This window comes from Rhamphochromis sp. 'chilingali' (genome assembly GCF_963969265.1).
Source record: "Rhamphochromis sp. 'chilingali' genome assembly, chromosome: 4".
NCBI lineage: Eukaryota > Metazoa > Chordata > Actinopteri > Cichliformes > Cichlidae > Rhamphochromis > Rhamphochromis sp. 'chilingali'.
In genome coordinates this window covers 5,522,639-5,666,817 of record NC_137948.1, presented here as the reverse complement: position 1 = coordinate 5,666,817, position 144,179 = coordinate 5,522,639, and the positions used below count along the sequence as shown (strand labels likewise).

General features: G+C 41.6%; 2 protein-coding genes and 1 long non-coding RNA gene across 6 annotated transcripts; 1 reads left to right on the top strand and 2 right to left on the bottom strand.

Annotated features, from left to right (window-relative positions):
• Positions 1–18,702: 18,702 nt before the first annotated feature.
• On the bottom strand, positions 18,703–33,746 carry LOC308396106 (axin-2-like). 4 transcript variants are annotated; one of them, XM_080881193.1, is made up of 11 exons: positions 33,493–33,746; positions 31,151–32,094; positions 28,478–28,618; positions 25,702–25,804; positions 23,741–23,881; positions 22,715–23,136; positions 22,480–22,629; positions 22,160–22,393; positions 21,920–22,024; positions 21,414–21,539; positions 18,703–18,885 (listed from the first exon to the last, which is right to left on the bottom strand). In XM_080881193.1, the coding sequence occupies exons 2-11, from the start codon at positions 31,981–31,983 to the stop codon at positions 18,759–18,761; spliced, it is 2,382 nt and encodes a 793-aa protein (XP_080737319.1). In that variant the 5' UTR covers positions 31,984–32,094; positions 33,493–33,746; the 3' UTR covers positions 18,703–18,758. The 4 variants fall into 4 exon arrangements, with proteins under 4 accessions (XP_080737319.1, XP_080737321.1, XP_080737318.1 ...); XM_080881195.1 differs by lacking the exon at positions 33,493–33,746 and adding an exon at positions 33,172–33,327; XM_080881192.1 differs by lacking the exon at positions 33,493–33,746 and adding an exon at positions 32,964–33,162.
• A 5,416-nt stretch (positions 33,747–39,162) lies between these two features.
• On the bottom strand, positions 39,163–104,364 carry LOC308396399 (uncharacterized protein). The gene is made up of 7 exons (XM_080881661.1): positions 104,112–104,364; positions 90,026–90,227; positions 74,976–75,190; positions 74,747–74,801; positions 70,380–70,497; positions 51,090–51,146; positions 39,163–42,520 (listed from the first exon to the last, which is right to left on the bottom strand). Exons 1-3 carry the CDS (start codon positions 104,238–104,240, stop codon positions 75,081–75,083), a joined length of 441 nt encoding a protein of 146 aa, XP_080737787.1. The 5' UTR covers positions 104,241–104,364; the 3' UTR covers positions 39,163–42,520; positions 51,090–51,146; positions 70,380–70,497; positions 74,747–74,801; positions 74,976–75,080.
• On the top strand, positions 90,129–110,751 carry LOC308396400. Its single transcript, XR_013971559.1, has 3 exons — positions 90,129–90,262; positions 90,346–90,454; positions 109,761–110,751. It is a non-coding gene; the product is annotated as an uncharacterized lncRNA (long non-coding RNA).
• The last annotated feature ends 33,428 nt before the right edge of the window (positions 110,752–144,179 follow it).

Below are 144,179 nucleotides of genomic sequence, written 5' to 3'. Positions count from 1 at the left end.
AGTGAGCTTCACATCACATCAGATAAAGAAGGCATGCCTGGGCACTTCTAACAGCCTCCCAAAGATGCCTGTTTCAAGTCCTCACAAGAAGGCTGCCTCTCACTGAAGTTCAAATGGATAGCTCTTGGGCACAAGCTTTCCAGGGGGGAGGGAGGGAAGCGTGCTCACCTCTGTACCATACTCACACATCCTACCAGGGAGCTACGTGAGGGGGAAAAAATTAAAAGCGCAGCTCATGGGCAAACCAACTGATTCCCTCTTTTCTGTCTCTCAAGTAGCCCCCCTCCATCTCCTTTTATCACCCAGCTGCCCCACGCCACCCCCATGCCCTTGAGCTGCTACTGCAGTGTCAACAAAATTGAGTTTGAGAATATGGCCGTCTGATGAAAATCAGCTTTGCTCCATGAGATCTCTCTTTATGAGCCCCATCTATCACGAAACTGAACTAATCGCCTGGTTATTGGCCGCGTTATCCACAGTTTGCCCCTTCTGAATGGTCTTTTGCCACGAGGACATGCCATTGAATGAAGACAATTAAACTACAAAGGGCTCGATTACAACTGTACCACTTTGATGAGGGAACAATAATTCTGCCAATACGCATCCTTATGAGTTCCTCCGGGTTAAACATTTTGGGAAAACAGTGTTAAGCTGTATCAAATTAAGTCAGAAGGGGGAAGTTCATTTAATAGCTTGGAACTCCAGACTCAAGATTAAATATCTTTTCCCATGAGCCTTTGCCCACTGTGCCCCTCCTCCCTCCCTACAGTGAGGCCTAATTTTCCTGTTTTCAGCAGGAAGATTTCACGGTTCACAAGATCAAAAGCTCGCATAAGCTCTGTGTTTGTTTACATCAGCCTACACCCAGGCAAATAAAGCACTGCTGAATATCTTTCCTGGCTTGCGCTCGTCCGCCATCGCATATGACCGCCCACCTCTGTTCGCTGCACATGCTCTCATTCACTTTCATTTTGCACTTCTAACAATCCCAAGCGATAGATAGAATCTCAACTCGGTCCATATTCATGAAGGGATCCCAAAGAGTTTACAGCTAAGGCTAATGCTAAACTTGGATCCTCTGAAAATGCCGTCTCTATCCACGAGAGCGACTGACAACTTCTTCCCTGTCTCCACATGGTGCATTTTGACACAGCCCAAATGAGGTCCTTTGACATTTGAAATGGAAGTGTGACAAGAGGGACAAAAACAAGCACCAAATCAACACATGAATAAATAATCTGTTTGCCTTTTCAGCGTCCCATTTCGACAAACCGCAGGCCATCCCTCCTGAAAGATGCCTGTGACTCATTTGGTGCTGAACTGTTTTGAATGAACACGTCTCTTTGATGTTCGGCTGAGTTTTGACATGCCTTTATAGTTCTATTGTTTTATACAGTAATTTTCCAGTGACTGGAGTCATTTAAACAATAACAACCAGACAAGCAAGCATCTTGAACAAACTTGTTGAATATTACATATTGCAATAACTGAAGTTACTCACTTTTGCACATTTCGGTCCTCATGTGTATATGTAGTTGCTAGTCAAGCCACTTTTTTAACTATGGAAACTTAAGAAATTAAGTGAATCACAAAGAAATGTCTCAGGCTGCAGTAACATCTTCCCACAGTGCAGGTTAGAGCAATAAGTAAGTAAGTTAAAGACAACTTTTCAGTTTGCAAGACAAATTCTATTTAAATGCCTGTACGTCTGAGAACAGGGCAGCTAGTCCTGACTAGAGGACAAGCAGCTCTGCTGAGTTACAGCTGAACCACCTAACAAACACAGGAGGACAGGCATGATTACTTAACTCATTTCAAAGGTAGATATCAAGCAACACCTATGAAACAGTCCAATTTTACCTGCCGCAGAATAACACCTCCCGGTGGAGAAGGACTTCCAGCTAGCAGGAGACTAGGAGGTAAAAGGCAGACATGCTGTAGAGATTAAGTCTCTTGGATGACTTGGGATTTCTAAATAGGCCCTACAGCATATCAACACACTTGGGCTTGCTTTGCAGCCACAGCCATTGACTATGAACTCAGTATCAAAGTATAACAGGATATCATGCAACAAGATAATTATCCCATAGACACCACCAAAAGTACAACAGAATGGCTTAAAATGAAAGGAAACAAGGTGTTGCAATGACCCAGTCAAAGTCCAGACCTAAACTTGAAATCCTCTGGCATGGGCTGTAAATAGGTGAATGCCCACAAACCTCAATGAACTGAAACAATGTAGTAAAGAAGAGTTGGTCAAAATTTCTGCACAATAACGTAAGAGTGATGAAATAATAACCTGAAGTTGTTGCTGCTGAAGGTGGTTCCACTCGCTGCTAAATCACAGGATGCACTTACTTTTTAAATTCTATTTTTTCACATCACTGTTTGAGGATTTATTACTTTTTTCTTTCAGTCTCTCAAATTGATTTTAAATAATCCCAATTGTAGTTCAAATAAAGTATTATTTTGGACATGTACTTTTATTTGATTTATAAATTTATTTAAAGCAGTATAATACTTCCCAAATTTTGGTGTTTCAGTCATAATAATGACTTAATACTCTTGACCAAACTATCTCACTTATATTCAGGCTATGTAATCCTGGAGGCCTTGTCATCTCATGCAGCCCTCAATACTCTGCTTCTTACACAAATAGCCGTTACAGAGCTTTGAGATTTGATTTAGTGCTGGAAAACTAATGATGGTCCCATTAAGCTCAGACTAGATGGGATTGTGCATCCCTAAGCGGTGCTGTGGAAGCCATACTAGTTAAATGCTGCCTTAAATTGGCCTTAACCAACAGTCACAGCTCCTCCTCTACATATTCTACATATTCAAAAGTTAACCTTCACCACGTCTCACAAAGACGCAGCATCTGTAACATGAAATCTCAAATTAGACCAAAAGACCAAAGTGCATGTTTCCCCGGCACAGATGTCCACTCCAGTTTCTTTGTTCTTCCTCAGCAGTGGTGTCTTTGCAGCAGTATCAGCCATGAAGGCCCGATCCGTGTAGTCTCCTCTGAACAGTTAATGTGTCGACTAACTGTGGAAAGCTGATTTGGGCTGTAATCTGAGGTGTTTACTTCTCATCAGAGGTAACACTTGTCCTTCTAGTTGTGGCCCTTGAGCCAGCTTCATCGCACTGTTTTATTCTTTTCTGACACTCAACTTGAGGAAACTTTGAAAGTTCTTGAAATTTTCTGTATCAGCTCTGTTAAAGTAATGGAAGAGATATTTGCTATTAACCAACACTACATGAATTTTCACATCTTTAATTCAAACAAGGCAAAGGCATTCACCTGTTATCAGTAAGAAGCTCAAAATTCTTCTTCTTTTTTCCCCCTTTTACATCTGTTGGTACCACATTTGTTAGCCTGACATGTCATCATCTGTTTTCAATCATCATGGATCTTTCTGCATGCAAACGTTCTTTCAGCTGTGAGCACGGAGATGTTTAACCCTGCCAGATTCCCCGAAAACAATCATTAGAAACAGCAGAATAAGCATTGCATGTGCATGGATGAAAATCACTGTTCACAAATGACTGATTGCACTGTGGTCTTTGCATTTCTGGTGTTTGTTTTGATTTGTGAATGTGTCAAAATGAGGAGAATCATCTCATGCTGCAAATTTAGTGAAATAGGTCCCAGGTTGGTTCCATATCAGGTCCAAAAGATTTTACTGTCATTGCCAAAAACTGAAACTTTGACAAGTTGAAATGATTGCAGATTTAGAGCTTAACTGAGTGTAGACTGATTGTAGACTGTACATCATTTTCAAATTACGGTAAGTATTTTACACCTGGAAACAATGTACTGTTAATCGGCAATGACCTATTAGGGCTTTTCCCACAATAGTCAGCCAAAGACTGTATATAAAGGATGGATGTAGATGTGCATTGCACAAATACCTGCTAATTAGTAAAAATGAATAAAATTAAAAGAGGCCACCTGCTGGTCATTAAAGATAACACAGAAACCTTTCAGTCTCTAGTAGTAATTTTATACTGTCTAAATTTTGAAGCCAAAAGGAAATACTTGCTTAAAAGAACTATATTTTTTAGCAGGTGTGAAATCTGTGTTTTATTCTCATTTCAAATTAGAAGTTTTGCAATAATTTCATGCATACAGTTCTGACAAATGTGACTGCAACTTTGCCATGCATCATACAGCTTTTGCTTCTCATCAATATCTTAAAAATAAACATATGCCTTTTTGTGAGTGTGTTAGCCCTCTTTTGAACAAGCTTTACTAACAAAGGCAACAAAGACAGGCGTAGCCATACGTGCCAGAACAAGCCCATCACCACTTCTCTCAAGAAAGAGACTCTCCTGAAACAGTAAATATACCACATTTGTTTTTTAGTTCTCCCGACACACTGATGGATATATTAATGATTTCTTAATCACAAACACTTTCTCTTGCCTAGGTCCAAAAACATATTTCCACTTCATCTGAAAGCCACTTGTACAAATAAAAGCTTTTCAGACATCAAAACCATGTGTAGTGAAATTATTTAGTGTCAGTCCCACATAATCAAGAACGGATGACTTTTGTTGACTGTTATTTGTGCTTTGATGTCTAACAATGATAAAGTGAGAACTCAATAAAAAGCAATAAAAGTATTGATTTTGATAAATGATGCAAAACAGCCACACGGTTAAGAGGTTATGACTTAAAAAGGAAATCTGGTTTGATTTAAGGATCTTGAACTTTGAATCATAAACTGCTACAGGTGAAGTGCAGTAGGTAAAGGGTAAATTACGCAGCTTTCCAAACACTTTTGCAACACTAACACCTGGAATGCTCAAGGCTGCACTTCCGAATGAAACCAGGCATCCAAGATCTTTACCTCCCACAATCGATTTAAAGGATCTCATTGCATGTAAAGTCTGGTCCTCGGCAGATTACAAGCCAATTGCACAAAGGAAGAAAGCAATGCCTCCCACGCCCCGACTCTCACTACCTCTCCTACAAGGCAACTGGACCACCACCGACTGGTGTGGATACACCTCAGACACAGGAGAGGAAGAAGGAGAGGAGAAAAGTGTGTGGTTCTCATGAAGGCTCCTTAATGGCAAGGCCAGTGCCAGCAATTTGAGGTGCCCAAGGCAAGTGAAAGGATTACAGCAGGGGAGTGTGAACCGCTGAACTTGAGCCAGAGAGCGAAAAAGAGACACTGAAGCAATCAGAGTTCATGATAAGAAAACATGTTGACTTCACAATAAAACTAAAATATGTCTTTCAACAGTGACAACCTAAATTTTGGGTGCTTTCAACAAGATATACATACATGTATATGATCTAATCCAAATATCCCACATTAAGGACGACTCTATCAATTGCCAGGGGAAAAGTCAGATTTGAAGATGATTAGGCCAACGTACTTCCCTCTGCTCATCGCAGGAAACAAACAGTCCGGCTCTGAATTTAATTCAACAAACAAGAACCATATGCCTGTCTTTCTTCTTCCGTCATCCTCTTCCACCGCCCTCTTTTCCATGAGAAACATGTAAATACTAAGACCTAGAAACACATGTGGTTAGTCATAAAGCTGGAAATGCAGCCCCCGCTCCCACCCCTTCTCTGTTTTCCACCCCCAGCCTCGACCTCCTCACCCAACAAAACCAACCCGCAAGAAAGCGGGCGAGAGAGAATAAACTTAAAGGAATCGGACAAAAACAAGAACAAAGAATGTTGGTAGAGCAATCACAGCATTGGGAAACTGACTTAACTGCCTGTGTGTGAAAAGCAAAGGAGAAGAGGGACAAAGTGGCGACAGAGAGGAGAGAAAAAAATAAATAAATAAAAAAATCACACAGGGCTGCTCTGGGCTCCTGCTGACTCTAGATCCATTTCCTCACTATGGTGGACTCTCGTTAAACTAAGGAGTCCATGCTGGTCCATCAGTAAGTTACGCGAGAGACGAGGAACATAAACCAGAAAAGACAGCGCCACTGCAATCCTCATTAAAAGACTGTTGTCTAGTTTGGACAAAGAAAGATTCCTTCAGAGACAGCCATTTTGTTCACACAACTTTCTACCTTCTCATCTAACTTAGTCCCTTCCCATCATCAGGGCCGATTAGCCTAATCGTTTGTGCTTCAGGGGTAGTTATCTTCTTGGGTGTTAGATGAAAATGGCTTGCAGCTGGGTTGTGTAGAATTCAATCTCTAACAGGTGCTGGGCTCTGTGGGTAAAGAGTAAACAATGGTGGCTAAGCCCTGAGCTTTGCCAGGCAGAGTGTTTAGGGTGGGAAACAGTCAGGCTTGAGGGCTCGCAACGCAGGTGGCTTTCAGAGGTTCATTTAGGCATGTGTAAACTCTTAGTGTGGCTTAACTTGTTTTGGATGATGAAAATCAGTGATAAAATAAATTTAAAAGGTAAGTTTAGATATTTTACAAGTTAAATCTTAAGTGTGAGGCAAAAGACAGAAGATGAAAGTGTCATGGAACTGTTAAACAAGGATCAAATCTGTGTGTGCTAGAATTTCTTGTAGATTATAATATTAAGGAAGTTGATGAAAATCACTTGTTGCCCAGTCTTTCCCCTCTTCGCTGGACTCTAGTTCCGCAAGAATCACATGACTGCATCACATGACAGAGGTTTTTTTTTTTAATCCCTGTGGTTTCTGGGAAGCTTCCAAACCTAGAGTGGCCTCACCACATTTCCCACAGCCGTCTAGGGAATGGACTGCGGACCTGAAGGTATGTGTGAGGCACAACACTGAAGGACTATGGCTGTCTTAGGATGAAAGCAGAGAAATTCCCCAGTTTCTAAAAACAAGCGCAGTTCAATATTTTCTGAGGCAGCCACACCCAAGCAAGACAACATGTACGGACAACAACGTTTGGTCGCTGCTGCAGATTCTTTCTCAGGATCTTGGAACACAAAGTTTTTTGACTTGTAAATCTAGAACGTGACCGCATCAGTGTTTAGTTCTTCTATGCTACTTATCAACAGTGTTCAAGGGAGGTGTTACTGCAGTAACATGCATTGTACTAAATTTAGTACTCATATTCTAGTTACTAATCGATGAGTTGTGTTCTTCTGTCTTCTACATGATGGATCAATAGAAAAAACCAACAACCAACAACCTTGTTTTGTTCTGTGTACACTGATGCAGCCATTGCTTGACCTTACGGCATGTAAGAGATGACAAAAATGACAGAGTCATCTACAACTTCAATCATTTTTGCATGTATGACTATGCCAAGGTTTGCTTGGGCCTGTGGGACATAAATTTTCCTCATCAGATGGTGCTTACTAATTTCTACGACCGTGAGGACTCATCCACAGAGGCTCCAAATATATGTCCTTCATGTGGACTTCAAAGAACAATAACAGGAATGACTTCTCGTCCATGGTGACTGCAGCTGTCTTTGTCCATGCCCCCAACCGAGTATATAATCCTCGTCTTGGGGAGAGAGACAATTACTGTTAATTTTTTGTGCAAAGGGGCAAGAACATGACATTAAAGAGCAAACTGTGCTCAGTCGACGAACAGCAATCCACCGCTGTGGATACAACATCAAAGCTCTAAGAGCAAAAGCATTATGGTAACCTCCTTTATGTGCAACTGATAAATAACACAACCACATGGTGGTAAGTTGTGTTGCCGGTTTGAATCCACAGGCGGGCTGGGACTCTTCTGTGTCAAGTTTGCATGTTCTTGTTGTGTTGGTGTGGGTTCTCTGTGGGTACTGTGGCCTCCTCCCACAGTCCAAAGACATGTATGTTAGATTAAGTGGTGATTCTAAACAAGCCATAGGTATGAATGGTTGTCTGTCTGTGTATGTTAGCCCAACAATAAAACCGTTCCCTCAAAGCAAGAAGGTCTTGAGTTCAAATCCACCAACACTGTGTGGCGTTTGGATGTTCTCCCTGCATTTGTGTGGGTTCTCACTGGGTACTCTGGCTTCCTCCCACAGTCTAAGGTTAGGTACATTCATAATTCTAGATACCCATAGATGTGAGTGTGAATGGTTGTTTTTTTCTCTTTGTTAGTCCGGCCATACACTTGCAACCAGTCCAGCGAGTACCCTGCCTCTCCCCCTATAGCAGCTGGGACAGGCTCCTCATGACCCTGAATTGGATAAGCGGAAGAGAACGGATGGATGAAAACAAAATCCACCAACACATGAAGGGGCATTAACTGTTGGTAATTCAGAAGTAACTCCAATGAGTTACTTTCTCAGTTGGTAACAATGTAACAGATTATTTTCAGCTCTCAGAACTGTTACCATGTAACAAGTTACCTTTTAAAAGTAACTTTAGCCAACACCACTTACCATCCTGAACAGCTCAACAAAACAGAAACAGTGACAGGTAGTACAACCAATGTGTGAGTATACATATGCGAAGAACAAGCTGTTTTATTGTGTGCTTTTTGCACTTTTGATAAAGGTAAGCAAAACCATAGTAGTAATGTGATGATAGCAGAAGAAAACCAGTTTGCACTGCCATATCTATAGAGAAGTGGAAGAGTCCACATCTTTGACCTCTTTTCTCTCATGCAAGTGAAACATAATATATGGGTTTTCATAACCTGAATAAATTTTTATTGTTTTCAGCCATACACGTCTCTCACACCTCCTCTGCCTTGAAGCACTTTTCTCAAGCTGTTAACATTTTTCTTTCAGATTTATCAAGTAAGTCTGGTGCTTTTCGGGTAAGAAAGTTTGGGTTTTATGGCTATTGACAGATTTGCTCCATGAGCTGAAGATATTCTACAAACTTGTTTCCACTTGTGATTCATTTATTTCCTCTGTGGCTATAAAAGATGCAAAATCTTTAATGACACCAGTGCTCTGACCATAATTGTCAACATGTTTCTATCTAGTGCTCAAATGCAAGACCACCCCAGTTTTTTCAAACATAATAACCAGGAAAATAAAGAAAAGAAAAAAATCTTATGAGCAAGATGGCAACAGCCAAGATGATCATTTCAAGCAGGTCATCAAACCAGTGGGCTGTGTCCATCTTTTTTATACAGTCTATTGTTTGTACAAAAGAGCAAGAGAAACAAAAAGAAGAAAAAGACATTGTGAGTTGTCTGCAAGACAAACAAAACAACAACCACAACGGCAACAATGTAGCGAGTCTTGTCCAAGAGACCGCAGTTTTATTGTTGCTAAAGTTTAATGGCTTCTTGACAAGTGAATGAGTGTCACAGACATCTGAGTCAGCTTTTCTGCTAAACTTACAGCAAAGACAATTTTCTACAAGTGATTACTTGTCAATTACTTGTCAACCAAAAACGCTGCTAGAATCACAGAAGCAGCTTTTATCCGTAAAGGATTGACATTTTCCTTCTTGTCTACACCACCAATTCATGACCAGACTTCATAGGCGACAGACTGGTACTGGTTTATGGGTCGCATCCATCCCAAATATGTCTTTATTGTAAGAATATGTTTAGCTTCAAAGCCTTTTCTGACCCCAAACTCCAAACCAGTTCTCTGTTTGCATACCAATCTGCCCACTGTGTAATGTAGGCCAATGTGATAACAAGACTCTGGGTTGCCATGTATTGACACATTAACATACTTTGTATATGTACAGCGTCCCTAAGGGAGTTTGAGTCAAGCGTTCATGTGAAAAACCACAATACCTTAATCAATGTATTTTTAGAAAAGTGCCTCCCAATATTCAGGACGGTACAAGAAAAGAGTCCAACGGATTCAAAATACACCACACACCCTCCAAACTGAGGCCACAGGCGAAGCCTTTCGAGGGACTGCATTCCTCGGTCACTGAGGAATGTGGACAACGTTACGTGCCATGACTAACTTGTGTTATCGGATCATTTGGCCATTCTGAACTTCTAAACAATGGCGGTCCAAGCAGCGGTCAGAGTAGACCAACTTTGGGCCGCATGGCATAATTCTATCTGTTTCTGCTTTTGAGATCTGAGAAAGATACCGTCCTGTGGTGTTTACTGACGAAAGAACATTGCTAAATGGAGCTGTGGCTCACCAATCTGTAAATATGGCCCTAGCCAGCCAAATTGTTCCCCTTGTTGACAGTGGTTTTGGCCCGAAGCTGTATCTTGCCCAAAGAACACAGGCTTCCCTTGGGGGTGGTTGAGACCCAACAGGGGATAGTTAGACAAAATAGACAATGCCTATCCACCGCTGACACAGAGTTGGCACAGGTAGAGAGAAAGGGAAAGAGACGGATGGATGAGCCCAAAATAAATGAACGAATGCCATCCAAAAAGAATGCTCTTAAATCCGAGCCGAGTGGGCCGGAAAGCTGCTATACACTTCTTTGAGTTTGTGATTACTGTAGGCACAGAAAGAGATAATTAATGCCATCAAAAGAATTCTGGAGAATTTTTGTAATTGCATTTAAGGTTCAGGCTTCCAGAAATTCCAAGAAAAGAAATATATCAAGTTCCTCTTACAAGGACAAAAAGTTCATACTTGTATCTTTTCCTGTAGCGAATAAAGGATATCCTTTGAGGCCCAAACTTTCAGAAAAGTTGGTTAGTAGCTATTTTGGTCCATCAAGCTACTAATCATCTGCTGTTTTGTAAAACTGTTGAATCAGCTTTTTATTTTTCTTAGATCAGAATACGACTTTCTGGACAGCAAATTTGTCTGACAAAATGTTTTATCTCATGCACTCCTGAACTTTTCTGGGACTTATCTGACAGAGGTGCATGTAAAATGTCAGCAGCTCTTTTTCTCTGGCCGGGGGATGTCAGTTTGTTGCAAAGAGTGAGTGGGGCAGCTAATATTGTAGTGCATTCACTACTAGCAATTGGGGATTGTGTGCATGCTTTATTCTGGCAGCATCCTGGCATGAAGCACAAAGAGTATTCCCAGTTGTGCATCTAAAGTTATTATTTCCTGCTTTGTGCGCCACGTGAGTAGAACAACTATGTGAAATAATATCAAAAGTTCATTATCCCTTTAATTAGATAGATTATTTAGAAATGGGGTTGGCTGTACCAATGAAGCACATCAGCACAGTTGAAGTGGACTCTGACACCTCCACCTTGCTTACAGATTGCGTTAAGGCTTCTGTATTTTCCTGAAAATGTATTTGCTTGCAGGTAGTTAATGAACTATAAATCCGGGTGTCATTGGACTACCAGTTTATTATTTAACTAGAAAAAAAGGATTGTATCAACAGTCAAGAAAAATTCCCTTTCGTTCTAGCCTCCTGTCTTTCTCACATCATTGTACATACCAGGATTTATTTTTGGGTCTGGTTAAGTCAGTAAATAAAGTAGGGCTATGTACTTGCTCAGCAGGCATACTTGCTAGTCAAGGTTATGTTGAATCTAAATATTCCCTCCAGATAACAGAAACACCCTCATCACCCACATACACATCACCCTCATAGTAGAATGACAGAGAAACAAGATAGTTCAGGGAAGCTGGGAAGATAAGCAAACCTGACAACACAAGAGAAAAGAGGAGAGTGGGTGAGAGAGACAGACAGACAGACTGGAAGAGAGACAGAGAGAGATCTCCGACAGTGCCAGCCAAAAGAGGATCAAGGTGGTCTTGGATGAATTTCAGAGGTAAGCTGCAGTTAAAGCTGCTAGCTTGGACCGTTCACACGCAAAAGCCAAGTCCCACCGCACACATCATGAAACACGAGACAGCATTCAGGTGTTTGGTGACAGCAGCGAGGACAGCTTCCACTGTTTGGGGTGTTTCACGAATGCAAATGTTGCATTGTTAAGTCCTGCAGAGGAAGTAGTCTCATATTTTTCTCCACTGACTTGATGCCAAAATCTTCCTACTTTCATATCATTTCCAGTGTGTAAATGTTGCCAGCTGTAGAAACAAAAATCCCCAAATCGTATTTGTTTATTTTGATTGCTTTTTCTAAATGAGTAAAGCAAGATTTTAAATCTGTTGCTGCTGCACAGTCGGTGGTTTCTTACATGCTTTCACAATTCACCCACTTTTTCAGCCGTCAGCAGTAAAGCATAGAAAAATTGTAGCTTATTTAATGCAAACTTCTCCAAAAGGTATAGTTTTAAACAGGTGACACATGGAGTTTTTGAGAAATTACTAGTTTACTAAAGTTCACTAAAGTTAATTAAAACCATAAAACCAAAATGAAATTTAAAAAAAAAAATACAAACCTTTAACTTAGCTGTACAGTAAGCAGATTTCAGTCCAATTGAGCACCTTTGGATGCAGTGGAATGGAAGATTGCCATCATGGATGCGCAGCTGACAACTGTGAGACAATATTAAAGTCATTATGGTGCAACACACCTTTCTGTGCCATGAATTAAGGTTGTTCTGAAGGATATAAGAGGGCCTTGTATATTCTAGGTAGCTGTGATGGTCAGCAGTGAGTGCACATAAGTGGCTGCTGCTCATTTGACTTTTTTGAAATCAGGTGTAATGTCAAATACTTAAAGAAAGAGATTAATACTCTAATCTAAAAATGCCAGAACTGTTTTAACCCTATTAGGTTACAGTTTGCAGCTGTAGCTGTTATTACATACCAGCCCTAACACCAGTGGAACACAATTACAGTCGCTTACAAGGCAAACTAGCTGACATTCCTGGACTTATGTTTGTGTCAGTGTGGCTTTGCAGCTGACTGAAGTTAGGAGGCACAAGTGTAGTCTCCTCTGCAACAGGTGTGCAACATTTTTGCCATACCGGATCCTTCTGAATTATACTCTACTGCATTTTATATACATACACCTACATCTACTTTTACATTAGCTGTGATATTGACTAAGATGCTGAGCTTGTCTTGAGAAAATCAAGCGACTGACGTTTTCTGTCAACCCTGCTGAACTGAAAACACACTTGTGAGTTTTAAAACAAAAGCACAGTGAAAAGCCAAAAAATTATTCAGGGCTATTTTAAATGTAAGCATTGTCATGATAGGCACTGCAGTGCCTAAAACCTGACTGACAGGTTGCTGTGGGAGTGACTTGTCAATCACAATGTAACAACACCCCAAAGCATGCTCTGTTTATCCAGTTTAGTCTAAATGGGAACAATCTTTACACATCAAACTGTGTTGCAGAAGACTTTAGCTTCCTGAAATTAGCACTCAACTCTACAGAAAATCTTTACTGTGGCAATTAATCTAGTAGCAGGAAGGGCAATATGCTCTCTTTCTGTACAGACGTCTTTTTGCAATCAGAGATTCTCTTCCTGAGAATTTAAAGGATGCAGGTGGAAAGCAGTACACACTGGCTTCACTCTTCATACCTGCGGGTTACGTCCACTTCTTTGATTGCAGTCTATTGAAGTTCTAAAATGTGGATCAAACAGTTAAAGTGCTCCCTTAGAAGATTCCCTGCATTTATGGATTTGCAAAATCAGTGCACGGGAAAAGAAAAAGCGAGGACATTAGTTAGCTGTGGGATGAAACACAACCCAATGTATTGTTCTTTTGGGTCCTTGTGACTTGTGATAAGTGAGCAGACGCTGATTTGAATCTTCTGGTCTTTTAACCTAAAGGTTTAATGTGCTGACAGTCTCCTAATCACCTCCAATCAGTCCATTTGACCCACCTCTTCTTCATTACTTGCCCTTCAGTCATTACAGGAAATGAAAGTGAAAGTGAACAAGCCAACTGGCTTCTCTCACTTTCTTTCTCTCTGTTCAACCCCTTCTATCTGGCACCGGGTTTCAGTGTTTATTCATTTACTGAGATGGCTGGCGGGATTGTCAGAGAAAAAGGAGGGTTTATTTTTTCTTCTCTCTCTTTCTTTTTTTTTCTCTGCAATCTCTTGCCTTCAGAAACCATTAATGCCCATTCAACATCAACATCAAGGCACGGCTTTGATGTCTATTCTGGCAACAGACCCCTTTTCTTTCTCCGCTGCCTGCTGCTCCCTCTCTCACTCTGTCTCTCGCCTTCTCTCTATCCCCCTTTATCCCTTCCACTTCCCTTCGCTCACTCTTTACGGTTACTGTACAATCAAATAATTAAACGGATTGTCGACAAAATGATTTTACCTGGCAATTAAATATGCAAAGCGAGTCGGCAGGCGGTGTATGAGAAGGCGATTAAAATGGGGCCCACTGCAAATCTACAAAGGCTTCACCAGCACAATAGGCAGCAGCCCCTGCCTGCTTCACACACTAGCTTAGCCTGGGGAGTGACTGGTGCCTCTTTATACCAGTCTCACACAGGCATGTTTACAATAGCCCCGACCGTGCTATGCCAATTACGACAATGCAAGGAGAAACGAATGCCAGTGTTTGGAGAAAAGACGGAGATGAAGGTAGCAGCGTATGGGACATATAGGGCGTACAGGGTGGCGGGAAAGAAAAGCAGTGCTGCCAACCAAAATCAAAGTTACAACTCAGAAAAGTTTCCCGCTGATGAAAAGATAGAAAGAGTTGCACGCTTCAACGAAATTAAAATTTGAGTTAAAGAAGTCTGAAGCAGCAGAAGAAAGGCGAGTTTCTGTGACAGCCGAAGCTTCAGAGCCCGTATAACCTGCATAGCACTTCAACAAAGCAACTATTAGAACTGGAATGTCATAGAAAGGCTGAGCGAAGATGACAGGGAGGGAAAAGAGAAGCAGGGGCTCCTGATGGGCAGGAGAGGGAATGCGACAGTCAATGTCCATCTATCAGCGCTTCAGTGGGGAAAAATGCAAGCAATTTTCCTGGATAGGTTTCCCTTCAAAGCCGGAGCCCCAAGAAGCTGTAAAAATAGAGTTGGGAAGAGTCGGCGAGGGCGGGGGTAGAAGGGCGGAGGCTTACACCTGCCCCGTTCCAGACAGTTCCTTATTGTGGAGTTTAGAGCATGGAGGAATTGATTTCAAGGTTGGGCGAGTATGCAATGCATTGATTATGTATTGAAGTTTCACAGCTCAGTGCCTTTGATGAGGCTGGAGAATTAATCTGCTATTTGCGGTGTTAAAAATACAAACTGCTCAGCTGCAGAAATGTCGTTTAAAGAAAGGGGCTTTGGGAAAGGAAAAGCAGTGTCTCGCAGATGTGGCGAGCATTGTCTGTTTTCCTTCTGCAGAGGGGGGAAAAAATGAGAAGATCATTTAATGAGAAGTGAAAGCTTGTCAGTAATGACTGTTGTTATCTTTGTTATGTGGCTACCTTTCTGACATTTCAAGTCTCTGCTTATGTCAACAGTTTCAACTGAGTTGTAACAAGTGAGTGAGTGTGCACATGGCAGACGCGTTCCCCACCATTGAGTTATTCCTGGTATTAAATGATTTCTTTCCTTCCCCCCACTGCTGAAATAACGCCAGTTAATTGAGGCAAACATGACTAGGCCCTCTGATGGGGGATGCAGGGTGCTTCATTAATGTTTGTGTTGACTGTCAGAGAGTAGCGCTGGTTCTCATTGCTCTTTAATAGGACCAATTAGCCCATGCCCTCATTTCCATGCCTAATGTCTTCCATTTAAGTGCTGAATACGGGACCCACACATTTAACCACCGAGGGTCTGCAGCACATCAAAAGGTTATAAGCTTTCAATGATTTCTGTTTGCGCTGTGAATTAGCAGCTGGCATCTGTGAATTTAAAGTTGTATTTTATTTTCAGCACAAAATTGTGTCTTTTAGGTTTTTGAAACTCCTGGAAGTGATGCGTCTGAGAAGAGACTACAAGAATAACTCGTTTATTTTGTTTTACTTTCGGCTCAAATTCAGTCACCTCTCCACCTTCAGTCTGCACCGCGCTATGATCACAGCGCTACGATACTGTACTTCTTTGATGGTGATAACAACATTTTATGTTCTTCATTACTAAGACGTGAAGGTTACAGAGAAGGCAGGTAACTGTCAAGACTCATTTTTGTGAGTATTTAACAACAGGTTCCACACTCTTGGCCTACTTATTGGAATCCTGCCATCATCGTTGTACATCATTTAACTGTACGGTGCTATGAGGTGAGATTTTCTTTTATCCAGCACTGGTTGTTATTTAAGTAACATTTTCTCTATTTCTAGTCAAAGAGCAAAAGCAGGAAGGAAAACTACAAAGACCCGAGTGTGACATTTGACCTGACCTCACATGCAGAGCTATGACACGCAACAAAGGTCTCTGACTAGAATCTGTTACGTGTTAAACTACAAGGTGACTCAAACACCCTGAAGGGCGATTTTAAAACCTTGAGCCTAAGGCTACCTTTTGACCTTGTCACCTCAAAAACATCTAGAAACTCAGTTGATGACGGTTTCATGTCTGTGAGGCCAAAATAAAGACCTTTGGGCGTGGGGGAACTTTGAACCGAACGCTGATGTTAACAAGTTCTCACAACTCTCGACTGCAACAATGCTAAAATGTAATTCAACCGAAATGAAGCACAACAAATTCTACACCCGTTTTATTTACAGTAGAACTCTTGGAGTGGTTTCACTTTCTTAACAGTTACTGCCTGGTTTCTGTGAAGGGGTCTCTGGGGTAGAAATGGTAAACTATACGATAATTTAAAAGTGTGAAGGTGCCGAGTTACTCAGTTTTGAGTTTTTCAATGAGCACAGCTTCAAGAAGCCCGGTGTCTAAGCTATGTAAATATGGCCATTTTCATCTCTTTGAGAGATTGCTAAATGTCAATGGGAACGCCTATTACATGTTCTTTGACCTGCCAGCTTTCAGGTACAAAGGCCATGTGAGAATAGAGCAGGTAACTGACTTCTTATCGAACGACAAGGCCCGCAACGTGCTGCCTCCTGCACGTTTTACTTAGGCAGCACACACTGAGAAAAAAACACCAGCAAAACAAAAAAACCACAGAGTATTTCTAGTAGTATACTTGACTAGAAATAGTATAGTCCGCATCAGAAGCAGACGCTCTCCTGCTGTGCGCTACACGTGAGAAAGAGCAACTTGGACAATGTCCCGACCTAATTCCCTTCACACTGTCCGAGGTTCATGTGTAAAAACAGCCCCTGTTTATGCATTACCACATGTCCCAGACCGACTGTAGCACTGTAATTTTCTTTAAGTGGACAAAACACTCCAGTCAACTTGTATCATGTCTAAATAACTGTCTGAAAAATATGGCTACGCTGTGAAAATAAGTCATTTTCACAGCGCAGCAATAAAAATAAGTTATTCTGAGTCAGGAAAGAAGCAGTTCCAAGCACATCAGTTTTCATTTGAAAAATATAAAACTTTAATAAAGGCTACATCTCTCAATAATTACAATAATTATAGGTCCATGTAAATCTTTAAATGAAACTCTTTATATAATGTATAATTTACAGTTTAGATAGAATGAACCAAAACAAAAAAAAAGGCTGTGGTGTAAAAACAAAACACCAAAACATGATTACAGGATATTAAAAGCATAAAAATATCTTTTCAACATAAAACCCTTCTGAAAACCAAGGGATATATATTAAAACCCTGAAACAGGGTAGCACATGGTATGGCATCCATGTAGGCACAGGTGCTGTACTCATAAAACACCAGCGATCGTGTGTTTGTACGTGTTTTGTTTGTGTATGTGTGCATCACATGTGTCGGTATCCATACTTCAGAATGCATAATTACAATGTATACAGGAGCTCTGCTATATACGGTGTTATTGTAACAACATTCAAAAGATATTGGAGCCATAATTCTTCAACGTTCACTTTTTTTTGTCTTTTTTTTTGTCTTTTTTGACACGCTAGCTGAACTCCTCAAAGAAGTCGTTCTCGGTGACCCAAACTGGTTCTCGTTAGCACAAGTCATTTTGGTGTGGGGGCTGTAAACACTGCCATTATTAGGTGGTGCAACTTGTGCTCCGGGTCTCGTCTCTGTGTGTAATCTACAACGGTTTCTACCCCCCATCCCTGTGCAATGCCCGGTTTACAAACAAAGGCACAACAAAAAAGATTGAACTTTGTCGATCGAGACAAAGCGAAAAGGAGGGGGAGGGAGGGAGGCCGAGAGGACGAGGGAGAGGAAATGCTAGTGTGAAAAACTTGCTTATTATAAACTATCAGCAGCATATAAGACTGGGATTGACCATTAAAAGAGTGGAGGGAGTGCGCCTCGGACAAGACCACCGCTAAGAGACGTGGCTACAAGGCTATAAGAAGTGCTAGGCTAGCGTCACGTCCTCTGTGTAACTTAGAACACTAAACTATATCACCACAGTATTCTCCCAATATTCAAAGCAGCTTACCCATTGGCTGTAAAAAAGGGAGGGCGAGGAACACAGGTTTAAGAAGACTCGGGGGAGGGGACAACAGGGGGAAGGTCATTTTCAATAAATACTTAATAAAAACTTTCAACTCATGACAAAAAGCATCTATATATATAATACATGTATATATACATATATGCATGTATGTATATGCACACGTATGGACGTTTTTGTAACGATGTTGGAGTGTAATGTTAAGAGCAGGTCGGTGGCGCTGCGCATTCACCTCCTGCAAGTCCATCAGTCTGTCACACATCACAAGACAACAGTCATCTACATCTTCAGTGGTTATATTCAAGAAGAGGCGGGGTCTCGCGCCCGCCACTGGCCTCCGGTCATCGTCGTCATCCTTGGATTGGTCTGTCATTCCCTTGTGTTTCTAAGGCTGATTGGCTGAGAAAGTCGGGGAGGGGCAGCGCCTCCTCTGTGTTCGGCATACTTCATTGGCTCGTCTTCCTTCAATCGCTCCTCTTGTGCTGGATATATTAACTCTGTTTAGCTTAATATTAAGAAAAAGAAACAAACAAAGAAACCAAAAAAAAGGAGTCCAGAGTGTTCTTGTAAATTACAGTCTCTTGCTCAAGTGATTTAGCTTTTGGTTGGGTGGGGGGAAGGGCATTAGTTGGTTGGCACAAAGTGGCCTTTAGTCCATCCTCTCCACCTTGCCCAGGACCTTGCCCTCATACATGGGCAACACAGTGGCATCCTCCCACACCTCCTCGAACACTGCACCGCACTCAAACTCATCACTCGCCTTCTTGAAGTAGTACCTGAGAAGGGAAAAACAAAAAAGAGAGGTTTGTGATTAGAAAACGTGGAGCGTAGGTGAGAACTCAAACAAAACCTGACAGAGTGGCAGCAGGATGCATCTGATGTATTTCATCGCGTTTTAAAGCGCTTTGAGGCACCTACACGACTACTTACATATACACGCTCGCGCACAACTCCCTTTAGTCCAAATCAAACACAGACACACACACTCTGAGAGCCAGAAATGGATCCTGCTCAAAACAACTTAGTCATAGCCTTCAATGCCATCCCTGCTCACTTCAAAGGTAGAGCCTGACTCCACATCACACCGCTGCGCAAACAGAGTTGAACCCTCCGTTTACACACTCCCTGTGATAATTCAAGCTGCTAGAAAAAGCCTGTTTGTGTGCGTGTTCATCTATGTGTGCTCATCCACTTGTTCATCCTGACTGCTAGCCATTCTGCAAATGCCTTTCTGTCCTGTAAGGCCTTATTAAAGTTGAAGGGTTAATTAGACGCTGTCTTAAGCCCCCCCCCCCCCTAGCCTCTCTCTCTCTCTCTCTTTTTCTCTCTTCTTCAGTGCCTTTCCTCCCTCTCTGTGTCTCCATGGCTTATAATTGGGCTGGCTGTCAAATGAAGGGCATTTCTGTCACACAGGTTGACATTTCAGGTGCCCGAGAGTCTGCTTGTGACTGCAAGACTGCGCTCTGCTGTCTGCACGTAAACACACACGTACTATGTTTCCCTGTTACGCACATGCACACACACTTCGGGCAGCTTTCCGATCACCAGCCGAGAACAGAGGAAAAAAGAGGCAACAGGAAGGGAAGAAAGCAGGGGGAAGCAGAGCAGAGGCCTTCCCTGGCTCGGTGAGTGGGTGTGATGGGTTGGATGCGTGCCGAGACTGAGGGGCTTTACCCTAGAAGGGGGAGGGACGGTGGCGACTGCTCAGACGGGCTCCTGGAGGTCAAGGGGTCACCTAGCTAACCCACTCTTCTTCTTCTCTCAAGCAGAGATAACTCACAGGGTATAGCTTGGTTCCAGTGACTGTGAAGTCTCCTGGAGCTCCTAATGATTTCTCCTCTCTACTTTAAACCCAGCAAAAGATCAGCAGGAGGGGATATAATGATAAGCTTTGTAATGGAAAAATGCCTCATTTTGCCCATGTGTGCCTGTGTTCAGAATATAAAAAAGGAGAAAAAAGGGGGAAACGGCTCACTGTTTTATGAGCTCAGCTTAGAGTCATTCAAACAACACATGTACAGAGGGGCGTACAAAAATGTACACATGCAGCCCTACTTTCCATGTTGATTGTTACACACAAATAAAAGAGAGAGGGGCCCGCTTTATCACAGCTGCAAAACTTAAAACTGTACTACAGCGTGCAGAGGTGCGACAGCAGCGATAGTTTTCTTTAATCATCTGACATTTATGCACACGTTTCCTCTGTTGATTTAACTTTCTGGTTTAATTCATTGTTTCATTCCTAGCTCTCGAAGCGTGTTACCCTTTTTTAAAATTATTAATAGAAGAAAACGCTACATTTTCACTCACAAATAGTTCAAAGTCATCACTTTGTTGCAGAGAGTGAGACAGAGAGACACAGGAGTCTTTCCATTGGAACATGTTTTATGTGGCAGGATTTTTCTCTCTTCACAACATCTGGCACCAATATCGTCTGGCAGAGCTGCGGCGTACTGTTCTCAGCTGTACTGCTGCCATGTCCAAATTAACCAACTCCACACATTCTGCTGCCATTGAAGCCAGACGCTTCATCCCCACCTCCCCCCCTTTTCACTCGCTCGCTGAAGAGTTATGGGATAGCAGGGGTGCAACGACTTGTGTTTTGCAGGCCTTTTTCTTCTTCTGTCTTGCCTAACAAGCAGATGTGACTAAAACCTGATGTTGATGTCACGGGCATGCAAGGCTACATTTGTTTTCAGAGGCACTGGAACAACTTTTTTGATAAATTAAGGTTGAACTTCCTGGACTGTGGAACCCCTGATTCAGAATTTTCTTTAAAACTGTCTATTACTTTTGAAACTACCTTAAGTCTTCACTATGTGAAGGAATTTCCCCTCATCATTTCAAACAGGAGGTATTTCTCCTGCATTAACTGTCATTAGAAGAAGAAGGTGCCTCCAGCATTTGATTCTAATGCCTGATGCAATAGTGTGGAGGAGGAATTTGAGGGCCTTGCAATGGTCTTTGTGCACAAAATAAAATGGCCCAGGCTTCAAAGCCATATTTATTAAGGCTGCCTAAGCATGGAAATCAGTACCAGATGTGAGAAAAAAAATTGCTGCAGAATATCCCCTCTGCTCCCCTCCCCGATTTTTGTAAGCTTCGAATACAGCGGATCAGCCCAGTTTCTTTTCAACTATCAGGCTCCAGTATTTCACACTCCCACTTAGCAGACAAGCACATAAAAGCACAATAACAAATGCCCATCCAAACACAGATGACTAGCCCTGTCGTGACGCTAAACACATCCGAGCATGTATCTGCAAGTGTGATCTGTGCGCACTTTCCAGTGGCGCATGCTTACCGGTAGTTGCCTTTCTTGCTAAGCTGTTCCTTGAAGTGGCCCAGGGTGAGGCAGTGGGTCTTCATCATGCTGCGATAAGGAATTTCCTCTCCACAGAAAAAGTAGGTGACCACCAGCTCCTTAGACCTGAACATGCAAAATCAAAATTGTAAGATTTAAAACTTGGTTGTTTTCAGTTGGCTTTAAAAATCCACCACATTCACTGACATATATATGAAGGGGGCTGATTATTTTGAAGAACCAGGGGCTATTGGGCAATGTGGGAGAGAGGTAGAATGTCACATCTAATCCTATTTTTCTTTAAGAAAGGAGTTCAAAGACAAAGCAAAGCTGACTCTCTAAGAAGAGAGGAGAATGAAAATCTGAGGGTGAAAACTCATAAATGACAGAATTACAAAATAAGTGAGTAATGGTGTTTGGAAAACTAGAAAGTAATTGTGAAAGTAATAAAGACTGAGCTTTAGAAACAAAGGATTTAGCAAAAGTACAAATAAAAGAGCTCTTACTCGTCTGCTTGGACTCCAGGGCTGGCTAAAGAGTTGCTTCCCGTGGGGAAGACAGCTGCCGGGTGGTTCCTGTCTCTCTGAAGGTTGCTGGCTCCAGTTGAATGTCTGTGAAAATCACAAGATTAATGACAAATCAATATTCTTCGTATAAATACAAAGAAAAGAAACTGGACTTCATTTATAGAGTGTTGTGTTGTAGCAAATCAAGTGCACAACTGTTTTGTCTACAAGGTTTCCTACCTTTGTTTTGGTGGCTTGGAAACCTCTTCTAGTCTGCGACAGGCTTCTTCTAGCTGTGCCAGGGTGTTGGGAGGGGGTAGGGGTGGCATTGCTGGGTCCTGAATGAAAGGGTGGCCTGGGTGATGGCCACGGAGGTGAGCCCCGTTGCCAATGCCACCACCACCCCAAGATGAGGAGGTTCGACCAGGCAGGGTCTTGGAGTCGAGCGGGTTGGACTTCTTCAGGCCTTGAGTGCTGTTAAAACAAATAAAGGGTCAGCCTCTTGAGCTGAGAACTCAGTGCACTTTTCTAAAGATCATTTCGTGCAAACAGACACTTACCTGTGTGGCTTGTGCTTTCCCTGCCTCTCACTCTCTAGGATCCACTGCCAAACATTCTGAGAGCGGTCGGTGGCAACTAGAGGAAGGCGTGGTGAAGACACGCCCTCATCGGAGGCCTTCACTGGCCGTTTGGACAAAGTGCTGCAGCGACTGGAGGAAGAAGGCAAATTAGCATCAGAGGAAGAGCAGCTCATCACAGGAAACATTTAAGGGACAGCTTATAAGTAAAACTCACGCAGGTGTGAAGTCGGAGTAATTGGCGCCCCCTTGAGGGCAGAGGCACTGCACACGCTGAGCCGCCTCGGCCTCGATTTGCTCCTTGGTCTTTGGCCCAGCGTGGTGATGGTGAATGTAGTGGTGGTGGATGTGCTTTGTAGACTGCCTGCCTGTCATCAGCACCTTAGAAGCCCCAGGATAAGCACCAAAGAAGGGCCCGTGGCCAGATGACACCACAGCACCAGTCCGGTCTGGCGAGCGTGAGCGTGGCGAGTGGCGAACCACTCCTGGTGACTGGCAGCCAGGTGTCTTGAGGACACGTGAAAGGTGCTCGTCTAGGATAGCTTGAGGATCTTCCTCACACTGGCTCGCAGACGGGAGCAGGGGGTGTTGGAGGGAGGTGCTGCTTATAAGGTCATTGCCCTCCTCCCTTTCCTCTTCCTGGACAATGAAAAGAGAATTTTTTACAATTTAAAGCAATTGACAAAACATTCATACAGTCACATGTGGGAAATGCAGCCAGCAGAGAAATTCATGTCTCAGCTTACACCAACTTATATCTATCGTTCTCTGAAGTCAGGGAGAGCAAACGCCTGGATAACTTGATTTGAGTTTCCTTTTTGCCGTACTGTTATCTTCGCTAACAGGCTTTGGGTGCGCTTCATCTATAATGCAGAGTGTGCCTGTGCTGCACAAAGAGACTGGCACTACACATATTCAGCAAACGTGCCACTGGAGAGTAACTAAGTACTAACTATTTGAAGGAACTTCAAGTGTGTCTAGAAACATAAGTTTGAAAGTTCCTCCAGATGAAATGGGGGAGGACATGGAGGAAAAGCGAAGTAGCAACTAAACCAAGACAGACTTTAAATCCCTTGGTCTGTACCCCGTTCTTCAACATGCTCAAACTGGAGTAAAGGCTTTTGTAGTGCAGCACAGAACCACTGCCTGAGCTAACTTGGATACAAGATACAATTTCCAAATAGCAGTAAGTGGAAGTAAGTGGAAGTGTCACGACTTAGAACATTTTTGAGAGCATCCATACCTCCTGGATCTGCTGCAGCCTCTCCTCCAGTGAGCTCATAGTCTCCTGCTCTCGCTTTAGCTTCTCCAGCCGGGCGATGAGTTGGGCAGCGAAGGCCGAGGGCTCAACGGGGGTCATCTCTTTAGGCAGCCGGTGTGTCCTCTGCAGGGTACACAAGACAGAGAAGAGGACACTTTAGAGTGTGTGCTAGTGTAACGACTTAGTGTTTCTGATGGATGCAATATGGTGCATTAATCCACTGCCCTTGCCCTAATCCTATCTTGTTCCAAAAATCCTGCTACTATTCCAAAGGCCTAATCCACATGCCCTTGCCCTCGAGCTAACCTGAACCTTCTCCGCTGCCCATCCCTCCCTAGATCTTCTCATGCCCAGTGCCCTTGGCAGTGCCAGGCTGCTGGGTGAGGGGGAGAGAAGGGGGTAGCAATGGCGGGTTAGCAGTTGGTCTCGCTCGGAGGGGAGGCCCCCTGCCTGCACCCTCTGTAGCCCGACCAAGCCATCAGCTAGGCAGCCTCTGAAGTCAGCACACTTCAAAGGGCCCTTGTCAAACATCAAACGCACACTAGGGGTGGGAGGGACATGCAGCTTTAAATCTCCGAATAAAAGCCAGATATCGACAGAGAAGCGAGAGCGAGGAGAGAGGGGAAGAAAAGGGAGAGGGGACAAAATTAACAGTGAGAAAAAAGAAGAGGATTGAGACGTACATTCGTGAAGTGGCAATGGTGGCAGAGAGAGAGAGGGAGAGCGCGAGACAGAGAAGGAGGGAAAAGAGGGAGGGAGAGGATAGAGGAGTCAAATACTGGGAAGATCTGAGGGGAAGTAGTAATTTATTTCCCGGCTGCATGCAGGGCAGCTCAGAGGTACTCTAGTCACATTATCCTCCTTTTTCTTTAACTATATGCGCCGGCTTCTCTCTCTCCCTTTCTTACTTTTTTGTTATTTGGCACACTGGCTTTCTTGATTTTGACTCTTTTTTTGTTGTTCCTCTCATCTCTTTGTAAACACGATGAAGGGAAGAAGAAGAAAGGCAAGCGGAGCTGCTGGCAAAGGAGCGCCAGCCCTGCACGGGGCCCCCGCTGCCTGGGGCTGGTGCATCATGGGAGACAGAGCCATCTCCAAATCAGGAGGGAGACATTAAAGGAGTGCAAGTGGGAAAGGAAAAGAGAGAGACTGAGAGAGAAAAAAGACAGAGAGGAAGAGAGAAAAGTGCGTGTGTGTGCGTGTGTGTGTGTGTGGGGGCGGGGGGGGGGGGGGGGGGGGGGGGGGGCATTACTGTCAAATGCATGCACACACACACGCACACACACACGCACACACACACACAAACACACACCTGTGTTTGGATATGAAGACAAAAGAATTGAATATTTATTTTCTTGCCTCTGCTAACCTGTGTCAATCTGTTTTGACCCAGTTCCTTAAACCTTTTCACAACTTCAGAAGGTCAAAAAAAATATATCTTGAATTCATCAGCGCACACAACCTGACCCAAATACTGATGGGACAAGATGGGAATACAGCAAAACTGGAACTGAATAGTGATGTGTCTCCTATTCATGTGCTGGAATTTAAATCGTAGTTTCAATAGCCGTACAGTTATTACTATTCCAGAAAACATACAACACTATCAGCTTTGTGACCTACAGTGACAGAGACGTGACAGCATTTACATTAACAGCCCCAGAGAAGTGACTCTAGATGTGGGAAGAAGGGGGATTTGAAACAGCAGAAGAAGAAGCAAAGTAATAGGCAAACCCTGCCGCCTTTAATGTGAAACTAGCGAGGGAACGAAATATAGTATTCTGTCACAACGCGAGCTCTGAAAATAAATACATAAATAAAGTGCAACTCCTTGAGGGGATTAGGACCCAGTTGTCTGTCAGTTGTGTAAAAGTTTGAGTTCACCAGATTACAAAAAAAGAAACACTAAGACAGGAAGCGAAACTTAAGGAAGTAGGACTTACTGGAAAGTGGGGTAGCGTAACCTGGCCATTGATCTTGACGCTGCGGTGCATCTCTCGCTGAAGCTGCTTCTTGGTACCCAGCTTGTAAGGAGGGATTCCATCTCTGTAACACAAAAAGACGGCATACATTTACATTAACTAATAAAAGACAATGAAGAACACACAAAATATCCTTATTTAGAAGTCGCTGACTACAATCATCCACCCGGTTTTGGATAGTTTGCCGATACTCATCACACATGTCACGCTACCTCTACATTAACCACTGGTGCATTAGCACTATTAGCCCGTCTTTGCGGAGGAGGGCCATTTGGCAGCAGCTCATCATGGAAGTTACTGACACCACCCAGAAATCACTCACTGGGCAAAGTACTGCTAAATCAAAAGGCCAGGGACCCCTTGAAGCCAAGACAAATAAAAAAACACATAACAAAACACACCAGGACAATGGCAGGGATATGCAAAACATCTCACTGTAGGCTTCAAAAGAAGAGCCCCACTGATAAGATTACATTGGCTCGTGTCAGCCCTGACTGTGGTTATTCAAAAAGCAAAACAATTATCACCAAACTGAGCAACTTGTTAAGAGTCAGAAAGTACAACAGACTAAAGCAGCCTAGCAAAAACTGTGATATATTAACATGAAAATGAAGATAGAGCCAGGAATGCTAGAAGTCTCGGGACAATTAGGCATTTATTCTGGGAATCTCATTCTCCGTTTTTCATTCTGTCTGCTTTTCCAGTCAGTTGCCACTTAAGCTGGGCCAATTATCTTGGCCGTTTTGGCTGCTCAGAAGTGCCTGACCTAGCCCAAACGCTACTTTTTCTGCTGCCTCTTTGAAATCTCACACTCATGCACATATGCACCCGCTGCCATCTTCGTTTGGCAAGCGCTCTGCTGTGAGCCTCTGATCTCAGCAACATCAAAAGGCTGGTTTGTAAGATAAGGTAATGTTTGAAGTTGGTGCTGCAGCATTCCCCAGCGTCCAAGTAAATCCATAAATAAGATATAAGCAAAAAGAGAAGAAAAAAATCCCCCTCCCACCCCATCTTCCACCCCCTTCCAAATCCTTCTCTTCTTGTTCTTTATCTGGGAAATGAGATTCAAATTTGCAGTGTCTTTTAACCACTATAAAAGGACACACAATCAAATTGTTCCCTCGAATGAGAGCCGGAGAGAGACAAGAGCTCAGGACAAGAACCAGAAAGATCTCTATGTCAAAGACTTTGTAAAGAACTGTTAAAAGGAGATGACTTTGACACATATCCTTGTTCAACAATTAGACATTTTTTGCATTTCTGTGCAAGATTTTCAGTGTGACATTGTCAAGAAGAGTCAGACAGTGAAGCCAGGCTGCCGATATCACCTGTGTTCCAGCGAACTTCTTGTAAGAGGGGCCTGCTTCCAAAATCAATGCTTCACAAACTGCACCCTTGAGACTACAAGCCATCATCCCTCAAGGCGCAGGAAGAAACACAGGAAACTCTTCAAAAGTAAAACTCAACAGCCCAGAGGAACTCGTGAGCTAACAAGAACCCCCAAATTAGAGGCAAAACATCCCAAACAAAGCTCGCCAACTTCCCCCTCGCTAACTATGTTTTTAACAATCCAAACTGTCCCCACCCCAGCGAACCATGTGATGGCTGAGCGCTTTGTCCAGGTTGGAGAAGAGAAAACATACTCTTTCATGGTTTCATGGGCCCTTACTTTATGGGGATCTCCTATTCAGTTGTGCAAGTCATTTTCAAAGCAGCCAGCCACCCTCTTATCCCGCTAAGCTCCCCTCACCTAACAATAGGCTGAAAGCGATTCAGTTAAGCCCTTTATACTCCGTGCACTTTATTTTCTCACTCCCTTGCACTTCGAGCCTCACCACTCCTGCTATTGGCTCTGGAGAGTGGAGGAGAGAAGCTGTGAAGCGCTGGGAGGTGATTTTTTTTCAGGGGTGTCCCTGCCTGGCCGTGAGGGGCGGGGGGGTTCCTTATGTCTTGTCCCAAGGTCTAGAAATGAGTAACCCCTGTGAAAGCCTCGCAGACACATGATCTCAGCACGCCACAGAGGCCAGTGGCAGGAAACCGACCCACCATGTGAGTAAGCCTTCTTTCATTTGGTGCCAACATTTTTCAATGAGTTTGTCTTGAGGCCCGAATGGCCATTTCCCTCCCCCCTCTCCTTCAGCTCTTCAAAGGGAAAAAGCGATTAGATAATATAAAAAAACAAGTCTGTTGTGGCAGAAGGGTGGGTGGGATGGATACATATCAACTTTGAGGAAAATGAGGCAACACCCCCACCCACATCAAGACGTTCTCATTTTTTTCCTCTCCTCTCTACAGCCTGTAACACATCAGAATAAACTTCAAAAGGTCTTCAGACATAATGACTTTCCCAGAGTTATCTCCCTGGAGGCCACAGCAACAACTGCACATTAATAGAATTACCTGGAGTCAATCATAGAGGATAATTGAAATAAATTACAGACCATTATTTTGCAACAGTGCAGTCCCCTGGCCCCAAGAAAAGCTGATTCTGTTGAAGTACAAGGCCAAATATTTTTCTTCACACCCCTACACTTTTTCCTGGAAAGTTGATGACTGAAATCTGGACCAGGCACGTTCAGATACTGGTGGAAATAAGAAAATTCCCAGACCTTTGGCCACTGTGAGTTGAAAGGAAATGAGCTTTTTGAAGCTGCTACATCTCCAGAGCCAGCTGGGTTTCAAATGAAACTGAACGGGTTTTGATTCCAATTTTTTTTTTTTTTATGCAAACACTTACACACTGCTGTCTGTCATCGACATGGAATCATCTGTTGTGGCATCGCTGGAGATCTCGCTGTCATTGGCACTGGTGGCAGGGGCAAAAATGTAGCCAGAGTTCACAAAGTACGGGCTGGCGGGGTCTCCTCGACGGTGGGACCTGTGAATGATCCGGGAAAACATTTGCCTAGAGTTATTGTGATGTCTCTAGATATCAAATCAATACAGTTAAAAGAGGTGACACCCCTGGGGTATGGGGGTTGTGTTTATTTGCTGTTTCCTGCTGTTGTTTGTTATATCATAGTTATAAAAATGATTTGCGTCTGCTTGGACTTTGTCTTGCCGTCTTTCTCTGCAGATATCTCTGAGTCACTTTACTGAGAGTTTGGGGCCTGAGGAATGTGACAACAGTGCAATAGATGGAGCTGTAAGTCCTCTTTTTCTTGCCTCGTCTAGTATCACTCTCTCTTTCATGTTTTGCCTCCCTAAAATACAAGCATTCAGTTTTGGGGGGTGGTTATGGTTGGAGTGGGTGAAATGAGCAGCCGTGCTGTGTGTGAATGAACACCAGCGTTTCCCTTCTTTCTCTCTCCTCTGCTATCCCTCTACTCTTTCGCCATACTCCTGCTCTTTTCCACTTTGAAACTCCACTCTTGTTCCTTGGAGTGTTTTCTCCTCCATACCCTCCCTCTTTTATCTCTCTCTTTCTCTCTCTCGCTATCATCCAGTCTGGGGCCCCTCCTCTACCAACTCTCCCCTGCTTTCCTTTCTAAAGTCTCTCTCTTTCTCTGTCTTTTTACTCTCTCCTGCTGTGTTGCATTCCTGTTCCACTAGTGAAGGGGGTGGACAAGGAAGAAAGAGGGAAGAAGAGGGAGGGGGAACGAGCTTTAGAGGGGGAGTGAGAAGGAGAGAGGGAAAGGGGGAAGGAGGGCCCCTTTCTTTATGAGAATGCCTTCTGCCGGCAGTGCTGAGGAGAACCCCAGCATGACTAAAGCCGTAGGCCCCAAGCACAACCCTGACCTTTGGAAGGTCCACGCAAAGAGTCAGGTATTTAGCACAGCTGGCTCCTCACCCCCCCCCCCCCCCCTCTTTCTCCATCTCTTTTCTTTCTTTCATGATCCCCCCCTTCCTGTATTCCCCCCTTTCCCTCCTCTTGTCTCTCCATGTCTCCCTCCAAAGCATGCTTAGTCTCTGTCAGACAGATTTTTCTGTTAAAAGAGGTGAGATAAAAGTGCTGGGCAGAAAAGAAAGAGGAAGGAAAACACTGACACACACAATCTATGGCAGAGTGGGATTGGTGGTTGAAGCTGCGGAACTGAGCTGAGGATGTTTTTGTTGTTGTGTTTCTGTATCACTTTGGAGTTTAGTGTTGGAGGTTTCTCAAAAAGAAGGGGAAAAAAGAATCTGTGCAGTGGCAAAATTAGTTCCACATGTTTGAGATGGAAATTGGTTGACCTAAAGGGATGGTGAGGGGCAGGCAGGGGGAAAGGGGGAGAGTGTGGGTGACGGAAGGGAGAAAGGGGCTCTCTCCCCCCTGCTTTTCTTTTAGTGAAAAACAAGAATGCAGGGGATCACACCAGGAGAGCAGGATATGCCCACATGTCAACAAAACCCGTGCTTATTGGTTCCTAACCCAACACGGTCACTTCCAAGCAAATGAGCAACTGTGCTAAGATGTTATCTGACATCTGCTCACATGAAGGCTAAAACCCTCGAGGGAGTCCTTAGGTAGACTTATTGCACTCAATCAATTATTTTTGTACACTGTTATTAAAAAAGTTGGGCTTGAGACAATTTTTATCTCAGCTCATTAAATGTTTAGATAACTTGACAGGAAAAGTATGGATTATCTATAAATTGCACTTTTCCTACCAAACCACAAGACATTGTCAAACCTCTAAGTAATAATTGCCTCCAGATGTGAGGACAAAGTAGTTGAGTGGAAAAAATAAGTACCCTTTGATGGAGGTTCATGCATAAAATCCACTTTTTGAAAATGTTCCTGGCTTGAAAAGATTTCAGCTGTTGGACAATGTGTGGGACGAGCTCTTAAGATAAAAGCACAAATACTTTGCACAAACAGTTCTTTCATCTCTGACCAAGAGAACAATATCTCCGCTTGGCATAAGACTGACTGCACAGTTCTTTTAACTCTCTATTACCATTTCTATGTATAAATGAGATTTTGTGGCAGTATACACCAGCTCTATGGGTTATGGAGCAGAACAAAGAAGGAAAAAAAAAGCTGAAAAACTTTACAATAGCACATCATACTGTTTAATGTAGCTGTAACAGTCATGAGGTTTGGTGTCTAAATTCATTCCTGAACCGGAGGAAGGGTTTCAAAGCACAGGAAACTTGAGCAAGCCAGCAGAGGGCTGCCTGCAAGACACCATTTACTTAAAAGGAAGGCTCAGATGCATTGATGTTTTGTACCCACCCCGCCCCTCCACCCCTCCAACCCCTTGACTAACTGCAAGGCAGGAGGGCACAAATATACAGGCATGTTCCTCTGAGACCCTTTGATCAAGTTCCTTTACCTCTCTCGCAGGCATTTGTGAAATACCTGCCACATATTCAGTGTAGTTTAACTAATGAGGGATCATGACCACAGTAAGCAATGCTCAATAAAGCAACAAGCACTGAGAAGTAATTACACAGGCATGCACTTCTAGGTGGGCGCTGCTCTTACCTGCAACTGTTTTCCAGCACTTCAGCTGCTGTCCGGATGGTAGCGGTAGCCCTCAGGTTTTTGGCAGACAGTCCGACCACAGACCCTAACGTTTTTGCCTTCAGGTCGTTACAACTCCATTCCTCTTCTTCCATGAGAGGAGGAAGGTATCCGCACATCAGCTTGAGACTGCCAAGACCGCCGTGGTTCATGTATGCCGCGTTCTCGCAGCCGGTGCGCACGTATTCGAGGTATATGTCAGAGGTCAAAAACATCTGGTATGCATTCTCTTCCATGTTGGACTGAATTTCCGTCTGTGCTTGGTCAAACATGGACGAGTCTATTTGTTGTTTCTTAATACTATCCCTTATGAAGGCCTTGGTGGCCGGTTTCAGTTGCTTGGCGACAATGCTGTTGTTCTCGATGTACCGCTTGAAAATAACTTTGGCAACTCGCAGCGTTTTGGTATCCTTTAAGTCCATTTGCCTGAAGCCGTTGCAGGCGAACCAAAAGTCCAAAGTGTCCACGCAATTCTCCCGCTCCAAAAAGGTCTTAAAGAGGTGAGCGCCGTCTTGGTCGCCCAGGAGAAAATGCAGCGACTTTGTCCACCGGACTAGAGGCGAGTCCGGGGACGCGCTGCCCTCTGGCTCCCCGAGTCCATCCTCGTTCCTCCGCGGTGTGGAGCCGGGAGGAGCGGAGGCGGCGGGGATATCTTTAACCTTGCTCTGGGCTCTCATTTTGGCAGATCTGCTGGGGTTGTAGCATGACGCCTCTCCCTCCTCCCCCGGTACCGGAGGACGAGGAGCATCTTCTCGGAAGCTACTGCTGATGTGCTCCGTAAGCGCCCTGCTCATGGCTCCAGCTCTGGTTGCCGTGTGAGAGTGCCGTCGTGCCTCCACTGAGCTCCAGCCTAATCCTCCTCACTCTCTAAAAGCAGCAGGGGAGCTTCTCAGCTCCTCTTCACTCTGAAACACAAAGTATTGATCTAATCAAAGCCAGATCCTGCTGAACTTCAAAGAAAGACATCAAGTAAACAGTCCCTTTCAAAAAAACCTCGCCGGGTTCACAGAGAAAGGAAATATGAAAGGCTTTCTTCGTTTCATTTATCTATTTATAATCTAAATGAGAGATCAACTGCAGTCTACATTCTCAACGTGCATTGATCTGCCACATCAAAACACATTTTACAAGAATAATCATCTCACACAGCCACACTCTTCACCAAACCGTATTCTCACAACTGTGGCTTACACGTGTTTTCCTAACGAGTCCATGTCACAGGCTTCAACTCCAATTTATTCCCAATCTGTTTCGGACGACCGTACTGTACCCCTTGCCTGCATCACGCACACTCGCACTCACTTCCACACTTGTCCTCACTATCCCAGAAATGAACAGCCAAACTGCACCTGATCTGCACCACAATGACCTTAAAACGCTGTAATGTGCGAGAGGTAAAAAGCCCCGCGGGAGAATCCGGTCGCCCATGCGTAAGTGGAAGCGATCAGTCGCCTAAATATCTAGAAGGTTATTACAGCACATTAATAAAGCCACAGAACCGGTAACGTGTTTAAACTACCAACACGAAAAGAAACACTTAATATTAGGAGGGGGAAAAACAAAATAAAAAAACTGATCCCGTGCCAGAGATTTTAATCGGAGCCTGAGCGTAAAAATGCAGACTACTAAAGCACTGCCACCATAAATGACAAACTTCTAAAAGGCTGTTGCAAGTGCTACACAATCATTTACAGTCTTAACAGCCAGTGTATACACCACGGTGAAACCGACACTAAAATCCAATGGATGAATTAACGAGCGTAAAATAACATACCATCGCAGACAGATCCAAACACAGTGAAACCCGTTAAAAAGTTAAACTGTTACTCCATTTTTTAGTTGAGACGAATACACTCCAAAAACTCCCCGAACAGTAATCCAGCACAATAGAGATAAAACGTCGTGCTATTTCAAGTCATGCCACATGTGTCCGCAAAACAAGCGCCGTAGTTTAATGTACCCTGTCCCATTCAACAACTGACCTCAGAGTAGGCAGGCTCAGTCCCTATGTAGATCACTGGGGGTGTCAAAATCTGGAGGTTGAGGGGAGGGGGGCTCCGACTGACGAATGCATCCCACTTTTTCTCCCCAGTCAGAAGACGCACCATCCGACAAATATTCGGTTTTTATCTGGGCTACACATTCATACGCGCGCGCGCACACATAAGCTTCTTATCTATCTCACCGTATTTCTCGCCCACAAACAAGAAACATAGCCCGCATTTCTCAACTTCAAAGCTCAGCAGCAGCACATCAAAGCGGCCAAGAGAGGGGGCCTGTGGAACAGCTTTCCTACAACTTACCATCCATGTACCCGAGTAGCCTCTTCGATTAGAAAACGTGAAAGTAAAGTAGTCCCAACAACAGGCTGCGCATATATACAACCAGCCCCGGCTCTGCTCCTTGTACCGTCACATCGGACAGTTTTTTTTACCCTTAAATGCGAATAAAGGAGAAGAGCTTTTTTCTGTCTACTTTTCTCCCCAGGTAGTGTTTCAAGAAATCATGGCAGGCGGTAGAAATCCTCCGGGCTGTTTCTACACCAACTGGGCTAAAGGTTTAACGGTGGACTTCAAAGTAATGAACCGCTGGCCTGGTCCCGGAAGATACATAAAATCCCAGCGCTCCGGCTTCGCAATATTCAACAAAATAAAAAAAATAAAAGCGAGTAGGAAGACGGATAGTTAAGTGGGATTGTCTGATAATTTTATCGTGTATTTTGTTCTGCTGCTCTTAATCAGCAGACTTTAGCGTTTCGACGTTTATTAAGGTTTATTAAACTTTTCTAGACGGGGACGGGATTTAGTTGTGTGCCAGGACCTTATCAAAGACAAGCAATCTCGAGCCAACTCCCCGAGGCTTTGGAGCTTGAAGTAAGTGATCTGCCGCGCCAATGGCGTTACTCTCACAGTCTGTCTGTTACTACACAAAGTTTCAACAGAAACACAAAGCAAACAAAAGCGATACTTTTGTTGTATGTGGCTCCTTGGAGTGACAGCAGTAGCAGAAGCCATTATAATGAATACTTTTCTGTGCATACTGCTGCAGCCTTTATGTATCACCTGTTGTACAGCAGGATATTTCTTAATTATTCCACCAGTTTGTGGCACTATTATAGTTTTTCCCATATTCCGTCTAAATGACAGATTCCCCAGAGTACAGGGAATGACAGTAAATAAGTTATGCTTAAATATGACTTCAAACAATGTCCACGATGATTTAAAACTTATTCTTTTGGGTTATAGCACTGCTTTGATAATCCCATGGAGTGTAACTGTCAAATAATTTACATATTAGTCACAGGATTTTAGCCACAAAGATGTCAACCTAACTCACTTGCCAGTTCCACATTCAGCTAAAATGGCACAGCATGACATTTTGATTGAAATTGGACACAGAGCAAAGGCAAGAGCTGTTCTCTAGTCTTTTAATTCACATGACTTCCCTAATGTCATTGTGACAGAATCTTAAAGAGTGGGTTAGACAGTGATCCAATCCCATGGTACTTCAAAGGCTATATTGTCCCTTTGATGTTGGAAATCAACTTTAAAGGAGAATATAATTATATAAGTCAGAGGATTCAAATTCACAAAACTCTCATGATGGTACAGGACAAGAGAAGTAATGAAATCCAACTTCTCTGAGGTCCCCAAGTGGTGATTAATTCATGTCATACATCGGGAAATAAGCATGCTTTGTACCAGATCCCATGTGGATTCACCGTTGTGTCTGCATGTCTTTTGTATTTACATTCATTTATGTTCCCAGTTGGCATTACTAATTGCTGAGTAAGATCAGCAACCATAAACCCAAGACAACATATGTATAGATATGTATATGTGTGACAATCAAGACATCACCTGCTGGTTTCTGGATGTACAAACCCAATTCCCAAAAAGTTGGGACTTTGTGTAAAATAGAATGCAATGATTTGCAAATCTCACAAACCCAGATTTTTTTCACAATAGAACATAGAAAACATATCAAATGCTTAAACTGATACATTATAATACTTGTGAAAATTGTAGCTCATTTTGAATCTGATGGTATTTAATGTCTCAGAAAAGTTGGGATAGGTGCAACAAAATGCAGAATAAAGTAAAAAAGAAACAGACATTTCCTGAACACAGAACCTTTTGAAATTAATTAGCACAGTTACCAACAGGTCATTAACATGATTGGGTATAAAAAGAGCATCTTAGGGACAGAGTTTCTCAGAAGTACAGATGGGCAGCAGTTCACCAATCTGCAAAAACCTTCAAACTGGGAAATTCTGAATAATATTGCTGAGTGTAAGACTGCAAAGCCTTTGAATATCTCGTCAACTACAGTAAATAATATCACAAATATTTGGAGAAATCTCTGTGCGCAAGGGACAAGACCAAAAATCAATACCTGATGCTCCTGATCTCCAGGCCTTTAGGCAGTTCTACATAAAAAAAAACAGTCATTTAAATCACTGGATGAATTCAGGAACACTTACAGAAATCACCGTCTGTGAACACAGTTCACTGTGTCACAAAGGTTGAAGCTCTATCATGCAAAGAAGAGGTATGGGGAAACACTGTAATCTTGTTTAAAATGGACTGGGGGAAAGTGGAAAATTGGAAAGACAACATTTTAAAATCCTTTTGGAAAACATGAATATTGTGTTCTCTGGACAAAATAACAGAGGGACCCTCCGGTTCGTTATCAGCACTCAGTTCAAAAGCTTGCATCTCTGCAAGCTGAATGGGCGCGCATTAGTGTCTATGGAATTGGCAGTTGCACATCTGGGGAAATCCCATAATTGCTGGAAGGTATAAATTAGTTTTAATGCAAGATTTTCTCATTTTTTTCAGGGGTGACTTTGCATATTTTTGCAAGACAATACCAAACTAAACCATATAGTGCATTTATTACAGCAGCATGGCTGTAATATGGAGTGAAGAAGAAAATGGGTGAAAAATGGCAAACGGGAGAAGTAATTATTTTAAATGACACATTTTTAATATCATAGGTTATATCATAAATGATTTTTTTGTCGTGTGTTGAGTATTGCAAAATCACTGTATCATAATTCCATTCATCCATCTGCAGTAGTATAAGATCGTACTGTTTCTGTTATAGATACTTGCTCCCTGCAACGATATTTTGTTTCTGACATATTGTGTTGTGTATTTTTGAAATAGTTCAGCTTTCTACAGAAAACTAGTACTTTCTTTTTTTTTTCTTTACAGCAATGGAGTCCAGCTGATTACATTGACATCCTGCCAACCACTTCCTGAATGTTGCATGTTTTTAGGAAATTTTCACTGGTGTTATCAGAAAGCTGCATGACAGCAGACAGCAGAGTCTCTCTCTTTTGTGTGTGTGTGTGTGTGTTTGTTTGTGGGTGTGTGTGTGTGTGTGAGTGTGTCTGTGTGTGAGAGAGAGACAGTTTGAATATTAAGAGGTCATTCATCATTGCTTTTAGTTTACTACTGGATGATTCTGTAAATGGAACATTGCACAAATCCAAACAATCCAGCACCCAAAATGCTCCATAAGTGCCTCAGTCTGCGAGATGGAACGCGAAATAGGTCAGCAGCATTGGCACTATGACGTTCAAGTGACATTTGGCTGATCGTGAGGTCCAAATTAAAGCCATGAAATATGTAGCCGTAGTGTTATCTGCACACTGACATCTTTAAAGTCAGCTTTGAAAGGAGAATTGTGATATAGAGGGGTTATAAAATGTAATTTTTGAAGTGCAGGACAATCTTAAAAGTAGGATATTTCACATTTTGGATAAGATGCTATCTTCACTCAAATTAAATTAGGCCGCACATATCACTGGGAAATGGAGAAAAAATGAAAAAATGAATTTTTGCTGACAGGCCGAGAGCCTGCTCGTGCTTTGCTAAGTCTACTTTTAATGACGTGTAATGTTAGGCTATTGAAGATTTGTTTGTTTTTAATCCGTTTTCTATGAGTCAGACTGCTGTGATCAACAAAGATGGAAGAAAAACTGCAAGCTGCTGCCTACTTTAATTCATTTGACAAGTGTCATGAGATTCTAAGCCCATGAGACCACACCTGCTGACCTTATGAATGTGCGCTCTTCTGCTTAGCAGTGTCAAGAGAGAGAGGGTGCTGTAAAGTGGCCGCAAGAAGCCCCTTTTTGAAGTTGACCCTGCCCTGACCCTTTTGTTGAGGCCCTAACCATTTCACAGGAAGATCCAAATGCTTTAAAAGCACAATACAGGACGAGAGTGCTGCCACTGACTTGCTATAAAGCCCCAATAAAACAGGGTGACCTGGAGGCTAATTGGGAGCTCGTGGTTCCGAAGAAATTAAAGGCATCTGGTGCATCAGCATAGAACATAGATGAAGATCATCTTAAATTGTAGCTCATATTAAAGGCAGAGACAAGGTATGTATTTTCACAGGAAAAAGGACATAAATTTATGACAGTGAAAATTAAGGAATGATTTTTCTAAAACAACATTATTTTAGCTTTTCATTGCATTAATTGCATCACTCAGACAGTAGGCCTCTATACCCACTTTTTGTCGCTTTTTCATAAGAAACTTTGGATTTGCATCACATCACAGCGAACAATAAATTCTATACAGCTCATTTTTAGTCCTCCTTCCTCTACTCAAAATCCTACACTTGAGCTAAAATAGCACAGAAGCAAAAAAAAAAAAAAAAAAAAAAACAGTACAGAGGGAGGATAATTGCAAATAACCCAATATTTGGGAGTTCAAAGGCTGTGGTGGGTTTGAGTGATAATTTTGGCTGAAGCATCACTATAAACACTAATAAAATTAAGTGCGTCGGAGGAAAGAGGGGGCGTGGCCAGGCGTCCCTTTGAACAGACCCTGTGATCAGTTCCCCCTCTCAATTAGCGTATTGTCCACTTCTCCTTTCAGCTGGGAGGGAGGGGGCAGTCTCCCCCTCAGCTTCCCTTTGAAGTGATTATCCCTTTATCTCAAGCCTGAGCGAGGAATATCTTGGGGGACAATGGCAAATTAAAGCCCATATGGAGAGAAGCGTGAATGTCTGTTTGTAGGCTCAGAGAGAAATACCAAAAAAAAAAAAGAATAAAGAAAGAAAGTGGCAGTAGAGAAATAAATAGAGCGGATGAGCGGGAGGCAAATAGCATCATTCAGTGTGAATGAGCTGATGACTGAGTGGTAGATGTCAACACTCATCCAAAAAAAGTAATTTGGGGCTCGTGCTTGAGTTGACACTTGTAGCAAGGAGACTTTGGAAGAGCTGGAAGTGGGGGGTTGCAAAGTTGTATCTGCCATGACAGATGGAGAAAGACGGAGAGAAGAGTGCAGCGATAGAAGGATGAGCATGAAGAAGAGAGAAGAATGTAGTTGTCAGCAGAATCAGATGGCGGTCAGGCAGACAGGCTTGAAGAAGATACAATTAAAGTGTGGAGTTAAGACGGGCTTTGAAGTCGGACATGGTGCATAACACCCTTAAAGTTTGAGAAGGCAGCCATTCATCTGCTTGTTATGGCTTGTTAAGACCATTCCTTTAAAAAGAACCAATTTGAGAAAATAAACTTTAATTTCAACTTCGGGAAGAGTCTAAATAAATCAAGGGTGACAACAATCAGGTTAGGCTTCCAACAAGGTAAAAAATAAGAAATAAAACTTGAATGGTCATCTTTTGAAAGCTGAGTGAGGGATTTGCTATAGAAGCTGTGGGGTGCATGTGAGTGCTGAGGATGAATAATTACTTTCTCTTCCCACTCTCCCCGTTTTTTTTCTTACAATCCTGTTTTTCGGTGGCTTAAAAGTTTAATAATGTATAGAAACAATGCTTGTGATGCTTGGCCTAATCCGTTTTGGCTTGGCAAACCTTTGTGGTAACCCAAACTCTATCTGATGTGAGCAAATGTTTGCCAAGCCAGTCTGTACAGACGGACAGAGTGTGCGACTGTTTGTGTTTCTTTCATTCTTCCTAAGGTGGAAGACAGTTTGCACAGCTAGAAAAACAATCTGCTTGCTGGATTGCTTTGTTATAAATGTCTACAGAACTATAAAAAAATTACCCTGCTAAAAAAAACCCCCCAAAACAATAATAAATAATAATGAAGGGACAGTTTGAAATCACATCAGATCTCAGTTTGTGGAAAGAAGTCATATCTATACTGATATGAACTGGGAACTGAAAGATGCCACATAGTTTAATGGAAATTAATTTATCAATCTATAGAGGGGTGAATTCAAAGGTACCCCAAAAAACAATGTGAAAGAATGATGTGGCATGCTACTTCATTGCAGCACAGAGAAATGCAAAAGTAATGTAACAAGTAGCATAACAAATTACTTTCTCCTGGGAGTAATTAAATAATGTACTGCATTACTTTTGAGAAAAATGTTCTGTGTAATATGTGTAATACATTACTTTTTGGAGTAATGACCTTAACACTGATCACAACAAAGAAAGCAAAGACTCAAACATGGACAAACATGTGACAACATAACATGCAGTTAATTTGCATAAATGTAATGTCTTTGATGTGCTGCTTAGAGATAGCGGCAACTCTCAAATTGGAGCTAATTAGAACCTAGTAAGAACTGATAACAGAATTGATAAGGAATCTAATCGATGAGTTCTTATTAATTCCCATCTCTACTGATACCTAATGACAGTCGGTGCTGTTGCGTAGCTCATGGAGCTCTTTAAGTCCCTCCATGGATATGTCTCCCCAGGCCATCACTGACCACTGACGAACTGGACACGCTGTACAGTGTTACAGGCAGTTTAATGTTCTCCACAGTGTTCTCCTGCTCTCATCTGTGAAAAGTACCGAGCACCAGTTGGGGACCTGCCAGTTTTGGGATTCTATGGCAAATGTCAACCGGGCTCATGGTGCTTGGTAGTGAGCACAGGGCCCAGGAGAGGATGCTGAGGCCATCCACATTAAGTATATTTGAAAATGTTTGGTTAGAGACATTCACAGCAGTACCCTGCTGGGCGTCATGTTGTAGAGCTTGGGCAGTTCTCATCTTGTTCCTCCTTGCAAAAATGAGCAGATACAAGTCCTGCTGATGGGTTAAAGTCCAGCTATAATAGAGGATAGTCTCCTGGAATTTCCTCCATGCTCTTGTGACTGTGCTGGGAGACACTCCAAAACTTCTGGCAAAGGCACGTATTGATGTGTCATCCTTGAGGAGTTGGACTACCTATTCGGCCACATTAAAGCGCAGGTATTGCTCAGTAGTGACGCTGAGCTTTGCAAAATGCAGAACTAATAAAGAAAAAGTCAGAAAAGCTGAGAAAGAAAAGAAATGTCAGTTGCGTCCACCTGGAAAACCATTTGTGTTTTGGCAGTTGTCTCATTGTTGCCCCTCTAGTACACCTGTTGTTAATTTCATTAACATCAAAGCAGCTGAAACTGATTAACAACCTCCTCTGCTACTTAACTGACCAGAAAAATATCCCAGAAGTTTAATTGACTTGATGCTACACTCTGTGCATACTGCGCTAAATTTGCTGTGTCAGTTGTTCCTGCAGTTGTAATTCCATAAAACAATTTCATGAGTATTAATTATGTTTGTTAATTTATCATGCATGAAAAATCAAGTGATTCTCGATTGTGACTGCGAAAGCAAGGCAAATGTTTGAGTGTTCACTTTGAGCTCATTTAGCCGTCCTTAATGAGCATCAGACAAATGATACTGAAAAGTGCTTGATAGCAACGAGCACTAAGACCCATTAGAGGCCAAATAAAATGCTAGTTCAAACTGACAACTGCTAACTAACCGAGGCTCTGCTGGACAGCAAATTCAATGCACTGATAAGGAAAATGAATTTGCCGCATAGATCCGGCACTCGGCTGTTGAATTCTGGGCAGAACAGCAAGAAGAGACAACAGTACACAAGAAAACCAGCAGAGAAATGTGACAGCAGTTCATTGTTTAATGTACAACATTTATAGCCATTGTGATTTCAGCACATACACATCTTGCCAGTACCGACACGCTCCAACAGACAAGTATGGCTATGTCCTAACACAGTGTCAGACTCTGCAGCAAAACGAAACAATTCAGTGTGGCTTAGCATTAACCAGACAAATATTTCATCACCTGTGTGAAGGACTGGTGTTATATTAAAACCCTTTTTTTAATTTCTACTTTTAGCTCTGCGAGGTTGGAGCTCCTTCCTACTGTTTGTCACGAAGCCTGTCACAGCAACGAAAGTGGCACTCACAGGATTTAAGGGAGCATAATTACTGAAGATCACATTAATGCAAACACCACATGAAAAAGGACCTAAACTCCGAAACACATGAACCACAAGTTGTAACACAGATACCTGACGAGCTGGTTAGCTGATAAGCTAATGTGAAAGTTAACCGACACTGCATAATCTGGTCTCGTGAAAAATTAGAATCTTCCACAAAAAATGCAACGTAATCACTTTTTTTTAATGGCACTTATTATACTAATGTTGTTTGTAACTGTAACCACATATATTTTGGGGACTTCTTTGAGGGGATGTTTGTTATACTTTGACATTAGACTAGAAAAACAATTGCTGGTGTATCAAATATATAAGAAACATCAATTGTCATCAGTGACTTAAGATCAATTTATGCCAGCAGTTGTTGCCATTGCAAATTGCAGCTTCACTGAAGATGACAAGCCTTGCTTTGGTGTTTCGACTTGTTGTGCACTTCTGGATTTTTGTGTGGTTGTCATGTTTTGATTTGTTTTGATTTCATTGATATATCAGTTATAGAAATTGTAATAAACAAGGCATTGGCCCTCAGAGGTTAAAAGCTACAAAAGTGGCTTAAGTGAAAAGTAAAGGAAAATTATGGCTTCAGTCATTTGCATAATGTTAGGCAACTACAACACTTTCATTTTTATGTCAGATTGCAAACTACTGCAAGAAAGCTGTAAACCCATTCAGCAGCTTGGAGAGTTCAAACACACTTTGTGCTCTGAAGTACATAAAGGGAGTACTACTTTCTGCCTGTAGTCTCTAGTTTTACTGGGCAAATTCATTTCCAAATTGTTTTTTGCTGTTCAAAACACAGCCTTGTTGCATTTGAGTGTTCAACAAAAGTCGTTTGAGATTAAAAAAAAAAGGAGAAAATCAGAAAAAATATTTCAGTACAAGAGATCAGAAACTCAGAAACGTAAGTCTCTGATTATCTCTCATTCAAATGCAAATTACACCAATAAAACATGAAGAAACAAAAACGCTTGCCAGAGAGAATCCGTGATTTATTATAGCTGTCAAATAGAGATTTTGGCTTATGAAATGTCTTACCTGCCAATCATGTGATGATGGTTTTTGTCTTTTAGTTGTCCTAGAATATATGTTCACCATGATCTGCTAGAAAAGCGATTAGATTTCATTAAAACCTTTTCAGGTTGTTTTTATTAAAACATATTTTCATTGCAGTTGCTGAGGGTTTGTGTTAATATGCATGAAAGTAGCACATCTGTAACACATGCTGATTTTTTTTCCACTGTAACATATAAGCCTGTGTGCTAAACTTTGCATAAACTCACCAGCCGTAACATCAAATTTAAAGTTAGAGAACACAACAACGACAACAACAAAATTCCTTCAACTATAGCTTTTATCGTGCTTATGCATGCTTTCATGGTTTCAGTGTGACTCACATTCTTTTAAGATTGTGCCTCACACTCTGAAAGTCCCCAAAAGTTAAATCACAAAGTGCACTTACAAAGCAAAGCCACCCAAAAGCCTAATTTGTAGCATTCAGTCATTTTTAGTAAGAAGCCACTGTGAGTCATATGTGCATAAACAAAATGTTATGAGAAAAACAACTTTTCCTTTTTTTTTGGTTTGAAATTCGTGATTACAGTGGAAATCAAATCCACTAAGGCTAGAGCTCTTAGTAGAAGGCTGTGAGGATGACGATCATGTTATTAGTCATAATGAAAAGCTGATTATATAATAAGCAAATTTTCTGGAGGATGTTTGAGAGGAAAAATGCTTTGTTCACAAAGTGATGAAAGAAATCAGGAAAAACATCCACATGTTGAAATAGCGATTACCAGATGTGAAACTGCAGTCCCTCCAATGGCCACTCGAGGTTGGATCTAAATGTGGGTCTCCCATAGAGTCCACAATGGCTTCAAAACACGACAAAAACCACCAAATAACCCCGGTGGCAATGTCCTTCTTTTATATACAGTCTATGCTACAGATCACTAACAATAAGTAGGCCATGTGATGTTTACACAAATACTAGAAACTGACAATGGTCACTTGCACATATGTGTGCATATTCACACATATGTGCATATGAAGTTTTCTCTATAAGTCTGTGTTTGGGTTCACTATAATATTCGGGGCTTTGAATGTTTCCTTTGGGGTTATAATATTTTTACTAAATGAAGAGTTAAGCCCACCTACTGTGAAAAAAGGAAGTCCCAGATGCAGCAAAAGAGTGCGATCGTCTGGGACTTCAACTCTGGCCAGCTGCATATTGTTCATTTATTCCTGAGAGAGTTTCTAAATCGATAACCAAAACTAAGATAAAAGTGTTTTGACCCTTTTGTGAGATGTTTCCCAGTGTCATGCAGCTTCTCAGCAGGTGTGCAAAGGGAGGGTGAGTTTCAAAACACACTGCACAGCAGATAGGCAAAGAGGAACATCAACATAGCGCTGCTGCTATGCACCTCACTGACTGCTCTGACAACTGATAGGGAAAACATTCCCACAGAGAGAAAAAAAAAGATGGAGAAAGGGTGCGTAGCAAGAAAAAAAAGCTGTAAAGTGAAGGCAGAGGAAAGGAAGAGGGGGGAGAGGGCCAAAGAAATAAGAGGAAGGCATGGAAGAATGAGAGAAAAATGAGAAGAAACGTGTCTGCTTCTCTTATTCATGTATTATGTATTGTTTATATGCTTTAACTACAGCGAATCTGGCATCACAATGTACATGTCATTCCAGAAGACAAGTGAAACTTGATGTTTGAGGAGAACAGCAGGGAGGAGGAAGGAGAAATATATAAACACTGATATTGATGTAAAACGCTATAAAAGCAAATGTTATTGAAGCCTGTGATTTTTTGCTTTCAATGAGACTCTATCTATCTATCTATCTATCTATCTATCTATCTATCTATCTATCTATCTATCTATCTATCTATCTATCTATCTATCTATCTATCTATCTATCTATCTATCTATCTATCTATCTATCTATCTATCTATCTATCAATAGATCTATCTATCTCAGTTTTGCTCAGGCAGTGTGAAATACTTAGGAGCAGCTGGAGGTAGAATGAGTCATCCAACAATCAAATGATCCTCCATTTCACATGTTTAGGTATCATTTTTCTGTTTTGTTTGTGTGTGTGTGCCAGCCAGGCTATGCAGATGAATAACTGACTGAGATACTAGGACCTGAATTTTGAATAAATGATTGATCAATAACAACACTGATGTTTAGTACATTTGTTAAGCATTTTTGGTCACCCCATATATATATATATATATATATATATATATATATATATATATGCTACTCTATTCTACTCCATTTATTCTGAAACCTGAATAAAGGAGCTTTCCATGACTGATAGTTTAAATTGCTCCTTTTTTCTCCATCAGGTCATCCTGTTTATTAAACAAGCTGTTTTAGCTTTCTTTCCAGCCTACTCCTGATTGGCTGCTCCTCACAAAAAGAAGGTTTTAATAGCAGAAGGGTGGAGGCTCTGGGTGACCAGTAGAGCCGTGTGCCTCAGATGACCATATAAGAGATATCTGTTCTCATCCAGACAGACTTTTTAGAGCAGTCTGAAACCTAACAGGAGATGTATGCTGCTGGATTAAATCTACACCTATGTAGGTATGTCATAACCACAAACCCTTCTGAAACGCTGTGCTATTACTTACGCACACATTGCACTGATGCAGCTATCAATCACTGTGATTGGCCCGTTTTGTACCATTATTCCCTCCTGTGCACGTCTGGATGCTTTTTGTTTTGGTTTTGGTTTTCAGGTCAAGTATGACAAACTCCACTGCCAACTAGTTTAGAACAACAGAGGCACATTGGGACAAGTATAAATACGGTACTAGAAACTGACAATGGTCACTTGCAAAACTGTTATTGGCTCTCCTTAGAGTCCACACAAGTAAAAATTAAGTTATGATTCATAATCAGTACTTGTAAAAAAGCAGACATCATTACTTGAAACTTTGGCTGTGTTTAATATGACTTTATCATCGGATAATAGACCATCCCACAGAAATGTAACATAATTGTACTCATGTGAGCCAAGAGACTGTGTGCTTTATTAAAAAAAAAGGCTGAATATAACTTTGCCGCTATTTCCATTATTATTTTGTCCACCTCATGTACAGAGAAAAACATACAACAAAAAATAAACACAGTAGAGGAAAGGGCACAGCAAGAGAAAAACAGCAGTAAGAAAATTATTTTCAATGCGTTCCAGTTCCTGAAGAACAAAAATAAATTAATATACTTCACCCTTCAGCATTTTTGGAAACACTTCTGAAACTTTCAGTCTACTAATGCTAGCCAGTAATGCCACGTCTATTCCAAAGATGCAAACGTTTTGACTACTGGGAAGCCCTAACGGTAAGCTGGGGGAATAATAGATTGTGGGAGTGAAAAGGTCATCAAGGTTCACCGGGACCCATATCAACAAGCAAAACCACCTTGGAGTTGAGCTGAGGGGAAAGCAGGCTGTCAGTTATTACTGCTCCTCCGGCAGCACCTCAAATGTGTCAACAAAGCAGTGCGAAAGGAGCATGCTCCGCTGTTTGCCCTCCCACACCTGAAGACGATGTGATAGGTGAAAGTGGAGTAAGAGAAAAGATGTGAGAAAGTGTGGTGGGGTTGGGGGATAGGAGCCCACCCTTTCACCCTTAACTCCTCTACCACCAATCCCCCCCCTCCTCAATCTCAGAATAAAACCCGGTGCCATAAAATGTAAGAGCGGGCAAACAGCTCCTCCCTGGCTTGTCGGGGGAGTTTGTTTTAAAGTGGAAATGAGGCTGATGCGGCACTTGGTGATTAGCCCCCCAGCTAACATGAAAGGAAAGGAAAAGACAGCTGCTAATTTTCTCCTTTGACCTTTGGCTCCTGCTGGTATTTCATACAAACGTTGATTTATGGAGGAGCCTGACAACTAACTGCTACTAGAGGGATTACCGTAAGAGAAACGGAGCAAGAGAGAGAAAAAGAGTCTGACCTCTAAGGACTCCCAGTATCTAGATTTTTTATTTCTATCTCTGTCCTTTTTATTTCATTTGTCCTTCTCTGCTTTCCCATATCTCTTTGTTGATTTTCCTTTGCCGTTCTGTCTGCCTGTGGATTTCCAACTCATTTTTTCCATCTTTATTTATATTCTGCTTCTGTCTGCATTTGTCCTTCATCCTGTCCATCTACTCGCCACCGTCCCTTGAGTTCTCATACTCTTCTATATATACACTCTGAAATAACCATCAGCGCATTAGTCTCTTCTTTGCTCACTCAGATTATCATTACAAACTGCCCGTCTAAAAACAAACCCAGACATCCTGACGCCCTGTGGTGCAAAAATGAGAAGGATGACACCGTGCGGAAGCTCTTTGTCATCCACCGCGCAGTGCCCACTACTTTAGCTGCAGGGAAATCCCATCAAAGTTCAGTTTCATTTCAGTTCTGAATCCCATGCGTGGATCGGTCCCATATAAGGAGGCCCTGTAACGGCCTCTGGGGCAGTAGACACCAAGGAAATGAAGATTCGGCTGCACATTCTCTTCTTCTTTATTATCGTCTAGCTTTTGTCCCCTCTATTGTTCTCTCAGTTTGCCAAAGGGGAAAATAGGCGCAAGGGGCACAACTTAAAAAAGAAGGCAGTTACTGGAAAACCCCACTTTAAACATTCAGGTTGGATATTACCTTGCAAATCACAGAATGACTCATGGTTAGGAATACAGGGATCCATGCTGTCCACATAAAATAAACAGTTATATTAATGCTTAACTGTGTTTATATCATAGCCAAAAGCTCCAGACCCATATGCTAAACGCTTCATCTGTTAAAGTAGCCTGAAATGATCCTAACAAGTCATTTGGCTCACAAGATTGTTTTATCTTGAAACCAGGTAAAAGGTTGCCAATGTGTTAAGTGGTTCATATGTTGACTTTCTATCAAAATAAATGTTTTTTTTTCTTAAATTTATTACACAACATTGTTTCCATGGAGCACGTTTTGCCCTCCTCTTTCAGTGGCTTCACATTATAAGTAAATGTAAATTTAAAATAGTTTAACTATGATTAGAAGCATCTTTCTGGTGCTGTGGTTCTAAAGTTGCTGCTCAGTATAAAACCTTTTATATCCTATTATTAATTTACGCTAGCCCAAATCAGTTTAACTACATTAGAAAAGTTCAGTCCATTTTTGGGGGTTGGAACAACTAAAATAAATACAGGAAAAAGGTGCTGGCTATGGCGCCTTTACTCTGTTACTCAATATGAAACATCAAATGTGTCTCTCATCAGTAGTTGGGCAACCAAACTTGGTACACGGGTCCCTAAAGGTTCTCATTTATATCAGACAGTATATTATCATCGTGTCGACTAGCATTTATGCATTGTCTTAATTTCACAACAACATCTCATTTGTATCCACAAAAGTTAAATTATGCATGATGTTTAATGATGCCATCACATTGCATAGAATCCACCTACCAACAGGCTAAAGTTACTCATTCAAGACAAAACCCACCAGCAGCAGACCAGATAAATAATGCTAGAAGTAAAAAAACAGTTATATCAAGATCAGGTATTTTCTGGCCCCACACAACAAAATCTGGACAGCTCAATGAACACAAGCAACTGATGACTTCTAAAATACATGCAACAGATCTTTCTAGTTAAAGTAAAAGAGAAAAAGATTCCTGGGCTTTCAGACAAGAAATAAGAACATTTTAATGAATGATTTTGCAATCACATGATACACTTTTTGGAATATGGCTGTAACTTTCTAAGTAATACTGGTTAGGCTTCTACATTTCCTTATACGATGCTTAATGGGTAGCCTGCACAGATTTACATACGAACAAAACCTCTTGTTCAGAAGTGGGGGTTGTGGTGGTGACATGAATGAATCAGCATGACTTTTTCAAATTCATCTCTTATTATTCAGATGATTCATCCCTTTAGTTATTACTACCATATTCTGTTTGATTGGGATTAGACAAGGAATCTTGTTGTGATGATATCACCCCCTAACCGAATAGGCTGGACATTCTACACGCACTTAATCACGCCCATGTAAACAGCAATCATCTGATTTTGTTTAAAAGTTGACCAGTTTGTATTGTTTTTAAGCTGAGTCCAGGTTGAAGCATGCTACAGTTCAGCTGGTGATTCAACAGTTCAGTGTTCATCTTGTAGTATTTTAAAAGATAAAACCTCTGTCTCTGGTTTCCAGTGTTGGAAATTCATTCAAACTTTAGCCAAATTGTCAACTGGCAGGGACTTGATTATACACGATGGAGTAAAATATCTAAACCAATTACAAAGCCAGTACCACCAAAACTCTCAGATTATTAAAATCTAACAACAAACCACAATAAATCTTTCCAGCCAGCTGTGTTCACATGCTGCATGACTTCAACTGTAGCTCTCCCCACCTTTTGTTCTCACCCTCTGGGTTTCATTCAGAGTTCAAGCAGGTCATTAGCAGAGTGATTACAGTGGAAGAGAGGCCATCCATTAAGAAAATGTGCATGTATATATATCTGTGTAAATGGACTGGTTCTTATATAGCGCTTTTCCACTCTTCTGAGCACTCAAAGCGCTTTACACAACTTGTGCATTCACCCATCTGACATTCACACACATTCATACTCCGATGAATGCATCGGAGAGCAATTTCGGGTTAGTATCTTGCCCAAGGATATTTGGCATGCAGACTAGGGGAAGCCGGGAATCGAACCACCAACCTTCCGATCAGTAGATGACCTGCTCTACCACCTGAGCTACAGCCACCCGTGTGTGTGTGTGTGCATTTGCATGTCCCTTTCCCTGTGTGCACATGTGCCTGTCTGCATATGTGTCTGCCTCTATGTAACCATGGTGTGTGCCTGTGTGTGTATGTGCCTGTGTGTGTGTGTGCTTCTGTGTGTGTGCGTGTGTGCATGGGTGTGTGTGTGTGTGTGTGTGTGTGTGCTTGTGTATCAATCACTCCAGTGTGGGTGACTACGAGGAGCTGTTTGTCTTTCTCATAAAAGGGAAAGGGATCAAAAGGGCTGGTCTACCAGCTGGACCTTCAATCACACTGGGACAACGTGACTTTAGAGCCCTGGGCAGCTGGAGCTCTGGGGACTAATGGTGTGTGTGTGTGTGTGTGTGTGTGTGTGTGTGTGTGTGTGTGTGTGTGCGCACTCACGTCTGTAAGAATCCTCTTAATCAGGGTCCCTGCACATTTTCCATCACAAAATTCCAGACTTATCATTTATTAGAAAGCATTTCTTGTTTAGCACAGCTGTAACCTTTGAGCCATATTTTTGGCCATCATGTCTCATGGTTATTACTTTGTAGTCAACAAAACAGTTATATCATAATTTAATATTAGTAATACATGACACTACTACCTCAAATCTGCCAGTTATTCATCAAATAAAAGCTTGAAAAGGTTTCTTTTGGACTGAGCATCATTTCAAAATATGACAAAGAAATGAATCAAATGCCAATATTTGAGAACCTGAAGCTCAACCGACATCATCAAATCACACTGCACTCTATATATTTCCAGTCTTAGTTGGTTACTGTTGCGAACTAATCTATTGAAACATGGATGTAGCTTTTGGGTAAGATTACTTAAAATGGTTTCAGTTGACAATTCCTGTGGTTGCAAAAATAAGTCTAGTTGTATAGAAGCTTATGGGGAAGCAAGCCTTTCTTTCCTTTATCAAAATCTTCATTTTATAAACAATGGTCTGCATTTAAGTCAAAAGGGCTGTGGTTAGAGTGGGCCTACCTTGTGATTGACAAGTTGGTAGTACATGTCATCATCTCAGACCTCATATGTATGTTATCCTAATGGAGTACTTTGCCCTCAGAGGCCTCAGGCCTACTTGTGGTTCCTAAAGTTCCCAAAAGTAGCTTTAAGCTAACGTGTAACTATTTTTTTTTTTTTAATGGAAGCCCAGGTGCTCCAATTAATTGTTGGGAAGAGCTACACTGAACTCTCTATGAGTTGAAAGTGGAGGCCAGAAACAATAGGTCTATTGTATGAACAAGTGGATTTCTTATAATGGTTTTACCAACTTTTCCCAATTAAGCAAGATACAATTAAAAATATGATAATACCCAACAATATCCAACATAAGATAAAATGGACTCATACATCAAGATAAAAACCTTGAAATGTTCAGTTTGTACGATACTTAAAGTTTGTAGCTTGACTTGAAGCACTGTGATATAACAACAGGGGAATGTGGTAGTCTTCAAAAAAGTATATGTCAAATTCATCTGTGTTAGAATTTGTGAAAAGCATATTAATAATGTGCATTTCAGTCAAATGACTGTACTGCATCCTTGGCAGCCTTGGGGTTTAAAATGCTGATTATAAAACTCAAAGTTTTGAGTCATCCACCATCTTTCTCTCCCCTTCAGTTCACGTCGTCCCTTCATTGCAAACCAGCAGCACAACGAAGAATGACTGTAGTTCCAAACTTGAAATCAAAGGGGTTAAACAGTTATGTGCAGTTTGGCGAGAATGAAGGGGATTCATTTGTCAGCGTGACAACGGATGCATATAACGTGGATGACAATTCATGTTCCAGAAATAAGCTTTTTAAAAGGGCTCATGATGCAAATTAATTGTCTCAAAGACTGAATGCCAGTGGCATCTTAATGTGACAACAACTTCAAATCCCAGAGAAAAACCATAGACATGGACTTACCTATTGAAGCATTTAAGTTCAGTTCTTATGACGTCTTCCCCCAAATTTAGCCGACACCTATAAAAAACAAACACAGTCAACAACAAATTAAAAATGCTCTTTTGCTTACAGCATGTTTTATCAAAGGTAGTCCCATATAGAAGGCCTTGTGTAGATGCTTCTGTAAGACACTGAGCTGTGAGATAATCTGTGATACTATACAGACTTGAGGGTTTGAAGAAAATCTAGATTCAAGTTTTCAAATGCACAGGAATGCCTGAGCGATTACAAAAAGAGTTCAGCAGCCAGCAAATGAGGTGAGAGTTCAAAATGTTTGCACATTGTTGCAGAGACATTCCACAGACATAACTTATCATATTTCCTTTCGGTGCCCCCTTTCGAGTTTCAAAGTTCCAAAAAGTCGCTACGTGCTTTTCTGCCTGATAAAAATCTCTTTGCTCTTTCACAAAAAAGAGGATTTGACCTGGGCGTGTGTAAGTGTATACATGTGCATTCATGGGAATGCATGAATGTGTACATCTATCAGTGTGACGAGATCAAAGCAGTGCAGGCATGACTGAGTTTTAAGATCTAACGCGAACAAAAGTTCAGTACATTCTCTGGTGTCTGTCTGAATGGTGAGTATTTACTTAGAGCATTATAGTTAATAAAAGACAAAGTTACAAAAGCACTTGTGGGTTCGGCCATTTTTTCCTCGACAGCGGAACGCAGTTGAATCAACTAAAATTAAACTGGGACAGTACTGAGCATACTTTTTGCAAGATGTACAAATTCATGATCTTAACAGAATATATTTTGCCAGGGTTTGTGCTATACCAAGTCTGACATGCATTATCCCGTGGAGCTATAAATGTGAAATGTATGAATCAGTTGGCTCTGACATTAAATGGACTTTAACCTCCCAGCATATGAGTACAGACTGCATTATGTGTAATTAAGTCAATGTGAGAACATAGCAGTTAAAGGTAACTGTGAACAAATGATTATTTCCAGTGTTTTTCTCGTGAACAGTCTCCTGTTGTGACAAATGGAAATTGAGGACAATGTGCAGACAGCACACAGTCATGGACTCAATAGACCATGCCAACATGCACCAATCAATAGGCACTTTTGATATTAATTAATACTTTAACAAATCTCATGTGCATAAGCACTGGTGAAATTCTGTCCACCAGGTTTTAAAGAGTGTCATTTTGGTATTAAGTTAATCAGAAAAAGCTAGGAGCTAAAATTGCTACACGCCAAGGGTTTTGCTGTTGATTTGGCATGCTCTTAACAACGCTTCACTTTTTTTTTTTTGCAGAAAACAGAAAAATGGAAATTTCCATTAAAAAATACCCACATACGTGCAGATTTAGACATCATTACATTACTCACCAAGCACATTGGGAAAAAACGAAACAAAACTCTGACTTTTTCAGACACATACTTGTCCTGAAATGTATATAAACAGAGAGAAGATTGTGTTTTGCAAAAAATTCATCCTAAAAAAATGCAAACAAAATGATATCAACATCAAGTGATGAAGATCTGGTCCTAATGCTTCTAAACAAGAAAAGTAATAAACTGAGATTCTGGGTTCATCTCATGAGAAGTTCAGCAGCAGAGAGAATTTAATGCTTTGATCCAGGAGTTGTATCACAAACTCTTTCATACATTTTTCAAGATGTCATTGGGGCAGTTTGAACGCTTGTTAGCAGAGATGGGATCATATCTGAGGCAGAGAAATAATTTCAGAGGGCCGACTGACCCAGAGCAGTGTCTAGCTTTGAGTCTGAGGTAAAATAGCATTATTTTACTCGGTCCACATCATTGTATATTCAGTGCATACCAGTGCACATTCTGAGATACGAGCCCACTTGTTGCCAGATGTAGTGATCTGATTGGACCGATCTGTTTATTCGCATTAAAAAACAAAAACAAAATTGAGCTTGGAGCAAAATAACTAACTAAATTCATTTGTCCAGCAAAGTTATGCAGTTGGCGTGAATGACTGCATTAAGAGTAGGTGAGCCACAAACATATTTGATGCACAAAATATTTGCAAAACCTTTATATGTTCACTGTGTAAAGGACTTTATTGTGTCAGAGCTAAAGCTTTGGATTTCTGGGCCTTAAATACAATATCACCATGTGATCAACTAGGCTGCTATTACTTCGGAAGAGTTTATGGCTCATACCATCTGTGGCATATTGATGAAAAAAATTAAATAAATGCATTACTAATTAGATGCAAATTTAGGTCATTTTCATAGGGTAACACCAGTGACCTTTTTGTACCATCTCTCAGTTCACCTTAACTGTTTTTATGACCACTGAAACCAAATGACACCCAATCAAACCGGACAACTAGCTAGTCATTGTTGCACTTTTCTATCGCACTGTCTTGTTTCTGTATCGTTCTGTTCTGTCTGGTGTTGCACTGTTTTTGTTTTTTGCAATTTTTTCACACTTGCACTATGTAGTCCTGTGTTGATTGTCTGTTATATGTAGCATCATGGTCTTAGAGGAACGTTGTCGTACGTTTCACTGTGTACTGTACCACTGCTCATGGTTGAAATGACAATAAAGCCACTTGACTTGACTTGAATGTAGCCGAGTATTTACCAAGTGAAGAGGCAGCTTTCCTTTGGCCTCAGAAATCAAAACGCGACAGGTGGGGCACTGTAAACTCCAACACAGCAAATCTGATGGTATTATCAGACATTAGCCAAGATAGCAAGTAAAGGGTGTAAAATGTTGTAAATAAAACAAAAATGTTTCAAAATATGGACATATTTAGTCAGAGAAAATGTTAAATGTATTATTTTTAAAAAGAATAAGGTTTTTGGGTTCAGTCAATCGACTTCTGAATTTGCTTAAATACCAATGAATCTAAATTTTAAGAGAAGTTATGAAGATAAAACCTATAAATCTCTCAGTCACTGGTTGACAGACATTTAGGTTTCTGTTTCCAAAAAGTGTCCATGAGGGTTCCTAAACATACATTAGATGAGGAGGTGTGTTGCAAATTAAGTAAGATAGGACGTAGATGACCGGTGCAATGACTGCAACCTTTCTTAGTATCTAAATATATCTCATTTTGTGTGCATATACGAGCACCTCGTTCTCACTATGTAAGTCTAGTTTAATGGAACTGGTGGACTGAACGATTATGTCTTCTCTGGATTCAGAACATTTTTGAAGCAGAGGCACAAATCTTCCCAAGCATGTTGTGTAATTTCAAAAATGCATGGTCACCAAAGAAAAACTTAGAATACCGAGAAGCCTGTGGAGGGTTTCTGAACCTGCAGCAGTGGTAGCTAAATGCATGAAAGCAGCTTGGGAATAATTTCAGACACATTCTTTAGGCAGCCTCAAAAAAAAAACCAACAAAAAAAAATCTTGCTCTTTTTTAGTCTCTTTGGAATCTGAATGATATTTCGGTCAAAGGCGAGAGCAAAAGCCTGTGGTTGTGTGGGTGAAATTCGGATACCATCCAATGTTCAAAGCCTTGAAATACATACGCCACACAATGTTAAAGCATTCCTTTTCACAATTTACAATGCATAAACATGATGGTTTACAGAGGCCCAGGGTGATTATTTGCACAGAGGTCTAGTTTCAGCTATTTCAGGTTTTTCTCGAGGCTGCCCGGCGATGTCGCCCCACAAAGTGATTCTTGAAAGTGTTAAACCACAGTCCCCCAATCCACCCCAACCCACCCACACCCATCTTCTGTGAACATAAAAAATTGAGTGTTTAGACTTCAAATATCTAACACAGACTGACCAGACAGCACAAGCTGCATAGAGCAACGCACGGCTGTCAGAAAAGAAAAGAAAGTATCGAGTACTTATGTTGCTTTACGTGATAAGTGCGCTGATTCATTGCTCTCGTATCACACACAGTCCTATGAATGAGGGAAAGGTCTGTTTCATTTAAAGTAAGCACTGCTTCTGTGATTTCATGACAGCAAAATTGTTGTTTCACTTAAAAGAGCTGACATATAAATCCAGGTTGCACCTCAGCACTCGGTTTTGCTCCAGGTCATGTATTCATTGCATTGTCTTCCTGCACGTACAGAACATGAACTTACTGTCAGCCACTCTGATATCACAAGAGAGAATGCACCAATTTCTCATTTTTCAAAACTTGTGAAAAACCTAAGCAGAGCAGCATCTCCACAAGGGCCTCACTGATGTATCTTAAAAGACTGCGACTTCTCAGTTTGCATTTGATTCTGTGTCTTTTCAGCAGCCGTGCGAGAAAGCCAGTTATGGGAAAACTGCAAAAGGGAGAGACAGGACGAGCTCGTGGGCCTTCAGAAGTCTTGTCAAAAGCCTTTCCTTTCTACGCTTTGTCCCACCGATATTCATCTTGCCAGTTGAAAAGTGAAGACGGCAAAAACTTTGGGCTTGAAAAGAACTTTTCAACTTCTAAGAGATACCTCGCAACAGGATTGAGCATTTGAAAAAAAAAAAAAAAGAAGAAATGAAGAAAAAGAACGAAACAGTAGGAATGGAAGGGACTTCCAGACCGAGAGGCATGTTAAAAATCAGATACCACAACTGAAAAATGGAGCAAAGATGAATATAGCATTGTCTTCTGGTGAAAAGACGAACCAGACACACCCTAGCACGCTCTGTGTACCCACATGCTTAAAATCCATTTGACACATCCCAATAAACATATACTTAATCTTCCGATATTTCCTCGGTCGGCATGTGCCTTTGTGTACGCGTGTGCAGCATGAGACGGATACAGACATAATAGAAGGAGAGAGATTGTGTGGGCGGGGTGATGGGCATATGTTTATGCATTAGCCACAACCGTCAGTTACACCTTGTTAGACACAATCCTCCTCAGATGTGTCATCCTGCAGCGTGCCGCTAAAAGAAAAGTTTAATAAAGTTTGAACACCATTTACTTTATCTCAAAGATCAATGGGGCCTTTCAAAATTTGCCGAGCAAAAACTTTCGCTCCACATCTTTTTACCTCAACTCCGCTCGTCTCTGAAAAGAAAGCTGACTTCATCACCGCACCTCAAGAGTTTGACGAAAATGAACGCTAAGCTCTTGAATCCTTTCTTTCTTTTGCTCAATGGCAAAATGAATAAATGATATTCCTCCCTTTAATCGACGCACTCAGCCATAACAAAGAGACTTTGAGACACTTTGAGGACACCTAACGATCAGAAGCATCAGGAGGTGCTCTTCGTTTTCGTTGATGGACAGGCAGATCAAAAAGCAAGCCCCTTAAACGCTTCTACCCACTTTAGAATAATCGCGCCTTTTCCCTCTTTCAAGCACAAAGTGGGAAGAGAGAATAATCGTTTCATCTTTTCTCTCTTCTCCGCTTTCAAAGTTATTTTGCCCATGATAAAGCAGTCTGTATTGACGACTTCGAAGGTGCCTTGTCTCTTGAAAGAAGTGACATTTTATCTATATATAGTGTTAGAGTGTGCTTCAATTTAACTTTGTCTGGCGCAGAGCATGTCTAGTGTTGATGTGGCTGACAGCTGCTGCTTGAAAGAAACAGAGAAAGTACTGAAGATTCAAATGAAGTTTTTCTATGACGACAGGGGCTTGATGTATGCTAATCAATCGATGGTGTAGAAAATATGCTTGCTGGTTGGGAGAGAGAAAGGAGAGAGCGTGAGTGACAGAAACTTGTCAGACAGCACTCACCAAGATATCAAAAAGTCACAAAGTTTGCGTCGCCACACAAGAGCCCAAATCGCATGTGGTATCTGCTACAAAAGGTCTAACTTGAGAAGTGCTGCATTTGATTTAAAGGAACAGAAATTGGGACAATTCTCCATATGGTGTGGCAGAAAGCAGGATTCTTCTTTTTTTTTTGAGGAGGGAGGGGGGCACGCTTTGTCTGTGTGACACCTACAGTGAATTCCTGAGAAAATTCTCTGTCTAGGTCTGTCTGAGTCTCTTCCATCCTTCAAAGGACATGGGCCATAGGATGTCGAATTTACATTACAAAAGACCCCAAACTGTCTCAGCCGGTTAAGGTGTAACGCATGATCAAATGGACACGTCAGATCAAATATATCAAACATCGATATCGAATAGAACAGATCATGAAAGAAGGACAAGACATCTGGTTTAAAAACACTCAGTTGGGGCTCAGAAACATTCTTTTCCTATACTTTTTCAGAGCTGTTTAGAGGCTTAGCCAGATGCTTGCAAGTTTACCACCTTGAAGCTTCTCTCCAGGCTACCTGACAGTCAGAGGGTTTGGGTAAAATCACAACGTCTGAGTTGCCGCTGCTCATTTCGACTTTCAGCTCAGACTCCCGAGTTTTCATAGTGCAGTAAAAGTAAAAGAAAAAAAATCAATTCCAGATGTGGATCCCAGCGGAATTCCAGGAAACAAATACTAAGCTGTTCATCTGCACGTTTCAAACTGTATGCTTCAAAATCAGCTGGGTAAGATTCAATCATCAGTGAATATTGACAGAGATGCACCATACTGGCCTCTTGAATGCAAACTTTTTAGACAATTCCAAGCCTATACATGGATCTCAATCACATGTGACTTAGTAATGTACTTTTGTTACTCAAAAGAGACAAAGAGTGTCAAAAAATGTAAACATCAGATTGAAGCTGATGCATATAACCTCTCTCATATTTACAGATTTGATGTGCTCATGCTGGCACAAATGTAGTCACACACACACAAACCACAGATGTGTTATCACCAAATGTGATTAACACTGTAAAACGATTAACATCATGGTATTTATTCAAATCGCAACATCAAACAAATTCTTTCTTCTTTTTTATCTGACTGATCAGAGAAGTTACTGTCAGGGGAGAGAGGCGCCTTCCGATCAGCTCACCATCGTGCGTCCAGCGCGATCGGCCAAACAAGGCCTGCGCTTTCAGCTCAACTCCCTCGCTCTCTTTTATCATTTACAGAGGGAGCGTGCCACACCAGCGCCGTCCTCGGCCCGAACAAGGCCGCTCACTGTCAGGCGGACAATGGACAGTAGAGCTGGAGGTGGCAGCGGAGTCATTGTGACAGATGATGTCAGGAACATCAGACGCTGATGCTGCCAGACACCAAGCAGAGGGTGACGGGGTCAAGAGAGAGGGCGGACAGCAAAATGGTAAACAGTGACACGGGGCTGTGGGGTCGAGGGGGTGCAGAATGTGAATGGAGAGAGTGTTTTTTGTGTGAGTGTTCCTGGTACTGCTGAAAGAAATACACTCTCTGAATAAAGAAAACAGTCATGCGTGCAGTCCCAGACCAGAAGAACTTTAACTGCAGCAGTGCAGTGATGCCATTTGATAAAGCAATCGTGTGTGCTCTGATATTTGTGCATATTATCTCAGAGCACAGCTTTCAATAGTATATCCCACACTCTTCACTTCAGAGGAGTAGAGCAACAGTCACTATACTCAAATATTTTTTCACTATATAATCTATAGCCAAATCTTTAATAATGCAAATTCAGCTGGTTCTAGGAGGCAGGATGAGCTCATAATCCTATTACATCATGATTCTGAGAGTTTCATTTTATAGCTTTATAGACTTTAAACCAAAGGCAGAGCACGGGTGAAATAAAAGTGCCAGATACTCCTGAGGAGCATAAAAAGCATTTGAAATCCCTCTGTTAGGAGCCTCGCCTTAGATTTGGACTCCAAAGTTTGGAGGACCAAAAGCATTTTGTGCTTCAATAATGTATTAAAACAGTAAATTCATTTTTAATCATTTTATTTATTTAAACATTACTAAAGTAATTTATTATTTAATTTAAAATGAAAACCCATCCATCCCATCCATTCTCTTCCACTTATCCTTTCCAAGGTCGCTGGGGAGCTGGAGCCTATCCCAGCTGTCTTAGGGCAAGAGGCAGGATACATCCTCCACAGGCTGCCCCTCTATTGCAGGGCTGACATATAGACACAGGCTACGTCCATACTAGCCCGGATAGATTTGAAAACGGCGTTTTCATCTGAAAACGCTCCGCATCCACACTAGCGTTTTCAGTCGTTTTCACAGAGTCGTGTGTCCACAATGAAACAGATGAAAACGCTTACGTCCTGCGCATGCGCAAAAGTGAGTGAAACTTAAAGAATTTGAAAAAAAGCTATCTGGAGCATGTACAAACTGATATTCATCTTTTTTAGGGCAGTCAAAATTGAGAGCAATCAAAACAACCGCTGTATAATGCACTGCACTATCTTTGTATATTTGGTCACATGACTGCATCACATGACTAAAATACATCATCGTTTTAGAAAGTCTGCGTTTTTGTGTGTCCACGCTGCAACGAGACAGCCGCGTTTTTCCTTGAGGAAAGCGCCGTCTCAGTGTGGACGGGAGGCCAAAGCGCAGAGAAAACGATGCGTTTTCAAAGGAAAACGCATTAGTGTGGACGTAGCCACAGACAAACATTCGCACTCAGATTCACACCTGAGAAAATGCTGTTTTCGCGTTGCAGTGTGGACTGCGAAAACGGAGGCTCTCGAAAACGATGATGCATATTAGTCAAATGATGCAGTCATGTGACCAATTCAACTGAGATGGTGGACGGCATTGTACAGCAGTTGTTTTGTTTGCTCTCAAAACTTGGCACTTTTCCTCAACATTTTGCTGCGACGTTTCAAAGAGCCGGAAAGTAAATAAACCGCAGACGGAAATGATGCAGGTAAATGGTCTTACGTTTTACGCATGCGCAGTACAGGAACATAGTGTTTTCAGTGTGGATGAAAACGATCAAAAACGATAGTGTGGACGTGGAGCGTTTCACTTATCCTGATTAGCATAGACGTAGACTTAGAGTTACCAATTAGCCTATCCCCACCAACTGCATGTTCAAAACCTCAGTTCAAAAACCTTTTTCAATACCCCAAATAGATTTTCAAAACCTGTTTTTTAAAAGAGTACAATTTAAAAAAGAGAAATATGTAAACGTATTCAAAAATCAAAGATTTATTTCTGACATTTAAAATGGCGATTCCACTCCTCATTTCCAATACCATTTCTTCCCTGCACTTCTCTTTACTCTCTTTACTCAAACTGTGTTGTAGTGATGTCATCAAGGTTTATCCAAAACTCAGGCTTAGACAAATTTTTGTGTCAGCCTTTGTTAAAATCTTGCGTTCTGATTTTGAAAAAGCTTCTACGGAGCAGTATGGTGCTAGTAAAAAAGGAAAAAACATGAAATAGTAATGTTTGCTGTGTGATATTGAACATCCAGAGCTTTTAGAGGGTGCACATCTATGAGTTGTTTCAATTCTTTGTGGCGGGCATGCTTGACGTGTGACACCACACACGAGGCAAGCTAAAGTGGGTGTCCACATATCAAGCAACCAGAAGCGACGTGGGCCCAGAGACCATAGAAAATCAATGACATTCAGAGACTTCAAGCAGCAACAGGAGAAGTAACCGCTGGCGATGTGAAGTTTTGAAACTTTTCTCAACTTCAAGGTGGGCAATTGAAGCACTGCCAATTACAGGAGAGGCTACATTTGAGGAGGTGGTAAATACATTGCAGGGCTCCATCAGGGCTGGGCAATTAATTTACCCAAGGGGTCATATGAGAAACTGGGACTGTTGTGGAGGGTTGCACCCTTAGCGTTAGAGCGTTACCTAGGCAACAGGAGTCAGTATGTGGACCAAGCTTCAATCAGCAGTTTGCATAAGCTAATTGCTATTTGGGCACTTGTGTGATGACAAAAATGTTTTGATATTTCTGAGTGCTGTTATACAAATTACTGTCACACATTTTTTTTCTTTCCACCAGCAAATAACCATGAAAAACAGACAATTGTGGAGAATATCGGGTATTTAATTTGGATTTAGCACAAATGATCCTTAATGCCAATTACTAACATTGTACACAGTCACCACAATGATCAGTTTCCTTTTCTTTTTTGGGTCTGTGTCGCAGGTTATTTCTGTAAAATAACACAAGTCCAGTCTGAGGGGACTCAAAGTCAGGATATTACTGCATTTGGTGAAGTGATATTCACAATAAAAAAAAGTCTTCCTAATACGAGTTCCTTGGCATTATGAAACACTGGCTGTATTTAGCAGACTCACCAGACTGCACAGTTTTGATCATTTAAAATGTGTAATTATGCATCTGGTCTCTACTGCTGCAGGGAAGAAGAAGGGGAAACTACCAAGAAAGGCATCAGAGTGTGTTTTGAGGTGCATTCGAATGTGTATTTTTAGAGCTGCTGTTGTTGGAGGAGGAAACACTGTGGAACTGAGCAAAAACATTTAGACAAGCTTGTCTTTATGTTGAGACTTCACTCTACTGGTTGCCTCCACAGTCATGCTGTGGGATGAAACAATCTGTTGTTGCTCTGACACCTGTTTTCATGGCTAACTCCTCATATTAGTTGAACTTGGTCTGGGAAAAGAAGACACATCGAACCACCCACTCACTCTAAACCGCAGTTCCCCTCCTCGGCTTCATGCTCACACTTAATTGTCTTAGTAATTAGAGACACAGCTTTGTCTGCTATACGCAGTAATGCTACAGTATTTGCACACGCATTTGGACTGGGGTCTTCTTTAAGCCAACAACCTTCCCCCTGCACATCTGTTGTTGTTTGATGGCTTAAGGGCCACATAGCCACGCTGGGCTGACAATGATGACAACAAGATCGGCAAGAAGGTCTGCACAGAGCAGTAGACAAAACAAGTCATATTAATACACAACCTGTAAGGAAACTTTAACAGCAGTTACATAAAGTCGTGATTTTGGATATAGAACTGGATGGGACAGACAAATACTGTACCAGTTAAAAGAAGATGTTGGCTCATTATGTTGTGTATCCATGTATTTAATATATCATTTAATATGGAGGACATGATAAGGCACGCACTCAAAGTTCTGAAACGCTAACATTTCGTTAAGACCATCAAGAAGAAAATGGTCGAAACAAAAATACACTAACTCTTTGTTCCCCTGAAGCATGCACACAGGCGCACCTCTGGAAGAGTTTCACAGTCATTTAACATCCAGGTATCCATTAAAAAACAGATTTTAACAGAGTTAGAAGTTAGCAGGAAGTTAGCTCGCTAGTTTCCACCCAAGCATAATATGCCACGCTCTGAAAAAATTAAAACGTATAGCTCTGCTTTTGCTTCCAACATAAATGAAGACAGAAAACTAAACAGCAGTGAGGTTTGTAGTGTTACTGAAGTTTGGCAAGCTTAGGGTGACCATATTTTGATTTTCAAAAAAGAGGACACATGAAGAACATGAAGAAGAAAATTTTAACATATTTAAATGATGCCTTCTCTGTGCGGTTAATGAATGGTGAAACAAAAAATGTCATATAAGCTTTTACAAGTCAACAAGGGCAAAAAACTAACTTGAAAAACCTCTGCAGAACAACAACTCACAAAGCAGCAGCTCGGGGATGACATCACACATATGAGTCCTCTGTAGGAAAACCCGGACATTTTCATCAATCTCGAAAATCCGCCTGGACGCCTCGGACAGAACATTAAAAGTGGGGAAGTGTCTGGGGGAAAGAGGATGGTTGGTCACCATAGGCTGGCTGGTATATAATGATGTGCTATGTGATGGCTACCGACACAGCTATGTTAGCATAATATAAACACAGTGAAGCTGGAGGAACGCTAACTTTTTTCCACCTGATAAAAGTTATCGCGAGGATTCCCGACGGTTAGGGACAAATGCAGTTGCATGGCAGGATGCTGTAAACGGACCAAACTTCAGTCAGGAGAACAATAATCCATCCACAAGTCATTAATATAATGCTGCATGCTGGGCTGTGGTTACATCGCAAGGTTTTAAAAACTGAGCTTTAAAATGAACAGTAGTAATAAAATCTGATAGAGGCGGACAGTGATCATTGACCTTTAGGGGCTTGTACAGGATACAGAGCATTAAAATATGTTAAAAACACAATAGCCTTAATAAATGCAGAGTAGTTTGGACCCAGAAGCAGGGTTCATATGCCATCACTTAAAGACCAGATTCTTAGGTAAAACTGACAGAAACCTTTGAAATGTTATCAGATCTGACAGGAGATTCAATGTCACTGTGCCCACTGAAATTAAAATGATGTCTATCACCAGATTTATTTAGATACAGATTTCAAGTTAAATTCCCAGAGTCCACAGATGATGACTGTCAAGTTGTGAGACTTGCTTTTCAAGGGACTTTGCCAAATACTCATCATCAACGTTTCTATATGATGGCTTTACATTTTGTAGATAAAAAAAAAGCAAAATTGATTTAAGTGTGCAATGAGATATGAAGAACAATTGTAATTCCTCCGCACCAGTCAGCAAAAATAAGAATCTGAAAGAAATGAAAATAGCAGTTTATCTGCAGTATTTGTAGCTTGAGGAGTTCTTGAGTCTTTTTAAAACGAGTTATTTCCTTTATAGCATCTAAGACCTGCTAAGTAAAGCCATCAAAAAATTTGGACGTCTCACTCCCGTTACACGACAGTTTATAGAACCATTTTCTGGATGGCATGGCGTAGAAATAAAAGCGAACATCCAACCTAGCTGCTACGTGTCTCTTCACTCGAATACTTCTTCTTGTATTCAGGCAATTGATTCGTCTCTATATGGCAACGCAAATATGAAAGGCCCGCTTGTGTGTATGCGTGGGAACATCAAAACAGTTTTAATTGTGGCTAATCCTGGACTAAGATTCTTTCTAATGGGAAATCTTCAGTGAAGATGCTCCGACTCAATTTCCATCTGGGATTATTGATCTCTTTCATTCACAGGCTTACATCTCACTGTGGATAATCATCCATGTCCTGGCTCACAATTATAAAAAATGGAAATATATATATTTATATGGTGCAAACGCACATCCACAGTCACACACACACACACTTGCAGTTGTTTATCTACTGTAATGTGGTGATACTGTAACCTTGCTGAATGTAGCCTAGTGTGAATTTCAGATGTGTTCTTTGCTCTTTTCTTTTTTTTGCTTTTTGGAAGGGAACACGAGGCCTAGGACGCCCATGTAGGTCAAAAACAAATCCTGCGCCTCAAGCTGGGAAGCCAGAAACTTCTTTGAGCATCTGAGGGAAAGGAGCAGGAGCACTGAGTTTCTTCCAGGTGCTGCTTTTCACAGTGGTAATCCTGCCACGGCGTGACTGTGATTTTTACAGAAAATCTCTCCAAACATGGCCCAGATGGTGGGAGGTAGAAGTGCGTGCGCACACACACACACACACACACACACACACACACACACACACACACACACACACACACACACACACACACACACACACAGAGAAAACACATTCATTCACAGACACACAAACACACACACATAAAAGCATAGGACTTGTATACAGACACAGCTGTACACTTATAAAGTACAAACCTCACACACACACACACACACACACACTAAAGGTGAGAACTGACTTGTTGCTCCTGGGTGGTCTCTGTGTAAAGATAAGGCCAGGCAGGAATAAAGCCTGTTACGTTACGTTGAGGCTCAAGCTCGGGACTGTTTCGTTATGTTCCTCTTTCATACACATGTGGAATGTCTGCGGCAGAGAAAGAGCCTGCTCCTTTCTAAGTTTAGCTCCGATTACAGAGGGCTTTCTTAATGACAATGAGTCAGGAATGAAGCTGTATAAACCTCCTCCTCGGCTCTATTTCTGCTCTCATCAGCTCTGTTTGTGGAGGAGTTATACGTGTCCTAATACAGAAGACACCTCTCCTTTGTAGTAGTGTTGGTCAGGCATGACGATCCTGACGGTGGTTAGCATGTGGAGGATGTGGAAACGGAGGACGTTTGAAATGAAGAGATAAAAGAGTTAATCTTCCACCATTTCTAAACCGATTCCCTCCATAGCTTCCTATTTAAGTACAAGGGAAGAAAGAGGAAAAAGAACTTGCTCCATCTCTCTGAGCCTTTCTCCATCTCTCTCTCTGTCTGTTTCATGTGGTTACTGGAACAACAATGTACATTCTGAGTGCTAGGCCTTTGATGTTGTTGCATTCACGGAGCCGTCTTAAACCGGAGGAGAAAGAAGAGGGTGAAAAAGACGCAAGAGAGATTCTGTGGTGTGTTTTTGGTCTCTCTCTCTCTGTCTTTCTCTTTCCATCTCTCTCTCTCTCACTGGCAAGGCATCTGACATCTCCCGGCAAAAGACAAATTCGGTTTCGCCTGTTAAGTCGTCAGTCAAAGCTTCGTAAGACTTTTTTTTTCTTTCTTGCTCTCTCTCTGCCTTTTTCTCTCCCTCGCGCTCTGTCTTTGCTTCATTTCCGTGGATGCGGTATTGTGTAGGCCGCTTACATGCTTTTCAAACAATAACAGTTCACCCCCCCACCACAAGTTTCCTCTCTGCCAGAACCCTACACATGCCAGCACATCCTTTACAGATCCTTGAACCAACAACAAACGTTAAGCATTTTCACCGCCGAGAGAGATGAGGGGCCCATCCGCAAGCCCCTGTGTAATTAAACTAGATCTAATACTGTTATATGTTTCTTTTAGAAAGAAGGAGCGTTTCGGGGGTTTCTTTCTCACAGTGGTGAATACGAATTCCCAGGTCAGCATAATGTTCTGCGTATGGGACGATAGGAAAGGAACACTGCAGGTCTCAGACAGCCTGCAAAATTGTGATTCTCTGAGCTTCGACGGCCTCTGATTATAATTCCTTTCTTACAATCACAGTGTTTATGTGCTTTTAAAGGATACGATTATACTAAAAGAGGAAAAACATAGGAAACAAACGTGTGTTTTTATCCCAGAGCATCAAATACTACACGCAAGGTGAGTTGATGCAATTTCCATGAAAATATTTAACTGACACATGAAAATGGCCCCCTTTTAAAGAACAGTGGAGGTCATATTAAGAGGCTGCAGAAGTACTGTGGAGTAAATGACAGGTACAGCAGCCAGGAGATCTTCTAGAAGGAAGGCTCACCACTAAACATGGATCAAAAGTAAATGTAATTTGGATGCCTCTATCTAAATAAACGACCACACGTTTCGTTTCAAGGATCAGTGAAACATAAAAAAATGCACAAATAGAAATGAAATTAAAATCATAGAAAATGTCTTTCCATGTTTAGCAACTTGGTCCTAAAATATGATTTAAGAAGCTTGTTTCTGCCAAATGTTTCATAGCACTGCTTCTTATACGGCTGTGAACCTCTCCTGTATGTGTACGTCAGGACAACAACATGTTTGGTTCATTTTCAGCTGTTGATTGGCTCTTTGGGGACATAGCAACTTAATTTAGTCCTAAAGTACTATTTAGTTTATAGGGATCAGGCATTTTTTCTCCACAATAAAACTTGATAAAACTGTCTTATTTGAAGCCTTGAGAATGAGGATGAACTAAACTATCACTAGTCTCATCCTATTATTCCAGGCTTTCGACAGCGGGCATGTGTCGGAAGCACCACGAGAAACAGTGAGCCAAGTCTATTCTTGCACATACAGTACTACCTCGCACTGAAAGATTCCCGTCTTAATGCTTTTGTACATAGCTTTTCCACGAGGGTTATTTGGATTATTTCGCTGTTACATCTATGAAAACAATAAAAACCAACATCCTTCCAGTGCCTCTGTCCGTCACACTGACAGAAACACATCTCAATCTTCCCTCCATCGCTTGCCATCGCTTCACCTCCACCTCCAGTGCTGCTGCTTACACCGACGGCAGGAGGAGAACATGAAAGAGACAATCAAACGCGAGGCATCAGAGCTGTCATTGGTGTCTGCAGAATGCAAAGTGTTATCAGAAATATAGCTGAACCTGATCCTCTGGTGCTCTGTCCTTCCCACAGGCAAAGTTATCCTTTCAACTCACTGTGGATTTCAATAACATGCAAACAAAAAAACATCGACAACTTCATAGAAGGCTGTGTGTGTCTGCGGTTATTCAGAGAACGCTGAATGGTCCTCTGCTAATGGTGTGGTATCTAATGCATGTTCTGAAAGAGAGGTTTATAAAAGAATACATGCGATCCTGTATTCTTTAATTAATGCTTCCCTGCAGGCCTTTATTTCAGTTTATCATCTATAATTTATTGTTATAGATGCCTCGAAATCATTAAAACTCTTCTAAGTGACAACAGACATAAGTTGCTCACAGAGTAAGTAGGTCTATAGCCTCTTTGAAACGCTGAACACAGTGGCGCTATTGTCACAATAAAGGGAGGTGTGAGGATGTGCAGGGAGAATACCCAGAAGCCTCAAATACCCCACTGTCGGGGCAGATGAAAGGGCCGCACCAAGCCAAATCACTTTATCAGCCCAAACAGCCTCTCTTATTGTTAGGCGCTTCTCAGACGTTGGGTGCTGAGATGTCACACCACTAATTGAGAGTCACAACAAGGCCCCTTGTTTGGCCTGCTCCACCGGTTGTGTACAGCTACTGTAATCACCACAATAATTTGGCTCCCTGAAACATCAAATGGCAGCGTGGAAGCTGCAGGAATTTGCATTGCAGCCTTTGATGTGGGAAATTTAAACAAAGCAAGCTCTCGCTCTCTTGAACGGTGTGAAGGTTACAACGTCCTGCCCTCCACTGTCTGTTATAACCCAGGGTTGACCTAAGGTCTTGTTTATCTTTTACACACAAAAGGAGACAGACATCGTTATTAAGACATACTAGCAAGAGCCCGCAAGTCTTGTTGATGGCGGTTTACATTGCACAAGAGTAGGAACCTTTACTCAATGCTCGACTTTAATCCAAAGCCATGCTAGCCGCTCCGTGTGGCTGTGTTTAAACACGCTCATACTCTGGGCAAAATGTTAACATCATGCTAACATGCTAATCTTTTACACGCACAATAGTATATTGAACGCAATGCTTAGCATATTAGGGTCAGGATGTTAACATTTAATATAGGTTAGAGTTATGGAAATTTTATTTCTCAAAGGTTTATGATCAATCCATGGTGGGAATACTATAACTAACTGTATTAAAGAGTCCCTCTTGGAATATTGTTGATTGACTAAAACAAGACTTTTAGAGGGAAGTTTGGTTTTTTGACTAATTCGAGGCCAAAATCAAACCCATAAGTACTGATACTCTACAAGGTCACCAAGCAAAATGTCTTCCTTCTTTAAAATGACCTTTACTGCATTTTCTTATTTTGTGTTTTGCACATAGAGTATAGGTATAGTTACATATGCAAATACAAGCACAACAAAAAAAAATCCAAAATTAAAAAAAAATCAGAGCAGCATACAATCAAAAAGTTTTTGCCTGGCTTTATGCAGTCCAATAAAAATATGTGTACACGCTTAATGCTTCAATTGGAATCAAAAGAAGAAATATCAGCCAGGTTCACTTTAATAACTGATCAACAGCAAATGTCACCACCTCTATGAAAGCTGAAGCATTAGCTGTTTGCTTGTCTGGACCCTCCAAGTGTGTGTTAACACAATGTCACAATAATAGAACATCAGAACATGCTATGCTCAGAAAAACTACAAAAAACACAAGAGCTACTCCTTAAAGTCTGCAGGTGTCAGACAACCAGATAAAGATGAAGACGTGTGTCCTGTCTGGAAGGGTTATAAGGAGAAAGCAGCTTCACTAAAGATGAACGTGGCTATACGGCTTAGGTTTACAAAGTTGCTGAACAAACCACTAGATTTCTGTAATAATGTCTTTTATATAGATAGGACCAAAGTAGAACTGTTTGGGACATCAGCACAATCATCCTTCTTCTTAGAGTCGAGCATGGTGGTGGAAGAGTAATGGTTTGGGCAATAGGACAGGGACACAGTGCGGTGACTGAGTTGGCCCTGTACTCCTCGGTATATCAGAGAATTCTAGAGTCAGACGTGAGGCCATCTGCTGGACTGTCCCGTGAAAACTCAGCAATTCCTCAAAGTGCAGAGTTGAGACAGCTCACCTGCTGTTCAAATCTTCTGTTTGCAACAGTATAACATAACACTGCTTGTTCCAACAGGGGATAAACTTAGTGGCTGAATCAATGACCACTATAAGATATTAAATGATCATATTTAACTGACTCGTTAAAGAGCTCAAGAATGAAGATGTGGAGTTGGAAATGAGCATATCGATGAGCAGATATGAGAATAGATTCCCTTTAATTAACAGTTTTTATATGAAAAGGAAGCAGCACACTGATTAACTAGAACACAAAGATAGCTGAAGACAGCAGTTTGCACACCCACAGATATTTCCTTAAAACTCAAATGAGTTGTGATGAATAATTAATTTAATACATTTCCGACCAATTTCAGATATTATTAGATACATATATAAATGTGCTTTCACAACAACCAGTTCTACGTTTGTTGTCTGGACAATATTGAGAGCCACACAAATTTAATGGCACATAGCTGGATGGATGAATAATACAGCAAAATAATAAACAAATTTATGAACCAAAGCCATCGGCAAACACAGCGACAGTAACCACACCCAAAGACTTATAAAATACGTCGCCTCATTTATATTCCTAATCTGCTTCCCAGCCACCTAAACCCACAACAGAAGAACACTTGACACTGATCTCATATCGCTATGTGTGAGTGACCTCATCCTTTCCTCTTCTCCCTCTGTGGCCCCCTCAGTGAGATCTGCATGCTCACTCAGCCATGCATACTGACGTCTAATCAACAGCAATTAACCCTGGCCTCTTTCATAGGCCGTGGAGCTCGGAGATAATGAAGACACCACTGTGTATTTATTTTCCTTTTTCCCACACACAGCATTTGTCATCTGGAAACTTTTTTCAAGGCTCACTGACTTTGGAATGTGACTGCCAACACCATAAAAGCGTCCCCTCGATATTGCTGTCAATGCTGGGTGAACATAATTAAGACTGTGAAGAAAGCGATAAGACACGGAACAATTTGGAGATGGTTTTGATTTTTTCTACACACCTATTGCAATATTGCAGTTCTGGATGTTTTTCTAGGCATTATCCAACAGAGGTGCATGAGAGACTCCAACTGCTGGATTGGACATTGGCCAGACTTTAACATGCCAGCCCTCTAACACAAAGTCTGTGTCGTGTAGGGCTGAGTTGATATGCTAACAGTACAGAGAACAGTCTGGTGCTACCTCGGGCAAGATCCTTTCAAGTGGTTTCTTTACCAGATCCACACTGTGTATTTCCAATAATGCAATAGTGGCTGAAGCAGACTATCTCCTGCTGTGTGCTACAAATAAGAAAGAACAACTATGGATTTCTTTTAAAAAACGTCATTCTCCTGATATCGTCTTAAGTTCATATGAGAAAATGGCCATAGCCCATTTTGTATAGTGTAGTACCCTCTGGAAGATAGGAGCCAGCGTTGCTGAGGTGTGACAAACCTTGTTTCGGCTGTTTTAATTCCATTTCTTATTCCTTGCTGCTGAGATAATGGAGTTCTTCCTCAATCCATCCACTGTATCTTTGGTCTCGCTCCAGTCTATCTGACTGTAGGCTGAACTAGAAAACAAAGAGACACAAGAAACATCCAAACAGTGTTACGGTCTGCTGTTTCAGACAAAGGTATTTGCATTAGTTTGCAGGGAGATCTCTTTTTCGACAGAGTTTTGGAAGCCACATTGTAATCTTAAGCAGAAGAATGATTCAAGTGTCAGTCAATCTCCCCTGTGAGAAGCAGACAAGCTAGTTGGAGCCTTGGATGCAAAAATAGCATGGGAGATGGAGGACACCCTTGCTCTACCCCCACATCTGACCTTTGGCTCTTTGAAGAAAAATGTCTACATCAAATACTCTGAATTATCTATTCAAATGCCTGGAAACAATCTTTGGACAATGACACATCAATCAAACGTTCTGTGAACCGGGGGTGGTTGTTTATATAAATGCTGTCCATCTGGGGGAGAGATCTCAACAATGTTACATCTCTTTTTCTGTGGGGAGATGGCAGTAAAAAGAAAGAAGGAAGTTCATAGAAAAACTTAAAATTCGGCCTTTTTTTCTCTTCTTCTTTCTTTCCTCAAATCCCAGCGTGAATGTGTCGGCGAGCTCGTGGTATGCACCAAGATGAAAAGTAGAGGCCATCCCTTTGAAATCCTCCTCAAGTCAAAATTACCATTTCATTTCAACTCCAGCCAGGAAACGGAGAGCGGGGCCACTGCTAACTGCTTTGGGCATATCGTTATTTATTGTGTGTAAACTTTGTAGGAACATTGTTGCCTGGGAAAATGTGTTGTGTGGGTGGTAGAAGTGAGCAGTTGGAGCAACCACAAAGGGAGAGATCAGGCCTATTTTCTCTGTAGGAGGAACACATAAAAGTGAAAATAATGCCCATTATTACAGAAAAACAACATCAGCCTTCTTTGCTCATAATTGTCTAACAGCTGAGAAATTACCACTGAAGCTAAACAACCAACCAGTTGACCCTATTTAGGTAACTGCATTATAATTTTTCTGCTCTTTTAATTAGTAAGCTCTCTGTGCTAAGTGGGCCATTATCTGAGTTGGAACTAACTGCTTTTTCTATATTAAGTCTGCCATGTTGTTTCATTTAATTAACTTTATTGACCTCTACGCTGCAGGGGTTAACATTTTCTAAGCTATACTGTGAACCTACTCATGTAGCAGTACTTTAAAAAGTCCTTTAAAATGTGTTATTCTTATTGTGAAAAGTGGATTCATAGTTTGCTGTTTTACATATTTGCCTAAAAAGAAAAATATCCCTCATTTAGTCCTGGGAGGAGGTCTAAAAATCCCTCAGGCTTGTGTCAGGAAAGGAATCTGGTGTAAAAATCTGCCAAATCAAACATACAGAGCCCTGCTCTGGTGTGAATAAAGGAGGAGTCAAACGTACTTTCTAGTTTGAGCCAGAAAAGATTACTAAACATGGGATCTTTCCAAAATACTCTGTAACACATTATTTTGACCATATTAGATTTAGTTATTCCTTGGTGTTCGTAACAGTAGCTATATTTCATGTATTTAGGAGACTACATTTGCAGTTTTGATTCAAACTGCAATAATCTTTTTTTCCCCTTTCTTCTGGAGACTATTCTAGCGGATATTGTATGAAAGAGATGACACGCCTTGGATAAGTTGCACCAAATACCAAACTTAGAATCATCAGTTAACCTAACAAGCACGCCTTACTTGTTGGAGACTAAAGGCAGTCGATGGCATCATCAGAGACATAGAGAGCACATACAAACCCCACAGAAAGGCTACAGCTGCTGAGGAGGTTCAAACCAGGAATCTTCTTGTTGTGAGGCAGCCGTGCTAACCTCTATCATGGCTGCCCCAACTGTAGAGAAAGTAAGCCAAATGAAACCACACAAATTCTGAATTTGCCATTATTTCACCTTCCAAATGCAATTTTGTAAAATTTAGATCGTTAGTCTTTGAGTAGTCTCATGGAAAGACACCATGGGTTTTGTTTTTAGACAGTGATCTGGGTCAGTACCTGAGTTTAATAGATTCTGCCTGTGATATGAGGGATGTGGCTCATATCACAGGCAGATTTTTTTTTTTAATCCAATTTTGGCTGAGTTCATAATATCGTTTAAATAGAAGTGATTATATTTAATACCACTAAAGAATAACAGTGAAAAGGCTGTTCTTGGTGGACAAGGGTTGATTGAGGTTGAGCAACAGTAGAGTAGGTCTATTTAACCAACAGTGCTCTGCCAGCTAGTGACATTGGTAACTTTGCTAAAAGCATACAAATCAAGAGTTGCACACCTACTAAGACAATAAAAGGAAAGCCTATAAGGTCTTATTGAGGTGTTAGCAGTCTAAGTGGCATATCTAGGAACATATCATTAAAGTACAATAGAAATACAGATATGACGACACATAAAGAAAGTGGCTTTAGTGAGGTAGGCTTCTGGTTTGATATCTTGGATGTTTCATTTGAGCTGGTTTCAAGTAAATGGGCCGATCATAGGGATCCACAAACATATAACTAACTTCAATTATTTGTACCATCCTGTTAGTTTTAAAGGCTGGATCATTTAGTCCGAACTGTTCTTGTTTTTGTGACCCACATTCAGCACCATCAGACAGCTGTTTGCATTACAAACCAGGCGAACACTACCTGGCCTGCCTCTAATGGCAAACAGATAAAGTGTGTTATCTAGCTAGTAAACACAGTGAAGCATTTGGAAGCTAAAGATCCAGTGTATTTCTTTTAAACTACTAGGGATTATATATTTTATGAGACAAAACAGAGCTCTGAAGCACGGTAAGAACTAATGCTGACTTTGCTGTTTGCAAATCTCTGTTGTTTACAAATTATTCTGTGTGTTCTTCTCTCTTCAAGAACAAAGGAAAGGTAACACGTTACTGATGATTGAATTCCCATTTTCAGTTAAACAAATGATATAATAACAGATAATATGTCAGTGCTGGATTATCAATTTAATCTGCTGCCCCCAAGTGGCCAAGAATTCAAATAAATAAATTTTTAATCACTGGATCATTTACTACAACTTTTGTAATATGTAATTACTCTTAATTATTCACATCAAACAGAACAGGTAGCACAGAGTGTGGGGGTGAAAGCACATACATACGCACAATAAGTATCAACAAAACAGTCCAGTCATTCTAATTTAACCAATTCTTCTCTCAAAGTTTAAACACAAACATCCCCAGAACAAAAACACGTGCCCACAAATATTAAGAGGAACATTATTCATGCGATCATCATCATCGTACTGTAAATGTGTTATCATTGTGTTTAATAGAATTAAGACCATAAGGAGAGAGTGTGGACAGAGCCCAGTTGATTCATGACCAGAGGGAGAGGCAGCAGAACTTTGTTGACTGTGTTCTCCTCCAACAAAAGAGTACATCTAATCTTAAACATATGGCTGAAGCCGGGGATCCACAGATGACAGCATGCAGAGTATGGAAAAACACTGCAGTTGTCTTTTTTTCACCCCTATAAATCCATGTCAGCTCTTTTATGTCCTGGATGTTTTCGCTGTTTCAGACACTTGTACATTCCCCAAACCAGTTAAAGTTAAAGATTGCACCATGTAATGTTTACTAAAATCATAAATTCACTCACTTCTGGTCACATAGTTTTCTGTTGAACTTTTCTGCTCTAGAAATTCCAGATAATAGTATTTTACTATTTTAAGTAATGATACACTGAGATATCTAAACAGAAATACACAAGTTAAGTAGGCTAGCTGCTTGATTCCCAAATATAATTAAGGGAAGGACTGGATTGTCGAAACAATATGATGGTCACACACTGTGATCTATCTCAGCATATCGCAACTGGCGCAGATGTAACACAGATATAAATGTGTAATGGATTTTTAATAGTCATGATTCTGCTGGTGAAAGAGATGTGCACAGTGGCACGCGTGACTTGTTGAAATACAGAAAATAAGAATTTGCATGTAAAACACGTGGACTATAGCCCTGCTCTGACTCAGTAACATCATCTTGGCCACTCTCAGACAAGTTCTGCAAACGTGTCAGTTGAAGGAGTTGAAAAGCAAGCTGGGTGTTGCATATATATTTGGACTACAAGGGCTTGTTCATTTGTTTTATCTGTCCCACATTTTGTGTCCTCCACAAGAATTTATTTGTACTGGCTGCGGCTGCATCGGACTTGGCTGCAGGACTTATATATTTAAACAAGGACTGTTGAGAGTAAGGGGAAGTGTTCGACTAAACTCAAGTCGGGTCTTCTTTAACATTTAAACATGTTTCTGTCCACAAGGGCAAAAATGTTTACCTCTGCTGGTTCTGTTCCCGTTGTACAGCCAGACAGTTTCTTTCAGATCCATACTCTGGAACAGCAAAGAAAAACAGAGTCAGAGAAGAAGAGTGCACGATAGGTGAGGAAGGAAACAAAGGCATAGCAGTTGCAGGAAGTAAACAAACTGACAAACTGAAACATGAATATAAGACAAAGACAGATGGGAACAAAATGGAATGAGTTGCACGAGGCTAGATCGTCTTACAGGAAGCGCACGCTCTGATACTTTAGCCGCTGACCTCTCGTATGCAGCAGAGGGGGTGGAGGCGACAAGGGCTCTGCGGGCCCCATCTGCACGGCTTGTCCCTGGCTATGTGGTCATGTGTAGCACCTGGCCCCAAGCCAGCGCCCAACGCCCCTTTGTGGTGGTCAGAATGGCTGGTTGGGGTCTGCCTTTGATCCCGGGCCAACTATTCATCTCTAAAGGAAGAGGAAGAGCAAAAAAAACAGAAGAAAAAGATAAACAGAAAAAGAGGGAGGGGAGTAGAGGGAAAAAAGTCAACCTCTGCTGCCAATTATTGGAAAAACATCAAGGTCTTTTCTGCTTTTCTGTCTGTGTAAAGAGAAAGAAGAGAAAAGAGAGAAGGGGAGGCAAAAGAAGAGATAGCTGTTTGATGGCTTGGCTCAGTGTTAGTTGGAAGATTGTGGCAAGTCAAGGCGAGGCAGAAGCTGACCTGCAGGAGGTGATTAAAGGTGGAGAGAGCTGTTTGTCTGGCTGCTAAGGCTCTCTCTCTCTCATTTTTTGGTGTGTTTTCTTTTTCCGGCATGCCCTTTTTTTTTTTATCTTTGCCTCTTTCACTATCTGGCGCAGACTCCCCTCTTCCCCTTGTTGTTGCCATCCTTATCTGTGCCTTTCTTTCTTTTACCACCACGTGCTGTTAAACCAGTTCATAAGGACAAATAAAGGTCATTTTTCTGTCCTGTTGAGGTGTTTCTGTCTCTGTCTATTTGTCTGTCTGCCTCTTTTTCTTTGGTCTCGAACCTCAACACATATCTATAGTATATTTACAGATATTTACAGTGTGAGGAAAGCAGAAAGCAAGTGTGAATGACAGCCTGTACACTGAAGAAGCATGTCAGACTGCTGATGAGGATGTCACAATAATAAACAGAGGAGAGGATTAAAGTGTTGTCAGTAAAAAACACGCATTTTAAAACCCGTGAAGAACAGAAATAATCACATAAGTGATGCAGTTTACACTTTCACACCAACTCCATCTTAGCCTTTAGGGCTCGGGGCTTATTTTTATTTATTTATCTATTTTTCAGGGAATAATTTGGCTCTACTATACATTTCTGTATAAAACTGCAATACACCTACTGCAAATTCTGACATAGGGTGATATATAGGTACTAATGTCTGACATGAACTAAACTATAACACCAAACATGAGTATCTAATACTGATAATAACACAACTACAGCAGGTACAGCAGGTTAAAGCTGAAATTGAACACCAAACTAAGAAGTATTTATGACAAATTATTGTTAATTTGTCTTCCAGGCAAATTTCAGCAGCATGGAGGTTGAATTTAAACTAATCAGGAAGTGCTCATATTTCTTTCTTCTTCATCAGCTCATTGTCAGTTATTATTTGGCTCACTTCATGAATATTGGTGTGTGTCTCATACATGACCCTGCCAAAATCAGCTAATTAATTTTTTGTACTACAACTATGGCAAATTAGACATTATAGAATTGCAATTTCTTTTACCATTATGTTATGATTTTTTTTACAGATCCTGAAAGTATTTATTTATTATATACCTGTTCTGCTGCCCATTATTGGCTAATCAGCTAATCTTATGGCATTTAGGAATGTAGACATAGTAAAGATCAGCGGCCCCCACCCCCCGGGCCATGGTCCGTGAGTCGCTTGGTACCGGGCTGCCAGAGGTGTGAAATTTATGGTTTTCAGGGTTTTTATCGCTTTTATCGTTATTTTTATCGTTTTTATCATTAACTCTGTTTCCCTGCATCTTTTCCCGTTTGTTATGAATGAATTTATTTATTTTTGGTTTGGTTTGTTTGGTAGTGGTACTGGTTTTATTTTGTTGTGTTTATCCGCGACACCTTAAAGCCTGGCCTGAAAATATTGTCGGACATAAACCAGTCCGTGGCGCAAAAAAGGTTGGGGACCACTGGTCAAGATGACCTGCTCAAGTTCAAACTGAGCATCAGATTATGGGAGAAATGTGAATTAAGAAATTTTGGCCTAGTTGAGCTACTGGGATTTTTCCCACATGACTATTTCTAAGGTTTCCCTCTTTTGGAGAATCGTCCCATTAAGCAAAAATATCAAGTGAGCAGCAGTTCTCTGGACACAAGAGCCTTCTCGATGTCAAAGGTTCAAGGAGAATGGCCACACTGCTTTGAGCTGATAGGAAACCAATGGTAACTCAAATAACCACTCTTTACAACCAAGGTAGTAAGAGCATCTCTGAATGCACAACACATAAAACCTTTTCAGCTAAGAACATGAGACTGAGGCTACTATCCTCACATGCTCACCAAAATTAGAAAACAGAATATCAAAACTCCTGGTCCACTCTCACGAGTGTATTTAGTGGTGTTGCAATGGCGTCAGGGATATTTTCTTCGCTCATTTTGGGCCCCTTAGTAGCAACTGAGTATTGCTGAAACTCCACAACCTACCTGAATACTGTTGCCGACCATGTCCATCCCTTCACGATCACTGTGTACCCTTCATCTCAAACTGGTTAATTGAACATGACTATGAGTTCATAGTGCTCAAAGGACCTCCCCAGATATTTTGGGATGTTGTGGAGCAGGAGATTCCAAATACAAAAGGGGTTCCAGCCTGGTACTTGCATGGTTTACCTGTGAGTCGCCTGTTAAATCTCCTGTGAGTGTGGTTGTCAATTCAATTAAAAGACCTGAATAGCAGCGACAAAGTCTAGCAACATTTTCATACATACAGTATGAAACATGTCCTGACACAGAGACACACCTAAACACTAGCAGCAGTGCAGTTACTTCTTTTTGTGGTCTGGTCAGGAATTTATTATAAGCCCCTTAAAACCCTGTTCGTATGCATCACTTGCCTCCTCTCCTCTGCTTTCGTCCTTGCAGGCAAAGAAACAGAACAGACAATAGCACATGCATTGATCACCAAGGACGTATTTCTATCACTCTCCCTCCCTCGGCCTCTCCCTCGGTCTGTCTCTGTAATTTCTCTTTCATGGCTGTTTTTCCTGCGGTCTCCCGAGACCTTCTTAGTCGACGAGAGAAAACATAAACTGAACATTAAAACGCCCCGCAGCCCTTTAAACACTTGTCATTTGTCCTTTGTACAAATCATGGCGAGAGTTGCTATAGAGACTGCGCTTTTTATCTATCTTGTTGTGTTATTACTAATTCTTTTTTTTTTATATTAACTTTGCTGGTGAGAAAGAGAGAAAGAGGATGAGAAAAACAGACAGTGAGAGAGAAAACCAGTCGAATATGAGTATGGGGGAATGATCAAAAATGAGACGTTTAAAAATCCAGTTTGCCACAGGGTGAAAGATGAGAGATGAGTGAAGGACATGTACTGTGGATCTTTGTGGACAGATTGGCTAATAAAAAGCTTTTTTCCCCGTCAGATGGAAGACGTGATGTTTAGTTCACAGTTTAATGTATGTACACTCAACAAAAATATAAATGCAACACCTTTGTTACTGCTCCCATTCCCCATGGGATGGACGTAGAGACCTAAAATTCATTCCAGATACACAATATAACCATCCCTCCCAAACAGTGGTCACAAATCAGTCCAAATGTGTGGTAGTGGGCACATCTGCTATATTGAGATAATCCATCCCACCTCACAGGTGTGCCACATCAGGATGCTGATCTGACATCATGAGTAGTGCACAGGTGTACCTCAGACTGCCCACACAAAAGGCCACCCTGGAATGTGCAGCTTTTTGCGCTATTGGGGGTCTGGGGACCCAGAACCGGTCAGTATCTGGTGTGACCACCATTTGCCTCATGCAGTGCAACACATCGTCGCATGGAGTCTATCAGATTGTCAATTGTGGCCTGTGGAATGTTGGTCCACTCCACTTCAATGGCTGTGCGAGGTTGTTGGATATTCGTGGGAACTGGTACACGCTGTCGTATACGCCGGTCAAGCACATCCCGAACATGCTCAATGGGTGACATGTCCGGTGAGTATGCTGGCCATGCAAGAACTGGGACATTCTCAGCTGCCATCTGCCCTGAACAATGTGAACCATGATTCATCCGTGAAGCGCACACCTCTCCAACGTGCCAGACGCCATCGAATGTGAGCATTTGCCCACACAAGTCTGTTACGGCGACGAGCTGGAGTCAGGTCAAGACCCCGATGAGGACGACGGGCATGCAGTTGAGCGTCCCTGAGACGGTTTCTGACAGTTTGTGCAGAAATTGTTTGGTTGTGCAAACCAATTGTTCCAGCAGCTGTCTGGGTGGCTGGTCTCAGACGATCTTGGAGGTGAACCTGCTGGATGTGGAGGTCCTGGGCTGGTGTGGTTACACGAGGTCTGCGGTTGTGAGGTCGGTTGGATGTGCTGCCATATTCTCTGAAACGCCTGTGGAGACGGCTTATGGTTGAGAAATGAACATTCAATGCACGGGCGACAGATCTGGTTGACATTCCTGCTGTCAGCATGCCAATTGCACGCTCCCTCATTGCTTGTGGCATCTGTGGCATTTTGCTGTGAGACAAAACTGCACATTCCAGGGTGGCCTTTTGTTGTGGGCAGTCTGAGGTACACCTGTGCACTACTCATGATGTCAGATCAGCATCCTGATGTGGCACACCTGTGAGGTGGGATGGATTATCTCAATATGGCAGATGTGCCCACTACCACACATTTGGACTGATTTGTGACCACTGTTTGGGAGGGATGGTTATATTGTGTATCTGGAATGAATTTTAGGTCTCTACGTCCATCCCATGGGGAATGGGAGCAAAAACAAAAGTGTTGCGTTTATATTTTTGTTCAGTGTATTTTTCCGTAATGAGGCTCTGATTCTCACAGTGGTTTTACCATGTGTGTCTGCCTAAACTGCGTGTTTCTCCCATTGTTTTAGCGTACGTAGTGTGTATGACTGCCTGTAAGACTGCGTGTTCATTAGATTCCTGGTACCTGCACCCAGCCATGGGCGTTTAATTCAGCGAGCAGGCAGGGGCATTATCACACACTACCATCACTAATCCCCATGGAATGAAACACCGACACTTTGATGTCTGCCAAAGAACACCGCTGTAGTATTTGGAGGCGAGACCCTGCATCACGTACAAACCGCAATTAGCAATCTATAGCTGGACTAGAGCCAGGCAGAGTGGTGGAGGTGCAAAGAGGGCGGGAGAGAAGAAAGAAACAGCAGAAAGACACTGATGATAAAGAGCCAGAAGCAGGATGGTAAAGCATAAAAGGATGTATACTATGCATTTGTGTGAATATGTGTGTGTGTGTGTGTGTGTATACTGTCAATGTACATATACGGGGGTTGAAGTTGCTCGCAGACATATCATCAGTCTTTGCCAATGTGGAAGTGCTTCTTCAGTGATCAATGCAGGACACACACTGACACATACACGGCACTGATTGATACACATGCATGCGCTGTAACAACAGTGTTTCTGTCTCAGTAACAACCTGCCTGGAGCTTAAAGAACACAGGACAGTAAAGGAAGTCCTGGACAACAGAAATAAAGGCAAGTGGCTGCTGGGTAGAACACAAAACCCTGGACTTTTTGTACTTGACGAGGACGCCGAATGAAAAATTCAGGCCCTCCAATGCCGACAGGCTCTGAGAAAAGTCCTTCAAACACACGCGCACACATGCGTACACAAAACACAATTCCTCATGACACCTACACACATTCTGGTGAGAGAATGATATCGGTGCGTGCCAGTGTGAATGCGTGTGTGTTTGCGTGCATATGTGTTTGTGAATGCGTCACACACTGGAGCACGCAGGCTATAATACATACACCTCATGTAAGAGGATAAAACACCAAAAAAAAAAACCCAAAGACTTTCATCAAAGCAAGTGAGAGAGGATGTCAGAGATTTTTTCAAAAGATGAAAGAGAGGGATATTCTCTCATTTCGGCTCATCTCTCCCTCTCTCTCCCTCTCTCTCTCTTTCAAAATCCTTGAAGTATCATCCATGTTTCTATGACGAAGAGAGAGCGAGGAAGAGAGAGAAAGGGGGGTAAAAGTTATTTACGTCCCACGCTGTGTTATGTGGCCTGTCACTTCTCATTTTCTCCCAGGGCTGTCCAACTGGAAGACTTCAGTCAACTCTCTCCAAGCCTGTATTTGCTGAGGTAATTACAAAGTGACAGCTTCAAATCCTCTACCACACACACACACACACACACACACACCCAAATATGGGTAAATATGGGAATATGGCTCTGTGGCCTCTCAGATTCTGTTGTTATTATTTGACTCACTTGGGTATAACACGAGATGAGCATCTCTTATTTCATTCCTTCAGCAGCTCTTGCATGAGTGACCCTTAAGTATTCCAAACTGCACTCAACACAATCCCTGGCCGATGATTAATATTCCTCAAAGTTTATAATAAATGAAGAAAATTGATGTATGTAGTCAGCAAAATGTAAAGCCTTTCTGTCGACTATCTGCATTCCCCATAAAACACGTGGGCTGCAACACGCACATGCATGAAAACACTTCCACCTCCTGTATCCACTTAGAGGTGATTGTAAGAACATCTTTGATCTTTTTTTTCCCTCCTTTCTTCTTCAAGGAGATGTATTGCCTGTACACATAATCCATGACAGACATAATGTGATTTGGTAGTATCTCTAAATGGCAGGGAAAACCAGCTGACAGAAATTAATAAGTTACTGCGGCTGTAAAGGAATCAGAGTAGGAGGGGTTGGGAGGAGATGGTGGAGGTGGTGGGATAACCTGGCAGCAAAACACACAGATCATCAAATTATCTTTTGAGGCATATTGTCATGGTGAAACTCATACACACACGGAGCTCAACCTGCCCTATCTGCAGCGGCACACAACGCCGGTCTGTCGTCTCCAGTTTGTATCATTACCACAAAACACGACCCTGATAGAAGTCATTGGCTTGATCCTGTGAAGACCTGAAGACCTATGAGGACTTCTGTGTCTTGTTTCTGTCATTACGACCCCGATCTCCAGAAGGAGTCATCAACTTAAGTGCATCATGAGGGCACATGAGTGGACACTAAGCTGCTTACAGGTTCTCGTGAACTGCAGTTTGCATGTATGCATTGCTATTTTCACTCTGGCACTTTTTATTATCTTGTGTAAAATGTAGTTTTTGAGGACATTTCTAATGTTAGATTAGTTTATATGCTCAGTTCTATCACTGAGTAAAGTAAGAGTGTTTGACTTGTTTGACTGTTTTGCAAAGTTACAAAACTCATCACATGTTATACTCACACAAGTTCTCACCCAATCTGGGAATATTTGTTGCTGGACAGGAAGATACCATTCAACAAACACGTTGTTCAAAGCATACTGACTGCCAAAAATTCACAACTTTTAAAACCTAGATTAGTATATAACGCACCTACACATTCTGAGATTTCAGCAATCCAAAATCTGCAAACAAAAGTTGCAAGATGGATCTAATAAACATGTTTGAGACATCAACTTTAATGCGAGCCTGTAAGATGACAACGCTAGGCTGCGATGCACCTCAGCAGATACTCCAATATATACTTCATATGACATATGATAACAAGGATGTTTCTCTATAGACTTTCTTCTTTGCTGGAATTGCAGACAGTTTTTTGCATGTTTTCCGTCCATCAAGTAATTTTAGTTTTCCTCTTTTTTTTTTATCGTCTCATTGTTTCATGCTCTACTTATTGTTGAGTCGAAGATTTAGGTTGGAGGAGTCATGTTATTATTTTTATTATTATCCTAAATTACTGATAGTTTCCCAATCTCTGGTTGCAAGTGGCCAACTTTAAACCTAAGAAGTGGTCTGCTGGATTGGTTAGTGTCGTCTCACAGCCAAAGGTTCTCTTTTTGAACCTCTTGGTTACCGGGGACATTTCTGTGTGCGGTCTGAATGTTCTCCCTGTGCTTTATTAGTGATTTTAATTTGACTGTAGATGTTGAAATAAGAGTAACTGGTTGTCTGTTCCTGTTTGAGACTTTTACATTCCCAAACTTCTCTGATTTGACTCGTGAGGGCTGTGTGATTTGGTTACATGTGATTGATAGTGCTGGCAACATTAGCAAACAGGCCACAACTGTCATCAGATGTTTACTCAAATTTCACTCTGTCCTGACTGATGCACTGAATGATATCACATCATCCTTTGCAAATGAGCTAAGCCAAGTTCAACACGAGAAAAGTCACAAATACAGAAATCACTTAATAACCAAAACTGTTCCAAATTAAGAAGAAGATCAAGAGGTCTCAAGAGAAAAGGGTTTTTCTGGGCCACCAAGGTTCCAGCTTCATCTATTTCATGAGGATGAGTAAATACATTTACTGCTCCATATTTGGTTTGACAGCCCATTAAATCTGGAAGGGCTTCACCTAAAAAAATCCTTACTGAATCTGAATCCAGACCAGAGAAGCACACCTAAACCTACCTGACAGATGGTCTGAGACTGGCTCATCACAAACTGTGCTAGTCACACTGTAAATTATACTCCCACTGAAGAAATCTTATTTCAGAATATGTGTCAAAAACATCTTTAGGGATAAACATAGAATAACTAAAAAGTCTGACTTGATGCAAACTCTAGCTGTGGATTAGACAGAAGATGCTGTTTAAGGCTATTGCAGACTATCTAGATCGTCAAACTCCCATTAGCCATGCCTCTGTGGTCCTACCCATTGTTCCTCTATTCTCTAAATCAACATTGCACCTCGATACGTGTGATGAACAGCTGCACATAGATGAGGAAAGCATTACGTCAGTGCAAGTTTGAACGCAGTGCAGTCTGATCTAAGTGCTGGTGGCGGCAGTTGAACTGTGTAAAGCACGTGTGCACATATTTGCATGCATGCATACTTACATACTTGTACAAGTATATCAGCCAATACGAGTGGTGCACAAAGCCCCCCCGTACAAGTCAGAGCAGCTCGATTACATTCTGATATGTACATTGACGTACAAATAAATACACTATCTTGATTCATCTTGCCATAAGAAATTTAAAAGGCAAAAACAAGAAGAAAACGACGCCGGACCGATGCTGAGAAGTCAATGTGAGCATCGGTGAAGGGAAAGGATTTTCAAGGTGGCTGTGTCGTTTATGTCCAGTGGGGACGGCTAGGACAGATGTGGCTTTATTTACTGCTGTTAGTTTGGATATAAGTGTGCGTGCATGTGTGTGTGTAAAAGAAAGAGGGCATGAAGAAGACAGACAGAAAGAGAGAGTGCGAGGGAGGGAGGTATGTCAAGCTCGCCAAACTACTCAGCAAGACTGATTTATTTGGCAACTGTTGGATGGTGGTCTGACTACAAGAGGCCACCTACTCCAGTGTCTGACCTGTGACCTGCTTCAACTTCTGAAACGAACTCAGCTGTCCTTGCTAAATCTACAGCTGGACAGGAGGGATGAATTCTTGTTGGGGAGAACACACATACATAAATACACCCATAAAACACACACACGCACAAGAGTACGAGCATGTGTCCTACCACCCTTATTCTTCCCTGTATACAAAGAAAAGAGAAAAAAAGTCTTTTAAATCGTTGCAGTTTAGTTGCGCTCATCAGTGCGGACTGATTCAGATTGATTGTAGCGTGTTAACAATCTGTCTGCGTTAACTTTATTAGATAGCAACAATTTGTCGACCTTCTCCAGCCTGTCTGAGAATGACCGCCATCGCTCCGAGTCAGACCACGACGAAGACGGGTCGCCTCCCACTAGGCAAAAAGAGACAGACAGATAGAATATCCATTGTTGCCAGTAAAAGCCACACACAGTAAAAGGCGGGAGTAGTTTGTATCTGAAGAGTAAGGCTTGTGTAAAAGTGCTTTAAGACTTCTACTTCTGACCTTTGTAAACAATTTCCTGATGCATTTATAGTCTCAGTCACTCATTTTGGTTCATAGTAAATAAATTGTTCAGCCTTTTCAGTGTCAAAAGAAGGATAATGCGCATTGGCTAAAGTCATGGTGGCTATGTACAGATTTTATACTGTGTATGGCAAAATGCAGGTTGGTTACTTTAGAAATCCCTCAATCAGCTAACGTGATCCCTGATGCTACCTCATGTATTAACCCTGTAAAGCCTAAACTATGAAATAACAGTCAGAAAATTCTACTGGAGTGTTTATGAAACTTCTGACAATTAAAAAAAACACAATTTGTTTATCTTAAACACACAAAGACATACAAGAGGGTTAAGATTAATGTTAAGGAAATCCTATTGACAAGTATGACACAGTTGGTGCTACAGGGTCAGTCTGGTCTCACAGTACAGCACAGTGTTGAACAACTGAGACGCCAGACAATACATACAACAGTACAATATAACAAAGCTAGCACTACCTGCAGTTCACTCTGCTGCAGGTACCATTAATAAAGGGTTTTTTTTGATGCTATGCAGAAATTCTTTGTTTACTTTTCTTTGTTTGGTAAATTAGATTGTAATTTGCCTGCATTGACATTGTAACGTGTTTACGCACTGCCTGTTATTCACCATCTCTTATTCTCGCCTTTTGCTATACAGATGGTTCTGGGCTGTGACCTTGGACACGCACACACCCTAACACACACTCGTGTATCCATCTGCTTGCACTTAGATTGGCTTAACCCTCATTCTCTCTCTCCCTCGCTCTCTCATTCTCTGTAGTTCTCATCTTTTCCTCCCTTTGTCATCCCTATTGTTGTTTCCATTCCTTTGAAACTTAAAAATATCCCAGCCCGATTGTGTTCTGTACATTGGGTTACCATGGTGATTGCCATGCAGAACAAGCAAAAGGAGTTTGTGTTTGTGTATGCATGTGTTATGTGTGTTCGTGTGCCAGTAGCAGTGCTATCAGCCAAGCACAGAGTCCAAAGCTATTTTCTAAGGAAGCAAAAATAAAAGGAGAAACACCCACCATCCCCTCTCTTTGGTTTTCCTTACCCCCTTTTCCTTCTTCTCATCTCTCTCAGTCTCCATCTTATTTTCTGTCCCTTCTCCCTGCCCTTCATCCTTATCTTTCTCGCCTGGCCCGTTCCCCTTTCTCTTGCCGTTCCATCTTTAACCCCACGTCTCTCTGCACCAGCCTTCAGATGCCCGCCATTGCACTACCGCACCCCATGGCAACAACCAAGAGAGGGAGCAAGGAGGAGAAAGCAGAGACAGATTGACAGGAGACTGCTCAGAAGGTCTTTTGGGAGTTGTACTGTACATGGTGATAGGGACTTAATGGCAAACCTCATCTGGCTGACACATTGCAGCCCTCTGACGACAGCAGCATCACAACATCAAGGTTTCAGCTTACACCCAGCTTACACCCAGCTAAAACCAGCGGCCTGTGAAACCAGCGCACACCACACCATAGTTTGCAACTGACTTTAATGAGGGAACCCACTCTGTGCTCGTCTCTGTCTCCTATTTTACGTTTTCATGGCGTCTCTCCTTGAAATATGAGCATCTAACTGTGACTTTATGCACATGTATATACATACTCGGTGAAGAGTGTGTCATCAAATTCAGTTGATATTATACTGCCATATGACATTCCATCGTGTTTTGTGTACATGTAATCACGCACATATGTTGTTCTCTCTGTGTGTTTGAGTATGTTTAGAGTTCATTCCCACTGATCAAGGGAGCAATAGGTTCCTTTAATCTAAGGGTGGTCCCCATGTGCATTCTCCACCCTGGGTTGATCAAGGGCAGAGCAGAGGGAGGAGCAGCAGAAAGAGCCTGGTGGGTCTGTTCGACTGACTGAGTCAGCGTGTTAAAAAGTGGATTTCAGCAACCTATTACACATAGCCAGGGATTACCAAAACCACAGCATGATATTGATTGATAAATTTCTTCCTAGTTTCAGTCTGTTAGGTGATAATGTACATCCCAAGGGAGTTATCAGATAACAAAGTGCTGAAACAGATTCAAGAAGAGAGGCAAAACAGAAGGCCTGATGCTTCTGCCCTATGGTGAAATAAGTAGAGAGACTTCTGGCTTGCGTATTAACAAATACTTTTAGTTTATTAAAGGCTGTGTTTTTGTCGTTTTAGTGATGTACTGTGTGAATTATAACTACGTGGCAAGAGTGAAAGATTCAACTCAGTTCAATTCAGTTTTATTCGTATAGCTACAAATCACAACAATGTGCTTTATACTGTAAGGTAAAGACCCTGGAGCCAAGACCGAAGCGAAAAAAGTAGCTCATTGATTAGCCACCTGTGGTTGGCTCCATAAGCGAGTCAACCCCCAGAGACTCTCATGTTAAAATGTCTGCCTCACTGGCATGAATACACATATTTACAATCTGACACAAAAGCCAGAAAATGACTATAAGCACGTTTTAGTTTGTATGACCAGTTTCTTCATTTTTATAACTATACAGAGCTAAGTCTGTCAAGGTTCTCAGTCATCCAGGTCATCGCAGTCTAAGGAGCTCCACCTTTGACCTTAAAACTGAAGAAGCTTCTCGGATGAAAGGTGAAATGTCTTCAACTTACCGAAGTCCAGCTGCTTTTCTTTCCAAGCTCCTTAGACTATACAGAGCTAAATTTTTACAGGTTTAAATTGTAATAAGATGACTACCTATTTCAATCACAGGGAGGTGTGTGTGTACCTCTTTTTGCCCAGTTCCATGCTAGTGATTGCCAGCAAAATCTTGCCACCTCTTGCCAACTGATTGCGGAATACACATTTCCCCCCAGCGATCAGGATGGTCAACACTGTGAAAAGACGTATGCTGCAATAAACCACAAATATTCTTTAAATCTGACTGACTGGTGTGTCTTGTTGACTGGATACCATTCATCAGGTTCAATTCAATTTAGTTCAATCTTATACCAATAATACAGAGAAAATCCCAACAATCAAACAGTCAGACGACCTCCTAGGACCACCTGGCAACACTGAGAAGGAAAGACTCAGGAAGAAACCTGGCCCCTCCCTGAGCCTGGTTCTGTTGTTTAAAACTGCTAAAACTCTACAGCACTGTTAGATGATGTGATGCTAAGATAATTACTAGTATTCAAGAGAAATGAAAAGAACAGAATTACCCCAGCTTCATCTTTCACATTACCCAGTTAATCCAAAATTATTAATCATGGCATAAAAAAAAGCCAGAAAAGAAAAAGAAGGACACTGTGGTTAATATGTAAAAAGAGAGGGATAGTGTAGCTCTGTGTTATCAGTCCTATCTTGGCAGTCACATTTAAGAAAGTGGATGGTGTCTGGATTCTGATAAGCTTCTTCCAGGAAGTCCCGTGTTTCCTTGCTTAGTAATTACCTCTCATGGAGACTGACCAGGGTGAGAAATAAATCTCATCGTGTGTGGACTGGATAATAGCAGATCTATAGGGATAATGGCTTAGCAGGTGGTAGACACACACACACACACACACACACACACACACACACACACACACACACACACACACACACACACACACACACACACACACACACACACACACAGACTGAAACTGTTTCTCAGTGAAACTGGTAACAAGCAGAGAAATACAGAGTTGAGACAGGCGCTTACTACTCAGCTCAGTGATGCAGATTCCTGCAGCCAAATAAAGTCTCCACCTTGCATATGTGTACACATGAAATGCATCCTTATTTTCTAAAGCTTGTAGCCCTTTGCAGCCTGATCACTTCTGATAAGGCTGTTCCATATCAACCTCCACCTTCTCAAAGAAACTTGTTTTAATGAAAGTACTTTCCTGAGTTTGGCCGATTTACTGGATTTTCCTTTTGCTCTCATCTCACTCTCTCTCTCTCTTGAGCTGGAGCAGCAGTGGCAGCAGCCCATTTTAAGAAGTGCTGACGCCAGGGCACCCAGCATTTCTGTGTGCATTCAAGGAATGAGGAATGTATCTCCAAACAGCTTAGAGAGAGGCTAGGAAGAGGGGGTAGAAGGAGGGAGAAGGAGAGATAGCTAGAATGAGCAGAAGGAAGGTTAGGACAGAAAATTAAATGGAAAAAACGGGTGGTGGAGAGAAAGACAATTTTGTAAAGAAAGAAAAAGCACAGAAGTGAGGACGCCCTGATGCATTGTACGGCACCTTCACTGTGAATGCTCCTCTGCCCTGACAGTAGACTGCTGAATCCCGTTTTTAAATGCTGACATTGAGCTTAATGTTGACAGCGATGTGCATATAAAGTTCAGAATGTTATGCAGAAAGAATTTGCAAACAAGCTGAAATCCATATGTGGCGGGTTATACATACGGTACAAAATATGTCAAATTTATTAGAAAGGGTATAACAAGTGACATATGGTGACAAAATGATGGGGGCCAGATCAACCCACAGACATTCCCAGACCTCGCTAATCCACAGCAGATGATGCCTGACACACACGTGTGCTCCATGAGGACAGTGGCTTTGATGAAAACCACCGCAGCCACACTACCATGAATATTACTTCCTGTGTGCTGATTTACTGTACGTGCATCTGTGGCATATTTGTACTGACCGATATCACGAGCTGGGGGAAAACCCTTCCTAAATTCGCCTTATTTTGACGCAATCTCAGAAAAATCAAACATCCCCTCGTCAGCCAACTGGCAGGAGCGCTGCCTTTGGTCAGTTAATGTGAAGAGTGACAGACTCTTCCGAAACAGCAACAGGTCAGGCCAAACCGCAGCTCTAGCTTTCTCACGGCTGCTCGATCACCCACTATAAACACCACATCCTCATCCATCCGTCTATCTGTTCGTTTATCCATACTTGCATCGGCACTTGTCGACCCTCAACAACCTCACAGATTCACATGTTAAAGTGTTGACCTCTTACACAGTCTTGTTGGGGTAAGCCTGACAGGCCAGAGGATGAAACGGGGGAGCTGTCATTGATTACAGGTGATTGGAAGCAAACGGTTCATGGAAAGGAGACTGTTGTGGAATACTATGAAATAAAAACACAGACACTTGTTCAGAAAAGAGGGAAAAAAACATTTAAGACAAAAAAAGAGCCAAATGCTTACACTAAAAAATGCAAACACAAATTTGTGATGAGTTTCATGTTGGTGGGGGAGTTTGGAGATTGAACAAATGGGAAAGGAGAGCACACTGAACATCACTTGGTGTCTCTCACTGTTGACTGAAGTCCACTGAGTCTGCTCAGAGAGCGAAGTCCTCCATTCCCCCGGTTCTCCGTTGTCATCCTTTGCCATGTTTGACTCTCCACTCTCCTCTTCAGGCACTCCTTGGCCATTATGGGAACACTGGGCACTGCTAGCTAAGCCACCTTGTTGACATCCTTCCCATGGCTCGCCACCATCACCTCGCTTTGTACCCTGAAACGGACAGGAAGAACACATCACCCACGGAGGTAAGCATGGGAACATTTCATCATAGGAGAGCACAGGTGACAATGGTGGTCTGAGACAGGTAGATGTATTCTATTATTCACAGCCCAGCAAGGGCGTCAGATCTCCCCGGTGATCGCTACAGAGGCTGGTGTCAGAGGTGACATCAAACAGACAAGAGCTTGGTGACAGCCGCCGACTACGCCGCCGATCAGGTAATTCCCAGGTGCCCCCGCAAAGGTCTCCACTCTGGAGGCACCAGTGGGATCAGGAAAGGCCACCTGGAAACACAGGTCAAAGCTTTGATCCAATCAGAGGAAAAATCCAGAAGGGAGAGGCTTTTATGAATGCGGGCAAGAGGGAAATGGTCGGCTGTCATTTTGTATTTCGGGAGCGTAACATGCAGCCAAAAGGAATCCAGCACCAGCAGTTGCTCCATCATTATTTCATATGCAGCTCACTTTAGATGCTTCTAGACTAACACACAAGGTGGAAACAAAAAAGGGCCCATGATAATCGTTATTGTTAAACCGCATATTTTATGAGGTCCCTCCCGATTAGAAAGTCAATTGCTGGTTATGTATTCACGCAGGCTGTGAAAAGGCACTGAGAGAATGACCCTCAAGCTTGACCTTGCACGCTTTGAACTTTTTCTCCTCAGCCCCCCTCCTGTCTCTGTCTCTCTTTTTCTTTCTCCCTCTCCTTCTGCCTGCACTTGGTCCCAGGGAACGAATGCTTTGATTTGGCCCGTCCAGCTGCATAAGTAAACCACATTACATTTTAGGAATGTAAATAACAGAAAGTGCTTTTGTGAAAAATTCATTGGATGCTCCCAGCTGGACCACATAATTATTTAGAGAGCATATGTAAATACCTCTTACGATTATGGAGGAATGCATGCAATTTCCCTTTCAAGGCCCTAACTGGTCATTTGGTCTGGAGATAGGAGGTCACAAAGACAAAGAGGGAAACTATAGAAACACTGTGTGCCATAGCAATAAACCACGGTGATCTGATCAAGAGTTCCAAGTGCTCTTTAGACCCCCAAAGCGAGAGCCAGCGTCTATAGCTGGAGTGTCATATATATATATATATATATATATATATATATATATATATATATATATATATATATGTATACAGAGTATGTATGTATACAGAGCATCCTGCGAGAGCTCCAGGCTGACACAGCTGCAGAAATGCTATGATATCATTGCAACTTAATACCATTCGTCAATGTTATGAGAGATAATTTGTCAGTACTGTCAGCAGAACGCATCGTCATCCCCGCTCACTAGGAACGCATCCACGTCAAGCTGAAAAACATACATGGTTTGTGGTTGTCAAACACAGTTCTGGACAAGATAACCCTAATCTTGATAGCATGATATCCTTAGACGAGTATATTCTGATAAGATCAAATGTATACTTTACACCACACAGCACATCTGCCAGATGTCGAGACGGGGATGAGCTCAGATTGGCTGCCATCGCTCATCACTTCCTCCTCGCTAAGAACTGTGCACACAGGCAGGGCTGACTTCCTGACTGTCTGGAACATTGCTTGTCTGTGCAGAAGAAGGGACATGTCTTTAGACTGACAGGGCTGCTCTTTGGAAGCAAGTATCTATTCTTCTATCGAGAGTAAAATATGCACACACAAAAAAGAAAAATCGCTTTGCTAAATACAGTGACTTTCAAACTTCTAGCTGATTTTCTTCTCATGTCCTTCTCATGTCCTCTACCATATATTCTGCTTTCATGCAGACTAACAATGATACAGACTCCGAATCCCCCCCGCTTTCCCATGATCAAATGTTACAACACTGACAACCAAGCATCTCCTCAGCAAACACACAACTTCCCCAAAGGTAGGCTGATATGATATGAGTGAATATGTGGATAGCTGTGATCTTTTTCTCTGTCAAACATCAGTGTTTTCTCCCAAGACAAGAGAATGGTGACAAGACAGAAAAAAAACACACTCAAACAATAAACTGTGTCATTGAGGAGGTGATCGAGGAATAATAATTAATGATGGCCATGCAGCAGGACAAAGATACTCTCCAAAGACCAGACTGCTTTCCCCCGAGGGACAGAATGGGGCTTCAATTAACTGACAGGCGGATGTATTAGAATTTCTATCATGGGCCTTGGCGAGCTAGTGAGATTCAGGACTACAATGCTTTGAAAACCAGTGTGGTTTCCCCATCAAACGCGTCCTCTAGGGCCTTTGATCTGCTGGGGGGTATGTGTCCTTGGAGATATGCGTCTACTTCCTCAAAGCTCTTTGTTGCCAGCACCTCATTTTCCTGTGCTGAGGTTTAGTGCAACAGCAACAGCAGGCTCTGCCGCATTCATTCTCAGACAACAGAAACGGCACATCCACATCATGACACACCAGGTGATTTTAAGCATGCATGATGCTTGACACACTGGTGTGTGTGCGTGTTTGCATAAACATACAGAATAAATGTAGTCGATGAAGTACGATCATCTGAGGACAGTTTGTACAGAAACTATTTCTATGAGTTTTGAAATTTACAACCACCTTGTCATTAATTAAACCATATCAAAACAAGATCGAATTATTTTTGATAATATTTGATAGCCAAAGTCATCCCTTTAGCTTTCTATACATATAATTCAGTGGAATCTCTTAATAGTGATGTACGTGGACATTTTTTCTCATTTGACACTCAGTTTATCATCTCCAGTCTACAGCCAGTCTTTTGAAGCTCGCTGTGGAGTAAACTGATATCAAGACTTCCTTTTTCAGTTTACTACTACTACTAATAATAATCATAATAATAATATTCTACTAAAATTAACTTGACTGTTTCCCTGCATGCAATCAAAAAACATGTTTCTGCTATCCTGCAGATTCATATCCATATGCATATGTGTGTTAATAGAGTCTATAGTGTTTGACAGCTGACAGTCTATAAAGAAAGAGTTTCACCAAGAAGCAAAAAGGGGAAAAAAAGAGAGAGGGATGGCACAAACAAAGCATCCTAAAGTGGATGCTACAAGTGTGTGGTGCACTTTAACTGTCAGAGATAGAGATCTGTTGGATATTGATGTCATCTTTCTATTTCACTGCCAAGGCACATTCTCAAAAACTCTCAATAGAAGAATGGCAGCGAACATGGAGACGTGATCTCTGTTACGTCTGTGCTAATTGTTGCAAGGATAACCTGTAGAAAAACAAGTCTAAAATTTTGACTCACTGGTGAGTTAAATCAAAGGAACTCCCCTCCCAACATGAACACATGTCAGACTGAATGAATGAAGTGAAACAAAATAGGGTTAGTGGTGGGGCGATCGTGGCTCAAGAGTTGGGTGTTCGTCTTGTAATTGGAAGGTCGCCGGTTCGAGCCCTGGCTCAGACAGTCTTGGTCGTTGTGTCCTTGACACAAGACACTTCACCTACCCCCTACTGGTGATGGCCAGAGGGGCCGATGGCGTGATATGGCAGCCTCGCCTCTGTCAGTGCGCCCCAGGGCAGCTGTAGCTACAACTGTAGCTTGCCTTCACCAGTGTGTGAATGTGAGAGTGAATGAATAGCAGAGGTGGGACCAAGTCATTGTTTTGCAAGTCTCAAGTCTCAAGTCAAGTCTCAAGTAATGTCAGGCAAGTCAGAGTCGAGTCTCAAGTCACTGGTGTAAAAGTCCGAGTCAAGTCACAAGTCTGAAACTTTGAATTTCAAGTCCTTTCGAGTCTTTAAAAAAAAAAAAACGAAAAAATAATGTTGCAGTTATGCTAAATGTAAATATTAGACCATGTAATTTTAAAATCTGTGTTTTTCTCAACACATGACAAAATAGTGAACTTAGAAAATATACACAAATTGTGAAATTGCACCTCTTTAAAATGCAGCTCAATTAAACTTAGCTCCAAGAATAATTTTCACCGACAGTTCTGAGATAAGCTGCATGTTATTCTTGGATGCGGTTGTAGGACCAGCTTTAAAATCGCATGACAAAAATATCATACACATTAAAAAAAACTGTATCACCAACGTAGCCTGGACAACATTTGCTAGTTAGATGAAGTCAGCTATCTCATCTTAGCATATTTATATGCATATTTATAATCATACGGTTCTTGGAGTGAGCGCATACGATCATGAAGTTTAGTAACTTCAGGTCACTGCAACAAGCCCAGGTACAGTTTACCGACGGATGGGTGCAGGACCTTGAAATGCACCGTGTAGAACGAAAGACCATCGTACGTATCATAAGTTTACCAGTCTCACAAATCGTCGTCATAAATACACATTCGTTAACCGTTTATTAATAGGACCTTTGAGCTCAACGGTAATTAATTAGTAGTGGAAATAATTTCTGGTACGCATCACAGAAATGTAGCAGTGACAACAATACTGTATGCTGTAATCGCACTGGGCAATTAGTGATACAAAAAACCTGTTTTATCCTGTGAATAAAAGTATATGTTTTTGTCAATGTACCATAATAACAGAAGCGAAACGCAATATTGTGTCAGGATAATTCACTATTTATGCACAATAAATAAAGGAGCATAGCGCGACAATTTCTGTTCAGCGCCAGACTTGCTTGTAACCTATATCACCAATTATGTTATGAAAATGACGTATTAACTACTAAAAAACACTGACCTTCGTGTAAATGCTTGGAGCAGACTAACCTGTGAGCTGGAGTGTTCTGGGACGTTATATTTGATCTTTGAATGGCTGCAATCCAGGCCATCCATCGCGTCTTTGTTACTTCGGAAACATGGCTTGAACAATTTCTCTTCAACGACGTAATCCGATAACAACCGATCTCTTTACCCGTCGGCTTCCCGTGGCTGTCATGCGACCGGCTAGTGCAGTTAATAATACAACGGCTTCTTGACATTTTTGTGTTTCTTTTTATCGCTGTATAACTGATTTTAATTGAAAGCCTGCGTGCGCTAGTACCGCTTGCCACGAGTTCCCAGAATCCTTTGCGGTTCTACCCGTGAATGACGTCACATTTTCAATCTCTATATAATATGCATGTTAAATTTTATATTTGGGGTAAAATATCAAGTCTTTTCAAGTAAACCGGTTCAAGTCCAATTCAAGTCCCAAGTCATTGGTGTAAAAGTCCAAGTCAAGTCACAAGTCTTAGAACATTTTTTCAAGTCAAGTCTAAAGTCATAAAATTAATGACTCGAGTCTGACTCGAGTCCAAGTCATGTGACTCGAGTCCACACCTCTGATGAATAGTGGTATTGTAAAGCGCTTTGAGGGGTCCTGAAAAGCGCTATATAAATGAAATCCATTATTATTAGCCTGATAATCAGACAGAACTGCTGCATCCACACCTAAAGCCGGATGTGCTGAAACACACAAGGTGCATTCACCAACATAATTTTGTTCAGTGTAACCCATAACTCTTGAGTAGTTTCCAGTGTACGAACAGGTTAATAAAAGACATGACTGAGATACCTGTAGGATTAAATTTGCTTGTCCCACAGTAGTGACAGCGGTTTCAGGTTTGTACAGGTTGCTTTTTGTCTCTTTTGAATCCCTCAACTTTACAGAAGTCCAGCACTAATCGCAGTACTATGTAGGAGGACTCCTTTGATCCACAATCAGCCTAAATGTTTCACAAGGTTTTGCATTAAGTTTAACTAAACTCAACATTGATCCCAAACCTGCATTTCTAAGAGGCCAAAGTTATTATGGTGGAAGTTTCATCACAAAAATTCAACATCAAGGGATTTTTCTGCATGAGGCTTTGAAATCTTGAAATTATGTAACCCTGTTCTACTTCCTACTCTCCACTAAAATATCAAGCATGGCAAAAAAACCCCAACTTGCTACAATCAATCTAAATGTTGGCTGTAGCAAGATAGCTTTTGGGGTAAAAGCCAGGCAGCCCCCTTACTGCTGCCAGAAACCCCCCCACATGTTCACTGATGTCAGCAGCCACTCTCACCGGCCGACTCTCCCTTGAACTGCTCGGTCAGTTTCCTGTTAGGTCCCGACACAATATGCACGAATGCTCCATCTTGCAGCGTTGCTTCCCTGTGAAGTGGTGTTCAGGTTACATTCCTCCCAGCTAAAGCCCTCGGCCCTCCCCAGCCACAGCCAATCTGTAAACTGTTTACACTTCACTTCCCACACCTGGACCGGGGCCAAGGCAAATCTGGAACAAGGCCCACAAGAAAGAACCAACAGATAGGCCCTTAGACTTGAGCAGGAGAGGAAAGATTGTGTCTTGGGCTGGAGTGGAATATTGACTCACCACCAACACCGCCCTGTTCTCTTTTTCTCTCTCCTAGAGTACAAGAGGAAGTTTGATCTGGAAACAGATCCATTTGTTCAACAGTCTGCTGGCCCACAAAACTAAGACATGCTGTGCTCTCATCACATAAATATCTTATTAAGATTTCTGATAACTTTTCCGATCATACAGCAACATCACATGGGACAGACTCCAGTGTTTCCTTGAGTTTTACTGATAGCGTGCTTCTCAACGCTCCGTGCAGATAGATTATATTTATGTATTTATGCACCACCCCTCATATGCCTCCCTTTTTGAAGTGATTAAAAGTCCCTTGAAATCACACGACTGATGCACCGGTGCTCTGCTGTACATCACTGCATAAGAGAGGATATCATAGATAACTTGTCTTTGAGTCGTGCTACTTCTGCCATGTCATTTTTTGTGCGCACTACAGCTCGTGTAAATGGAAGCCCAATCCCTGATACATTTTGTAAGTGTGATGTAAGACTGAGACAGAAAGAAATCTTCAGTTCCCCTGTGTTTGTGGGGGAAAATTAGGATTAGGAAAACATTCAATTGAAAGGATAAGTGAAAATCTGTTGAGTATGTATTATGACGTAAGAAAAAAAAACCCACAAGAAATTTGTGATTTAACAAAGTGAGGTACTGCTGACACACACTTCGTGGACCCATTATGGTTTTCCTAATTTTCCATCGTATTCCCCCAACAATGAAACAACCCCCTTTGAGCAAGCACTTGGCAACAATAGGAAGGAAAAACTCCCTTTTAACAGGAAGATCAAATTGTGACTGGTTGGGCGTTGGGGGTGGGGGCAGCACAAAAGACATACTATGTAAGAGAGACAGAGATTAATAATAATTAACTATGTGAGACCAAGGAGTAACTAAACACTTGACACACTAAGCAGGAAAGTGCATGAGGGACGGGTAAAGAGGCCATGCTGCTAACGAGTCAACTACTAATTAAGCTAAGTTAGCGAATCCCTAGAAACAGTAAATGAATACTGTGAATATAATTAGCAGGTTATTCACCAAAGAGTGTGCTTTGGAGAAAAAACATATGAAAACTATGAAATAAGCCATTATCTAAGTTTTTATTTAAGTGGGCTACACTGTACCGTTTGTAAAAGGAACAGGAAGCGATACTATACTGCAGAGAGAGTCAACACCAAGTTCATATATAATATATATGCACTGTTACAAAGGTGGATATTCATATTAAACATGGGTTTAATGTGAAGTGAACTTTAAGCTTCAAATAACATCAGCTTAAAGCTCAGGCTTCAAACTGCTCAGGTTTTCTACAGGAGCACTGGAGCCCCACCCACCTGCTGTTAAAATCTTTTGTGTAGGAGGGGCAGCCAATCAGAAGACAGTTGGATTAAAAGAAGGAAGAAGACCTACATTGTCCTATTTCAGACCAAGGATGACAGCAAGTCCCATTATTTGTGAAAAAAGGATTATTTTTATGCAGTGACTCATGCAAAGCTCCTCTAGCAGAGTCTAATAAAAAAAAGGAGTTGATTATTATGTAATATATGCTCTTTAAATACTATGTTACTGTGTTTACTATATTAAGCTATGCTATTAACAGAAAGTCTACAAAAGTGCGCCATGTGAATAACAATTACTATGGGTGATGATTACATTTATTTCTGAAATAATGAGAGGGCAACATGAATTAAATACACTGGGGAATAGAGACCCACATCTGTGTTATGCTTTGTAATAAAGTTTCACTAGATGAAGAGCAAAAATGTAGCCTTTTACTCAGCAGTGAGGGGAGAAGATAAATCCAAATTTAGTGGACTGTCTGACAGTCCTGCTACAAAATACTGGCCACATTTACGGTACAAGACTGGCTTGGACTATTAATTGCCCCTTTGTCCGATTTGCTGTCGCCTATGTATGTGGCAGTGGTAAAGAAAGACATTTTTAATAGCTGGAGTTAGAGCAAGATGAGCAAGGGAGAGTAAAAGCTAAAGTAAACCCATAAAACCAAACTAGTATGTCCTGCAGTCACATGTATATTGAATACCAATCAGAGGCATGGGGCTTGCCAGCATCGGCGCTGCACTCATTTCCAATGCGCACACTAGCTCAATCAGTAGAGCCCTGGTGGATAAAAAGGGATCGCTTGCCTGGCTCTCTGAATATTAGCTAATGCCACATTTGCAAGTCTTCAAGAGCAAAGGGTGAGTGGGTAGAGGGGGAATAAGAGGGAGATGGGAGAGATATGAAAAGATAGAGAAACAGAGGGATGTGAGAAAGGGAAGATAAAGACAGAAATAGTGTGAATGCAAGAGAAACATTTAAAAAACAAAACTCTGCTCTGTTTGGGACTGTTGGAAAAAAAAGATTATTTCTTGCAATAAATTGAATGGCTTTGTGGAGCACAAGTGATGGAAGTGACGCCTGGATGGGGATTATGCTCTTTTCATCATAAAGCCCCATCTGGTATACTAGCAAGACCACGTCTGTCCAGGCCTCTCGCCCTTTAAAGTGCCGGCTTGGGTTACACATCAATCCAGTCCTGTTGCAGCTGTGCTGGGAAAATAAGACAGAGCGATTCTACACATACATGGCAGAGCACATGCTAACACGCACACAAAGAAATGCTCATCAATTACAAAAGTGTGTGTACACATGCAAATAGACAGATGGAGGAACAGGGAGGCACACAGAAAGAAAGATTTCACGCATGCAGACACACACACACACATATATACCCCCCTGCTCCCATGCCCCAGTGCACAAAGTCCCAACAGAAACAATGGCAAAAAACCAAAAAGGACATCTCTGTTTTTGAAGCATGCCTATTTCTAACTTGAAAGAGCCAACCATAATTAAAACCAATGGGCAGCAATGCGAGATAAATGAATAGCAGAGCATTCACCAGACCCCTCCTCATCTTTTAACTAAACCACTGGTCCGGTGTATGGCAGATGTTCCAGCTCCATTTGATGTGTGCGTGTGTATGCCCATGTGTTTGTGTGTACATTTCCACGAGTTTGTGTGTCTGCACTGACTGGCGGGACATTATCGTTTGTCATTTCCTTCTCCTCTGTCTTTGCAGATCCATCACGGCTGCGCTTACATACATAAACCTATCACGAGCTCAATTTTTCTTTTTCCTTTTTTTTTAATTTTTATAAGAACCAGATTTCCCCTCTGCATGTGCAACACATACAGTCACATGACTCAGAACTAGTAAAATAAAATACCTTCTGTTACATTACCAGAAGCCATTTGGACTTGTGTTACATCTAAAGAGCTGTGTCTAGGGATCTAATTAATATAATATTATTGAACATTAAATCAAAGTTTGCATGTTTTTTGAGGAACCTGTGAGTTGAAATCATTAAATGTTTTAGTCAATATATCTGAACAGCATTTAGACTTGTATTGCAGAGAGCTGAAAATGCAAACGTGATTCACAGCCAATAAAGAAAATAGAGTTAAACTATATAAAACCACCGAATTATCCTTTTTTTCCCTTTACAACTTCTTTAAAGGAGACAAGATTTAACTGATGGGTCACATTTCTCCCACAGATGTAAAATTATTCTTTTTAGACGATTTCTGCCTTTTAGCCACAAATGATATTAGATGTCACACATTACCTCGGAGGACGTGATTCACTCTTTAGCTACGTAAGACCTTTAATTCTCCTGTCTAAATTGGCTCCGGAGGATGATTGTTCATCTTTAGACCGTGTCATCCTCACATTGGACCTCATCAGCGGAAGAAAGGCCCACCATCATTATCTCGTGATCTGCCTATTTCTGCTCATTCCTACACCAATGAGGATATGAACAAAGAGGATAATACTACAAATGGATAAAGATAAATGGAAGTCAATTTCACTGGAATTAAAACAAGTGTTTGATTCATTTGGAAAGGAAGCGTTAAAGAGGAATTTAATTTGATTTGTTTGGCAGTTTGGTCTCGCCACTGACCATTCTGAATGAAGAAGTTAACGCAGCCTCTCTCTCTGTGCTTTAAAATAATGAACAATGGAGAAAGAGAAACAGAGGGAGATTGGGATGGGTGGGGGGAGCAATGTTATGACTCTATTGAAAATTGTGCTGTTAACAAATTGGTGGGCCTCAGCTGTTTTCCAAGACTTCAGCCTGCAGGTACATTTGTCTGCCTGTTTGCTTGTCTCTCGCTTCATTGTAGTGTTTCTTTCAATGCCGGACTTTCAGTTATATCTGGACAGCCCAAATGACAACGCTGCCGGCAAGAAAGAAGTAGTTGATGGACGAGAAGTGAATAAAAGGAGCCCGAATCGCCGCTCCAGCGCTCCCCCCCCCACTTTCCCCTCCTCCTCTGTCAGCCGTTCTGGACAGCCCCGAGGAGATCAAACCTGTTTGTAATCCTGCTCTTCCTCTTCATGTCTGTGTGTTTACAACCTGACCACATTGCTACAGTACACTCCCTCACAGCTCTGTCTGTGCTTCACGTCTCTCTCTATTAAATCAGATGTAGGAAGGTGGGGAAGAAAAGGGATGCATTCATTGTCCTTGGCTGACAGATTTTCAGAAGGACGGTTGCACAGAGCTTGTTTTTCTGCACTGCACTGACAAGTGATAGGCAATTAATTTCCACAACCACTTCCCCCCATCTTCACTTGGTCATCAGAGAAATTTCCAGCCTGGGGTCTGAGTGAGCCGTGAAGTGTCTGCCGGATGGCTGTCGTCAGATGGTTGGTTCTACTTCTGGTTCACTCTTGGGAAGAATGCAGGCTGACTGGTAGGGAATGACGTTTCCTCTCGAGCAGTCTGAAGGCCTTGTTTCTCTTTTGTCCATGCTCGGGTTCTTTTCAAACACAGTAATTTGCGGAAGGGGACCCCAGCCACAGATCACAGGATCTGGATCTGTGGGGTTGGTGTGCAGGGGAACGGCCTTTGGAGCGCAGTCGTGGAACTTCTTCAATGGAAACCACATGGCTTTAGATGGGCAACCTCTGGGTGGTCCAATCAGCATCAAGAGGACATTTACTGACACATATGTCTCTAGCAATTGACTTCAACCCTGTGAAACATTCGCTTTTTATTCGTCTTTTTTGAGATGTTTCAAAATGTGATTTAGTGGAAGACATTAGCAGTTAATTACATGATGCCATAAATGAATTTCAAGCAGGTTGCTTTGGGTTTCCCAAGGGCCTTTGTGGCTTCTTTGACAACTTAATCAAGCCAACTTTTATGGTACTTGAGATCTTCTGAAAAACAGAGTTGTAATAGCCAAAACAAAAATCGAATAAACACTAATAACATTTGAAATAAATCGATAAATCTTTTCAGACAATACAGAGTTGTTAACATCTCCCCAGGCCTCAAGGTCAGAAAGAAAACAGGACTCACAGAGTTCACCACATCTAACCCCAGTCACTAAAACGTTGCTAATCTGCATCACAAGAACAGCAATCATCTCACTTCAGTGGCTTTCCGACCAAAAGCCCTCTCGGCCCGCAACAATCTGACATCATTGTCTGCAGACGCTCCAGAACTTTTGTGGTGTGTAATTCCAGAGCAATGGGAAAATCCCTTCCCTCCAACTCGGAAGTGAGCGTGAATAAGCAACATTTCACTGGGTCAGCTGGTTTCATGTGTAACTGACTATTTTTTCAGCAGAGACACACACTAAGATGCTTTAGAGCACAGAGGGAGGCTAATAGGAAATGTTAAGCTTGGATATTATAAAGCCTAAATGATATTGCATATTTATCTACAGGATTATTCTATTCTAAATGAAAGCATTAACAATGATACTGGGCAACTTTTGATAAAAATATCGATGACATTGTGAAGTTTTTTTGAAGCCGTCGCTGTGTTAATGCTCGAGTTCACAATCTGCAGTTGATCCCATTATCTCCATTTTAGTAACAAGTTGTTTGGATTGCAGTTGGCTTGGGGTTGCATGAAGGTTAAACAAGTAAATAGTGTTTTCCCCATGCCTTTAGCAGTGCTGATTATCATCTTAAATGGCATAATAGTACAGCAATCAGTTTGTAGTTTAGATCTTTGCCTGGATCCAGTTTCCATTATGAGGCTGGGTCTGCTTCGGCCAAAATGCTTCAAAAGCTCATTCTAAATGGACAGACCAGGCCCCATAAAGAATAGTAGAAGGTGAAGGTTTGGCCACTCGGTTGGGCTGGATTAGAAATAGTGGCCTGGAGGAAAAAGTGATGTAACCTCTGTTTTACTTAAAGCCTGGCATTAATCTGAGTAGAGCCAACATTCTTAGCCTCTGACTTTGAATTCCCCTAAATGTGGTTCTGGTTACACAAGATTTTATACTTTCTCCTCAAGAAAAGAGCTGAGTCAAAATTAGTATGTAATAAAACCTACTATTTATCAAAAAACAAAGAAAAAAAAAGAAACCGTTGTATCCACTGCTTTGTCCCACCATTGCTGACTGAAAAAGCCACACATGGAAAATTAACCAACAGTTGTACCCACAGTTAATTGGACCCACTTCATAATTTTCAAACAAGCAACTTGTGCAGTTTAAAACAATGAATAGGAAATACTTTGTAGTTCTCCCAGTTTTACATCATCAAGTGTTCTTTAGAAATGAGATGCCAGCACTTTCCCAGACATTTCCACACAAAAAACCCAAAACTGTCCCGCTGCATCACGCTGTTGAGCCGTCATTTGTAAAACTGCTAAACTAAAGTGAACATTTTAAAGAGTCAACTATGCTGATAAATGTGCTTTTTGCCATGCTGACAACTTTCATTTAATTCTCAAGTTTGAAGAGTCAAACACAGGCACTACTGGGGGTCAGTCTGTCAAATGGCGTCCCACAGAGACTCTGCGATAGAGGGACTGGAGCTGGGCGAGGGAGGGGTAATGAGAGGGCAGATAAGGTTTGGTTCTCAAATGAACTGCTAAAAAATAAATCCTAATTATTGCCATCTTACGGACAGGACAATATTCCAAAGAAAAGCAATATTATTTGTGAACGGCTCTAGTTTCTGCAGGTTTTTGAATAACAAGCTAAAGAGATGATGTCCGTAATGGCTACCTGCAGTGCTTGGAAAAAACCAGAGTGCGCCCCCACCAAGCCCTCCATCTTTCACAGAGCTACAAACAGCTTCAGCTTCTCCTTTGGTCTGCCAGCAAAAAAAGAAAAAGAAATGAAAAAAATGAAAGAAAAATCCTCCCCGCAGTTTGAAATAAAAGGCCTGGATCAAACTAACACCAGGAGAGTTTTTCGTGCACTTTGCAACCTGCAGTTTCTGCATATTAGCCTCTTCTACTCTTGGTCCACATCCCGCAGTGAAATGAATACAAAATTGCATTAAAGTTAATGCTACATGACATTTCCCCCCTTCACAAAATTTGCCTTGCTTTTTGAAACGGTTCTTGTGGCTGTGGAAATTTTGTAAAAACCACCTGCAGGAGTGATTTACCAATTTGCTAAAGTGCACCTAAAGCAATCCAATAGCTCCATCCAACAACCTGAAACATCATGTTAACCGTGCTAATGGCAATGTTGAACATGGCATACCGGCAGTAAAAATAAATAATGCATTAATACTTTGTATTAATGGCAGAAAAGAATCACGACTCTAAAAGCATCAGACATGATGGAGACCCCCTACCTGGCAGCCCCTGTATCCACGACCCCCACTGTTTGTGTATTTTCGAACCATGGCGGCCCATTGACTGCCTCCCCCGGATTGCCAATTTCCCGCTGGTGGTCCAAGGTTTCGCCTGTCCTTTCTCAGCATTGTGCAACTGGAATCGGTGCGTCCTCCCCTGTTCACGCTGCGGTTGTAGCTCCACGATCTGATTGGACAGCGCTCAGCGAGACTTCATCAGCTGAACATCCCTGTCGTCATGACAACTTGCCAATATCCCAACAGGGGTGTGTTTGTGGAAGGGTGGGGTGGCGGGGCACGGCTGCTCTCTTGCCTCCGAACGCCTGGTACGAGACAGCGATTCATTTTACATCATCGTTACCTCACCGCTGCTCGCTTCCCCCTTCCCAGACCTAGCGGGTTAAGCTAATCTGTGTAGCATGCGATGTTGGAGAATGCATGGGCCACTGTGCTTGCCACAGTCTGTGAGTCTACAACCAGCTGTCCCATCAGGGTTTCTCAGACCAATGTCTCGCACCACAGGATGCCAAATCAGCTTAAAACGATGAGTATAATCACTATTCTGTCACATGACATTGAGAAAATGGATGGCAAACCCAAAGTGAAGCTTCTAACTCTAACCAATGAAAAAGTTTGCTTTTCTTTTCAGTCTTAAGCCTGCTCCCCATATTATGATTTCCCATCCACACACAAAGGCAAAATTACAAAGGGAACTGAAGTTTAGACAGTTTTTTGGAAACCATGGAAACTTGACACAAACTTTTGAGAAAGACATTTTACTTTCTATTCTCAAATGGCCTTTATCCTTGTATCCCAATACTTGTCACCGACATCATTCCCATGAAAATTTGAGGCCAACTTATGCCAGACTAAAAAGACTATTGTACCACTTCATCGTTCTGCTAACTCAGCATACAGTTAAGTTCAAAGAAAGTGAAACAAATCTCAGAGAATCAGGCTGGAACAGAGCAAAAGACATCAACAAAAGACAGAAAGAAGAGAGAAAAGAGGGGGAAAGTGAGAGGAAAGTAAAAGCAAGGCATTATCTTGTTGTCAGCCATGCTACCAAGAGCACAAACAGATGAATGTTTGGCGGGTGAGACACCCGCTGTGCTGCTAGCCTGCTAGCCTGCGATTAGCACCAAGCAGACGAATGGTTCCCAGGGTTCTCTCCCAGTTACCTCCTGCCGAGCTGGAGACGATGACCTTGGCCGCTGCTGGAGTTCTCCTCCCCTGCTAGGAATGAATGGCGAGCCAGGACAGAGAGCCCTAGCCTCCGTTCGCTTTTGATTGCTAATCCCCCAAACATTGTACACCACCCGGCACCCTACCTGGCCTTCTAGCCAGAGGCTGCTTGGTGGTGGCCATTGAAAGCAGGTGATGAATGGGGCAGAGCTGCTGGAAGCCAGGCTCCCTGGGTAGCAGGGAAACTCTGTAGGCCCACAAATGTGTGTGGCTCTCATCTGTTTTTGTAGATTTCTGAAGATAAAAGGATGCCCCGGATCAGTCCTTGGTGTTTAAGTCTCGTTGAGTGGATAACATTTTGCCAACTTAGCCATATGATAAAGTATCAGGGTGCTGATGAAATGTAAACACAACTATTCACAACCCTTGTAAGGGTGGAGATACCAGTCCGTGCATGCAACACATTTGCTGCCACAAACTCATTAATGAAAAACAAACAAACAAACAAACAAACAAACAAACAAACAAACAAACAAACAAACAAACAAACAAACAAACAAACAAACAAACAAACAAACAAACAAACAAACAACAAAACCCTAAAAGCCAACAACTGGAAAAAACAATAGCTCCTCTGCTAACCAGAGGAGCTAGCATACGTTGATCAAGTGTGGTTTGGGAGATTACGGAAACCTCTTAAAGAGATAGTATCCTTTTTTTTCCCTACCACCACCCAGCATGGGTTTGAGCCTGAATGCAAATCTATATCAGCATTTTAATGGCTCTCAGTCTTTTTATCAAGTCGCTAACAGAGCAATCTGAGCATTTCGGGAACCATTCCAGGATACAATCTATAGAAAATTTGAATGACATGCATAATAACGCAATAATTTTCCCATGGAAACTTTTCATAAATATTCCTCGGTACATAAGCTATGCATTGTATGGCATTCACCGTGACGAACAGAAGGCACCAATACAATAACACTTCTCCAATGCGGTAACACTCGATACTGCTAAATGCTAAATGTTGTTGCCCCAGTCACATGGAATCCCAAATACTGCTAAATGCATTTCGGTGGCAGCAACACAAAAAAAAGAGTAAAAAATAGAGCAATGGCACAAAGTGAAAAAATGAAAACACAAACCTTCTCATTGTAACGTCAGCAGCATGTTCACGAGAGACTGCTGGATGCCAGACTCTTAAGGGGACCGAAGCTGAATTCAATGCCTCTTGTCAGGGGAGCTTGATGTGATTATCGCCCCCTGCTAGGGCAGCGATAGTGAAGTTGTCTGGCGCTGGCAGGGACGCTCAAACAGCACTGCGGGATGCCCTCCTCGCTGTCCCACTCCAGGACCATCGCTCTGGACGCAACAGGGGGTGGGAAGCATGTGTACATGTGGATGTGTGCGTGCATGTGCGCATGTGTGAATGAACGTTGTGTTGATATTATTGTTCTGCAGGTTTTCACTCTTGTTACTGCTGCCGTTTAGTAGCAAACAGGACTTCTGAGATGGGCTCCCATCACTGAGCTAAAAACTGCTGTTCAAGGTCAAGGTGCTGCCGACTGCCCACTTCTGGGCTTTTTTCTTTTATATATATATGCCTCAGCACACAAACCAATTTTAAGATATTCCCCAGCGTGTGTACATATTTGTGTTTGCCAGAGAGTGAATAAAAATCATTGTTCAGGCCGCCTAAGGATCATTTCCCTCCCCCTCTCTTCACCGAGGAGTCCGTCCCTCCCGGCTCATATCGACAGACACACTGCTGCTTATTGATCTATGAATTTGTACAATATGATAATAACAATACATCTTTTTTCGTGGCGGTATTGTGATGTGTCTTAATTTTTTTCCTTGTCTGTTGCATTTGTCTTTATCAAGTATTGTACCAAAGGAGTTGGATACAACATAGAATGCATCTGAACAGCAAACTGGGCCAAAAAACTCTACAAACAATGTGAGTTTTTGTTGCGCTACAACATATATGTTTGCTCAGTTCTAGGCTTGAAGGCATACATGAATTACAATAGACTTGATTAGCAAAAAATGTAAAAAGAAAAAAAAAAGCATAAATAAAAGACAGGGAAAAGAAGGCCTCGGGATAATGAAAGTTTCTCCTAAGGATATGTTTATGCATGCAGAAAGGAACACGAGTACAACAGCAGGCATAAAAAGATGAAATCTTGCAGCACAAACATGCGACACAGCAACAAAGATGACAGGTTTGATGGGGTGATGCATATGTGATTTGACCACCCAGGCACGAGATCAAGACTGCACTGCCTTTTGGGTTATCAGGGCATTTCAGTAAATTTCCCCACATTGTACCACCCAGCCCCCCTTTGCTTTCTGTGCTGTCCCCCTGGAGGCAAAGGGGGTAAAATAAGACTTCAAAGCAACTCCAAAATAGTCCTGACACAAACTCATTTCCTCATGTTACATGAAGGGGGCTGGCAGACTCGCTAGACTGTTCTGACTCTGGTATGTCTCAGCCTCCTGCTCTGTGCTACCTCATAACAAGCAGCGGTGACAGAATGCCATTTTGACAGCGATTATGGATAGTCTGACATAGACTTAAAAGGAGCCAGATGGGGGTAGAATTTACAAGAGCCTATCTGTGGGTCATGCTGGGCTCAGATGAGATGAGGAAATGGGAGCTCATTTAAGGGGATGCTATTAGCAGCGAGGGACCACAAATGACTGCAACTTGGAACTTTATTAAGACAAAGCAGCAAAGTTTAGGACAGCCTGCACATTTAGGCTGTAAAATTGCTATTCTTGACATTTTGACCACGGAGTTAAGGAAGATCAGAGGAGCTGTGTTTGTACTAAAAACATGGGTTAAAGGGTCAGTTCACCAAAAAAAAAAGAAAAAGAAAAAAATGGCTTACATCTAGTGGTATACAGCAGTGCAGGTATTTCATGTCTGCTTTTAAAACTTGTTTTGTCAAAGCTCCTGGTATGACACACAAATTGGGACGGGACACAAACTACGAGGCAAACAAACCTTTGGCGCGTGCCACGCTTCCAGCTTTAAATTGTTATATTTTCCAATATTGGTGCAGTTTGTGCATCGAAGGAGTGATGGCAAATCACACCCTTGACAGAATAGAATGCATTTGGTTCAGAAACTACAGTCATTATATTACCCTACATCTCTCTGTCGCGCAGTCAAAAAAATAAACATAGGTAAACATTTCAACAATTTTAAAGTAGAAGGCTAGCAACATGTGACAGAATGACAATATTTGAAACCCTAGGGTGAGAAAGGGGTTAAACATAATTGTATTTCTTCACTATGTGAAGTTCATGTTTGCCGCATACTGAACTGAAGCATGATGAGCGCTGCAGTGAGCGTGAGGGATGGGATAAGATACATTATTCACTTAAAATCTGAATGTATTTACTACATTCCATTCTGGTAATCCATTTAAAATTATTAAAAGGATAAAAGCAAGGATATATGACGACGTGTGCCTGTGAGTATGGACATGACCCAAAAAGCTGCGCAGATTTACACAGCCCTGAACTTAACTTGGCTGAAATTCAAGAATTTGACACACTTATTGCTAAGAAATTATAAACTGGCTTCAGATCTGAAGTATCATTTGGAAAGATACTGCCCTCGCTGGAGCTCTTCCCATCAAAAAGACTTTTCCATTTTAAAGTTTCTGAATGTTTTTCCTCCTTTTCTCCCCAAGTCTGTGGTGTGATAGAACCGATAAATGTTATTTTATCAGACATTTGATGGTTAGAAAAGCATCTGCAGGCTGCAAATGGTAGGAAATAGCATTATTTGGCCAATGGGTATCAAAAATATGACTGTTCATCGGTTGATGAATTTTATCCCGGGGTGGGGGGGAGGGGGGGCACTGAGGTAATAGTTAGAACTGGATTTTAATAAGGGGTTTTTCCATCAAAAGAAGCAATTTTCCCAAACAATAGAGCTACTTTCTACATTACACCGAATCATTACAGAGTCATCTGCATGATATATTTCAATCATAGAGAAAATGAGCTAAGATTATTAATCAAGATTGGGCGATATTAATATTAGATAAGTCCAGGATGTAATATAGCTTGTATAATGAACCTGGGTAAATTCATAAGCCCATAATTGGTGCAGGCATTAAGTCTCCTCTGTAAATTGATATTGTCACATTACCATCAACGGCATCACCTCCAATTCTAGCTCCCGGACATAAACCCAGACCTATGCATTCTTCTTCTATTTGCCAAAATGAAATAAAGTTCATAAAAGTATGATTCATACAGTTCAACAACATAAAATAATGATTGATAAATAAATGTGTGTAGAAAAATGGATCGCAAATTTCAGGCGGGCGGAACAGAGACTCACTACATCACTCCACACTAAATTTAGATTCTATGAAAGCTATTGGCTTTTTTATTGCTTGAGGATACATTGATTTTTCTCTTTGATTGTGTTTTCCACAGACGCAGGAAGAGGAAAGGCAGCTTCAAACTGATGCGTGGATAGCACAGACATTTCCATGAAGAAAGGATCCAAAAACAGATACCTGGCAGGATGGAGCAACCAAGGACACGCGGTGAAAAGCTGCAGTGTTAGAGGAGTGACACAAACCTGTTGAGCGACTCTTCCTCCCTCCTGCTCGGCTGCTGGGAGGAGGACACTTGTTTCTCGCACGGAGGGATTTTTGATCTTTTTGCATTGGCATCCACTTCCTCCATCTACAAAGGCCATGAAAGGGAATGAGTAATTCCTCTATCTGTGTGTACGTGAGTGTGTGACTGTGCGTGTGTGGATGCTTGACCTATTTCTGCTGCACTGACATGAGGCTGGCATTTCTGCCTCACAAGTACAAATGGAGACATGGGCACAAGGTGGTTGTTGAAAGAGCTAATGTTTTAGCTCATGTGAAAGCATAAAATATGTGCGGAAGAGCATACATTTTTATCAACGTCATTCAAACTGTAACATTTCCTGGAAATATACATGCCCCGATAGGCTGGCTTCTTCCTGTCACGCACATGAAATGTGTGTTTGCAGCTGTAAGCGGTATGAATATTTTGTTTTCTGCGGTGGTACTGAACACTTGGAACACTTCAACAAAACCCACACAAACAGTTAAAATACAATAAAGCTAACAAAACGTAATCACCAGCCTGTCAGCAGTTGGGAACAAAGCTAAACAATCTCAGGTTCAAGTCATTATTGTTTAAGAGCTCAAACTCTAAGGCTTCGTCCACACGTACATGGGTATTTTTGTAAACAGAGATTTTCCGTTTTCATTTAAAAAAAACATCCCATCCACATGTAAACACAAAAAACGCTGTCAAGAACATGCCAAAGCAACAGGTGGCGATATAATCCTAACTGTGAAGAAATATTGGCCAATCAGAAGCCTTGAAGCCTGGGAGGGAAAGAGTAAACAAAGATGGTGCATAGAAGCAGTCTTTCTACAGTGGGGCAAAAAAGTATTTAGTCAGCCACCGATTGTGCAAGTTCCCCCACTTAAAATGATGACAGAGGTCAGTAATTTGCACCAGAGGTACACTTCAACTGTGAGAGACAGAATGTGAAAAAAAAAAATCCATGAATCCACATGGTAGGATTTGTAAAGAATTTATTCGTAAATCAGGGTGGAAAATAAGTATTTGGTCAATAACAAAAATACAACTCAATACTTTGTAACATAACCTTTGTTGGCAATAACAGAGGTCAAACGTTTACTATAGGTCTTTACCAGGTTTGCACACACAGTAGCTGGTATTTTGGCCCATTCCTCCATGCAGATCTTCTCGAGAGCAGTGATGTTTTGGGGCTGTCGCCGAGCAACACGGACTTTCAACTCCCGCCACAGATTTTCTATGGGGTTGAGGTCTGGAGACTGGCTAGGCCACTCCAGGACTTTCAAATGCTTCTTACGGAGCCACTCCTTTGTTGCCCGGGCGGTGTGTTTTGGATCATTGTCATGTTGGAAGACCCAGCCTCGTTTCATCTTCAAAGTTCTCACTGATGGAAGGAGGTTTTGGCTCAAAATCTCACGATACATGGCCCCATTCATTCTGTCCTTAACACGGATCAGTCGTCCTGTCCCCTTGGCAGAAAAACAGCCCCATAGCATGATGTTTCCACCCCCATGCTTCACAGTAGGTATGGTGTTCTTGGGATGCAACTCAGTATTCTTCTTCCTCCAAACACGACGAGTTGAGTTTATATCAAAAAGTTCTACTTTGGTTTCATCTGACTACATGACATTCTCCCAATCCTCTGTTGTATCATCCATGTGCTCTCTGGCAAACTTCAGACGGGCCTGGACATGCACTGGCTTCAGCAGCGGAACACGTCTGGCACTGCGGGATTTGATTCCCTGCCGTTGTAGTGTGTTACTGATGGTGACCTTTGTTACTTTGGTCCCAGCTCTCTGCAGGTCATTCACCAGGTCCCCCCGTGTGGTTCTGGGATCTTTGCTCACCGTTCTCATGATCATTTTGACCCCACGGGATGAGATCTTGCGTGGAGCCCCAGATCGAGGGAGATTATCAGTGGTCTTGTATGTCTTCCATTTTCTGATGATTGTAGATTCACTCTTCCCAGTCTGGTGCAGGTCTACAATACTTTTCCTGGTGTCCTTCGAAAGCTCTTTGGTCTTGGCCATGGCGGAGTTTGGAGTCTGACTGTTTGAGGCTGTGGACAGGTGTCTTTTATACAGATGATGAGTTCAAACAGGTGCCATTCATACAGGTAACGAGTGGGGGACAGAAAAGCTCCTTACAGAAGACGTTACAGGTCTGTGAGAGCCAGAGATTTTCCTTGTTTGAGGTGACCAAATACTTATTTTCCACCCTAATTTACGAATAAATTCTTTACAAATCCTACCATGTGAATTCATGGATTTTTTTTCACATTCTGTCTCTCACAGTTGAAGTGTACCTCTGGTGCAAATTACTGACCTCTGTCATCATTTTAAGTGGGGGAACTTGCACAATCGGTGGCTGACTAAATACTTTTTTGCCCCACTGTATATGGAGGGACAGTACCTGCGTGTGTATATGTAAGTGTGTAAAAACTGCAGATAGCAAGATTAACAGGAACAGTATTTTGTGTATATTCGCCATTGTAGAAATTTAGCTCATGCACAGCATGACGTCAAAAAAGGCGCACACCTTTGACGTTGTGTGACTAAATCGCACACACATAAACACCAGTTTTCAAAAATCTCGTTTTTAAAACAATCTCTGTTTTTAGTCATCCAAAATGCTGTTTATGTGTAGACGAAAGGCTCAGACGCGTGGAAAACGCTGTGTTTTCAAAAATACCCGTGTACATGTGGGTATAGCCTGACTCTTTTTTATACAGTCTATATAGCTTTGGTTTTATCTGCAGGTCTAAATAGTTTAATTAGGACCTTTTTATTCCATGAACATAATAGAAGGCTGTCCACTCTTGACTGGGAATCAGTTGCTTCCCCAAACGGATGAGTTCAAATATTTCAGGCTCTTGCTCACAAGTCAGGGAAGAAAAGAGGCAGGCAGATAGGCTGGTGTAGCATCTGCAGCATTGCAGATGTTGTATTGATTTGTGGAGACGAGGAGAGCTGTCGATTTACGGGTCAGTGTAAGTTCCTACTGTCACCCACAGCCACGAGTGGTGGTCTTTGAATGAAAGAATGAGCTTCTTCTGAAAGATGTCTCGAATCTCCTTAAGAGATACGGTGAAGAGTTTGGTCATTCAGGAACTTCTCGGACTTGAGTGTTGAGTTGTCGAGTTTATGTGGTTTGGGCATCTAAGTAGGATTTTTCTTAGTGGAGGTGTTTAAGGAATGTGCAGCTGGAAGGACACCCTAGGGAAGGCCCAAGAGGGCTGCTGCTTAGACTGCTGTCACACCAACTCTCTGTGTGTCCTTCAATAAATCCAGGAACCTTCTATGTGATCTTCCTCTTTTCCTCCTTTAAGCCACATATTCATTATTATTCATTTTCCAATGTATCCATTTGCCTCTTCTTTGTCAGCCTTGCATCTCTAACTTTGTCTTTGTCCAGTGTGTGAATGTGTGTGTGAATGGGTGGATGACTGGATATGTAAAGCGCTTTGGGGTCCTTAGGGACTAGTAAAGCGCTATATAAATACAGGCCATTTACCAGGTCATTTGTCTTCAGACCCCACAACCTGAGCTGTTCCGTTCCTCTGAATGTCTAACCTTGTCCATCCTGGTCATTCCAATGAAAACCTAAACATCTCCAGCTCTGCCTCCTGTCCTTTTGTTTTAGTCCATGATCTCCAAACTATCAATCATAGCAGGTCTCACTCCCATCGAGTGGCTCAAGAGTTGGGAGTTCGCCTTGTAATCGGAAGGTTGCCGGTTCGAGCCCCGGCTTGGACAGTCTCGGTTGTTGTGTCCTTGGGCAAGACACTTCACCCGTTGCCTACTGGTGGTGGTCAGAGGGCCCGGTGGCGCCAGTGTCCGGCAGCCTCGCCTCTGTCAGTGCGCCCCAGGGTGGCTGTGGCTACAATGTAGCTTGCCATCACCAGTGTGTGAATGTGTGGATGACTGGATATGTAAAGCGCTTTGGGGTCCTTAGGGACTAGTAAAGCGCTATATAAATACAGGCCATTTTTACCATTCCCTTTGACTCAAACTGCTATTGTCTCCACCCACTCCACCCTACCTTTACTCTCTTCTTTGAAAAGAAAATGTTGTAAAAATCTTTGTAAATGATCAATTTAATAGAGTTTTGTTAAAATTGGGAAAAGTCATGATGTATTATGGTGGAAAAAGCTGCTTCTATTATTCTGCCAAATAGGCTCCAGGCTCTCCAGCCCCCCTCAAACAGAGCATTGTTTTCATTTGACAACGTAAAATGTGCACGGGAAACAAAAGAAAACAGGATCAACTTCTCATCATCACAATAATGAGAGAGGTAACGATTCATAATTGGGCCCAAATGCATGTTTTGGCCATCTCAGGCTTAAAAGCACACACTCACACATGTAGCCAGCACTTCACCTTGAGAAGAGAAAAGAGGAAGCCTGTATCAAAGCGTTGCTGTGGAGCTGGAGACTGGGGGGAGTTCAAAGGGCATGTCAGAGAAACAGAGGGAATATGCGAGGGATGGGGAGGGGTAGGTGACATGGAAGACTGTCTTTGGGCTTCTCTGGGGTATAGCAAGGAGACTCTTAATAAGGACACCAGCTAATGAGGGACAGGGACATTCGATACACACAACCGTTCTCAACAGTCTCCATAACTGATGATATCCCTTTTTCACCATCAAGAGCTGAACAAGGCGTTCTCCGTGATCTCATAAAGAGAGCAGTCTGGACTTGATATAAAGGCCCCTAACGGGAAAAGCTGGACCATGTGAGGAGCATGTTGTTGTTTACCAGCTTTCAGTTTCCTTCATAGCACAATGTTATTCAAAACAGGATGCTTTTTGAAATAATTATGCCGGGATGTTTGCAATTTCATCTGGTCATACAAAAACAATCCCTTCTTTGCAGCCAGATGGAACAGATCATTTCAGAAGGCTTAAGAATGGAAAATGCACTGTCCCACTTTTTTTTTTTTTTTGGATTGGGAACTAATTTGGGGAAGTTTTGACATGTCAGTAGGATACTTTTCTCATTTTGCAGACTAAAAATTTGGCTCCAGTTTGCCACGCTAGATCATCGGCTCCAGTGGAAGAAATTAAAACTGTTTATGATTTGGCTAATGATTGAGATTAATTTGTGGATAAACTTTCAGTTTTGGCCACAACGGATGGAAAAATGATTTCAAAGAGGATTGGTTCTACCCTATCGCTCTGCAAAAGCCTACAGGGAAAAAGGTGTGGGGTGAGAACCAACATTCCTGCATGTAGCCCTCATTAAGCCAAGTGTAGTGGGAAAGGCTGGTTTAGATTCATGGCCATTCCCAACCTCAGCTCACTTGGTGCATCTGAAAAGACCTTGTGATAGAAACAGCATGCTTCAGGAAATTAAATGCAGCTGCATCCCTGTTGTTTGTTTCCCAATTATAGCTTTTTTTCCTCCCTTTTTCTTTTTTATCCACATTTTTTTCAGGATTTGAGGAAGAAAACATTGTTGCTCTCACTGTCATCCCCTCTCACTAGGTTGAAATAAAGCTTTCCTGCACATATATCCGCTGATGTTTTCACACACCTGACAAGATGACATTAACCCCACCCCCCCAACCCCCGACACACACACACACACACACACACACACACACACACACACACACACACATTAGAATTGCTATGGGATTTTTGGAGAATGTCTTTTTCAGCCATTACAGGGAAAACCAGGAATTTCACAATCGCAAACCCATGTCTTTGGAAATGGATGTCAAGCTTGCAATCAGTGCTGCCTCAGTTTGATCTTCAGAGCAGTCAGAGTGTGACTAATGCTGCTGACACATTTGTCATTGCCCCCATTATATCTGAACCCCTCCCAAAAAAACCTGGAAGTTGACTTGTTTATGTCAACTTTCACAAGTGGAAGTGTTTCTGTATCTACGCACTGTATTTTTCACTCGTTTGTCCTATCATGATTGAGCAGAATGATGTAATTGAATGGTTTGTCCCTACGTGACTGCTAAAAAAAGGAGTTTCCCTGTGTTCGCCTTAAATCTTTCAACTATAGGATGAAATTTTTGCGGTCAATCTGGGCCAGTATATTGACATATATTTTGTCAAGACAACCAGACACCATAGCAACCAAGACAACAGGGCTTTGAAAGAAGTGTAAGTTGTGGTATGTTGACTCAAATCGCAGCCTTCTTCTAAACCAAACCAAGCGGTGTCTTGATACAGGCTCAGTCATCCAGGTAAGGAAATCGCAGAAAGCGCATTCTGTTCAGCCAAACAGTATTTAATCATAATTCAGCATGAATTTAAATGAACATATCTAACATATATCCATCCATTTCAAACATATGAAAATAATACAAGTGAAGCATAAAAATGCATCACATGTATGACTCAAATATTGCTTTCTAGGGTCAGCCTTACAAGCTCATGATTCACTCAACTACCATCCCCTTCATCCCCCAGATGTGGACTTTTTTTAACCTGCCATGTGCACATGAATCAGCAGATACCAGTCTAAAGAAAAGAAAACTATGAACAATGGATGTGGAAAAGATCATTGTTTTCTATATCAGTGGGTAACAAGGACTCTCTAATGCACTTCTGTCAGATTGCATTGGATATTTTGAACTACATTAAAGTTAACTTCTATCATAAACATTCACAATCTGTTTATCCATCTCTTCACCAAAAACTGTAGTTATAAGACAGAGCTACTATGATGCTATGCATTCGTTTGTAGACTTTGGCATTTTTGGCCTGTTTCAATCTCAGATTTTTGGTTCCAGGTGTGATAGAGGACATGAGTGTGGATGGAATACCATATTATCAGGTAATGAATAAAGTAAAATATCAGCACTTCACCAAAAACTGGAGTAAAGGTTGAATTGATGGTCTGTTGGTGCAACCTAATGCACAGCATGTCATATTTTTCAATCAACTATTTAAATAAATAAAAATGCTTCCAAAAACATCCCAGCAAGCCTTTCTGGTTTTATACGGACTGGGAAAACAATCTATTTGGTTAACTCCATCTCAAATTAGTCTAAAGAAAATATTAAAAATTAAATATTAATGACCGAGTTGCATCACAGCGGGTGCCCTAATAAAAATTTAGAATGTGGAAAAAAAGCTGTGTATTTGTTGTGACTTGAAATTACGACTTGAAATTACTGAATTTTGAATGCGCACATCTTCATATGATGTGGCTCCGTTGTGCATACCAGCAGGGTATTACAGATTAATTTAGCTGAGCTTTGAACCTTGACTTATCATCCGTCGATGGGAAGACAGAAGTGCTCAAAATGCAAGAGCTTATTGTGTTAAAAGTTAAAACCTGGAACTTTTTCTTCCCCACCTGCTGCTGCTCATCAGCTCCCTTACTGCCCGGCACTCAGACACCTGCTGCATGTGGTTTCACTGCTGCTCGTACCTGCTGAGCGAACAGCTGCCCACACTGCCCATAAACTCAGCTCCTTCCCATCAGCACTGCTCTTTAACATCAGTGCTCTAAGGGTACTAGCAAGCGGTTTACTTGCATTTTTATTCCTATTATTCTGCACTGCCTCCTCTGCATGATATCTCATTTTCTAAGTGCAACTTTTAAGCACTCATAATGTTCAGTACTAAAGCTGCATGCAGTGATATAAAAAGCATTGGAAACCAACCTGAGTGACTGAAGCATCTACAAACTTACAGTCTGTGTTTATGACTATCAGAGGTTCACTGAGTCTGTGATGAACCCTTTCACCTCAACTGTGGTCATCAGATGGACTCCATGTGGCAGGATGTTCCAGAATATTTATTTTGTTGTATTTACAGATATAAACAAGTACAGTAAATAAAAAGAAGATGCATTGTAACTGTCACCGACACTCCAGATGACTGTACATCTGCCGTTGCGTGCCGGCATCCGTCGAAGTGGGCGCTCGCTGTCACGATTCAGGCACGATGTGGCTTCTCCTCTGTGTTGTCTTAGCTCTGACGCCTCAGCTCCACTTGTCACAGTTAAAGCACACAGTGTAAAACTAGCAGTGTTTTTTTTTTTTTTTTTTGGGGGGGGGGGGAGAAAGAAAAGTATGGAAAGAAAAGAGAAGTCTTTCCATACTGACACCTGTCACACTGACTGCGCTGTCTGTAGAATATCTGAAGTGGAGAGGCAGGTTTAACACTGATAATGTCAGCACTGCTGCTTCTCCCACATGAAAGACTCCATTGAATGTGTCGACTACTGTGAATAAGATTTGGTTTATAACTCTGAAAACAATAGTGTACACCTATATTATCTTTGGGCTGTGTCTCTTGATTAAGACCACCTTAACAAAGTGACTCCAATAGACATGATTTAGAATTATTTTCACTCTGCATGTCAGAACAAAAGCAAGCCATAAATTTCAAGGAACTCTCTGTAGATCTCTGCAGTGCAATTGTGGTTAGGCGTGGATCGGGGCAAGGGTACAAATCCATTTCTAAAGCTCTGAGTGGGACCACAGTGACCTCAACAATTGTGAAATGAAAGACATTTGGAGCCACCAGGACTCAACAATATATGAAGCACACTGCCAAGACAACACTGGAGGGCAATCAAGTCTCTGACTGTATTCGAATGACCCAGCCAAAGCTCAGATTTAAAACCCACTTATGCAGAGACTTCAAGGTGTGAGTTCACAATTGTTTGACAGAGCCTCAGATGATCAGTCTTAAAAGAATAAATGATCCAAATGCAGAAAACATTAACTGTAATTTCTGCAAAATTACAGTAAATTAACAGACATTAATGGTGTGCTATTGATGTTTCTAGATTGGACTACTGTGATTCATTGTTATCAGATGGGTTTGAATAATTAGGACCTATGATATCTGGATGGATCAGGTGACCCTGAATCCTCCCGTAGTTATGCTGCAATAGGTATAGGCTCCTGGGGGATTCCCATGATGCATTGAGTATTTCTTCTTCAGTCATCCTTCTCACTCACCAAGTGTTAACAGACCTCTCTGCATTGAATCATACTTGTTATTAATCTCTGGCTCTCTTCCACAGCATGTCTTTTGTCCTGACTTCCTTCTCTCACCCCAACCGGTTGCAGCAGATGGCCCCGCCCCTCCCTGAGCCTGGTTCTGCTGGAGGTTTCTTCCTGTTAAAAGGGAGTTTTTCCTTCCCACTGTCACCAAAGTGCTTGCTCATAGGGGGTCATATGATTGTTGGGTTTTTCTCTGTAGGTATTACTGTAGGGTCTATCTTACAATATAAAGTGCCTTGTTAGTTCCTATTGCTGTAATTTGGTGCTGTATAAATAAAATTGCATTGAACTGAATTGAAATGAAGATCTTAAAAACTTCAATTTACCATATTGTCCAAATAGAGCATGCCACTCTTAGACTGTAGGTTTGCCTATCATCTTTGGGGTATTTAAAAGCAGAAAGGGAGGCAGAGGCTTCAGCTTTCTGACAATGCTTCAGTGGAACCAGCTCCTAGCTTTGATTCAGGAGACAGACACCCTCTCTACTTTTAAGATTAGGCTCAAAACTTTCTTTTTTGATGAAGCTTATACTTGGGGCTGGATCAGGTGACTCTGAACCATCTCTTAGTTCTATTGCAATAAGCTCACACTGTTGGGTGCTCCTATGGTGTACTAAGTAGCTCTTCTTCACTCATTTACATGTTTATACACTTACTGTTCAAAGGGAGTTTTTCCTTCCCACTGTCGCCAAGTGCTTGCTCATCACGGGTCACACGATTGTTAGGTTATTGTGATTTGGCATTATATAAATAAAACTAAATTGAGCTGAACTGAAATTAAATTAAATGACACATTTGAGACCATACTTTCAGTATGTTATAATGTTTATGAACTTTCATCATGAATTGTTCTAGCGAGAAGTGTGCATATTTGGATGAGAAAGAGGGATGCTATCAGTCAGCATCAGACAACTGCATTTCATTATTGAAGCACAGATTTGGAATTCTGGTTGTACTGCACAAGTCATATTTGTTAGATTAATGCATTAAAGGGAACCAAAAGACACAAATACTATAAACAGGTAAAAGAGGTCCAGCTGACTATTTCAAATTAGCTGAGGTGATGCCTACTATTGCTACTGCAATGATGTATCAAGTTACCCCTTAATACAACTTAAGTGGATGATTTACAAACAAAGTGAGCCCTTGTGCAGTTGTTACACAGCAAATAGCTATAGAGACACAAACCTTTTTTATACCAGACTCTGTTTATTTGTGCTGTAAAGTTGGACATTTTAATATGGAAGTATATTGGACTGACTTGCTATTAGAGCAGCCTCAAGTGGCCGTTTAAGGAAATGCAGGTTTTAACACTTGCGCATTGGCTTTATTTTCAGCCCTGGGGATTGCAGCTTAGTCTGAATAGTTTCTGAATCCAATACAAGACTTCAATCAGCCCAGAATAAAGAATCTTTTGTCTGAAGAGACTCTCTCCATCTCTCCGGAATTATCTTTAAATTACGGTTGTGTTTTTGATTTCTTATTATTCATTTAATATTGTTATTAAAAGCGCATAGTAATCATCCATGTTTGTCAGGGTGCATATTCTGCAATACGCAAGGCAAAAAAAAAAATGGTTTTCTAAAGTACAAGACAGGAGACACTGTAAATTGTCATTCCAATGATCCGTGGCTTTTTCACTTAAAAGGAGTTTTATAGTGAACCAAAGGAAAGTATACAGTAAACCTTTCAATTACAGCCCATAATCATAACTCAGGGCCGTGACAGCTCTGTCCGCCTATATTTGGTCATGGTTTCTATTTATCCTAATGCCACACTAAACAAACAATATCTTGCTGAAGTGCCAAGACATAAAACAGATGGACCAAATCCTATGAAACATTATATATAGCTTCATGACATTGTCATACAGAATAGTTGCCATTCTCCTTCTCAAATGTGGCCCTCCAGGGGCAGATGCCTCTCTCTTTTAAGTCCTGCTTAATGTTTTTGATGCACAGCGAAACAGTGGAAAGCAACAATAACAGGAAGTACTGCCAAAAGAGAGGGAGACAGAAAGAAAGACCATCTTTCAAGACCTTTCCTCGTCATCCTTTTTTTCTTTGTAATTTTGGTTTCTCTCATGTTTAACATCAAAGATGTTGAAATTGTTTTCCCCGATGCTGTGTACTCTGTAATTATTAATCTGCCTTGCAAGACGACTGCCTTTGGGGCAAAGTCAGACACAAAAGGCCCCTCTCTAGATCTCTGATGTGGAGCAGCGCACAAGGAAGAAGAAGAAGAAGAAAAGAGGAAGAAAATAATGTGCAAGGCTGCCACCAAACTAGAAGTGTGAACTTTCAGACAACAGCTGTAAACTTCGAACGACACAGAGAGAGAGAGACAGAGAGAGAGCAAGAGCAAGAGAGAGAGAGAGAGGAACAAAGTAAAATACTGTTAGAAAGAGAGAGGGTGAGGCAAGGCTTTAAAAGTGCAGTGCTGTTATGACAGTGCCAGGTAAAGAAAAAGTGACTAGATTCAGTAATGAGGTACTCATTACTATACTACCACACTCGCTCAGTTCTGACACACTTTTTAACACCTTGAGCTGATTAGTCACCATTCACAAAACTTCAGCTTGTGGATTTTCGACTATTCTACTCTTTATATAACTGGGTGATTTCAGCCATTCACTGGCAGCTGTTGTGTTAGATTGCAAGTTTCATTAATTCCACAATTTTACTAATTTCACAGTGGGACAAAAGTACATTTATTTTCATTTCACCTACATATCTTCTCACTTAATTTCTCAGACCACTTTGTTTCTGCCTTTGTAATAATAGCAATATTAGCATTACAGCAGTGGCATTCCATCAGGGCAAGCAAGGCAAGCAGTGCTTGCCATGTCAAATCTAAAAATAAATATTCATTAAAACGTGCCAAAGTAAATCAGTCTCTCTCCTTTCATCTCACACAGTGCTTTCATAAAGCGCCTCCCCAATTTGCATCAATTCTTTATGTTAGAGCCATCTTGTGGTTGCAGTTAGCTATTTTTGCTAAAACTGGTGTTTGTTTTCTACTCATTAAAAATTGTAGCTGCTCCTGTTCTACGGGCATGTCCATCTCTTGTTAACAACGATAACTTGAGCTGTGCAAGCTGAGAGGCTAGCAGCTGTTTGTGCATGTGCATTGTAGATAAGCTGCTGGTTTTTGACGGTAAAATGATGGAAGACCAGCTTGTGAGACAAGCTTCTGCTGGCTCAGCTTTCACTGTTCTGAGATCAGTTACAAACTGTGCTTTGTATGGAAACACAGCTAGCGTTAGCAAGTTGATGTGCTTCCTCTTGCTAACCACTTTGACAAACTGGTGTGATGCAGAGAAGGTGGAGTGTCAGAAAATTAATAACTTCTTTGGTACATTAAAAAGGAAAATTTCAATGATTATAGAGGGAGCAGCTCTACCCACGTCTGGTCCAATAAAACAGGCACGGTTCAGGCTCATTAGCACTTTCAAATTAGCATCTATGAGACTGTAATATGTTCAACCAGCTTCTTTGTCAGCACACCAACTGAATTTTTCATTCATATTTTAATCTTCCCTGTAGATATTGACAGTTAAACACGTCACACACTGCCCAGTCATTTAAAAGCAGGAGATTCTTATGAATATAGTTTAATATCTTTAAAAAAAATCCAGATATAGGCCTTTATTTCTGAACTCATGAACAACAGGTTTTTCTTTCAGAGATATTGGTGTACCTCACAGCACAGCCTTTGCAAACATATGATTTATAAAATATTATGGTGAACATCAAACAAAATATAATTTAGTTTAAATGTGCTCAACCGTAAAAAGCACGTAGAGCAGTAAAATCAATTTAATACTTTGTGGAACGGTTTTTCTGCATAATAATTTGTTTCGCTTTTCATACTTTTCGGTGGCCCTGAAAGGCCAAACAGACTGCAACTTAAGAAAACACCAGCAATAGGAAAAACGCTGCAAAAGCACAAAAAACAGAACGGAAATAGGAAAAAACACAAGGGAAGAGTTTCTGGGGAGACAATAACCCGACGGACTAGTTGCAGGAACCCAAAACATGGTAGGCGTGTTTTATCATGATTCATATTATACTGATGACGTATGTTTAGGCTAATAGTTAGGCTAACACACGTATCTCTCATCTTTTCTTTCCTCACAAAAACCGATAGATCCTCATCTTCTTTTAAGTGTCTCCCAGCGTAATTCTTAGCATATTTTGGTTCCTGCAACTTGTCCGTCGGGTTATTGTCTCCCCAGAAACACTTCCCTTGTGTTTTTTTCATATTTCTGTTTTGTTTTTTCCTGTTTCCGTTGTTGTTTTTCCTATTTCTGTGTTGTTTTGTGTGTTTTTTCAGCCTTTTTCTTATTGCTGGTGTTTTCTTAAGTTGCAGTCCGTTTGGGCCTCTCAGGGCCACCGTATTTATGCCCAAATTTGCAGTAATACAGTTTTATGTATAATGAGGTATTTTCATAGTTTTTTGTGCATCTTTTGCCAAAAGTATTATTTGAAAAATTTATATTTATTTCTATTCAATAAATATAAATATTTATATTATATTTATTTCACTCTGTTAATGTATTAATATTTTACAATTCTTCAGCCAGAAAGGAGTGCAGAAGAGGATAATGTCCATGCAGAGTGAGACAGGCAGCTTGTTAAATTGGTAAGTAGTGAAAGATGTTTCTGTTTGTTTTGTTTGTCACTTCTTGCCTCATGGCATGCCACTGATATACAGTATATAAACACTATTGCTACGTTAGGAATCGCAGCCTGTTCTCATTTAAAGGACGTCATATATTGCTGTTTTGTCAAAGCTGCTTGTGTCTGCTGGTACCATGCTTACGCACAAGGGGTCATTTACCAGCTTAAACAATGTCAGAAATTGCAGGAAAAAAGGTGGTCTATTAAAGATGGACAAAGATTGTACTTGAGCGGAGGAGACTGTTTCATAACCCCTTTGGGGTCTTTGTGGTTTGTACTTTGTTTTTGCTTGCTTTTTATTTTTGCTTTTACTCATTGCTTGGTTATGTTTAGGAACCAGAAACTACTTGGTTAGATTATGGTTTGGGCTTTGTCGAAGCCACTGGCGTCTCAATGATACACGCACGGTTCTCTCGGTGGAAATTAGGCACGCGCATCGTGCAAAAAACTTCAGTCCTGTCCTCGTTCTCTGTCATGACATTTTGTAAAAGGAACTGTCAAATTGAAGCACAAGGTGTCCTTTGGCACTAGTGCGTGATGCATCGAGCTTAAGGCAACAATAATTAAAGCATACTGAGGATGACTAAGCTTCAAACTTGCACGCATTGAGTCACATTGAGTTTCATTGCATATTTCTTTGGTCTTTTTTCTAAATATTAAGTAGCTTTGGTAGCTAAAGCAAACACTGCAAAAGCAAACGAGTGAAACAAACATAAAAGTATCCAAAACGGCCATTGCTCTTGGCTGACAACCTTCTGAGTTCACTGCCACGTTACCAATTTCCCAGTGACAACTTAATTGCTCATTAGGAGGGGACAGTGACCTTTCTACGTCTAATTCTGCTGTGGCCGGTTGTGTCATGTCTGACACCATATGTTAATATCTTGCACGTACCTTTGCATCTAACAGCACAGCAATATTTTCAGAACCAAAATGGAAACCAGTTGGATATCTACAAGTCTCCCACAAATTGTGGTAAGCTGATAATTCGTTTACAGATTGGTTTACTTTTTGGTACCTGCGTTGCTTGTTACTCGGTTTTCTTTTCAGTGCCTGCTTAAAAAATTGCATTATGTTGGGCCCAACGTCTTATGCCTTTCACAGTGAGTTTTTAGAATTCCAAGCTGAGCAGTTTTACCTTGCTTGACTGTGCATAGCTCTACGGAGGAGGGCGAGCTGACATGGTGGCTACACTGAGGTGCTGATAGTGAAATCCCATTAGCTGCCCTCCTACTGACGCCAAACTGACATCAATAGGAAGAGCCAGAGCAGGTGGGTGGTCTGTCACTCTCGCAGCGCTCACTGGCAGAAACAACCAGCTTGTACGCGCACACGGCTGGGGGATCGCTAACACATTGCTGCTGTTGTGCCGTGCCTGTCACTGATAGTGCCTGTGTGTATGTGTGGAGTGCCGCTGACGATGGTGGTGGGGTTTTGTGATTGTAAAGGAAGCCCACGATTTCATTGTGATGGACAATAATACAGAGCAGAAATAATCGTACTTTCTAGTCATAGCCAAGACAGAGGTGGAAGGAGACAGATAGAAATAAAAGAGCCACAGAATTGAACAAACCATTAAGAAAGGAGGAAAAAGGGGAATGCCAGTTCCTACGTGGCCACCAATTTAAAATGGTTTCTGGTCAGAGGAAGTGGGAAGAGTGGATGCCCAAATTAGAGAGGTCCTGGTTGGATCTTAGGAAACCCTGTCATCCTCAGAGCGTCGGCATTCCAGCGAGTGAGGAGCATGGAAGCAGGAGCCACCCGGACAATGTTTGGGACAGACGAGATGGGCGGGCCCTGCTTCGTGGCGGATTTTCCAAACCTCCAAAACCACGATGCAGCTGGGAAGAAGTCTATCGATCACGGCTGAGGCTGTTTGCTGGTTCCTGTCAAACATGCTGCCAGGGAGGTCCCCAATAACATTCGGATGTAACTGTTGAGATGAATATACTCCCTGCCCTCATAAAGTTTTTGATCTATGTTTACACTAATTCCAAATGAAGTACTGTGGGGCTTGGATTATTTTCTTTGGAGGGTGAATACCTTTGGGTATTATACAACAAATTTAAAAGGGCATTGAAGAGATCTTTTCCATCTTTCTTGCCTCATATTATAGCGCCTGCATCATATTAAAGCTCTGCTTTTATTTTAGCCATACAGTGTCGAAAATAAAGCATCTCAGTTGTTCTTTGTTGGAAGCAGTTTTTCCTCCAGGTACAACTGTGTTGCTTATCATGGTGAGCAAGTGGGAGTGAAAAGTATGTGGTTTAAAGTAAAGCACATGAACATATGGAATATGTGGAAAATTATTGAAGAATTTGTGGAGCAAGACTTATCCAGAGTGAACTCATCCAGATGGAACGACATTCAAACCGAAGCCAGATCAAAAGAAAATAAAGGAAAGAAGAAGAAAAAGGAGAAAAGGCAGACAACTCAAGCAGAGTAAAGAGAAAAAAGTTATATATTCATCGCCATCAAAACAGGCTTCTTTCTTCCACCCCGTGAGACTACACACTACCACTGTCAGCTCTGCAAGGCTTTTGCTTTCAAGGCCCACGTGTATATATGCATGCATACATTAGCCAAATGACAATCACAACGATAAACAGCAGAGCAGAACAAAAACATAACAACCGGCTCGCATCTTCTGCCTGACAGCAAAGGTCACGGGAGTCAAGATGAAATATGACGCAAGCATAAGGCGACGAGACAGCTCGCCACAGATATTACATATCAGATGAATAGTCAGGGGGAGAAAACAAACAACTCCCCTTGTAATGAACCAAATCTTCTTCTTCTTGTTTACAGCTGAGGGGCCTCGATTTACCAGTGGAAGGGAGATGAGGGCTGGTAATGGCGATAGGGGGGTGAGGCGGGTGATTTGAGAAGGGGGGGCAGCGAAGGAGCTTATGTTATCTGTTAGGCTTTGCCTGTCCAGTGCATTACAAGTCCTGCATCGCTCATTTCATGGCAAGTGTACTGGAACAGATTATCGCTGGCTGGAGAGAGTGAGAAAGAGAGAAAGGGAGAGGGGGGGATCGGAGGGGTGGTCGGGCCTGGTTTTGTAGTCAGAAGATGAGCAGCAGAGTGAGCAGCCTCCAAATCCCTGATTATGCACACCCCTACAATTGCTTCACATTATCCAGCGATTTATTTACTTTTTTTATTTACTCTGGCATTCAGCAGGTTTCTCTCGCTCTCTCCACTGTCCATTTTCTAAAATCATTTCTCCGTCTGCTCTACAGAAAGAAACAGAGTTTCCTCCAAGTGAATAAGCAATCTAACTTTTCTACACACACCCGTAAACACCGACGCTGATTCACATGCTTAAATGTTTGGAATTTCGCCCTGGCGGTTCGTTCACCCCACCTGTATCTGCTTATCTGTGAGACATTTCTCAAGAAAGTACACATGGTACAGCATAGTGTGTTGTATGTTGTTTGCAGAATCAAAGGTTTACAATCACTCAGGCCACATGGGCAGCTCGGGAGGAAGCCATTTTGTGGGTTTTCCCCCTGCATCTGTTGATCCCCGTGGATACATCCTGCCACTTGTGCTCTATGAAAGATGAGATGACTGCAGACCACCAGGGGTGAAGATGGGATGCCTTCGCCCCAGGGGGAGGCAACAACTGGAGTCATTTGCTGGCCTAAACTTGGCCTGGAGAGGTAATACGATTTTTTTTAGGTTGAAAAGCCAAGGATGACCTCTCGGTCTGTGGCCACTCTCGTTTTGTGGTCAGACCTCTCCCCATTTCTCAGATAACATGGCTCTTTAACGTTCAAAGCTCAGACGATTGCACAATGTTGAAGCAACAGAGCTGATATGGGTCAAGCAGATCTTCAGTGTCCTGTGATCAAAAACTAAAAATAGTAAACCTACTGTGATCACTTATGTCAGTGACAGCTCGTTTAACTGCCTTGTCTTTATACTAAAGCTGAGGGGTTTTATTCTCAACATTTTCCACTGACAAATTAACTTCTCATTAGAGAAATTATTATCAGTTTAACGAACAAAGCCACACTCCTTTTCTTTAAAGTGAGAGGTGCTCAGATGACAGGTAACGTGCTTTTTTTTATGCATTCGTGAATTCACAAAGGCTTCACGTAAAGACAGCGTAGGCTGAAGATGTTCCCTTTAATGATATAAATGATGATTTAACGTGTTGTATTCAGGCGCCACACTGGGTAAATTTATCCCCCAGCACGTTTGACGCATAGACGCTACTATTACTGGAGAGCATCAAATGCAGGAGTTTCAGTCACAACCACTGGCATCTTCGACATACGCACAAGGCGTCCTTTTACATCAATACGTCGATGAGGAAAAGTCGATGCCAAGAGCCCACGTTCACGTTCTTCATTAGATTTTTTTTCATGCGCCGTGTTCAGCGTATCACCAATGTATAACCTAAAAGACACCAAATTTGTATTTACAGTAAAATTATATTCAAGTCAAGACTAAATATGACCTGGAAAAACTGCCTGAAGGGCAGGTTTTGAAATGATACATGACGTGCAAGATAAACAACCTGCACTTATAAATTTGACCTGAGAAATCCATCAAGATCAAACTGGGTTTCCACATCAACCTGATTAGTCTTGGTTTACCTGCCTCTGCAGCACTGCATAAAACTTGGGGACAATACCTTTTGATTGGCAGACTGTCCTTCTGTCCCTCTTTTCAAGAAGGACAACTGGAGGGTGCCCTCGAATCTTAGTAGGCACACACCCCTCAGCCTCCCCAGGAAGGTCAGGGTGCTGAAGAGGAGAGTTTATCTCTTAGTTCATCCTCGAATCCAGAAGAAGTGGAACGCTGGACCAGCTCTTTGTCATCTTGACGTTGTGTGAGGGTAGTGGACATTTGCCCAACCAGTCTATATGGATTTTTTTCAGGAAGGCATTCAGTCACATCCTTTTGAACATCCTGTGGGGGTGTTTCAGAGTATGGGGTTGCTGTTCCCAGTGAGAGCTGGACTCCAAAAGGATCAGCCTTTGTCACCAATTCTATTCAAAATGCTTATTGTTAGCTGCAGCTAAGTGGTGGAGGTCAGCCACTTTGGTGGCCACAGGATCAGCAATAATGTGATCATCGTGTTGTGACTTCCATAGAAATAAAGTATTATATTCATATGTTATAACAAATCCGTGACGAGATTCTCATCGTTTCATAAGCACAGGAAGATGTTTCTGTGTAATTTTACATTTTTCTAAAGAAGCGCAGAACGTGTAACACTGGATGTAGAGAAGACTAGATCATCAATGATTCTTACATGATGATCATACATAATGTTTGTAAGTGTCCATGATATAAGTAAACTGATACACGGTGGTTTTTCCTGTGCATAGAATAGTGGTCTTAATAATAATAAATCTCACGTGCATTTAATTGCCCATTACGCCATGTTATAAATGAAGCTCGCCTCCACAGGCTAGCATGAACCATTGCCTTTTTGTACGAGCACCCACCACAGGGGTGTGCCAGTAAGACAGCGCTACTCTTTCTTCTCTTTTTTCTCCTCGATCTGGCCAGAAGACAAAGCGTTCAAAGGAAGAGAGAGGTTCTTATCTGAGGCAGGGAAAAGGTTTTAACCTGAGAAGCTGGAGCAAAGAAACTTAGAGGTTGTTCTGCTTTCTCCCCTTTGTGTCTTTCTCTCTCCCTCGCTCTCTGTCTGTCTATGTGTGTCTCTCCCTCCTTCAGTGTTCCTGAGGGAATCACGCAGTGGGCCGCATATTTGTGTTGCTGTGTGCCCACTTTATGCCGCGCTCCCCCGCCGAGCGAGGCTACGCAGCATGGAGTGAAAGGCCATGCTGGAATGCCCATAATGCAGTGTGGAAACTGTGACTGCTTTTGATTTAAATGGTTTCAGATGCGCCTTTTGGAGGTGCGCAGTAAGAAAAAGCTGGTTGCTGTGGCTATTGATATGCACAAAAAGAGTGTTGAGGCTGTTAAAGTCGCCCCGTAGGCAGGATTCAGGCAGGATTTGCCAAAACATCACTTTTATCCTTATGTAGTATCATGTTTTGGTATGCAGAAAGATGTTTTTAGTAGATTATCATGATTTGCACGAGTTCCTTCACATAACACCTTGTCTTTTACCCAACCCCCTGAACTAATATATTATACTGTCAAATTGCAATGTGAAAATTACAGTTGAGCTTTGAACTGCAACAATAAGCATCCGTCTGCAGCTCAGTTCTTTTTAAGAAAAGTCTTTGAAAAATCTTCTGAAAGATTGCAGATTGCTTTTGATTACGTGGGGTTTTAGTAGATATCCCAAAGGATGAAAAAAAATCAAAACTCACATAATGGCAACTCAGAAATATACCATACATTAGTGCGATTTCTATATCATCAGTGCACTTGAAGGCACAGTTGGAACATAAAAGCATTTTTCATGATGCTTAGACTCTTATGGGGAGCACATTTAACAAGAACATAAGCCCGTGAAGTTTTTAATCTACTTTTTTTCTCATCTAGGGTTCTTTTTTTCTGGTCTTTGACTTTGACCAAGTGAACTGTGTGTAAGTGGGAGCAAAAAAAGATGCCACCACAGAAAGAACTCCAGCCAGGATGTGTGTTCAACCATAACACTAGGTCATTTTAGCAGCCAGCTGATTGAACATACAGGAAACGGCGAGCTTAGCATCACCTACTGAGATGTTTTTTAATGTTCACATATCATCGGAAGACAAAGAAGAGATAGAACACAAAGAAGCTATATTTGTCCTCATATGAAAGACGATATGTATGATCGCTTACTTTCAAAGAGGGTTGTTGTCCAGGCTTTTTGTGATGTGGTTTTGTGGGCTGGTCTAAAAAAATGAAGGAAATTAAATGAGATTTACGAAATACATTATTTTTTTATCTATTTTTTATTAAACAGCAGGCTTAACAACACAATGAATTCAGAAAGAAGATACACTGTAACTGAATTTGCCTTTTCTTACAGATATTTGTTTCTGAGCCAGGCATTATTTCATGGTAGCCAGTAACTGAAAATAATGTCTCATAACATGCTGTTATGATGAAAAAATACATTTTTATTTCATTTATTTACCTGTACCTGCTGCAATGTTTTTAATGGTAACTGTATACTGTAATGAAAAACGTATAAAATCTACTTAGAATTAGATTTTAATCTGAAAAACTGAAACAATTTGCACTCAATTTATAAATTTGTCATTCTCTTTTTTGAGTAAATTTAAGTAAGTAAATTTAAGTTGGAGCCAGATAGAAACAGGAATATGATTAAGTCACAGCATGTAAGGTGGACACGGGGTTTACAGATGCCCTGAAACCACGAGGAATGATATATGTTTTTGGTTTTCTTTTTTGCACACTTGAAGAACGCTTGAAGTCCTTTTTATGATCCTTTTTTAATGTGCTGACAAAACAAAATTCACTAATTAATCCAAATAATTGTGATTTGAACTATTTTAATCAATAGTGAATCTAGTCAATGTAGTTTGTCTTGGAATTTGAACCCCAAAGTCACAGAATGTGTCTCGTTTTTCTTCATAAAGACAAATTAATGAGATCTTGAATGAAAGATTATACTGATTTCCAGGACCCAGAGGAGCAGATGCAAAGTTGGACATAAAGTCACGACTTCAGCCAGTGGAAACAGCTGTGAATGGGAGGGCTGGAACCACTCAACCAAATGTGTAAGCATGTGTCCAGAATCAGAGAAAAACTGAACGGACTTCTCTCGCTTTCAGTTTGCTCGCTCTCATTTCAAACTGCTTTTTTTCTTTTTCTTTTTTGTTCTTTTTGTCTGCTACACAAAAGTAATTTACTTTGCCAAGTGGTACTATTGTTATGTTCTACACGCTGGGAGATACTGTTAGTGTTAAGCTCACATATACCCGCAGACACACTCACAACAACACAAGCGCAAACCTCCCTTGCCTGTACCTGCAGACAGTGTGGAGAAGAGATAAGGCTGCATCAAATGCACAACACAGTATTGATTTCCATGCCAACCAATCTCACCCAATCAAAAAAGGTCACGCTGTGTAGAAATCAAAAAGGGGCCTCTTTGTTTCAGAATTGCATGCCGGGTAGCCTTCAGGCAGACCAACTCAGTGAGTGAGACAGTTTGAAGCGGAACGTTTTTCATCTGTGGCTAACCACCTCGTGCAGCAGGCAAAATTGGAAAACAATATTGATATCTGACCAGTGTAATGGCTGAGATACCAGTGTGAGGAAACACTTGTTTTTTTCCGTCTCCTTTCTTTTGAGAAAAGTAGTCTGGCTTTCTCTCCTGCATGGCAAAAGCACACCCATTACAAACACCGGTGTCAGCGTGAATCTAATTTTGTCAGCTCCGTGCCATGCCTTCCAAACTCAATCTGTAGCCCTTGTATGTTTCCGTGACTCACTGAGACATGATTAGCAAGGCAACAATTCAGATCTTTGGGGCTGGTGGGCGGATTTCACAGCCTTCCTGTTGCTCAGTGTGATGACGGTCAAGATGGGGGCTTTGGAAGTTGTTTTTGATGTGTTTGTGTTGTTCCATGCTGGGTCCGGGTCACCCCTACATGCATTAATGAGCTGATGCGGCGTTTGAAGTTGGCCTTCAAATCTCCTTTGGTGTTCTGGCCCTGGTGTCCACCCCTCTATCCTCAGACTTTCTTGCTCTCAAATCCACTCTTTACAGACACAGTCAACATCACAGGCGCAGGCAGATGCTCAGTCATTTACATCGCCAGCAGGAGACGCGCGGCCTCACTCTCCTGCAGCGAGCTACTGATGATGAAATGAGGAAGAATGTGCATCTCTGTTTTGTCAGATGTCACTGGCGCGGAAGAGTTATGCACAAGGTATCGCTCGGTATTGATGCCTGACACAGAGTCTACACTTGAAGGCTGGAACGTGGAGCAAGTCACAAGTTAATCATCCAGATGACTGCGGTTTGTGTTCTGTCTGGGAGCTCTGTGCTTTGTCCTTTGCTTTCACATGCTTTATAATGTTGTCTTTGCTTCGTGGTTTAGGCACTAAAAACTACTTGGCTAGATTTAAGCAGTAAGACGATTAACAAGATTCAAAAATGTCCCTTGACAAAAATAACCATGCTTGTTGAAAAATGAGCCTGGCCCACTGGCTTTATAATGTGACCCCAAGCGCTCTTTACCAGTGTCTGTGTTTGACAAGTCAGAAGTATGAGACATGTCTTACTGTGACCCCAAAGGATACTTCTCAGTAATTTTGAGACCCAATTAGCTTTGACAGCATGTGAAAATAAGGACTAGTATTTAGTTCAACCTCCTAGGACCTGGCATCCACATATGTGGACATCACATTTTGGGTTGAATAGACCAAAATACAAAATTTCGCTCTACCAGAGCCTGATGTCCACTGTTCCATCGAAATTTAAAACAAATGTCCTCATATGTGGATCTCGTTTTTCACCGAAACAAAAATCTGGTAAAGAAAAAACAAACAAACAAACAAACAAAAAATCAGGTAATTCTTTGTTTTTCCTTCATCAGTTCCCAATCAGCCCAAATAGCAAAGAGAAAGTAAAAATGCATGCCATGAAACAGTTTGGGTCTTAGGAGGTTAATATAGAAATCTGTGACAATCCAAACCAAGCCTAAGCCTAGCCAAACAAGCAAGATGGAAAAAGCAAGAGAAAACAATAAAAATAATATCCCAACAGGACATGAATTCCCTTTACATCTACATTTGACTGGATAACAAAATTGTGACTTGGAACATCACTACTCCTTCAACCTCCAAAAGCAGATTTTGTCACGTCTCTTTGTGATGCCATCAAATGCTGACAGAGGAGCAGTATTTGACGCCCTGGGATTAGATCGGATGGCACTCACGCAAACAGTGAGAATATCAAATACGATTAAATAAATAAATCCTTTTCCTCTCTTTAACTTTCAGTGAGTTGTTTTACCCACTCTTTTGCCAAGGCCCCCTCAAAAATCCCCATTTTTGTTCAGGCAGCCAGTGTGGCCTTCCAAATGCACAATTGCTTTCCTCTGTGAGCTCCCCTGTTTCCTGGTATGCTAATTTCCTGTGATGATCAGAGGGACACAGGGATAAAAGTGCTGTGCTTTAAGCACTTTGTAGTTTTTATGTTGTTGCCATAGTAACATGAAACTGGAGGCCAAATCAATGTGGCTTCTCTCATTTGCATGGAGAAATAGAAACCTTAAACAGAAACAGAAGGAAAAGAAAGGGAGGGAAGGGTGAAAAGAGGCAAAAAAGAGGGAAAACATCCCACACTGCAGAGCATCAACTTTCTTTCTGAACAAGCTAGTTTAACAAGAGTAACTATTTATGTATATATGGCAAACACTACTTCAACAACAATTGCTTATTTAAGTGCAAAAACACAGCAACGCCCCAACTCTTTCTGCTATCTGAGAGCATAGCTTCCATTCTGCACAGTTCACTTGATATGCATCCCACATGCTGCTCACTCCACTTTGAAGTTGTTCACGGGGCTATGAGGCTATGATTATCCCATCCCTGACAAACCTTCCATTCCCGCTCTGAACTATGTACTGCCGACTGCAAGAGCTACGAAGCAACAGCCCCAGCCCTTACTACAACCGAGTCCGAGCCCCATTCTGATTCAGCTCATGAATGCCTAATTAGTTGTTAATTAAAGCTTGGCTCCTCCGTATGCCACTCAGGCTATCTCTGCATTTATTAGGTTCCCAGACTGGGCAGCTGTTAATGAATGGTGTATTTATTCAGACCAATCTGTTTGTCTTCAGAGTGCACCCCTGCATGACGAATACACGTGTGGGTATGCTTGAAATGATTGCGCAGTCAAAATGTGTGCAGGTAGCGCAGATCTATCCTCTTCCACTTGCTATTAACACCAAATCCTTCTGTCTAATTACCATTCATTCAGACAGATTGGAGGTGGCACCAAATATGTATGCATATTCTGTATGCAGTCTCCTCCCATGCATCCATTACTATGCCCAGCTGACTCCAAGGGTTGTTAGCGACACAAAACGGTTCAACTGCGCCTGCATCAGCTTTATAATTTATCGTGCAGCAGTTGAGGTTAGTGACAGAAGGAGGCTGATGTCAGATCAGCATTTGAGGAGCTCCCACCCATGAAGAGAGAAGGGAGGGATGTGATGCATATGAAAGGAGGAAATAAGATCAGGAGTTTCTGGGTGATATTTGTAGAAGAACTCAGATGAATCTTGTTATCTCTGTCTGGTCAAGAAGTCCTGCTTTTTGTTGGTGCTGGCAAGTGATGAAAATAAAGACTTAAAAAAACTCATTCAAATTCAAAATCCACAGGATAATCTTAAATATTTAGTATTTAGTATTTATTTATTTATTGTCATTGTCAAGAACAATGAAATTGCGTTTGGGGCTTCCATACAACCCAAAAAAAAGAAGAAAATAATAAATACCCCTTAAAACCCAAGTGTACATATTTAACCCAGTGTGACTCCAATGCAATAAGACAATCCTTAGCAATAATGTTCGTAGAAATTCAGACAAAGACCTGAGAAACATGACAAAATACAACAATGCACCCCATTCAATATTATTGTACTGTGAGATGTGATATCAGATATGATGGTTATCTATTTAAGAAAGGGGGGGGGGGGGGGGGGGGGGCAGGAGGGGGAAGAGAATAAAGATATGATGCACCAATGCAGACCAGTTCATTGCTATTAAGAAGTTGGATATGGTTATTGTCCGTGAGAGGGGGGCAGAGAGTTCAGGAGCCTCACAGCCTGTGGATACAGGCTGTTGGCCAGTCTGGATGTTCTGGCCTGTATAGACCTGTACCTTCTCCCTGAGGGCAGCAGATGGAAAAGGTGGCGCGCAGGGTGATGTTGGTCCCGCAGGATACTGTGCACCCTCCTCAGACAGCGAGTGGGGAAGATATTACTGATCTCTGGCAGACTTGTTCCAATAATTCTGCCAGCTTCTTTCACCACCCGCTGGAGTGCTTGCTGATCGGCCTTGGTGCAGCTGGGGAACCACACTAGAAATCCATACGTCAGAACGCTGCTGATGGCACAGTTGTAGAAGTTCAACATCAGAGATCTGGGAATGTGTGCGCTCCGCAGTCTCCTCAGGTAGTAGAGGCGCTGTTGGGCCTTCCGTACAACTGAGGTGATATGGTTGCCCCAGGACAGGTCCTCGGTCACAGTTACCCCCAAGAATTTAAAACTGCTCACCCTCTCCACCGCCTCACTGCCAATGAAGAGAGGCAGATGGTTGTTATGGCCCCTCTTCCGGAAATCTACAATGATCTCCTTGGTCTTTTTGGTGTTTAAGACCAAGTTATTGTCGTGGCACCATGACTCTAGTTGTTGCACCTCTGTCCTATAGTTTGTCTCATCATTGTTGGATATAAGTCCGAGCACTGTAGTGTCATCTGCAAACTTAACAATGAGATTGGACGCGCAGGAGGAAATACAGTCATGGGTGAAGAGAGTGTATAGCAGAGGGCTCAGAACACACCCCTGAGGGGCACCGGTGTTGACCACAAGGGTGGAAGAGGTGTTCTTACCCACTCTGACACTCTGTCTACGGTTAGTGAGGAAGTCCACAATCCAGTTGCACAGAGAGGAGTTAAGTCCCAGTTGGTGGAGTTTGGGACGGAGTTTGTATGGCCGGATGGTATTAAAAGCCGAGCTGTAGTCTACAAAGAGGAGCCGTGCATAGGTGTTCCTGTGTTCCAAGTGCTTCAGTAATGTGTGCAGCACTGTGGCGATCGCATCCTCGGTTGACCGGTTCTCCCTGTATGCAAACTGGTGCGAGTCCAGGGATGGTGGAAAAGCAGCTCTGATGTGTTTAATGACCAGTCTCTCCAGGCATTTGGCGGGAATGGGGGTGAGTGCCACAGGTCTGAAATCGTTCAGACATGTGACATTTGACTGTTTTGGGATGGGAACGATGGTTGCTGCTTTGAAACAGGATGGTACCAGTGAACAGGACAACGAGGTGTTTTTAAAAGAAAGAGTTCAGCGGCCTAACATTAACACGGATCACATACTGTATATCCCCCCCTCGGGTTACAGCCAGAGGTTAAGTCCATTTAAAGAGAAAAACTAAAGCAGATTTGGCTGCATCCCAAGGAAACGTGGTGTTTGTAAGGCTGGCATGTAATTACCTCCCAACAGCAGCCCACTTAGCACTGGGCTTAGTCTTTATAGGCGCCCATAATGCATTGCAACCATTAGTCATTCCACATAGGTTGTTAGTCATCTTGTTGCAGTCAAGAAAACTAAAGATCATTTTGAAAAAGGAGAGGGGACACATAACTGGAATACTCGCAATCCCAAAGGGGAATCTCTGGGAATTTGCAGAAGTGGAGTCAGAAAGTCACTCTAAACTGGGTCTGCAAATGGAATTTAGAGATGAAAGCCAACTCTGTTTGCCATTCTTCGCACAAGGGGGCAAATTACCAATGACGTCGCCATTGTTTTCTGTGGCCAAACACATTAGCTTTAAATGAGGCTCTGGCTCTGTGACTACTGAATCCTCTCATCAGGCTTGAGTCCTCGTGATATCCTAGTGTGATATCTCTCAGGCAGGAACCGAATAAACACAGAGTAAACACTGACATCATACGTGGGAGCCGATCAAGAGTGACATCAGCAGGAAACGTTAAAGAGCAGTGCCTAGTTTCGGGCGGAGGCTGTGTTTAGTATTAGCTTTTAACTCTCCCCTTCATAATTTCCTTTATGCAAAAAGTTACACTGGCCTCATTCTCACAACTAAGCATGCATTTTTTTTTATCACACAGTGCCCCTTTTTGCCAGTGTAAAATACCTACATAGCATTTTCTGTGTTACAATAGCTTTTACTTTTCACATCAGGAGCTGTCTGTTTGGTGTGCCTAATCTTGGGCTTTTATTTCAGTTCATTTTAAAGAAGGTAAAATAAGAATGTAACTCTATAACTCAAGGCAAGTGAAAAGATAAGGGAGGGTGAGTAACAGAACTGTAAATGAAAGATGGATGCCGTTACTTGGTCTTTACCTGCTGTATCTGTATGGAGTGTAAAGTTATCAGCTAACACTAGCAAGCTTGGTTCAGGCTGCACTGAATAGGTAGACACCTGCGTATCAGTGCTAAGTAAATAAAAAAACTAGGATCAAACTCATCAAAAATAGAGCATAGTTTATTACTACAGTTAACCGCACAGCAGGACGTACTATTTGTCAGATTGCTTTTAACAGGCTCCAACAGGCTCCTGCATAACTTAAAGCCTTAATACAATTTAAAGAGGTGAGGTGTTTTTACACCATCCCCACCCACCCAAAGGTGTTGTCAGCTACAGAAACCACCAGACTAATCATGGCTGCTTACACAACTAATACAAGTCTGATGTGGGAACATAAAATATAATGAAAATTTTAGACTTTTGAGGTATAATTTTAGTTTTTTTGGGGGAGGAAAAAGTATGTTTGAGAAATAAATTCCTTAAAACACGTCTTCAGATAATTTTTTTTAACAACCCTACTTCTCATTTTTCTTCTGCCGAATTTTCCCAGATCTCAAAAATTACTTTTAGACCCGAGTTTTAATAAACCAGACGAGTCCTTCAAATCAATCACGCTGAGATGTAGAGGAGGGGAAAGGTTATAGTGCAGGTGTCATCGTACAAGAAGAAAGGCAGGTGTGCAAGCAAGAACAGACACACATACACACGTCTCCGTTACAGCTTAATTGACACTGCACCTCTGGACATTGACCAGGTGTTGCCTTCATGCTGTTCACATACCTGTCCCCTCTCAGCCACCTGACTGTGGTGAATAAAAGCCCTAATTAATTTAGGCTGGAGCTTCCCCTTTCAAACCTGTCCGCTGTTTGCTTTGATCTGTTTGCACTGCATTTGATCTTTAGTGAGGCGGTTAACAGCACCACTGAATTAGACCATCAGCCCCAGACGAAGTCTGTCCTAATTACCGTCCTCTCTACTTAACAAAAGGCCCAGGGCCTGAGGCCTAACCAGCCCATCTCATTTATAACCTGACGGAGGTGCTTAAAACTGCAAAATACACCCCTGATGTTGATTGTGTGTGTTTTGGCTCATGTTCATATTCAGCAGCGTCACATTTGACACTATAGTATGTCTCAACCTTGAGGTATGACAGTTTAAGGGTTTTTTTTCCTGCTTGGATTTTATAATTATGTCTGCATTTTATAGTTTTATTTGCCTTTTAGTTACAGTTAACATTTTAGCACTTATGGGGGAAAAAATTGCTCAGATGTGTGGCAGTTATAATTTTTAACCACTTAATATTCAGGACCACCATAATGCTACTGCTCCTTTGAGATGGAAATCCCCTCTGGGTTATCCACAGTGAAGCCATTGTTGAATCTCTTTATTGGACATCTAAGCATTTCCCCCAGAGCGATATATCTGTATTTGTCCATAAGCTGTTACAGACACACAGATAGTGTTATTCAGCTTAACTGCCACACATCTTGTACCTACTTATAGTAAACAGATTCCTAGTAAAACATGTCTCTTTGTTTTTTCAACAACGTACTCATCTGCTTATCTAACCGATTCCTGTTTTTGTGGTAAGCAAGCAGTCACGACCTCTTCGCTGAAACCTACATGTGTGAATCATGGGACAGATCACAGGCATGCTTCGAAATCTGCATCTTATCTGATTATCTTTTTTAAACATGGCCTTTGAGTGCAACTGCTTCAGCACATTCCCACAGAACATGAGGGCAGTTAAAACGAAGCGGCACAATCACGCTGTCAAACCCTCATTGTCTGTTTAACAAAAATCTGCCACGTTTCCGTGTTCCTCTCATAACCTGAAGGCGCTTGGAAAAACGGTTGAGCTGGCATGAAAGACAAAAAAACGTTCCAGGAAACAGCTGCAAAAAATGTAACGTCGTTTTCATTTAACTTGATGTTAATTGTCAACACCTAATTGTTTAAAAAAAATACATATGTCAAAAAAAAAGAAAATCATGCTGACTGAGATAGCAAAAGGCTTCAGTAGAAAAGCTGATACTAGACTGTTGTGTTCTACTGCTTACATAAAACATTTTATGCCTGAAAGTGATATTTTAAGCATCATTTTTCACATTAAAAGTGAAGCCAATGATTCTTCACATTTACATCAGAATCAGCGACCTACACAGTTTCCTTCAGCTCGTGGAGACTTTAAGCATTTTTCAACTCACTGTTTGGTTTTGCTGTAATTTTATTTTGTTTTTATTGAATTCATTAACCCTTTTACCACAGAAAAAAAGAACCAAACAAAAAACACAGGTAGGCAACAAAGTGGCGTAGCCAAAGGACCAGGAAACAAACAGGAGAAAATGGACAAAATAATGAGTGCAGAGCTGAGTATCTTGTCATGCTGGTACAAGAGAAAAAATGACCAATGTACAACAAATCAACCCCCCATAAGGAAACACTATGAAAATTTGAAATACTAGAATAACAATAAAACCCCAAATCTTTGGATAAGTGTAATTTTTTTTATAGTTGTATGTTACTTGGCAGTAATTAGAAGGGTTTTTTTTGTATCCATGTGATGCATACAGTCAGCTTTTTACCCAATGTTCTAGTTTTAGTTAATATTTTCCATCGTCCAAATAAGGTAATATATTTTAGGTTATTTTAGAGAACTAAAGCTCATTGTTTATATTCTACAGTCCAGATCAATCTGGAGGTCAAACAAAGTTCAATCTAATTGTGTTGAAAACATATTTAGAGTTCTGAAGTGTGTATTTAGATTAACGATTGTATTTCATTTCAGAACATGTATTAAAAATGGAAATGTTTTGTAAGAAGAGATAAGATTTCTTTAGTTTTTCAGCAGGTAATTATCCACCCGTGGTATTTCACAGATGAAGCTTGTTGTAAGTATCGGTGCAGTCAGTCGTGCTTGTCTATTGTGTTGCCCAATGCGTCTGAGAGCTCTTTGTGTGGCTGCTGAGGAATGTACTGTATGCACATATGGATATGGTAGATATACCATTTGCGCATAATGTGAACAATGAGCGCACGCTTGGCCTCACACAAGTGCAGACATCAGAGAAGCATTTTGGAATGCAGAGCGCGCAGGTTTATACACCTGATGATGAAAGACTTATTTGATTAAGGCTTTAAGGTTCAGAGCCAGGACTTGATGTTAATGGATGGTGTTGATGGAAGCTGAACACGTCTCTTTAAAGTAAAATTCATTGTTACTTTTAACTTTTTTCAATAGTGGATTTGGCCTACATTTATACAATTAGTGTTTCAGGCTTTTTTACATGCTAACAAAATGTCACGAGGGGCGAGACTTGAATACGTAGAGTTCAGTCCATAAATATTTGGACAGAAACGACTCAGATACAGTTGAAGTGCAGACTTTCATCTTTAATTCAGTGGGTTGAATGAAAACTAAAGCATTTGTAAACACAATCCCTTCATTTCAGGGGCTCAAAAGTAATTAGACTAATTAAATAACGGAAAATAAAATGTTCATTTCTAATACTTGGTTGAAAACCCTTTGCTGGCAATGACAGCCTGAATTCTTGAACTCGTGGACATCACCAGATGCTTTTTAATGCTCTGCCAGGCCTTTACTGCAGCTGCCTTCAGTTCCTGTTTGTTTGTGGGCCTTTCTGTCTGAAGTTAATTCTTCAATAAGTGAAATGCTCAGTTGGGTTAAGATCAGGTGACTGACTTGGCCAATCAAGAATATTCCACTTCTTTGCTTTAATAAAGTCCTGGGGTGCTTTGGCTTTAAGTTTTGAGTCATTGTCCATCCGAATAATGAAACGCCGCCCAATAAATTAGACAGCATTTAGCTGGATTTGAGCAGACAGTATTTCTCTGAACATCTCAGAATTCATTCAGCTTCTATCCTGTGTCACATCATCAATAAACACCAGTGTCCCAGTGCCACTGGCAGCCGTGTACGTCCAAGCCATCACTCTGCCTTTACCATGTTTTACAGATGATGTGGTATGCTTTGGATCATGAGCTGTTCCACACCTTCTACATACTTTTTGGGGTTTTGTTTTTTTCCAGAACCATCGTGGCTTATTTAGATGTTTTTGGTTGTTTGCTAATAAACAAACAAACAAAATCAAATCTAGCTTTTCTGTTCTTGAGGCTTATGAGTGGCTTGCAATTTGCAATGAACACTGTATTTCTTTTCATGCAGTCTTCTCTTTATGGTAGGCTTGGATATTGATTCGCCTTCTGGAGGCATTTTCAAGAAAGTCCAGTCGCTTTTCTTTCTAGGCTCCTTAGATTACAATGACCTGGATGACTGAGAACTTTCACAGACATACCTTCACAGAGAGCGTTGTTCACTTGGTTGGCTGTTGTGAAGTGGTTTCTCTTCGTCATGGAAATGATTCTGCGATCATCCTCCACTGTTGTCTTCCGTGGACATCCAGGGTTTTTTTTGCATTGCTGAGTTCAGCAGTGTTTTGTATCTTTCTTTCTTTCTCAAGATGTACCAAACTATAGATTTTGACACTCCTAATGTTGTAGCAGTTTCTCAGATGATTTTTTTCTTTTTCCGCAGCTTAAGGATGGCTTGTTTCGCTTGCATGGTGCACGCCTTTGACTGCATGTTGTCTGTTCATAGCAAAAACTTCCAAAATGCAAATCAAATCAATTCCAGGCCCTGTATCTGCTTAATTGACAATTGCATAATGAAGGAATTGCTCACTTTTATCCATGAAATAGCCTTTGAGTCAATTGTTAAATTATTTTTGGTCCCTTTAAAAAGATGGTGGCACATGCTAAGGAGCTGAAACTCACAAACCCTTTAATTTGAAATCCAAATCCAATTTAATGGGTACCCTCAAATGAAAGCTGAGAATCTACACCTTATGCCCATGTCCATTATAAACTTATAATTGGAACATTTTTTAGCAGACAGGTAAAAAACAAAACTTGTGTCAGTGTCCAAATATATATGAACCTAACGGTACATTACTCTTCTTTTTTAAGCATATTCTTCTCGTTTGTGACATCATAAGGCATAATCACATATACTTTAAACACGAAAACATTTGAAAGTTAATAGAAATTGTTTGACAAAGTAAAGAAAGAAAGAACGAGGCCTTAAAGTGAAAACAGAATCAGAAAGGTGATGTAAGTGTCTGATGTACAAGGAAGTCCCTGTCAGCAGAAATACTTGTTTCTGCCAACTGATTTTGGGTTGGGTGTAAATGGGACATTCCTGCAGGCACACATCATATACACGTAGTTTAACCTTTTCCGAGTGTCACTTTACAACACGAAATCACACAATGGCATTAAGTGACGCATATATGCAAATAAATGCAGTAACTGGAGATTGCTCATGTGTTCAGCAAAACAAGCAAAAAAAAAGCTTGTGTCCAAAGAGTGTATTTAGCAGACACGGACGAGCTTTAGTATTAACCTTGTGTACACTTTAAGTTTACACAAAAACCTGAAAGAACTGTTTGTCTCTTTGGATGCAAAATTCTTCACCATGTCCAGCAGCTGCAACCTGGTTTCGTGTAAAAAGTCAAAAAGAATGGAATAGAATTATTAACCTAACCTATGTACTGGACTAGGGGAGGAAGCTGGAGAACTCATGCAGGCAAACTCCACACAGAACATCCCCAGCTGGTTTTCCATCCCTCCATCCTCTTCCACTAATCCTTATCAGGGTTGCAGAGGAGTGGGCGCCTATTCCAGCTGTCATAGTGCGAGAGGCAGGGTACACCCTGGACAGGTCGCCGGTCTATCGCAGGGCTAACACAGACAGCCAGCTAACAATTCACACCTATGAACCATTCAGAATCCCCAGTTAGCCTAACCCCACTGACTGCATGTGTTTGGACTGTGGGAGGAAACCTGAGTACCCAGAGAGAATCCACACATGCAAACAGCACGCAGGTAGGACCCATCCACTTGGTGGATTCAAAATCAGGACCTTCTTGCTATGAGGCAACAGTGCTAAACACTGCACCAACCTGCCATCGATATATCTATAATTAGTTTATCAATCGTATTTTATGTTCATTTAGTATATTCAGTGCAACCATCAGCCATGGCAGTAGCAGCTGAGAAAACCTCATGATAGGACAAAGCAGTTTAAAAAACTATTTTCCTGAAACCAGGTTAAAAGTTGGACTTGTGATCAATAACAGCAACAATACAAAAACCTCTGTCATTCTCAGCGGCCATAAGGAAACAAAATTGATCAAAAAGACTTGATATAGTGTAATGCCTCACTGCATGATGACAGAAAATTGATTTTGTCATTTAATAATGAAATTAGACATATAAATACAGTATGTAGCCTTTTTAGTCATTTTCCAGTTGCATGTTTATCATTTGTGCTAGTTCAGCAATTAGGCTAATTGGAAGGAAAAATGATTCAAAGGGTTACACTGCTGAAAATAAATTGTCAAACAGCAAGTTATTTATTTAGGTAACTAAAAATGGCCTTTGAATAGTTAAATAACTGATGCCATCTTGAACAAACTCTTAGTTATTCTTTTTTGAATAATGGATAAAGTTTTTTCAAGAGCAGATTATCAAGATTTTCCTTTCAAAATGATATAAAACCAAACACTGACAGTTTTTCTTTCCTGTCATATCTGACCACCCACGCGGTCCGCGTGCTCAAAGAAT

Coding starts and splice junctions, on each gene's coding strand:
- LOC308396106 (XM_080881193.1), bottom strand. CDS start 31,983: ATGAGCAGGGCGCTTACGGAGCACATCAGCAGTAGCTTCCGAGAAGAT. Junction 23,137..23,740: donor GGCTGCAGCAGATCCAGGAG/GTATGGATGCTC, acceptor TTCATTGTCCAG/GAAGAGGAAAGGGAGGAGGG. Junction 22,025..22,159: donor TCCAAGCCACCAAAACAAAG/GTAGGAAACCTT, acceptor TGATTTTCACAG/ACATTCAACTGGAGCCAGCA.
- LOC308396399 (XM_080881661.1), bottom strand. CDS start 104,240: ATGCTGAGAAAGGACAGGCGAAACCTTGGACCACCAGCGGGAAATTGG. Junction 90,228..104,111: donor GTGGATACAGGGGCTGCCAG/GTAGGGGGTCTC, acceptor TGTCCGTTTCAG/GGTACAAAGCGAGGTGATGG. Junction 75,191..90,025: donor TCAGTGGACTTCAGTCAACA/GTGAGAGACACC, acceptor CTCTTCCTTTAG/AGATGAATAGTTGGCCCGGG.